This window comes from Telmatherina bonti (assembly GCF_933228915.1).
Source record: "Telmatherina bonti genome assembly, chromosome: 11".
Taxonomy (NCBI): domain Eukaryota; kingdom Metazoa; phylum Chordata; class Actinopteri; order Atheriniformes; family Telmatherinidae; genus Telmatherina; species Telmatherina bonti.
This window is the reverse complement of record NC_136629.1, coordinates 5,661,218-5,805,396: the sequence shown is the minus strand read 5'-3', so window position 1 is coordinate 5,805,396 and position 144,179 is coordinate 5,661,218. Positions and strand designations below refer to the sequence as shown.

The window sequence follows — 144,179 nt, the reverse complement described above, 5'->3', positions numbered from 1 at the left end:
GGACGTAAACCTGGAGGGCGTAAACCTGGAGGACGTAAACCTGGAGGGCGTAAACCTGGAGGGCGTAAACCTGGAGGACGTAAACCTGGAAGACAGAGACCTGGAGGATGTAAACCTGTAGGGTGTAAACCTGATGGACGTAAACCTGATGGACGTAAACTTGATGGACATAAACCTGGAGGGCGTAAACCTGGAGGGCGTAAACCTGGAGGGCGTAAACCTGGAGGGCGTAAACCTGGAGTTTTTACCTCCAGAAACCATCAAGTTGTTTTGGTCATTTTCAGCATTGCTGATGGATCTGTTCTGGTCATGGTCTCTTGACCGTCTAGTTAGAAAACCACACAGGTGCAAATTCTCAAGACCTTTTGAGCTTTGAACTGGTTTTTTTTTTTTTTTAATTTGTTTCAGTCTTTTTTATTTATTTTATATAATCTTATAGACTGTTTAAATTACTTTTTTAATTACTTATTTAACATTGTATTTATTTTGTTGCTGTAACGCTTAATATAACATAGTTTCTGAAACCTTTTGCATCACTTTATTGTAAAAACTTTCCGTAAAACCCTGTTGAGCTCAATCTGATTCTTGTCATCTGCCCCCTGGTGGACACATTTTGCATTACAGTAGTTTATATGTTGCACAAAATTATTTTAAAATATTTTTCTTTTTAAATTTTGTTAAAGGTCAAACGAAGATGTATAAAAATGATTTCTTGGGTCCTGCTCGGTAGCCCTATGGACAGCCTTCCACAGATGTATATTTCCAATGTACAGTTAGAGACAGAGGCTAGAGGTCAGAGTAAAGCTAAGATGGGATTTCTGAGCACAGTGTAGCATCTTCTGATGGAAACTTCCAGCAAGACGATGCACCATGTCACAAAGTTCACATCATCTCCAGCTGCTTTCTTCAACATGACGATGAGTTCATTGTCCTCCAGTGGCCTCCACAGTCACCAGGTCTCATCTAAAAGAGCAGCTTTGGGATGTGAGATGGTCATGATTGGAAATAAAGTTCTTTGGTAACTGAGGGCAGACTGAGGTAAAACTGGTCCAAGGATAGCTGATCGGAGGCCAGATTGAGCATAACTCAGACATGAGACTCGCCTGGAAGAGCCTGCTCAAGTCCGACCAGCCTGGAGCATCCTTCCAGGCTGGTCGGACTTCATCAACACCACGTTAACCTGATGTTTCAGACTCTTTCTTCATGAGTTTCCAGGTAAAAGATGCTCTTCTTTGTTATATCAGAAAAGTGAAACGGTCCAGAGGCAGCGATGTAAAAGTTTGGCCTTTGTAGGAAATCAGCTCATAAATCTGAGAAGTATTTGGCCTTTCTGAGTTTTTCCTACTGCTTTCCCTGCACCAGCTTATCTCTGACTTTCTGCTATTTGTCTGTGGGATTAAAGCAGAACAAAGGTGAGGCTAATTCTTTGGGAAACACCTTCGACCCTGCAGTGATCTCCATGTCTCCTCAGAGTTGTGTGGGTCTCGGTTCAAGGCGACTTTAGCTCAGCTGCTTCCAGGCCTTTAGCAGATAACCTTGAGAGGCTTTCTGTCCACCCGCGGTGTGTTATAGCCGTCAGCACTCGGGCTATATGCAATTAGTGTCGGGGTGAAAGGTGAAGGCAGGATTTAAGCCTGAGACCTGCTGGTCAGTCAACAAACGGGGGATAAATCCCTCTGGGCTCCTGGGCCAGAAGCCCACCGCTGACAGATCTGCGCCCACTCAAACACACAAACACAGGTCCAACCCTGAAACACACTAACTGAGGTAAGCACAAACACAAACATGTAGGTTTCCACACGGATGCAACGACACGTGTCATTTTCAGCTCCTGCCAACAGCATTGTGGTTTATTCTCTGGACACTCCTAGAAAATGGCCCGACTACTGTAAAGGGAAAAGTGTGGCCTTTCAGGCAAAGCCAACATGTAGCAGGTGGAAATGGGAGTCCTTTAACACGGTTACCCAGGTAAAGTCCCACTCGTATTACAATCCATAACCTGCATCTTTATTGTTTCTAAAGTAAATAAAGACCTTGATGTTGCAAAAGTAAAACATTTTATGTAGCTATCATCTAACCGTAACCCTGGCCCCAGGTCCTGACTCCACGCAGCCCCAACCCAAACCTCAGGTCAGGGTGGTCTCAGGTGCGCAGTGGCCCAGCAGTCCATCATGCTCTTCTGTCCAGTCTTCTCTTCTCTGCATGTTTGTCTTTTATCTGTAATCACACTGATTTTATTCTCATGTATTTACAGAAGTGACGTGAGTACCTGAAGGTGTAGAAGTAGAAAAAGGAGGAGATCTGAAGCTTTAAACCGTCATTTCTTTAAAAATCTTTGTTTTTTAACTTTCACTTTTCTTCCATTCTGGAAACTTTTTTTTTTTCCAAATCTGATTTCGGGCTCTATCAACAAGTTTATTAATTCCATCACAGGTGTTGCTGAATATTTCCAGCCACACATCACTTGTTGTCGGGCTGTTGTGCAACGCAGAGCTGCAGCAGCTTTAATTTCTGCAGGATTATCAGCCGCCGTGATCGCCTTCGCTCCTACCCTGAAGCTAAGTCATGTTGGCTCATCAGAAGCATTCCAGTCTGCTCATGACACCCTGCGTTTTCCCGGTTAACCCTTCCGTCTGTTCACATTTCATTTGGTTTAGATGAATTTCTGTGCGTTGTTCTCCGTGTTCATGGTTAACCATAGAAACCAAAGTAGCCATAAACATTTCCAACAAACGGCCTTTATTTCGGAGACCATATCACTGTCCTTAAGACTCTCCACCAGCTTCCCAGCTCCCATTACATCAAGGTTAAAGTTGTCCTTGTCACTTCCAAAGCCCTCCATAACCAGGCCCCCTCCTCCATTCTAAACTGGACATCACATCCAACTTCCTCCATCCTCCACTCAGGACCACAAACAGGACCGGGGGAGATGGAGGCTGATCCAAACGCTGCCTGTTAGAGCTGGAAAATCTGGTCTCACAGATCTAATAAAACCTTGAAAATGTTCCTGTTAATCCAGATCATTAAACCACCTGCCGTCCTGAGACAAGCGGAATCTGGTACATCTGTCTGAAGTCAATAGCGACTTGTTAATAATCCCACAAGTGGATCACAATATCTCTTTTATTCTTTTAAATAATCTTGTTAAATCATAAGAACATAATGTTTTGCTTCCAGTGAGAGGAACTGGGAAAGAGGCGCAGAATCACAGAGTCCTCACTCACTTCCTGTCGTTGCAGTAAGAAGACAAACCTTTCACTGATCATCTGGTACGTTTCCTCCAACATGAGCTCCAGATAGGAGAGAAAATGGAGGGCTGGTTTTGACCTTCGACTTGTTGAAACATAACAGAGTTCATGAGTGTGTGAGGTGGAAGGGAGGCAGTAAGCCTCAGAGCTTCATTAAGTGAACTTATGAAGTGTGTGAGCGGTCAAAGCCCATGCAGTGCTGCCTAATAAGAGCACCAGCACCACCCCGCCGCTCTGTTAGCGTCTCAGACCTCCCTCTGCGCTTCTTCCGCACCAGTAGGCCAGCTTAGGACGGGTTGGGCTGGTCTGGTTTCAGCAGAAGTAATATCACGGAGCTGGGACAGACCTGGGTCTGGATTCACACTGGTTCCATGTTAACAAATGCAGGTTTACACTACGGGAATATATTGATGCAGAAATATGTTTTCATTAGAGCTGCTTGTATGTCAGGAATGTCAAAGTTAACACAAATTTCTTTGAACGGCACCATTTTTAAACAAGTAGTTCATGGCTGTGGTTCTGAAGCAGACATGGAAACAGAATGGGTCTTTTACACCAGGGGTTTGGAACCTTTGGTCCAATAGGGCCCAACTTTTCCAGTACAAATTGGTCTGCAGCCCAGACCAAATCCACTTGCATAAGGCCGTAGCTTATGGAAGCCATTATGGATTCAAATTAAAATGGAGCAACAGGAAAGACAAATGTAACATGTTAAACACACGTGTGTGTATGTGAAACTGCACATACAATAATATGCCCAAAAAGATGATAATTTATGGAAAAAAGTCTACAAGGACACATTTAAAAGCTCAAGATAGGACTATAAACACAGAATAAACATAAAATCGACTCAATATTAGATTTTTCCTGAAGAAGAAAAAATGAAGGGATTTGTAAAAAAACTGATGGAAAAAGACGGAAATCTAAAGTTGAAAATGGTTCTTATGAAACACATTCAAAATAATAAAAAGGATCAAATTAAAGTAACAGTAAATAAAATTCATGGTTTATTTAGATGCACACACACACAACCTTTAATTTAACCAGATTTATTCAGACATGTGCAACATTTTTGTCTTTAAGGAGGATTTTTGTTTTCATTTTTATGCTAACAGCTAGCAGCTAGCTGAGGGTCTTGTTCTGCTCATTGGAGTGTGTTGAACAACTAGCTGACACATTACTGCCACCAAGTGGCAGGAAGCTGCGTTGCCACTGTGCGTCTCATGGATGATATTTGTTGCCATTTGTCAACAAGTTACGCTGTCCTGCAGCCCTGATGGTCCACATGTGCAAACTTTTTCTAAGCCCTCTAGGTGATGCTTGCGACCCAAATATGATCCTCGTGGTAAAGAATAACTGTTTTACATGCACCGTTCAGCTTAAGTTACCTCAGCACACATGTGATTATTAATATTTTGAATCACTGACAGGTCTTACGACATTAGCCAGGCTGTTTACCTACAAGCAGAAAGAAACAATAGAAGAACGCTTCTGTATTTCAAGGATCTGGTATAAACTTTAATGATTTCCTAACTTTCACACTAATATAAGAGACGACCACCAAAACATTATGCGTGGAACCTTTTAAAAAAAAAAAAAGAACAAAACTCAGCCTCTGCAGTTGAAGTAAGTTTATCAGCCATCCAAAGTAAAGAAAAGGTCCAACAGCAGGTTCATCCATAATCAGGACAGTCTGTCTGCAGAGCTCCACTGTCTGGTCCAGGTTCCACTCTCAGGCCACCACCATAGACAAGGATTAAAGTAAATTTCAAGCACCCACCCACCCCTCACCCAACGCCATATGGGAGGCGATTAGACGAAGAAGAAGGTTTACCAACGGCTAGTTAAAAAAACAGAAATGAGAAAAAGATAAAGATAGAGATAGAGATGTCACCCAAACTTAAAAAATGGGACCCTATCACATCATAACATGATATTTTTATTATAAAATGTGAAACATATGTTATAATAAGTTTAATATATTTACCATTATCATACGCACTAATAACACAATAAAATTAATATTATAACAGATCATAATATTATAACGTAACAAGATACTATTGTTTATTATGGTGACAGCTCTATGCTTGTATAATGTTAAATACCATAAATAAACAACCTGCAATTAGCAGAAGGTCGCCATGATAACTGAAATCAATCAAAAGAAAACCAAAATGTCTGTTATCATTGGTAAAAATATAATATAGAAACACAACCTTCAGCTAAAGATGCTAACTGCTCAAGTTCACAGACTTTGCGGTCCCATCATTAAAGTGGAACTATTCTGTGCATTTCAGGCTAATTTATTTTTATTTTTCTGAAACCAGAAGGGCTGGGATTGATGGAGTTATTGTCACAAATGGCTTTATTTACTTCAGACCGACCCTCTCCGTAGGCTGTCAGATCAGCCTGCGGGCAAAACGAGTGGATTGAGACTCTTCCGCATTAAGCCCCGCCTCCCGCCACTGCACTACATCGGGAGCACGCACCGCACCTGCTTTCACCGTCATTGTAACGTCTCATAAACAGAAGGATTAGGCTAATATGAACTCAATAAAAAAAACAAAATACAATGTCAACACATAGCATCCAGCCCTACATGTTGGAACCTGAATCAGAGCCTGAAAACGAAGTGGAAAACAGCAACCCACAGCAAGGAATGCAGCAGGATGTCTCTCTTTGGTAAACTCACCAGCCATCGTTGGAAATAACTTTATCCCACGTTTTCCACCCGCCTGATGTATTTGTACATGCCCTTGTTAACCAGTAGAAGGAAACCAATCACCGAACCTTATCCCCCGGGACGTCACAAGGATTTCCAAGTAGAAAAAAACTCTCTGAAACGATGCGTTTTTCGTCGCCATGGAAACCGAACGGAGGGAGTGCTGGAACTCAAACTCAAACTCAAACATGTGTTTAGGTGATAAAAAAAAAAACAGTGTCGTTCACATGTCTGATGAGGATTCAACACTGTAACACTGTAGAAAGCTCAGAAAACTTAAAATACCAGAATAGGAACCCTTTAACAATTTTTTCCACATTAAAATCAGCAGACTTTGCCAAAAACATTCAAATGGACAATATTAACAGGAAAATATAAATTTTTAATGAGAAAGAAAGGCCCCATATTTGTTTGATCGGTGTGCTTCATGTTACATATAGCATGATCAGATGGTGACATTATTATAATAACACACTGTTTGCTGATTCATATTTGCATTTTGTTCAGAAAAATGTTTAAATCAATGCGCTTAATGTTACAGAAAATAGGCTCAAGACGGTGAAGCGGAGTTGCAAAACACCACAGGCCGTTTTTTTCCTGTGCATTTTATTGAGAAAAATCTTCTTAGCAGTTCTGTAATGCAGCTTATTGTAACAGTCTTTGTTTCTTCCTGCTGTATGGTGACGGCGGCCTGAGACTGGAACCTGCAGCGTCCTCATAGTGGAGCTCTGCTGCCAGATCCCTCTGGCTTTGTGGTGAGAGAAAGGAGGTCTGAAGTTGATGTGAAGAGTAAAAAAAACAGGCCACGTGTCAAAGATTAAAGCCAAAACTTATGCTGACATGAACATTTTCTGACGATGCTGTAGGTGAGCTGAGCGTGCAGTTAACCAGTTGTTCAGGGCTCTGTCGTTGAGATGGTGCTTCATGGTCTACATGCTTTCTTTAGGAAATATGATTGGACAGGATGGGGTTAGCATTCTTTTCTATGCAGATGACACTCAGATGTATGTCTTTATGAAACCTTCTTCAGTTTGTTAGATCACAAGACAAAAAGATCTGGATGACTGAACTTTCTTCCTGTAAACTCAGACAAACTGTCTTTGGACCTAAGAACCTCAGGAAGACTGTCTGTAATTACTCTGGATTACATTTATCCCGTGTCGTCTCTCCATCTGGATCACTGAAAACAGTCCGAGACAGATTTTATCTTTCCTGATGAGTTTTATAAAAAGGAAACTACAGCCAGAGGTTGTTCCTCATGATTAGGACAGTTTCAGTTTCTTGGCAAAATTAACATTTTTCTGCAAATAGTTTAATGATCCTCAAAATGTAGAATAATTCTCAGATATTTAAAATTATATTTTAGCTGGAAAGTCCATCCATGGTACTGAAAAAGTGAAAAGCAGCTAAAGTTGAACTGATATACAGTGCTGACTGGATTATCTTTATGTTTATGTCCCATAAAGAAATCAAGTTCTCCTCTATAACTTCTGTTATTCTGTGCACGGTTTCGTATCTCTGAGACTCATTGTTGACACATGAACACCGTCTTTTCACGCAAGGCTTCGTGTGAAGTGTGTGTGTTGCATGGTGCTGATGAACGTGCGACAACCGAGCTGCTGGCACGCTGATCAGGGATCTGTGTTTTCGTCTTGTTAAAACATCAACAGCTGAAGTATTGCTGCCTGTTTCCGGGTGTATTTATAAATCGCTGCTGAGACAGGAGGCAGCAGCTCAATCTCCTGACCACACACACACCTCATCAGATAACTCCTCTGGGATTCACACCACTTTTAGCTTCCTGCTAAAAGCTGTGAACTCTCTAGCTGCTTCTTCAAAACATCCATGTCACAACACAGTGGTGAAGGAAAGAAGCCTTCAAGCATTTTTACACACGAACCTGCCTTCAGGACCCGAGTCAGGCCACCGTCACGCTGCAAACAAGCAGGTCTGCTAAGAGAAAGTAGCATTAGCTAGTTCAGGCTATGCTAGCACACGCTGCTACGTGACAATTTATTTTCTCCAAGCTAGCATCAGATGGAACTGTTGGAAGGACTTGAATAGATTTCATTCATATCATGGCATCAGGTTGAGACTTTTCTAGTCATGTTTACAAGAAAATAAAGTTTTCTGCCTCTTCCATGTCGCTGACATGATTTAAATAAAGTTTTCTGCCTCTTCCATGTCGCTGACATGATTTAAATAAAGTTTTCTGCCTCTTCCATGTCGCTGACATGATTTAAATAAAGTTTTCTGCCTCTTCCATGTCGCTGACATGATTTAAATAAAGTTTTCTGCCTCTTCCATGTCGCTGACATGATTTAAATAAAGTTTTCTGCCTCTTCCATGTCGCTGACATGATTTAAATAAAGTTTTCTGCCTCTTCCATGTCGCTGACATGATTTAAATAAAGTTTTCTGCCTCTTCCATGTCGCTGACATGATTTAAATAAAGTTTTCTGCCTCTTCCATGTCGCTGACATGATTTAAATAAAGTTTTCTGCCTCTTCCATGTCGCTGACATGGTTTGAATAAAGTTTTCTGCCCCTTTTCTGTTGCTAATATGCCTGTAAATAAAGTTTTCTCTCTCTGACTGAGCTGGTGAAAGGGACGAGGCGTCTGCAGCTCTTAATGATGGCTAAGGAAACCACCATTAAGAGCTGCAGTTTGTTTTCACAACAACACCTCTGTTGTTATTATGAAAGTGTCATTTCCTCTCTTGGCATTGCCATGGTAACCACTGAAAAGCTGGATGGTTGGGTCAGGAAGTCTCGCAGCCCACAGCTTCATTTACATTTTCATCATCTTCAGATTTTATCTGATAAAAACAGAACTTGGAGACGTTTCTGCAGACTGATGATGGTTGGAGCTGCAGGATTTCATATGATCTCAGTCAGACTTCTGCAGCAGAAACTGCTCCGTGGTCCACTACAAGAAACCTCATTATTCACTTCCGGTTTGAAGTTCACCAGACCAAAGGTCTTGGCAGGAATCCTGGTCCCTCATACCTGTCCTTTCCACTCCCAACCGGCCCAGACAGGAGGCCTGCCCGGTTCTGGTTCTGATGGAGGTTTTCCCTCCTGGTTCTGGTTCTGATAATCAATCAATCAATCAATCAAACTTTATTTATGAAGCGCTTTTCCAACATAAAATATGTAACTCAAAGCACTTTACAGTTTAAAATCAGACATTAAGGAAATACACAGACAGACACATTATATAAAGAGATACCTCCAACCCCCCTTTTAGATACATCTAAATGAGAAAGCTAACTGCAGATGGACTAGTGGTGGAAACCCCATCCGAGGAGCCGTTTGCACCGGGGCAGCGCAATGGCAGTACTGCACCCAGTCCACCACCGTAGACAGCTCCCACAAAGGAAACACCATTTAAAATATAAAATGTATTAAGACACTAAAGAAAAACCTAAAATATATGTGTATATATACACACATATACATACAGATATACACACACATAAATATAAAAATGAAATAAAAAATAATCATTTAAAAGAAAATCAAAATGGAATAAGTTAACCAATTAAAACTAATAAGAAATCAAATAAAGGCCAAACTAAAAAGGTGAGCCTTGAGCCTGCTCTTAAAAACATGAGTATTCTCTGCACCCCTGAGGTCCTCCGGCAGACTGTTCCACAGGTGGGGGCCATACCACTGGAATGACGCCTCTCCGTGGATATGTGTCCTGACTTTGGGAATCAATATAAGTGTTACGAGCCCCTGTGAAAGACCCACACCTGATCTCCATTCTGGATGAAAGTGCAAGCTCCGCCCCCCCGATCCGGGAGTGGTTGCTAGAGACACACCTTCAACGGCCCCTCTTCTTATTGGTTCACAGAGTGTCATTCCGGGAGCAAACCAGGAAATAAAAGGACACTGCTGCACTTCAGCTGGAGGGGGAAGCAACTGTCTGTTTCTGGTGGTTGTCCCCCTCAACTTGGGTTTTGTGTTGGACATTTTGCGTGATGTTTACTTTTATGGGAGTCCTTTGGGACCTATGTCTGTGGTGAACTTTAAGAACATTGTTCTGGTTTTCATGACAGGACATTCCTGTGTGTGAACCTTATGAATTTATTTGGGATTCAGACTTCTGTTTTGTTTGTTTTCTTGTGGTCTTACCCTGGTTGGGTTCATCTGACCTAGAGTGTGCATTGGCAGTCTTTTTCTTTGTCTGTTCAACAACCAACTAGCATGTTGCTACATGCTTAGCTACATTGTGTTAGCTACCCAGGGGTATAAAATAAAATGCCTTCCTTCTGCATCCATGGTGTCCGCCGTACTTTGTTGCGCCAACCCTCATAACGGGTCGTAACAATAAGCCTGCTGCCAGAGGAGCGCAGGGATCGCGAGGGCTCGTAAGATAAAAGCAGTTCTGAGAGATAAGAGGGCCCAAGGCCATTAAGACATTTAAAAACCATTAAAAGAACCTTAAAATCGAACCTGAAACACACAGGGAGCCAATGCAGTGATTTTAAGATTGGTGTAATATGGGCCCGCCTCCTGGTCTATGTCAGGACACGAGCTGCTGAGTTTTGTAAGAGTTGTAAACCTGAGATACTCTTTTTGGAAAGACCAGAAAGCAGGACATTACAATAGTCAATATGACTTGTAATAAAAGCATGCATTAGCATCTCTGTGTTGGCCTGAGAGAGAATGGCTGATAAAGGGTTCCTTCCTGGTTCTGGTCCTGATGGAGGTTTTCTTCCTGGTTCTGGTCCTGATGGAGGTTTTCTTCCTAGATCTGGTCCTGATGGAGGTTTTCTTCCTGGTTCTGGTCCTGATGGAGGTTTTCTTCCTGGTTCTGGTCCTGATGGAGGTTTTCTTCCTAGATCTGGTCCTGATGGAGGTTTTCTTCCTAGATCTGGTCCTGATGGAGGTTTTCTTCCTGGTTCTGGTCCTGATGGAGGTTTTCCTCCCTGATTCTGGTCCTGATGGAGGTTTTCCTCCCTGATTCTGGTCCTGATGGAGGTTTTCCCTCCTGATTCTGGTCCTGATGGAGGTTTTCCTCCCTGATTCTGGTCCTGATGGAGGTTTTCCTCCCTGATTCTGGTCCTGATGGAGGTTTTCCTTCCTGGTTCTGGTCCTGATGGAGGTTTTCTTCCTGGTTCTGGTCCTGATGGAGGTTTTCTTCCTGGTTCTGGTCCTGATGGAGGTTTTCCTCCCTGATTCTGGTCCTGATGGAGGTTTTCCTCCCTGGTTCTGGTCCTGATGGAGGTTTTCTTCCTAGATCTGGTCCTGATGGAGGTTTTCCCTCCTGGTTCTGGTCCTGATGGAGGTTTTCTTCCTGGTTCTGGTCCTGATGGAGGTTTTCTTCCTGGTTCTGGTCCTGATGGAGGTTTTCCCTCCTGGTTCTGGTCCTGATGGAGGTTTTCCCTCCTGGTTCTGGTCCTGATGGAGGTTTTCCCTCCTGGTTCTGGTCCTGATTGAGGTTTTCCTTCCAGGATTTGGTCCCGATGGAGGTTTTCCCTCCTGGTTCTGGTTCTGATGGGGGCGTTGGACTGTGCAGTGGGTTTTATTATTCAGGTAGGTGATTTAATTTATTTTTCACCATAATTCCTTCTCACGCTGTATATATTCTGTCCCATCTGTGTATTCTTACTCTGAGGGAATGTATGTAGGTGAAAGCTAACGTATTGTAGAAACAGAAAGCAGGCGATTTATTTCACCGTGTTTGTCCGAGGAACAGGAAAAGTGACTCCTGTTTGGTTTCTGCTCATAATGGATAGCAGAAGTGAACCTGAAGTACTGCAAGAGGCTGTTGATGCTATAAGGTCTCCCGCAGTCATTGTATCATTGTCTTTGTCTCTTAAGTGACAAAGACAGGTTCTCCTGTCCCTAACATAACTCATACAGACGAGAGAAATGGCTGGCTGAGGACTTACCTACATCTTCAGCCAGCCAGGTGGGCGCATAAGAACATGTTGTACCAAAGCAGTCATGCCCGACAGAAACTGTCTCCAGCCGTCAACAGGACCGACTCAGAGAGACAAACAACCACTCACTCTTATTAGAGCGACCAGTTAACTTCCATTCCTCCATCGGTGCTCCCTCCTCCTCCTCTTCTCTTTTCATTCTTCAGCTCCAGCCCTCCACCTGGCACTGGTTCATTCCCTCGTTCATCCTTCTCATTCGTGCACAAGAAGAATGGCAGCTCCTCATCTCTCTGTTTTTCTTTCTCATTGTGCTTCTGCTGCTGCAGGGTGAGCGGTAGGTCAGCCCTATTAGCCTTTTTCACTGCTAAACAAGACCAGCTTTTTATTTCACACACACACACACACACACACACACACACACACACACACACACACACACACACACACACACCACCCACTCAATGAAAACTCACTGGATCATTTATCAGATGGTTTTTCTCCATCTTTTCTTACTTTTTTCTCCTTGAAACGTTTGTTTTTTTCATCCATAATTTCAATCTTCAACATTTTTACACTAGCCTTAGAGTTACTGTGCTGCAAAGCATCATGGGTATTAATTCTGCTTTACAACTCTGTGGAGAAAGCCTTTTTAATTCCTGCAGCATGTCGCACTTCGGCATGTTTTCATTCCCTCTCACGACACTTAAAAGATGTTCATCTCCAGCGTTCATGTTTGTTTCAGATCAGGAACCAGAACCCATCCAAAACGGGATTGGCTGTCCCTGCCGCCATGCCATGTAGTGAACAAACTAGCACTTCCAGTACTAACAATGGCCAACAGTGTCAGACAGTAGAGTCCACATAAAAGTAGAAGTTTGAGACATGGAGAGACAGGTGGAAACGCAGGTGGAGAGATAGATTAAAAGACTGACGGAGAGACAGATAGACAGGCAGATGGACTGATGGAGAGTGAGACAAAGAGGCAGGTGGAGAGACAGTTAGAGAAACCGACAGAGTGGAAAGGTGGGTAAGGACAGGTGGAGACACAGGTGGAGAGATGAGTGGAGTTTACCTTCATGACAACTGTGATTTTTTTTATAACTATTCTGTTTTGAGGTTAATTAATCTTGAAATTTGGCATAATTGGGGTTTTGTCCTTTTGGTTGATGGGTATTTTATATCAGGTGACAAGAAGGCAGATAGTAGCACAAACATGTTTTTAGCCAGTTAACAGCGCGCCTTAGCTTTAGCCTGCTTACCTCCATTAGCTTCTTTAGCTCTGGGCTAGCTCTAAACTTCTGGCAGGCTGGAGTTTGATGGGTTTCAGTCATCATACCTAACGCTCACAGCCACACTCTGAGCTCCACCTCTTTACCCATTTTTGTGTTTTCTCGGTGTGATGACACTGCCTAGATGGCAACAGTGGGAATCAAGAGGGAAGGTAACTCATGACACACTTTGCTTTGATCTACAGGCACTCTGCTTTGATCTAACGACATGACACAACAGTAAACTTCATGGTGAAAAGATTTAGCTTTATATCTTCACTTCGCCACCACCTTAACGTGGTGGAGGGATTGGTGTGTTCCAATCTTCCTTCGCTGAGTCGGGCCTTGACTGCTGTCATGATGAGGCGACTGTGCTGGCGACTCATCCATCCATTTAAACAAAAATCTTGTTCTGAATGATTTTTCCACTTTACCTGAGCTGGATATCATGTTTATGATAGAAACATGGCTTCAACCTGATGAGTTCACTCCATTCTCAGAACTTCTTCCTCCTGGTTGCGGAGCATCTCCTGGACTACAGGTAAAGGTGAAGGACTTGCTACAGCGCTCTGGTCTTGTTTCTCATGTCGGCAACTTCCAGCAGACAGTTTTTCCAGCTTTGAAGTTCAGCTTGTGGAGATAAAATGCAAATCGCTGGTGCATTGTTGGCTGCCTAGAGTTAATGACTTTCTTCTGGACTTTGTCAATGTATTGTCAGCAATTGATCTGGATTATGATCTGATTCTGATTGTTGGAGACTTTAATGTTCATGTGTGTTGTGAGGCCAAGCCATTGACCAAAGACTTCCTGAGTCTGATGAACTCCTTCATCTTGCTCCAACCTGTGAAGGATCCAACACATGAAAAGGGACTCGTCCTTGACTTGATTCTCACTCTCGGTTTACATGGAAATCTTCAGCAGATTAGGGTTAGGGTTTGTGACGCTGGCATTTCTGATTGTCTGCCTGTTTTATTTAAGTTTGATCTTTGAATGTCTGTCTATGGCTCACGCGCCCCTGTGTGTACCTGTCGTCTGATTGACGCACAGACTCTTTTCTGCTGGAGCTCCACTCCACAGATTTCCACCTGAATGAAAATATTGATAAACCCCTGGAGGTCTATAATTCTGCGTGCACAGATATAAGATAAGATAAGACTTTATTTATCTCACAGTGGAGAAATTCACTGTTACAAAGGCTCTCAGAAACAACAAGGAGGGTGCAAATAGTAATGAAAGGTGCAAAGAAAGTAGATAGTGCCAATAGGTAGTAAATAATAATAATAATAAAAATCAAAATATATCTAAAATCCACTACGAGTCAAAAAAAAATCTAAAGAACAAGCAAAACGAGCAAAATACTATATACAATGCACATTAAAGATGTAATATACAATATATATATATATATATATATATATATATATATATATATATATATATATATATATAAAATATAATATATATTTATATAAAATATAATATATATTTATATATAAGATATATACATCTGTCTATACATACGAGATCTATACATCTGCATCTGCACTATTTCCACAGTGGAGTTGTACAGTCTAACAGCTGTGGGTATGAAGGACCTGCGGTAGCGCTCCTTCCTGCACTGAGGGTGTCTAAGTCGCCCACTGAAGGAGCTGCTCAGCCCCTCTACAGTCTGGTGCAGTGGGTGAGAGCTGTTGTCCATGATGGATGTGAGTTTGGCCAACACCCTTCTCTCACCCACCTCCTCTACAGAGTCCAGTGGGCAGCCCAGGACAGAGCTGGCCCTCCTGACCAGCCTGTTAAGTCTCTTCCTGTCCCGCTCTGTGCTGCCCGGGGCCCAGCAGACTTCGGCGTAGTGGATAGCAGAGGCTACTACAGAGTCATAAAATGTCCTGAGCAGAGGTCTGCAGACTACAGGGCATCAGTGTTGTGAGACCAGTCCAGTTTATTGTTGAGGTGAACACCCAGGTACTTAAAACTGTCCACTACCTCAATGTCCTCCCCCTGGATGTTCACCGGTGGGTGTGGTAATGTCCTCCCCCTGGATGTTCACCGGTGGGTGTGGTAATGTCCTCCCCCTGGATGTTCACCGGTGGGTGTGGTAATGTCCTCCCCCTGGATGTTCACCGGTGGGTGTGGTAATGTCCTCCTCCTGGATGTTCACCGGTGGGTGTGGTAATGTCCTCCCCCTGGATGTTCACCGGTGGGTGTGGTAATGTCCTCCCCCTGGATGTTCACCGGTGGGTGTGGTAATGTCCTCCCCCTGGATGTTCACCGGTGGGTGTGGTAATGTCCTCCTCCTGGATGTTCACCGGTGGGTGTGGTAATGTCCTCCCCCTGGATGTTCACCGGTGGGTGTGGTAATGTCCTCCCCCTGGATGTTCACCGGTGGGTGTGGTAATGTCCTCCCCCTGGATGTTCACCGGTGGGTGTGGTAATGTCCTCCCCCTGGATGTTCACCGGTGGGTGTGGTAATGTCCTCCCCCTGGATGTTCACCGGTGGGTGTGGTAATGTCCTCCCCCTGGATGTTCACCGGTGGGTGTGGTAATGTCCTCCCCCTGGATGTTCACCGGTGGGTGTGGTAATGTCCTCCCCCTGGATGTTCACCGGTGGGTGTGGTAATGTCCTCCCCCTGGATGTTCACCGGTGGGTGTGGTAATGTCCTCCTCCTGGATGTTCACCGGTGGGTGTGGTAATGTCCTCCCCCTGAAGTCGACCACCATCTCCTTCATCTCACTGGTGTTCAGGCACAGGTGGTTGCGCTCACACCAGTTCACAAAGTCCATGATGACCGACCAGTACTCAAGTTCGTTTCCCTCCAACACCCGTCCCACAGTGGCGGAGTCGTCAGAGAACTTCTGTAGATGGCAGCTGTCCGTGTTGTAGGTGAATTCTGAGGTGTAGATGGTGAAGAGGAAAGGTGAGAGGACTGTGCCCTGAGGTACCCCCGTGCTGCAGACCTCTGACTCACAGCCACGCAGCCGCACGTACTGTGGACGGTCAGTGAGGTAGTCGATGGTCCAGGCAGCGACATGTCCATCAAATCCCGCGTCCTCCAGCTTCCCTGGAAGCAACGCCGGCATGATGGTGTTGAAGGCGCTGGAGAAGTCGAAGAACATGATCCTCACAGCGCAGCCGGTGGTCTCCAGGTGGGTGAGCGCCCGCTGCAGCAGGTAGATGACGGCGTCTTCTACCCCGATGTTAGGCCTGTAGGCAAACTGCAGCGGGTCCAGTGAGGAGCTCACCACGGAGCGGAGGTGCTCTAGGAGAAGCCTATATTAGATGCTTTTGCTCCTGTTTGATGTAAACACTGTAAACAGCTACAGAGTCGTGGCTTAATGAACAAACACGTGCACTTCAACACATCTGCTGTCGCGCTGAGAGAAAATGGAAGAATGACAGGCTTTACATTTCCTTGGATATATTTAAAAACTGCTTAGCTGAGTATCAGGTTGCTTTTCAAAACGCTAAGAACCAGTTTATCTCTAACTCTGTGAATATCAGCCGGCCTCAAATTCTTTTTAATTCTTTGAACTCTCTTTTAAATCCATATGATTCCTCTCACCCGACTGCTTCAGTGTTACTTTATGAACGGTTTTTAAAAACTTTTATTGATAAAGTAAGCGCAGTCAGATCCTTACTTTCACTCGACCCCCCTGACCTGCTACTCCAGGTGTTTCTCCTGCAGTTTTAGAACATTTTGAGCCTGTTACCATGTCTCAGATTTCTGAAATAATTCAGCACCTCAGGCCTTCATCCTGTCCAGGGGACAGTATCCCTCCTAGTCTGCTGAAGGAGGTTTTCAGCCCTGTAGCTCCCTGGGTAGTCAGCTAGGTTAATGCCTCTCTTCTATCAGGTTGTGTTCCACATGCTTCCAGCATGCTGCTGTGCAACCTCTTCTTACAAAGAAGAACTTGGATCCTGATGTTCTCTCAAACTTCAGGCCAATGTCTAATCTGCCTTTTCTCTCTAAGATTCTAGAGAAGGTGGTTTAACTTCAGTTACAGGATCACCTTGACCTACATGGCATTCAGGAGAAGTTTCAGTCTGGGTTTAAGTCATGTCACAGTACTGAGACGGCTCTTCTCAGGTTCTGTATTGAATTGCTTTTAACATTTGGTTCTGGAGCTTCTGCTGTTTTAATTCTTCTTGCTCTCACTGCCGTTTTCGACATAGGAGATCATGATGTTCTGTTATCGTGCCTGCAGTAGTCTGTAGGTCTAAATGGTACGGTACTCAAATGGTTCGAGTCCTATTTAAGTAACAGGTGTTTTTTGTTACATCTTGGGCAGTTCTCTTCTTCAAAAGCAACACTTAGATATGAAGTACCTCAAGGCTCCATCCTAGGTCCTGTCCTCTTTTCACTATATTAACTTCCTCTGGGGTCCATTTTTATCAAACATAATGTTTCATTTCATTGTTACGCTGATGACATTCAGATTTATTTTCCTTGAAAGTCTGTTGGAGCATGTGGTGTAGAAAATGATCAGAACTGTTTGAAGGACATTAAACCTGGATGGAGCTAAACTTCCTCCACATAAATGAGGATAAAACTGAAGTAACGACTTTTGGGAACACTGACCTGCTGGTAGGACACAGTAATGCTGTAGCATCTCTGGACTCTTTAAACACCCTTTTATTAAAAATCTTAGAGTCTTCTTTGATTGTAGTTTTAAATTTGATGTTTTCAACATCTGGGGCTTATCAGTAAAGTGAAGCCTTTTCTTCCGCATGGCGTCCTGGAAAGGGTCATTCATGCTTTTATGTTTTCCAGACTGGACTACTGCAACTCGCTTTGTCCCGGGATTGACCAACCTCTCCACCGCCGTCTACAGCTGGTCCACGAGGAAATGACGGTGTGACCACATGACCCCTGTACTGCCTTCTCTTTACTGGCTGCCTGTCTTGTTTAGAATAGTTTTTACACTTTTACTTTTAGCTTTTAAATGTTTAAATGATCTGGCACCTTCGTACCTTTCTGAGCTTCTGCAGCATCATTGTCCCATTTGAGCTCTTCGATCAGAAGACCAGATGCTTCTAGTGGTCCCGAGGACTCGACTCGGGACTCGTGGAGACAAAGGCTTTTGTGCAGTAGCCCCAAACTCTGGAACGGTGTCCCTCTGTCTGTGAGGCCAGCCAGGACTTTAAGTGGTTATAAGTCTCTTTTAAAAACTCATATTTCTATGCGTTGTTTTTTTAACTCCAGAGAGCAGGACCACCAGGTCTTTTCTGTCTTATTTGGTCTTTTTAGCTGTTTTACTGTCTTTCAACTGTTTTTATGCTATTAATGTTGATTTATTTTAAATTACCTGTACAGCACTTTGGTTACCTCGTGGTATGTTGGACAGTGTGCTGTATCAGTATGCAAAAACCACATCCTCACTAAAGTTAATGTAGTCTGTCATACACTGAGAGGCCCTCTCAGTATCATCATCATGAGGTTCAGGTGGCATTTTCCAATCAGGGCAACCAAAAGAGTTCCTAAGCTGGGCCTCTGTCTTAGGAGACCACCTTCTGATCGTCCGAGGGGATGTGGGCTGCCTCCTGACCAATGGTGCTTACACAGGCTGCAAATGCACCAAATTATGATCTGGCTTTCCAAGGGCAGGAGAAGTGTGGCTGTGCTTGCATCCCGGATGTTCACATAGATTAGTTTGATCTCCTTGTGTAGGACAGTTCACATACGGATGCATTCCTGACAGTGAAGAAGCAAAGAAAAACATGGTTGAAATCACCAGAGATGACCATAAGAGACTCCAAGTGCTGCATCTGTAGCCCTGCCACTATGGAGGGAACCCCCAAGATAAATAGTATGGCTTGAGACTAACAGCTAGCAGGTCACAGTCTCAGCAGCCAATAATGGCCTTAACAGTCAAGTGACCAGAGTTACACCACCTGCTGTTTTGAGGCCCCCAGCTTTGCTTTTCCCGCTAGCATCAACGTCTCTGTTGCCTCTAACCCATTAAGGTCCTTGTCTACCATTTGACAGAGGTAAATTTGCAGTGACTTAATTAATTTCTTTTTAAATTTTGGAAATAAACCTGCTTGAGTCATCTCTGCCTATTGGTTTGGGTATTTAAAACCCAAACTCAGTGTTTGTTGTGACACTCCTGATTCAAATTTCAGCCATTTCACTGGTGTTGCATTATTTTTAACGTCTTCTCAACCATTTGCTAGAAAACATTTATTTTGTTTATTCTTGTACAAAACAAACAGTAAAACACAAAGAAAAAAATTTTTTGTGTGAAAGTTAGGGAGTTAACCAAGGTAAAACCAGGAAGCTCCATATCCCCTCAGATTGGTGGTTTGTTTCGCCTCCTCAGTTCTCTCCAAGAGTTAGCGTTGGCCACCAGCGTCATTCTGGCCCTTCTACCACAGTACCTCCTCCTCAACTCCCAAAGAATGATGGGGCACAATCCACCTTGTTATTCCTCAAATCCACAAGTTGGGTCAGCGAATGTGCTTTTCTACTGATTTTAAATGGCACAAACATCTCACAAATATCAACACATTCGGACAGACAAGGTCAGACAAAGCAGCAGTGGTGCCATGACAATGAAATGAAATGAAAATGAAATGAATACTTTATTAATCCCCAAAGTGAAATTCAATATTGTAGTATATAATCATAATAACTAGAGGAGGTTTTGTTCCGGAGTCTGATGGCTGCTGGCAGGAATGATCTTCTGTATCTTTCAGTCTTACATGGGACCTGAAGAAGCCTCTCACTGAACACACTTTGTTGTTTCATCACTGTGTTGTGGAGAGGGTGTGAAGAATCCTCCATCATCTTCATCAGCTTGTGCAGCATTCTTCTTTGGACAATCAGCTCCAGCGGCTCCAGAGTTACTCCAAGCACAGAAGCAGCTTTCTGGATCAGTTTGTTGATTCTCTTCAAGTCTCTGGTTCTGATGCTACTACCCCAGCAGATGCTGCAAAGCTGACTGCACTCTCCACAACAGACTTCTAGAAGATATGCAACATCTTGGTGCAGACGTTAAACCATCTCAGCTTCCTTAAGAAGTACAGTCTGCTCTGACCTTTCTTGTAGATGTAGTCAGTGTTGCATTTCCAGTCCAGTTTGTTGTCCAGCTGAACTCCAAGATACTTGTATTCCTCCACCACCTCCACCTCCTCTCCCAGGATGGAAACAGTGCTTTGTTTATTCTTCTTCCTCCTGAAGTCAACAATCATCTCTTTTGTTTTGCTGCTATTTAATATGAGATGATTGTCACCGCACCATTTAACAAACTGACTGACCAGTTCTCTGTACTCTGCTTCTTGTCCATCCCTGATACACCCCACAACTGCAGAGTCATCAGAGTATTTCTGCAGATGACAGGACTCAGAGTTGTACTGGAAGTCTGAGGTGTACAGAGTGAAGAGGAATGGCCAGAGTACAGTTCCTTGTGGTGCACCAGTGCTGCTGACCTCCATCTCAGACACACAACCTTTCAGTCTCACAAACTGGGGTCAAATTTGCTAGGGCCCCCCCACCCCCTCGTAGAGAAGCAACTAATAGCAAATTAACAGTCACTGGATAATGGAGGCTAGCGTATTACCATCCAACATGGCCGTGTAACAAACAACAAGGTCTATAAAGAATCTTGATTTGGTGATTTCTTTAAACTTAAAAGAATGTAGAGCTATTTTTTATTTACCTCTATTCATGCATCCATCTCCAAGTGAGATGAGGATGAACAGCAGGGATGGTTTTATTCTGCTTTTACAGCTGAACCCGAAGTCAGAGCTGGTTTATTCGTCCTGGCTCTCCTGCTACGCTTCTGCTGCTGTTTCCTTCAACATTCTCCTAGTTAAAGCTGGATTTTTGTTGGGGGTTTTGTTTTGTTTTTGCCATGGACTCACCCAGCTAGAGGTGGATGTGAACTCCAGGGAAACACTGGCTGATTAGGCCATGTCCTGCTGATGTCATTAGGACACAGTGGAGACACTCAGCGTAATGGGGGAGACACATCGTAGCTAATTGCCTCAATTTGGATGAAGCCCTGTGAAAGCTTGCTGGTGAGGAAGGGCACACACAAGGTCAATTGTCCTGCCCTTGAATGCTAAACTCATTTCTGATGTGTTTATGATTGACCGAGTAGACACTAAGGAACAAGGAAGGGTCATTATTTCAGGGTTCAGGGAGTCCAGAAACTGTGGCCAAGCACATGGAGCCCGTTTTCCACCCCGATGCACCAAGCTCAGCGGCCGAAATCATATCATTTCAACTTTCGTCATTCCAGCGTCAGCCCATGTCATTTGGAAAATGACAAGTGATTCCCAGGCCTGTCTGTCTGTCCTGGATCCCAACAGTGGACTGGAAATTACCAGATGAAAGGCGGACTCGAAGCTTTGAACACAGCAGCAGGTTTCCAGATCCAACAGATGGCAACATGTTACCAAGCGAGAAAGACGGAAAGACATAAACGCATCGTTTACAGATAAATTACCTGAAAAAAAAAAAACAAGAAAAAAAAAACAAAGTTTACTGAGTGCTCAGAATCAGAACCATATTAGAATGTCCCATTGATGGACCAGTTTCAGACTGGTCAAAGACTATAGGCCAATTTAGTATTTATTGGTGGTTCCCAGACTAATGACCTGTTAGGCTGGTCCCAGACTATAGACCAGTTTCAGGCTGGTCCCAGACTATAGACCAGTTTCAGGCTGGTCCCAGACTATAGACCAGTTTCAGGCTGGTCCTAGACTATGGATCTTTTTAGGGCTGGTACGAGATGACAGACGGGTCTCAGACTTAATGAGGGAAGCAGACTAATGACCCGTTTCAGGCTGGTCCCAGACTATAGACCAGTTTCAGACATAATTCCGGTCCCAATTTAAAGACAAGTTTCAGAAACGGGGCTAAAGGAAGACATATGATGCAAAACTCTCAATGCTTAATGTTTGGTAGGGTCCCGCAGAGTGTTTTAAGTCGTTACCAGACCAAAGAACAGCTCTGGTACCTCGTTAGGGTCTACCTGAGTTTAAAGTAAAGTTTTTAATCCAGAGGCGGACACTTTTGGATTTTCATAACATCATAAGAGAGAAATAACCTCCTCCTGCTAGTCTTTAGCCCCAGGCTCAGCCTCATCTCTAGAGTATGTGGACTAACTTCCAACCAGGAGAGCAGAGGCATTGGGAACATCATTCAGATATTCATGGATTGGGCATGTTGGATATCTGATGCTAACAGTTAATCTTGATGCCAGTAGTCTTTTATAAAGCTTTAACGCTCTGAACATCCACCTCACCATTGCTCCATGTCTTTGTTACTCAGATTAGCTGCACGTGTGTTTGAGACCCTTTCACCGCAAAACTCAGTGTTAGCCGCCTGCTAGCTATCGATTGTGATTTATCTGCTAGCTTTCCTTTAGCTTTTAGCCGCCTAATAGCCATTAGAAGAACAGCTAGCTTTTAGCCTTTTATACTAGTGCATAAAGTTAATCCTGTATGCAGCTGATAAAATCAAAGACATCTTAGATGGAAAGGCTGGAAAAAAAGAAGCAAATTAAGTGTTTTCAAGTTCACAGCACACAAACAGTGCCGCTGTGCATGGGCCTGTTTGGTCCAGTTAGAACTAGTTCATGCAGAGTTAAAGGAAAGGAAACCCATGTCTTGATTTGTAGCAGTTAGTAAGGTGGTTGTATCAGGTATATGTTTATCTACCTTGATGTCTTAAACATTAGCAAGTCTCACCAGTCCAACCGGCAGACTTGATCAGCAGGATTAATTTCCTCAAGTTAAAGAAAGAATTCAATTAGTTTATCAGTCTTTTATTTGGCCAAAATATAAGATCTCAAGGCTGCACGGTGGCGCAGTGGTTAGCACTGTGGCCTCACAGCAAGAAGGTCACTGGTTCAATCCTTGGCTGGTTTGGTCAGTGGCCTTTCTGTGTGGAGTTTGCATGTTCTCCCTGTGTGTGTGCATGGGTTCTCTCCAGGTACTCCAGCTTCCAAACACATGCATAATAGGTCACTCTAAATTGCCCTGTGAGCATGAGTGTGGTTGTTCGTCTTTCTGTGTGGCCCTGCGATGGACTGGCGAGCTGTCCAGGGTGTACCCTGCCTGTCGCCCAAAGCCAGCTGGGATAGGCTCCAGCTTCCCCACGACCCTGAATTGGAATAAGCGGTTCGGAAAATGAATGAATGAATAAGATCTCAATTCATACCATATTAATATAACATACCAATAAAACAGGATTTTCTATAAAAGCTGCATATGGGCTTGTTTACACTGACAGTTTTATATTCATACTATTTTTTCTGGTTGTTGGATGATGTCAGAATGAACCTAAAATCTGTACAAGTGGATGGTAATGTATTTAATCCATTGAAAATAAAATAATAATAATAATAATAATAATAATAACAATTATTATTATTATTATTATTATTATTATTATTATTATTGTTATATCAATCAGTTGTAAACAGTGGCTCTTTTTTCTGTATTTGATCAGAAACCAACCAACTGCAGAAAAATAATATAAAATAAATCTTCCTGTTACTGAATGTAAGTAAAATAATATTTTTATTATTTTATATTATAAGACCTTTAAAATTTAATGAATTGGTTTAAAGAAAAAAAAATTATAAGGTTATACACTGAACATTACACAATGTGAAATGTATGAATAAACATTTTTATGTTAATTATTAAAGTAATTTTATTATTGATTATTTCAAATGCCTTTTATTTTTATAGTTTTTGTTTTAATGTTCAAGTTAATTTGTTGTTTTAATTTGTTCTTTTATGAATGAAGCTGCAATCATTATGATCAATGTAACTATTTAGGGACAGAACAATCAAAATGAAAATAGAGATGAACAATATTAACTAACAACTATTAGAAACTAATCAAATGTTATCCTGTAATTAATGAACAAATGTTGAAGAGAAGATCAGATTTGTATAAAGACAAAACCTAATTTTTTTTTTCTTTTTTTCTTCTTCTTCTTTAGGTTTGAAGCCATGTCACAGTCCTGAGACAGCTCTTCTTAAAAAAAAAAAAAAAAAAAAATAGACAAAGCCTTTTTATCTTAATAAATCTGTCGTTTGGGAAGATTAAAGAAAATGAAAAGCTTATTCATTTAAAAACATCAGTAATAGAATTAAGAAACAATTTTAAAAAATAATATGCAGAATATAAAATATATAATCATGATAATTTAAAAAATAGTTTCAATCAAAACATTTGAAATGTTTATATGTATTCCTGGAGATTAAAAAGTCATTAAATGAATAAAATGAAAAGTTGTGAAATATTGAGTGGCGGATTATAAAAATATATTTAATGATAAAACTATTAAGTCTAAAAACCTTTGATGACTAATTTATTTAGTTTAGTTATAAATAAAACACAATGACAAAATAATATAATAATAATAATAATAATAATAATAATAATAATAATAATAATAATTCAAAGGACATTGCTTTCTTACCCATATGTAAGTAAAAGACACTAAAAATGTAATGTGTCTTTTTGCTGCATTCAAATTATGTCTGATTTTTTTATAATTTATTTGTTTGTTTATATATATTTAGTAATTTGTAGTTTTTTTAGACCAAATTAAATATAAATTCTTAGCAACTTTTCAACTATCTTAGTTTGTTTATTTCCTCGTCAGTTACAAAAGTCTGCATTTTCATTACAAACATTTCTAAGTGTCATGAAAATATTATAATAGAAATAATATTTTGATATTAAATAATAAAATATTTACCTATAAATCTGCTTAGAAAAATCTTATAAATATTTCTATAAATATTTAATGTCTCCCTATCTAGTTTATGGTTTTACTTTACAGATGTAGTGTAATAAATGCGACTTCATGAGGTTATTGTTTTATTCATTTAGATTATCCAAGTTATTAATATTTAATTATCTCCTGCACAAATTTAAATTAAACCATTTCCATTTTTATTCACTTATTTATTTTTAATTACTCTATTTTATTTATTTACTTTCTTTACATCCACATTTATTTGATTTTAGTTGCTTTTTTCACCCATTTTTATTCCGATTAAAAAACAAACAGATGAGTAGGATGAATAAAAAACAGAAATAATCACAGAAAATATTAGTTATATATTTTCAACTACAACTGAAGAAAAAAGTTTATTAAACAAATGATGGATTTGGTCATGTAAATCTGTCAGTAATTAAATAAGATCAGGTGATGGAAAACTTATACAAGAATCGGCAGCTCAAAGAAAAGAATTTAAATATTGTGACTTACTAATGCAAAAATAATGTAGTTGTGAACATGAAATGGGAAAATGAAGAAAAGGAAAAAAAAGTCTGCTTTGTTCCTGGCTGCCCTTTTCCACTCTGAAACACCGCTGGTGGCGCATTCAACCGCCGGAGCTGCCAGCCAATCACCTTGTCCCGTCTGCCCTGTCACCCTGCATCATCAGGGTCAAAGGCCACTGCGCCTCCCAATTAACAACCCCCCCCCCCCCCCCCCCCCCCATGGCTCCCCAAACTCCCAGAATGCAGCAGCAGGTGGGAAGGGGGGCGGAGATAATGGCATTTAAACCCGAGCGCTCCACTGGCAGCTAGCTTGTAGCCGCTAGCTTGTAGCCGCTAGCTTTGAACTGCTAGCTTTGAGTTGCCAACTGCTAGCTTTGAACTGCTAGCTTTGAGCTCAGCTGACGTGCGGTGTTGCGTTTGTTCTGCCGGGCGGAGAAATTCTCCATCTTCACTTTGTTTGGGAAATACTCGCTCAGCACATCGCAGCCCTTCCCCTGCCGCTAACTGTTCACCCTTGTAATCAGATCATGTCCGCTGAAGGGTCCGGAACAAAGACATGCAAATTGTAATTAAATGTGCAACGTTGGGACAGGCCCCGTTTGATCGCTGAGCCCTTTCATGCCCCCTAATCACTCCTGACAGCCCCTTCCAACAGATTCTGTGACAAACTTCTCAATTCAACTGAGGGGATTTTTGAACTTTGCTTTTCCTGCGGCATTGTCTGTCAAACAATCCAAATCAATGACCCAATTGACCACTGGTCCCCTTGTTGATAACCTCAATGAGCTCTATGTTGCCATTCATCGTGTCAGAGGGCTAAATGCCGATAGCATTTTATGGTAATTAAACACTCGTTTGGTTCCTAGCTTGAATACAAACACTGAAGTCCGGAAAGCACGGGGCAGCGCTGGGGGGGATGCAGGTGCAGGGAAAGGACAGAGCGATGGAAGGATGAATCGGAGGGGGGGTGCACCGAGAGACGGGACTTTCCCACCAACATGGCCCGGCGCCACCGGCACACTCATTAGGTCATTACAATAACGAAGGAGGCATTTTTTGTTTTATTAAAAAACTCATTAATCCCACAACAAATGGCACGTACTGACCTCATTGGTGCCCCTGTTATCTGAATATGCCTTTATATAATGGAGCGTCTAATTGCAACTCGGCGCCTCGCAGCTTTCCCTCCATCCAGCACACCACTATTTGCTGGATGAGGAGTGAAAGGGGAGCTAAAGAGAGGCGACCACTGACCTAATGGGAAACTGGCTCATGAGGCCTGAGCTTTTCCACAGGTGGAACACCCAAAGTGACAACTCCCGCCGTTTCTAAAGACCCCCCACCAAAAAAAACAAAGATTATTTCTTTAGGCTTTGCAAAAGAAATTGCCCCAGGTGGTCTAAAAAATGCTGGAGACTGAGCTTGTTCAAGAAAATCTGGGACAGATCCAAAAACTGAGACACTGAAACATAGCAGCTGCCGGTGAGTTTAACGCGAACACTAAAGGCCAGATCGACTACGACTCCACAGTGCGAGTAGCATTCTGTGTGTGAAATCTAGAGTGTTTTGTGTGGAGCTGAACCACAGTTTGCAGAGTGGCTGCATAAATGGGCGGCGGGTGGAATTGTGTTGGTGACTCCATATTCAAATGAGGGTTTCGAGGTTTGCAGCGTAGTGCATTGAGAGACAATACACACAACCTACAGCAAAGAAGTCTGACTGAACACAAAAAAACGCTGTATGGGAGCAAATATAGAAAAAAGTTCAATCCTGTCTGTAAAATGAAGCGAACAGGAAATGAAGTAAAAAAAGATGTATAAAGACATCAGAAAGTGAACAACAGATAAAATAATGAAGTCTTCGGTTCAGTTTTTAGACGCTGGCTTGTAGGGGGGTCAGTTTATGAAATCCTTAGTAAAAGTAAATTAGACTTATTTACATAAAGAGACTGCATCATATTTGTTCAAGTTTTCTGTTTTCTTTTAGTTTTTTTTAAATGACAGTACATCCACCTCACACACCCACCTGTTTTATCTGCAGACATTTTATTTTATGCTGATTTCTCTTTTGTTTCCTTTCTAACGTCTACATCGTCTCTTTACTTCATCCTCTGTTCGCTTTATAGACAACATTCACTTTTTTATGAATTTGCTCCCATAGTGTTTATTTGTTTGGCAGTCAGATTTCCTTGCAGCTTTCTCTCTGAACTCACCACAAAACGTATCAAATTCTATTTCCATACAACGTCTCAAACTCTTTACACCTTCCGCCACGTATGCAATAACTCTAACTGTGACATAGCTAGACTCCCAAACTAAAAGATTTATTTAAAAAAGATGGTCTTCAGCTTCATCTTATGGGTAAAGAGGGCGTCCACCTGCCAAACCCAAACTGAGAGCAGGTTCCATAAGAGAAGAGTCGGGGCCCAGGCTGCTGGTTCTGGTGCACTTCACTGTACATGTTAGAAAGCAGCTACCACAGGTGAGTTTACCGTGCACTCTGAGTGTGTTTTTGTTCCTAGCTTTACTGGAACGTGTTGCACGCATCAAATTCATAATGAATTAATATTTACTTTTAAAAAAAAAAAAGTTTACCAGTTTGAACATTAAATATTTTGTTTTTGTAGTGCATTCAGTTGAATAAAGGTTAACATGTAATTAAAGATCTTTGCATTGTTTTTACTACATAGTCCTAACTTCACCAGAACTGGTGTTGTAGCAGAAACAGCTGATTAATCATGTGACCAGACACCAGATGTCCACCTCTGTGCTTTTCATTTTCCCATTTTTCCCATCAAACTCTTTTCATTTGTGCATTAAAAAGAAAATGATGCAACTTTACAAGCCTGAAAGTTGCTGCCTCGGAGTCTGCCGCGTGTTTTTCTTTATGATGACCTCATCACCTCATCTCCATGTAAAACTTAACCTTTCGTCTGCTTCCTGGCGGTCATATGTCATTCTCAGTTAATCACAAAGCTGCAGGATTTTCATTGTGTTTGTGCATATTCATGTACCAGAGAGTAAAAACAAGGAAGCATGGCTCACGTGCATGAGCTCAGTAGCAGAATGAAACATGCAAAACCCTGCAGGTGGTGATTAAAGTCCAAGCGAAAGACGGATTATTGTCTTATCTGTGGTTTAAAGCAGAGGCAGGTGATCTGGAAAGTAGAACAGCAGCTGATCAGGAAACTGTCAGCTTTCATATTTATGTTGTTGTATGTTAGATCTGATAAAAATGGACAAAACCGGAAGTTCATCGTTAAGATCTTACATTTAGCTTCTTTCATCTACATGTATGGAGTTGGATTTTAGACGGGATTATAGATGGTTTTAGTACGACTTTATCTGAGGAAAGTCATCAGCATGTATTCTGCATTCATTCATTTCCATTAAAAACATGAAAAACCACATCAAGGCTGGTTCTATGTCTCTATCAATCAATCTATCAATCAAAAGGTCGATCAAAATTTTATTCATACCACTTTTTCAAACAAAGCGTCACAAAGTGCTTTACATAGCAAAACAAAAGGAAATATCACCAATAAAACCAAATTAAAAACAAGACTTCATAAACCAAAAACTATGACTCACCAAAAATCATAACCCCAACACACAAACACACACACACACACACACTCCAAAAAAAAAGAAATACATTTAATCATGCTCTCTCACACATTTACAGAGATAAATCACATGCAAATCGAACAGTAATAATGACAATAACAGATCAATAGGAATAAGTTTATATAATAAAACAGTAAAATCTGAAAATAAATAAATGAACATACACAACAAAATCATATAAAACTCAGTAAGAAGAATAAAGAACTGTAATTAAATGAATTTCATTAGAACTGCCTCTAATTAAAAGCTTGGTTAAAAAGATAGGGTGTTGAGCCGGGTTTTAAAAACGATGCCCAACGATCCTCTCACCGTGAGTTGTCGTAAAAATGTTAAGGGTTGATAAAAGTTGCCTATTCGAGGATCTGAGGGTAAGAAATAAGAAAGTCCAGTTTAGAGTCTTAAAAACCAGCAAAGAACATTCAAATCAAGCAGACTGGAAGGCAATGCAGAGACTTCAAGATGGGCGTGATGTGGGCTAGGGTCAGTATCTTTTAGAGAGGTAGTATTATTTAAAAGCAGCTCAACAGGAAGCATGGCACAATTGTATTCAGAGTGGTACTTGTACAGACCTCAACCCAAAAGCATTTAACTGTTTAACACTCCCAGTACAAGTCCATGAAGGTGTCGATGGTTCCATCTGGGTAAACGGTACAGATCGAGATTAAATACGCTTCATGAGATAGTTCCTTTGTGGAGGTAGGCTCTGTGAACATAACTAAAGTGGATATTTTTGATGATATGGGTTTTTAGAGGTGAAGACGATCAATAGTCCATATTTTGTCCCAGTTCAATGATTCATTCTTGGATTCATGATTTCCGGTCCTGAGTACAAACTTGTTACAACAGGAGGAAGTGTATAAGAGGAGACCCGAAAACAAGAGTATAGTTGAGAGGCCAAGCCCCTTTTCCTACATTTATCATGCAAAATCGAGTGCAAAGTATGAACAGTAGCGGGCCGTTCTGTGGGACGCCATGGACTTTTGTAGATGACCATAACTGGAATTATAAATGCACCAGTATGATCATAAGAAACTCTCAAATTATTAAACTCACACTCATCTGTCATTAAACATCTTAACTAGGGTGTAGACGTCCTTAGAGCTCCAAGCTGAGGATGAGAGAGGGATTTTTGCAGTTAGCAGGGATAGTTATTGAAAAGTGGACTATTCAGGTGCTATTTACAAATTCTTCTGCCAAATCAATAGTGTTGTCAGCTTTGTGGGTTGGAGTCTTGGCGTTCCCAGGCCAGCCAAGAGATATAATCCCTCCAGCGTGTCCTGGGTCTTCCCCGGTGAACACCTCACCAGGGAGGTCCAGGAGGCATCCTGACCAGATGCCCGAGCCACCTCAACTGGTTCCTCTCGATGCGGAGGAGCAGCGGCTCTACTCTGAGCCCCTCCCGGATGACCGAGCTCCTCACCCTATCTCTAAGGGAGAGCCCGGCCACCCTGCGGAGGAAACTCATTTCAGCCTCCTGTATACGAGATCTCGTTCTTTCGGTCACGACCCACAGCTCATGACCATAGGTGAGGGTAGGAACGTAGATCGACTGGTAAATCGAGAGCTTCGCCTTCTGGCTCAGCTCCTTCTTCACCACGACAGACCGGCGCAGAGTCCGCATTACTGCAGACGCCGCACCGATCCATCTGTCGATCTCGCGCTCCATCCTTCCCTCACTCGTGAACAAGACCCCGAGATATTTAAACTCCTCCACTTGAGGCAGGACCTGACTCCCGACCCGGAGAGGACAATCCACCCTATTCCGGCTGAGGATCATGGTCTCAGATTTGGAGGTGCTGATTCTCATCCCAGCCGCTTCACACACGACTGCGAATCGCTCAAGCGAGAGCTGGAGATCACGACCAGATGAAGCCAACAGGACCACGTCATCTGCAAAAAGCAGGGACCCAATCCTGAGGCCACCAAACCGGATCCTCTCAACACCTCGGCTGTGCCTAGAAATTCTGTCCATATAAGTTATGAACAGAATCGGTGATAAAGGGCAGCCTTGGCGGAGTCCAACCCTCACCGGAAACGAATCCGACTTACTACCGGCAATATGGACCAAACTCTGACACCTGTCGTACAGGGACCGGACAGCCCTTACAAGGGGGTCCGGTACCCCATACTCCCAGAGTACCCCCCACAGGAGCCCCCGGGGGACACGGTCGAATGCCTTCTCCAGGTCCACAAAGCACATGTAGACTGGTTGGGCAAACTCCCATGCCCCCTCCAGGACCCCAGAGAGGGTATAGAGCTGGTCCACTGTTCCGCGACCAGGACAAAAACCACACTGCTCCTCCTCAATCCGGGATTCGACTATCCGGCGGACCCTCCTCTCCAGGACCCCTGAATAGACTTTACCAGGGAGGCTGAGGAGTGTGATTCCCCTGTAATTGGAACACACCCTCCGGTCCCCCTTCTTAAAAAGGGGGACCACCACCCCAGTCTGCCAATCCAGCGGTACTGTCCCCGATTTCCACGCGATGCTGCAGAGGCGTGTCAGCCAGGACAGCCCCACAGCATCCAGAGCCTTAAGGAACTCCGGGCGGATCTCATCCACCCCCGGGACCTTGCCGCCAAGGAGCTTTTTGACCACCTCAGCGACTTCAGCCCCAGAGATAGGAGAGTCCACCCCTGAGTCCCCCAGCTCTGCTCCCTCATCGGAAGACGTGTTGGTAGGATATATATATATATATATATATATAAAGTATAACTGATTTAGTTGAAAAATAATTTCTTTACAACTTTCAGGTTCATAATATTTCCTGAAAAGTAAGTTTATTAAATATGAACTTCTTGATAAAGTACTACTGTAGTCAGACACGTGCTGTGAGTTCTAGGCTCAGGTAGGCAGTGGCAAATTGCAAGGGACAATTTTTTTTTTTTTAAATGAATTTATCATTTATAAAAGTTCCCTACTTAATCTAACAAGATGTCAGACTCTCACAATAATTTTATGTCATGACAACAAGTAGGATAAATAACATTATCGTTGAATAATGTTGTTTTAAAGGCATTTATGCCTTTGTGAAAATATTTTTGTCATTTGTACCAAAACTGAAAAAGTTAGGAGTTTGATGTGTTATTGGGTTATTATATATACATCCAGGTTGCTATGCTGTTATTTTGCAGGTCTGGTTTTAAACCAGCTGCATGTGGACTGAATTCAGGTGGAAATTACCCTCCTGGTTTTTATTAGACTGGCAGATTTTTTTAACAATGGTAAAAAGGTTTAGAAACACTCTGCTAGATAACAGCAGACAAGTACAATCAGGTGTTCTGTGCAGATACTCTGCACATGTTGGGTGTGTCATTGCAGAGGTTCAGCACCCTCCTCAGGCCTGGCATGCACACTGCATCTTTCTAGTGTTTCCAGTCTGCTTGGAGGCAGTTTTCACTCCATTGTCTAACGTTGTGTAAACAGGACCTGAACATGACAGCATACAGACAGCCCCCACGGTGCTCCACTTCCTCTGTAAAGACAAATGGGAGTGTTAGAAATCTTATGTTTAACTTATATCTGGTATCCTAATTTTGTCTCCCCCTTTATTTCCGATACTGATGTATGCAGAGTCACTCAGACACCAGTTGTGATGTTTCAATTCCTCCTTGCATAATCATTGCTTTACAATCACTGCTAATTTAATGTCTGAAGACACTTTGAAATAACAAGTCTACTTACAAGCTCATAACAGTCAAGTACGGATGCAGTTTTATGATATCACATCCAGTACGTGTGATACCACCTATGTGTGTATGTTATTTGCTTCCTGTTATGTTTACCTTTAGTCATTCAGTCTGAATGTTAAAGATGGAATTAAAAGAAAGTTTGGAATAAAGAGAGTGGAGAATGGTGCAGAAAATTACTCCTACCTCTGGTTCATGGATCTTAGATGGTAACTGGCTGTTTTATTTCAAACCAAAGAAGAAGAATCTCTTTGTTTCACTGTGATGGAAAATGATGCTCATGAACAGCTCTAAAACTGATCTTTAACAAACAAGAAAACATTTTATTTTGATTAAAATGTTCCTTTCTTTGGGGTTGTGTGGCATTGTTTCATGAACTAACAATGCCACTGAAATGCAGAACTTACCATTTTTGACTTGACAAATATGTTCCTGAATGCAGCATGTGAAGTTTAGAAGTAGAGATCTTCCCTTTTTTAGAACAAGAAAAGCAACACAGTTAGCAGTAAACATCCTGTAATTGTTAACCAGGACTATTTTCTAGAAGAAGACATGTAGAGGAAGAAAAAAAACAAAACAATGAGCAGCAGATGAAAAATATGTCAGCCTGGCAGTCAGCAGCCTGCAGACAGAAACTAAACAGCCTGCAGTGATGGAGTGATGAGTGGAGGAGGAGCAAGAGGGGAAAGATGAGTGATCCAGACATCCCAGAGGATAGCAAACACCATGTTGACCAGTGGTCTGCTCCTCTTTTCAACTCCTCTAACTCCCCTTCAAGACAAAACAACAAAATCAAACATTTTCCTTATTGGAATTTATTTTATTAAACTAAATTTTCTAGATTATTTTACTGCCCCTCTAAGAGAGAGAAAGAGAGAGAGAAAGAAACTCAGTGTATCAGGAAATGTCTCTCAGCAGTCTAAACCTATAGCAGCATAACTAAGGGATGCTAACCAGAGATGAAAACACAGAGAGGAACCATTTCTTGAAGAATAAAATAAGTTGTATTGTGCAGAAACATTCGAAATGTTACTTGTTGCATTTGAATCCGCAACATATTCTTGTAACCACTATGCCACCATTCTGCCAATATATACATGTGTGACAAAAGGGAAAACTTTTCTATTGAAAAGAGGATGCTCAACTTACGGGCAGAACTATGAGGAGTTTTGCCATTGGCATAGAAATGCCTTTTTAGAACTTCCCTCAGCATGTAATGAGCAGGATTGTGAAAAGGGAAAGGCTGAACTAAACTGCTGTGAACATATAACAGAATAAGCTGGAGAGTTTTGAATGGGTGAAGTAGCACAACAGACGTAAAAGGTTGAAACCATGGTTTAGGAGCATAAGTAACCATAAGGAGAAGAAGCACTATTTTACATGATGCAGTGCCAGAATTTAAACCTGTGAACGTCCAAGCCACAGCCCTTACATTGAACCACTACACCACCGGTAGACTGAGTAGCACCCTGGCAGTATTTTTTTTTGCCATTTACCTGTTGGTCAACTGATAAGCAACTGAATGAAAAGCACATTGTTTCTTTTCATTTCTTGTCTAACAGTGCCATTTAGTGGTGATGTAAGGGGGCACTTTGCATTTTAGGCACTATTAATAGGTACTGTCAAGAGGTACTGAGCTGACTTGACATGACAGGATTTCCTTTTTTAAAAGAAATTAATTTTAAAAAATTTTAAAAAATTCTTAACTATGCTGATTTAGATAGTAACAGACATTGCTGGTTGCACCACACAGCTGGAAGCAATGTGTGAAATCAAGTAACTTGGCTGAATGGAAGCACCTTCAATAAGAAGTAAGACTTCACAATGAACTTATGTAAAGTTCATTAGCTTTTAACCAGCACAGGTCAGAGTTACATATAGGAGCATTGTCTGTGTGTACGTGCCTGTTGTGAGACACTACCAAAGTGGTACAATATGGAGAGTTTTCAATAATAATAGGGCTGCCACGTACCAGACACTGGAAACTGGTGCAAACAGCAAGAGATCCAGCAAGGCATGCTGGGAAGATCCAGCCACCAATACCAAACAGGCTACATGAGTTGGTTAATTTTCAATTTTGTCTGTAGTTTATTAGTTGCAGCACAATAAATATGTAAATTAAACAAGTTGTTCCATGAATTTATGTAAAACCTCCTGGTTTCTCAACAGCACAGGGTTACATGTTGGAGCATTTCTACGTTAACATGACTGTTGTGAGATACTGCCAAGGTGATACAAAACTGAAAGTTTTCAGAAAAGAAAATGGGAGTCCGGACTACGATGTACCAGACACAGAACTGGTGCAGACCTCTGAACCAGCTAAAAAAGTTTGACTTGACAATAGGTTTCAGATATAACTACAAATTTAAAGTCAGCAATAAAATTTGTGTTTGGTTGTTGACATAATTGGAAACAGTCTTTTAAAACTGCTTGTGTGGTCTTTCAAAACACCTTTGTTGTCAAATTAAAACATTTTCTGTTTTTAAAATAACAATAATAATGTTGCATTGAGCACTGTATTACTCAGATTCATTTTTACCTCATTTTAGACTACCTTTTTTCTCAATGCAGTACACAGATTCTGTCTAGAGCCTCTAAATGAACCGCATACCACACTAATATTAACCATCAATGAACTCTATGTTAGATGCTGGATGAGAACCTGGGCCTTGTACACCATTATACACTTGTGTCATGGTGCACCCTCATGAAGCAGTCAGCAGCTCCTTATGCACAAAATGGGCCAATTGCTGAGCTGAATTTCTGTTTCTAAGACCACAAGATGGAATTGAAAAATTGACAAAAACCTGAAGACCTAAAAAAGTTTAAAAGTGAAAAAAGCTATTAAATATCTCCTAAATGAGATTAAGAGTTTATTATTTGAATGAATAAAGTGGCAAAATGACAAAATAAAAGTACTGCATTTAGTTGATGTAAGAAGGTTACACCCCCTTTTTTAAAAGAAATTTACAAAAAAATCTGAGCTGAGACTAACTATGCTAATTTAGATAGACACTGCTAGCTGAAGAACACAGCTGGGAGCAATGATCTAACTTGACACATTGTGAATGGAAGCAGCTTCAATAAAAGTAAAGTTCCACCATGAATTTACGTAAAACTTGTTAATTCATAAGTAGCACAGGGCTATGTGTACATGTCTGTTGTGAATCTCTGCCAAACCAGCAAAAGAGTGAAAGTTGCCAGAATTAGCGGGTTTCCCATGTACTGGCCAATGGAAACTGGTGCAATTAACAACAGCAAAGCATGCTGGGAAGCTTCACCCACTGCAAAGTTGTCAGTATTAATAGTGCTGCCGTGTGCTGGACACTGGAAACTGGTGCAGAGCTCTTGTCCTGTTGAAGCAATTTGCAGCTCATTATGCAAAAACTGACCAATGGCTGAGCTGAATTTATTTAGTGTCCAATTTGGTTTGAAGAGCTTTCAGCCAATCACAAGCCTGAATTTATTTTTACAAAATGTTAAATATCTCAAAATCTACAAAAGTTTGCCATGACAAAAGTCATAGCTTCATTCTCCTAAATGTACCAAAGAGTTTAATATTTGAATGGCTGAAGTGGTACAAACGGTTTAAGAGGAGTTCAGGGCCAAAATTTGGCAGAATAACTAGCTCTTCTTGCAATAGAGCAACTGTGTATGCCTTTTTATGGGAAACAAATGATATAACCAATTGGAGAAGCAGTACAATTATCCAACTTGAATTATCAGGATACTACATCATTTGAACCAACAAACATCGTAACGAGCCAAATCCTTCAAACACTACACCAGCAATGAGCTGTAACTGGCAGAAGCGTAAAAAAAAATGTTAACTTTGGAAATGTCTTTTAAAACTTAAAAACTTAAAAACTTTAAAAGTGTGGAATCAGCAAAAGACCTTAAGATTTAAATGGGTGAAGTAGGACACAAGATTTATTAGCTCACTTTTGTCAGCACAAGCATTAGGAGAAGAAGTACAACCATTTGACAAGACTACTGGGGTTTGAACCAACCTTCTGAATGAAAGGCATTTAATTTTATCACAAAGCCACACCAGCTTTCTCTCACACTCTCTTGGAAGCGCTAATGTTTTTAGCCATTGTGATGGGAATGCCATTGGCACGTGTGTAATCAATAGTATTGCAAAAAGACGTGAAAGGTTGAACTGCTGTCAAGAAGTTAAATAGTTTTAAATAGTTTGTAATAACAACTACAATTCTGAAGTCAGTAGTTAAACTTCATTGATCATTAGAAATCAATGCAGAAAACCATTAAAAATATCTTGTGTAATTAGTTAAAGACTTTATTGTTCAATGTGAGCAACTTTGTTTCCTTTGAAGCATTTTAACGACAAAATCAAAACCATCTCAGCTTCCTTAAGAAGTACAGTCTGCTCTGACCTTTCTTGTAGATGTAGTCAGTGTTGCATTTCCAGTCCAGTTTGTTGTCCAGCTGAACTCCAAGATACTTGTATTCCTCCACCACCTCCACCTCCTCTCCCAGGATGGAAACAGTGCTTTGTTTATTCTCCTTCCTCCTGAAGTCAACAATCACCTCTTTTGTTTTGCTGCTATTTAATATGAGATGATTGTCACCGCACCATTTAACAAACTGACTGACCAGTTCTCTGTACTCTGCTTCTAGTCCATCCCTGATACACCCCACAACTGCAGAGTCATCAGAGTACTTCTGCAGATGACAGGACTCAGAGTTGTACTGGAAGTCTGAGGTGTACAGAGTGAAGAGGAATGGCCAGAGTACAGTTCCTTGTGGTGCACCAGTGCTGCTGACCTCCATCTCAGACACACAACCTTTCAGTCTCACAAACTGGGGTCTGTTTGTGAGGTAGTCATAGATCCAGGTGGTTGTGGAGGTATCCACCTGGAATTTATGGAGCTTCTCACATAACAAAGCAGGCTGAATGGTATTAAAAGCACTGAGAAATGAAAGAACATGACCCTCAGAGTGCTGCCTGAATGGTCCAGATGAGAGTGTGCTCTCTGGAGCAGGTATATGATGGCATCTTCAACCCCAAGTCCATTACGATATGCAAACTGGAATGGGTCCTGAAAGGTGTTTACTTGCTTGTTGAGGTGAGCCAGTAAGAGTCTCTCCAGGACTTTCATGATGTGAGATGTCAGGGCAACTGGTCTGTAGTCACTTGGTTCAGCTGGTTGTGTTTTTTTAGGCACTGGAACAAGGCAGGAGGTTTTCCACAGCACTGGGACTCTATTTTGTCACAGACTGGTGTTGAAAAGGTGCTGGAGAATTGGACATAGTTGTTTTGAGCAGGTCTTGAGAACTCTGGGACTGACACCATCTGGACCTGCAGCCTTGTTCTGGTTCAGTTTCTCAAGTTGCTTCTTAACCTGATTGCAGGAGACAAACAAGGTGGAGGTCTCAGGATGTCCTGATGTGGAGGGAGATGAAGCTGTGTTCTGGTCCATGACTGAGCTGCAGGGTGACAGATTGGAGGCGTGACAGGAAAGCAGTGGGCTTATGGAGGGTGTGTGGTCTGTTGGACTGGAGGTAGGGGGTGAACTGAACCTGTTGAAGAATATGTTCAGCTCATTAGCTCTGTCCAGACCTCCATCAGGCTGGTCCCCCTTTAACTTGAAGCCGGTGATCTTCTTCATTCCAGACCACACATCCCTCAGGTTATTCTGCTGGAGCTGACTTTCTAACTTCTTCCTGTAGTCCTCCTTGCACTTCTCAGTTTGGGTTTTAAGTTGTTTTTGTGTTGCCCTCAATAACTCCCTGTCTCCATCCCTGAAGGCTTTCTTTTTGATGTTCAGCAGCTTTTTCAGGTCACTGGTGATCCAGGGTTTGTTATTGGGGAAGCACCTCACTGTTCTTGTTGGGACGATGCTGTCCACACAGAAGTTTATGTAATCTGTCCCACACTCAGTCATGGCGTTGATGTCGTCTCCATGAGGTTCACAAAGGACGTTCCAGTCTGTAGCCTCAAAGCCTCCTCTAAGAGCATCTTCAGCTTCAGCAGACCAGATTTTGATAGTCTTTGTGATGACTGGTTGCTGCTGAACGATGGGCTTGTAGGTGGAGGTGAGAAGAACCAGATTATGGTCAGATCTTCCTAAAGGAGGCAGGGCAGAACAACTGTATCCATTATTCATATTTGCATAAATAAGTCCAACATCTTATTTGCTCTGGTGGAGCAGCTGACAAACTGCTGGAATGTTGGTAGAGTTACATAGAGGGAGACGTTGAAGTCTCCGGAGATCGCCATGAATGAGTTTGGATGCTGTGTTTGCAGCCAAGCCACGAAGGAACTGATGACGTCACAGGCTGTGTCTGGTGCGGTACCAGGTATTATATAAACCGCTACCAGAATAACACAAGTAAACTCTCTGGGTAAATAATATGGACAAAAGCTCACAGCTAACAGTTCCATGTCCCTTGTGCATATCTTCTCCTTGACAGTAACATGTCCAGGATGACATCAATGCTGGTTAACCAGCACTGCAATTCCACCACCCTTTAGCTTTCTCCTCTGCCTCACTCCCGCTCTGCATCCTCTCCTTTTTTTTTTTCCAACTCCATCAGGGTTTGATGTGTTGCTTTGATAAACCTGATTTGGGAGAGTTTAATTAGTTGATCCTGATTGTAAACAAGTCTTTCATTACCTTGGAGACCCATAACAAGTCTTGAGAGAGCCAAAAGTATGCAGAAAAATTTCCCTTGCAGCACACCCTCCGAACCGACATAAAATCCTCAGAAAAAAAGATCTAATTTGAGCTAATATCTATATAAGAAGATTTTCTACTTAAAAAAAAAATCAATAGCAAGTCTATAGCAGCCAGGAAAATGCGGAGAGCTCAATAATTTACATAACAGAAACATAACAGCTTTATATTTTATCAAACATGTTTTTGCAAAACCTCCCCTAGAAGGTTAACTTAGCTGAGCTGTGTATTTGGCACACATCTAAATGAATGTACCAAAATTAAATGTTTCACCCAAATTATTTGTAACCCAAATAACTGTACAAAGTTGCAATACTAGCAGTTAGCAGTGTTAGCTAGTGATGTTAATGTAAACAGTTAGCTTAATGTAGCTCTTATAATCTAGCAACTGGTTTATACAATTTATTTGGTTTTTTGTTATACTACTTGTAAAAAGCTGTAAAATGTTTCTATGTTTTTGGAGACAAGCTCCATGTCAAAGAAGGCATTTAACTAAACTAATCTGTATTAAACTTTTCATATCAAGTTTGTCGCTTGAACAATGTAAAAACCTTAGCATATAGCCATGTTAGCTAGCACAGCAAATGCTACCAGCTAGCTGAAACTATTTCAGATTAACCTTGTGAATGTGATTAACAAAAGCAATGGTTTCTGTTTAATTGAAAAGAAACAAGAGAAGACCGTAATTACAGATTTTCAAGACTTCAATTTATCATCATTTGTTTGATCAATGAATATCAAACACTAAACATTTTAAGACAGGAAGAAGGAAGCAAGGCAGGCCCAAGGAGCCTTTCATAGAAAATCTTCCTCGATTTCCGTGATGATTGGCCAAGAACAAAATGGTGCGTTACTGCATCAAAGTGGTTTCAATTGTTAGTTTGTAGTTTTAAAAAAGTAGAAAACTATCCTACTTGATTTATCAGGGTACTGCATCAGGATTCAAACTGACAAAAACCTTAACAAGAGCCCATTTTTTTTACCCCTACTCCAGCTGCAGCTGGCAAGATTGTCAAAGGTTTTTACCATTGGAATGGGAAGTTTTTTTTTTTTTTTAAACTTCCTGCAGTGTGGAATTAGCAAAAGAGCTTAAGATTTAAATGGGTGAAGTAGGACACAAGATTTATTAGCTCACGTTTGTCAGCATAAGCATTATGAGAAGAAGTACAACCATTTGACAAGATTTGGTATCTGTGTTTGAACCGACAACCTTCTGAACAAAATTTACCACTACGTCACCCCAGCTCTTGCCTTCTGAGCAGGAGTGTTAAGATTTTATGCCATTGGAATGGGAATGCCTTTCCCACCAGTGTGTAATCATTGCTTTTTGTGTAATTAAAAAAAGCAGTGAAAGCTTGAACTGCTGTCAAGAAGGTAAAGGTATAGTTTCTTATAGTTTGTTAAAACAACTAAGTCTGAAGTCAGTAGTTAACTTTATTGTTCAACGTGAACTTTTTTTTCCTTTGAAACATTTTCACAACAATATTTTAATATTGAAATGTAATTTCTGCACAGCTTCATTGTTATTTGAATTAACACTTTACCCTATTTGTACAACTTCAGTACACAGACATTAAACTTACAGTATCTTATTTGTATCAACTCCCCACACTTGAACTGTACAGCTGCTGCTGAGCACATTGCTGGAGCAGCATTTAGCCCTCTGTGCAACCACTTACATCATGGCACATATTGTTCCATACTGGATTTGAACCCTTGCCTTGCACGCCGATGCGTACCTGTTTACCGGTGCAGAAAATGTTTTTTGTCAATGTATTCAAATCTATTCCTGTGATAGGACGAAACTGAATTCAGCGCAGTGATTGCTCCATTTTCTGCACCGGTACACAGGTACATATTGGTATACAAAGCAACGGTTCAAGTCCCGTATTGTACTGTGTTTGCCATGATGGTATGTCAGTTGTTGCACACTGAATGTAATGTACTAATCTATCAAAAAGCTTTCGCTTCAATTACAAACTGTTGTTCAAGTATGAGCAGTCTGCACATGTGCGATAATGTTGGTGAAATGTTAGTCTTGGAAAGTTGAACACTGAATACAAAGTATTTATATTAAGCAAAAAATAAAATGTGCGGAAGTGAGAGTTCATTTTAAATTGTTAAAATGCTTCAAATAAAATAAAGTTGTCTTTCCTGCAAAATGTTTGAAATGCTACTCCTCCCACACCTTTAGTGTCACTTCAACCATTCAAGTGTCAAACTCTTCATCCAATTGGTCCTTGTAACATTTAAACTTTTCCAAGTTATTCAAGTTTTTGTCCATTTTTCAACTCTGTTCCTGTGATTGGACAAAACAAAAAATGCAGCTCAGCGATTGGTCCATTTTCTGCAACGTACACAGGTACCCGCTGGTATACAAGGCAAGGGTTCAAATCCAGTCTTGAACATTGTACACTTTGATGGTATGTCAGTTATGCACACAGTGTGCTGTGGATTGATCTGTTCAAAGAGCTTTGGCTTTGTTTTGGACTGCAACCTGTGCAATTATAGTGTGGGCTGTCTGCACAAATAAAATATATCCTGTGCAATGTCTGTCCTCAAAAGTTGTGCAATTAATACAAAGGGTTAGTACAAGGTAAAAAAAAAAATAAACTGCAGAAATGATAGTTAGTGTTGTTAAAATACTTCGAATGAAACAACATTGCTCACGTTAAACAATAAAGTCTTTAACTGATTACACAAGCAGTTCTAAATGGTTTTCTGCAATGATTTTCTGCAATGATTAATGTAGTTTAACTACTGACTTCAGAATTTTAGTTGTATTTACAAACTATTTAAAATAATGTTTAGCTTCTTGACAGCAGTTAAACCTTTCACTTCTTTTTGCAATTCTGCTGATTACACACTGGTGGCAAAGGCAATTCCATACCAATGGCAATATATATTAGCGCTCCTGCCAGGGTGTGAAGGAGAGCTGTTGTTGCATAGTGGTAAAATGAATTGCCTTTCTTTCCGAAATTCATGAGTTCATAAATCATATTAGATGGTTGTACTTCTTCTCCTAATGCTGATCTATATCTAATAGATGTTGTCTGCTACTTCACACATTTAAATCTTAAGCTCTTTTGCCAATTACACACTGCAGGAAGTGTAAAAAAAAAACATTCCCATTCCAATGATAAAATTTTGGATAATTCTGCCACAGTACAGTGGAAAGCTGTGCTGGTGTAGTGGTTAAAGAAATGGGCTCTTGTTCAGACGTTCGTATCCCAATGCGTTACCATAATAAATTAAGTTGGATAGTTGTGCTGCTTCTCCAAATGGTCATGCAATTGCATATCAATCATTCAGCATAAAAGGGCATGCACATTTGCTCTGTTGTAAGAGTATTTTCTAGTTTAGGTTTTCTTTTCTACTCTGCATTGTACGGTGGCCCTGAAGATCAAACCACAACAACAAAAGAAAAAAAGACAAATACAAAACAAAAAAACGAAACAACAAATTAAGAAACAGCAACAAATTAAAAATGACAGCAACAATTACAAAAAACACATGACAAATTTAAAAAAAAACTCAACAAATTTAATTAACACTACAAAAAATTCTAAAAAAAAAACAACAAATTAAAAAAAAACAAAAAAAGATAAAACACAATGACTGTTCTGATGAACGAGTGAGGTTCTGATGTTTACAGCCACTATGGGCATCCGGCAAAGGATGAAACTTTAGTTCCGTTATAACAGTCTTTAATTACTGCATAGTAGATGAATGTGGTCTACAATAAAGCAAATTAATGCAAATCAATACAAATATTCAAATAAGTACAAAGTATATAGCAGTACACTGCAAAAAATCCAACTTGTATTGGTTGGCCTGAAACAGTCACTTAAGTAGGTAAAACTTGAAAATATGTATTAATGGCATTTAAAGCAATAATGTTAGTAATCCCAACAAAACAAGCAAGTTGTTTGCTCCAAAACAATTTGGTGAGTCGTTAAAAATGATAACTTTAAGTTAGAGTTCAATACAAGGGACAACAGTTCTGCTAACTTTAATTTCTTTGTTGTAAAATGCGGGAAAACCAACTTTTTGAGTTTGCAATTTTTACTTGGAGTCTCACTTGGCTGTACTGCCTCGAGCTGGACTCCATGCAGGTAAGTTTTTATTTAAATTAAGTTTAAATGGTATGGGAATTGTTGGCTAGTGTTGTGTAGTATGTTGTAGATTTATGGAGGAGGCAACCTACACATTTTCAACATTTAAACACAAACAGCTTTTCACTCAGCAGTGGTTAGCAGAACTGCTGCATGAGTTAGCAGCTAGCTTATCTGGGCAGATTCCGTTCAAACAGGACAAGACATGTTAGCTTCTGCTGGTTAGTACTGTTCAAACAGGACAAGACATGTTAGCTTCTGCTGGTTAGTATTCAGTTAATTCATGCTCGCTTACTAGCTGAAACTAAAGGAGTAGCCATTAGGGTATTAATGCTAACACATTAGCTGATATTTCATGTACTAAGTATCAGGACAACATGGAGCAGTTTGTGTAACACTTTTTTGTAGTAACATTTACATCATGCCGAGTTCAATAAAACACCTCATGCTACTACCATTTACATAATAAAATGATTTGATGTAAGTCATGTCAAAGTTGATAAAATTATTACAGTGTAATGGTAGGAAAGGCCAATCTACCTATTTAAAATATTGTGTTGGTCAAAATATAGGCCAGCCCTGAATTTACTACATTGCTTTTGATTAGAAAAGGGTTTAAATATTTGTACTATGACCCACTGTGGGCTCCCAGGCTTGGATATATTGTCCTTCTGTTTAAAAGTATTGAAATGCTGTGACAAAGCTGCCTTGTCACTGACACCTACACCCCCAACCACCTACCTGACTGTGTTCCGGGTCGTCAGGCCCAGCAAATCTCTCGCAGTCCCATGTAGCCGCTTTAGTTCAGCTATGCCACCTGTCAGGTAGCAGACTAATAGGGGTGCACACCTATTGGTTTTGTTACAAATACTGGGAGCAGGTTATGGGTGGGAAAACTACTGGGGTGTCATCTTCATCTGCTGGGGGGTTGGTGAAAACTGGGTTAAGAGGTTTACCTGTGTTTTATGGCTGGAGTATGCCGCAATGCGGCAAAGGCGTCATCGTCCCGTGACTAACGGATTTTCAGAATAATACACCATAGTATGTTTTTCCATATGTTCATCTGTGGAAATATGTATGGGGTTATGTTCATGAACTTTGTTGATATGGTTTCTTTGGGTGGTCGATATATTGTTGGGAAATTTGGGGGAAAATCCCATTTATTTGTAGTAATGGGAAGTTCATGGGAAGGGGCGGGGCATTGTGTTTTTAAGACGCTCATTCAGAGCGGACCGGGGCAGAGTGTGAGGAGTTGGTCGGAGAACTTGGTGTGAGTAATTAAAAACGGAGTGTTGATGGTTTGCAGAGCGGGCAGCCATTGTAAATACAAACTTGTAAATTGTCTAAATAGCTGGCTGGTCACTGTAAATATCACTGCACTGTGGAGATTGATGCGCACAATAAAACCCACATCAGAAAAGGAGCCACGAGTTCGCCACATCATTGTACAGCGAACAGAACCCCGTCACAAATGCATTTAATTGACTGCCCTGTTTTATACTGATTGCTGACTTTCTTAACCTAAACTGATGTAGGTGTTGGGTTTAGGTATAGATATAGGTTGATAACCTTGAATAATAAATGTTATTTTAATTCATGTTTACTGCAGAAAAATGTATTAAAAATAAAAACACTGAATGTGTACTCTTTTTAGCTCAAGGGTCTAGTCTAGTCTTTGCATTGTCATTAAAATTATAAAATGTTTTGTGTAACGTATAACATTTCGGCTGACTGCCTTTCTAATTCCCAGCAAATTGTCATCTTTGTTTTTCAGATTGAAATGAATGCAGTTCAAGTTCTGTAAGTTTACCAACACCATGGAAGCTGTTCAGCTGAAACATTATCGGCTACATCACAGAGGTTCAACACGGCTTTGCAAACACAGGGACTGCTGCACTTTCAGAACCATCAGTGCTTTGAAATCACATCTTTCACAATTGCATGGGACTGTCCAACTGTCCTTTTTTTATGAGCACAAGTTGTCTTTCATTTTTCTTATATTGATAAAAGCACAAACTGCTTTTTTATTTGTCTTTTTATTTGATTCAACGCTGCTAGTTTAAATAAAACTAAGGTTTTGAGGATGTATGTTGCATCTGTAATTATTTATGCATTGATTAGAAGTGATTGAAATTAAATTAAGTTCTGTTACATTAGCAGTGTGCAATTTTAAATTACTCTTAAATTATTCTGCTATACTAACTTAATCAAATTCAAGTGGATTTTGCGAATGAATTTGAGTTATTACAGTGTAAAATGATAAATTATTACAACTTATTAAAGAGTTAGAGCAAGTAAGGATTAAAAGTTATAACCATGTAGATTTTTAAATGAGTACAACTTGTGGAACAGTTACCAGAACTAAAGCTGAAAAGTTATTACAATATAAAATTATAATTTAGTGGAACTTACAATTGAGTTGTAAAAAATCCTAATTTAGAGTTGAGCAAACTCAAAAGCAAAACTTAAAATATTTAGTTTAGCTGTCCAACTTAAAATTTTATCGAAGTTTGTTGCCTTGAAATTTTAAGTTCACCCAACTTTTTCTTTTTTACAGTGTAGTAGCAAGTTATATTATCAAACCAAAGTTTACTTTACATACTGCTTAACATTTAAAGCAACTACATATTTAGCAAAAGGTGTATGTTGAACTTACTTTGTTTCCATTTACTCACCCTCAGAACAAAGAGGAACTAACAAGAAAGCATGAAGAACGTCCACACTTTAACATGCCGTCGGCCATACTGCCCATGCATCTGCTGGATAGTGCACTATCATTGGCTGACATGACTGACACACGGACCAATCACTGAGGCCGACACTCAGACATTACATGTCTTAAAGGGCTACACACATACTTATCAAGGGCATTTTCAACAATGACAAATAAAAAACAACAAACTTAGAAAAAGCACGACATTAACATACCGGAAGAGGTAGGTACCAGCGGGCAACAAGTTTTTAAATTTGTCATCGTGTTTTTTGTAATTGTTGTCATTTTTAATTTGTTGCTGTTTCTTAATTTGTTGTTGCGTTTTTTTTTGTTTCGCATTTGTGTTTTTTGTTTTGTTGTTGTGGTTTGCACTTCAGGGCCACCGCAGCATTGTTCTATTCTGTTCATTATATTTTGTTCATGTAATATTTTAGATTGTCGTGTGGGTTTTAATTCTTTATTTTGTGTGCAGGTACGTAGGCCCAAAGCAGTATCCCCTTCCCTGGTGGTGGTTTTCTCCAAGTGTTTTGTTTGGTGTGCAATGTACTGGTGGTTTGGTTTGTGAGTTTTCCCTCTTTTTGTTTAGATGCTGCTACGACCAGACCTCATCCCTTACATTTGAGCTGGTTTAGCTCAAATGTTTCTTTTAATTGATATTCCTGATTTAGTTTTGTTTTCATTTTTTGGGTTGTGTGTAACTAACCTGTGTGCCAAACCAGTGGCTACCAGGTTAGGTGTTTCTCAGGGGTAAAATTCCCCTGCGTGACATTGTCAGAACTATATATTCCTAGATTGCGTCCCCCCATCACCCACAAACGGGTGATGTCACAGATACTCGGAAGCTGTCACGGAAGCTCCATCCATCTTTTATAGACAGTCTTTCCAAAGAAGCTATTGTCCTGCCAAAACTCAGCTGAACAACGGCTTCGCTAGCTGACACACTGCTTAGTCTTCATTACATTAATGATTGATGTCACATCGAAAAGACATGTTTTATAAATAAAATAGTCATATATGTTGTGGCATTATTCTAAAAGATATGATTTTAGTGATCAAAGTCCAAATATCAGCATTTAAAGAGAGACTTACTGACCTTTCAGGTCGTTGTCTGTGTGCCTCAAAGTCTTCTTGACTAGGCTGTAGCTGGTGACATAACTACAAACACATTTTATGGGCAATCCTGGCATTTGAAAGTGTGTTACGCATGGACATTAGGGAAGTTCAAAAATGCGTAAAAAGGTTAAAAAAAAAAAAAAAAGCCTTGTATTACTACATTAGTGAGTTTTATTGCAGATATTACAATACTTATGCACAAGTAGATTATGTATTCCTGTTTTTTAACATTTTGTCAAACTTTTATACTTATATTTTAAGCCTGGATGTTACTCAGGAAGTATTCGTGCTTTTGAGCACCATAGTTAAATGTTGTTAAAAAGGGATTGAGTTGAGGAATATATTTATTTATTCATGACAATGCCGGAGACACTGAAATTGTGATGCCTCATTGTCGAGCCTTTCACCGATTTCCAACAACTTTTGACTGTGAAACTTTTCTGAAGTGAGTTGGAAGACTTCAGATCCTCTGAAGTGAATATTTACCATTTTTCTCTTCTTTTCCTGTTCATCCCTTCCACTCCAGCCTCCTGACCTCTCTCCCTCCTGCTTTGGTATCACAGGGGCCCCTGGGGCCACAGAGCTCCTTCTTCTCCTCCAGCCCCACCTTCACAGGAAAGCTCTCAGACTGATCCTTCCTCTCGCTGAGAAGTGGCGAGAGGCCCCTCGCGGCCCCTCACGGCTTTGCCCCACGACCACCACAAGCCCCGGAAATACCTGAGATCCCTGAGCGAGGCCTCGGCTTATCCACGCCGTCACAAGTTCCTCACCTCCTGTTTAAACCATCTGATCATAATCTGAAGAAGCAGCTGAGAGGAGATCAGAAAGGTTATGCTGCTGGTAATATCTCATCTACATCCCCCGGAAGTCGGTAGTCCACCTTTCACTTTAATCTTTCATTAATAGAAGAAACTGAACAACTCTGACCTGACCATGTTGTCCTTGAAATGGACTTCAGACAGCTCATCTGAAAACAAACTGGATTGCTTGGTTTAGAAGCAGTTTCTCAGAACCAGGTCCCGTCATTCAGTCTGGGGACTAAAACTGATCTCTGACTCCACCTAGTGGTGAAATGTGGACACAACACCTTCCAGTCAAACCAGTCAAACAGATAAAAGCAAATCTTTGAAAATAAATCGAAGATGTAAGTCTGCCTTCCTGAAAGATGTTTCATTCGTCATCTTTAGCTCTTCTGAACATGAACATAAATAACATTTAGATTTTCCAGTAATTTCATTCCAGTTGGACCAGATAAAATATCCAGTCAGGATAGATTCCTGCTTCCATGAGGGAGCAGTTTTCTCCCATGATTCATGATTTTTCCGGCAGTGGTCGCAGTTTTTCACCCCAGAATTCCTCTCAGTATTCCATCTACATGAAAACGCCTCGTTCTGATGGGAGGAAATACCTTTCTGTCAACTGCTGCCATGGTAACGCCAGGTAACGAGGCGCTGCTGACCGTGGATTTTTATCTGGGTTGATGGGATGCGTTTCGACACAGGCCCATTAAAAAGCCGAACGTCCAGGCTGTCAAACACGACACCGGTCCGGTTTGGAAGTGTTAGGATTTGTTGGGATTTCCTCGTTTTTGCCTCATGTTCCTGGTTTCACCTGTCTGGAGTCTCTGATTGCCTCACCTGTGACTGACTGTTCACAGGGATTCAACTCAACAATGGTTCATCTGGCATGGTCTTCATCCCGCATCTCCTCTGAGAGCTCTCTAGCCAGTAAAAGTCAGTCCAGTGTTGACTCCGTCCCTTTCTCGTTGGGAGGTGGTCTCTCAGCCTCAGGATGCAGCTGGAAACATCTCCAGGAATAAAAAATGTCACTGTGGGGGAAAAAATCATGAAAATCTACTGGTGTTAGCATGAGCAGGGTTTTGTTTCCTCCAGAGGAAAACCTGGATGATTAAACAGCTTGACGGAGACCCGGTTGTCCCGGTGCGATGGGCGGACGGAAGACAGGAGAGGAGTTCTGCTGCAGTATTTATTTACATGAAACTAGAGTCCAGTATGTGAAAAAGAAAGATTTTTACAGTTTATTTACATGAACTGTAAGGCAGCATGAAAACACAGATCTGAGACGACGCAGGAAAACTGAATTCACATAAACCTCTAAAACATTTAAATAAAAAGTGTTTCAACCTCCCACATTCACTTCTACCTCTCACCCACAAAGTATTGATCCAACACACAGCGTATTGATCCGTCATGTGGAGTATTGATCTGTGACGTGGAGTATTGATCTGCCATGTGGAGTATTGATCTGTGACATGGAGTATTGATCTGTCATGTGGAGTATTGATCAGTCGTGGAGTATTGATCAGTCATGTGGAGTATTGATCTGCCATGTGGAGTATTGATCTATCATGTGGAGTATTGGTCTATCATGTGGAGTATTGATCAGTCATGTGGAGTATTGATCTATCATGTGGAGTATTGGTCTATCATGTGGAGTATTGATCTGTGACATGGAGTATTGATCTGTCATGTGGAGTATTGATCTGTGACATGGAGTATTGATCTGTCATGTGGAGTATTGATCTGTCATGTGGAGTATTGATCTGTGACGTGGAGTATTGATCTGTGACATGGAGTATTGATCTGTCATGTGGAGTATTGATCAGTCATGTGGAGTATTGATCTATCATGTGGAGTATTGGTCTATCATGTGGAGTATTGATCTGTGACATGGAGTATTGATCTGTCATGTGGAGTATTGATCTGTGACATGGAGTATTGATCTGTGACGTGGAGTATTGATCTGTCATGTGGAGTATTGATCTGTGACATGGAGTATTGATCTGTCATGTGGAGTATTGATCTGTCATGTGGAGTATTGATCTGTCATGTGGAGTATTGATCAGTCATGTGGAGTATTGATCTGTCATGTGGAGTATTGGTCTATCATGTGGAGTATTGATCTGTCATGTGGAGTATTGATCTGTCATGTGGAGTATTGGTCTATCATGTGGAGTATTGATCTGTGACATGGAGTATTGATATATCATGTGGAGTATTGATCTGTCATGTGGAGTATTGATCTGTCATGTGGAGTATTGATCTGTGACATGGAGTATTGATCTGTGACATGGAGTATTGATCTGTCATGTGGAGTATTGATCTGTGACATGGAGTATTGATCTGTCATGTGGAGTATTGATCTGTCATGTGGAGTATTGATCTGTGACATGGAGTATTGATCTGTCATGTGGAGTATTGATCAGTCATGTGGAGTATTGATCTGTCATGTGGAGTATTGGTCTATCATGTGGAGTATTGATCTGTCATGTGGAGTATTGATCTGTCATGTGGAGTATTGATCTGTCATGTGGAGTATTGATCTGTCATGTGGAGTTCTATCGCCAAAGACTTTATTGCACTTATTCATTTCTCCAGATCTGAGCTCAGACAGCATCCACCTTCCGCATGTCCATGTTGTTCCCAACATGAACTCTCTGCAGACTTCTCCTATGCACCTGGTCTTTTATGATTTTACAGGAAAAATCTGTCTACTGGTCCTTGGCGAGCTGCAGGGGTGCGTTTGGCTTTATTGAAGAGGTGTCCTCGCTGCAGATTGAGCAGAGAAAACACCACAACTAAAGAAGTTCAGTTTGTTCAAATGAGGAACAGAAAGCAGAAAAGCCTCCATCTTCACGTCAGAGCCGCAGTTTTGCTTAAATAAAGAGAAACTCAAAGTGCTTGTGATGAAACCTGAACCAGAGGAGCTTTAGGGGTTTGATGTGAACGTGTTTCAGTTTGCTGAGTTTTTAACTTCTCACACATGACGATGGAAGTTCCTCTGCATCCGTTCACTGTCTGTTCAAGTGCTGACGTCCTTCATCAGAAAACTGACCAGCGGAGGGAGTTTCTCTGCATTTCCACTTTGGGCCAACAAATCCTCGTAAAACGGAGTGTTTGAGATGCAGAGAAAAACAAAGAGGAAGAAACTGAGTCTGACATGAAAAACTGAAGAGTTTCTGACAGAAAAGAGGAAAAAATAGTTGAATTTCATTTAAAAGCAAAAGTCCAGTTTTCTCCTCCTGCAGCGACTTGTTGGAGGTTCAGACCTGGACCAGGACCAGGACCTGGACCTAAACAACGGGTTAATGGCGTGACAGGAAAGGAGTGTTAAACAGGAAGCAGTGTGAAAAGAAAGAGGAAGAGGAAGTGAGCAGGATGATTCACCCTCAGTTTTCGGTCGTTTCTGCTGAACAGAGCGTTTCTTCTTCTCATGATTCTTCAGACGGAAACTAACCGGAAGCAGAAACAACTAAAAGCTGACAGATGAGACGGTTTTTGTAACTTTGACCCCGACGATCAAATCAGCTCAGACGTCAAGCAGGAAGAAAATACTCCGATCAGATCAGCAGAAGCTTTTAACTTTAGGCTCGTTTTTCCCGTTAGAATGTCTGAACCTGCCCCAGTTATCTGCTCCACCCGGTCCGCCACCTCCTCCACCCGGTCCGCCACCTCCTCCACCCGGTCCGCCACCTCCTCCACCCGGTCCGCCACCTCCTCCACCCGGTCCGCCACCTCCTCCACCTGTAGCAGGAGCCAGAGCCTCGCAGCTTCCAACGCTGCTGGCCCAACAGGGGAAACCGCCGTTTCTGGAGCCTTCAGAACATCTTCAGCACCAGTCAGATTCCGAGCTGGATGCTCGCCGTTAGTGGCGTCCCGACAGCTGATGAGCAGAGGAGGGCTCGGTTCTCCGCTCTGGTCCCAGCTCGGTGGCGTCCTTCCACAGACCGCCGGCTCGCCGTCCGGCTCAGGTCGGAAGCTCCAGCCGGCGTTAGCTTCTCAGCGCTGGGCTGCTGCTTTTCTCCACCTCCTTATTTCCATCCTTCATCAGAGCAGAGAAGACCTGAAAGAGACAGACAGAGTCAAACACGCGTCTCCTGGGCGGATCTCCTGTCCCTCCCTGTTTGCGGGAGGCGGACCTGAGCCCAGCGGCGGTTCCGGCTCATCATGTGCGTGGTTGCCATGGCGTTGAAGAGCGTCTGAGGCTGCAGGTCTTCGGGCAGACGGCTGAGGAACTGAGCGATGTGGATGAAGTCCATCTGCAGCAGGATGTCCTCGTAGAGCCGCAGGATCCCCAGCCCGGTCCGGAACAAGCTCTCCTCGCCGTCCCGGCAGAACACGTCCCAGACCCGGCAGGCCACGTCCAGAGGAAGAGACTTGCTGTACAGCGTGAAGATCCTGCAGACAAACACACGTTTACTCCTGGTCTGAGAGCCGGTTGGCTTCCTGCCTGAAGCTGGAACATCTGGAGCGGTTCATGTAATACAATCTAGTTAATAACCTGGGTGTAAATATCAACAACCTGAGATCAATACAGCTGAACAACTCGGAGCTCTGGAGCAGGTAACCTGCCCGTTGCGGCAAGACCGAGTTAATCTGACACGTCTATGGAACTCTGGTCCAGAAACGACTGAAATGTTCTGAAAAGGCAGAAAGTCATCAATGTCCTCATGAAACGCTTTCAGTCACAGCAAACTTCTAACTTTATTTACACAGCACCTCTCAGACAGATGCATTTCACCGTGCTTTACAACATAAAACTATTTCACACACACACACACACACACACACACACACACACAGGCGCACCCTTCCCCTGACCCTCCACGGCAGAATGAAAACTACCTCCAGCATGTTGACAGAAACCAGACTCATGAAGAGCAGCAGGTCCATTTTACGCCACAACACAACTTTAACGTGTCTGTGCACGCTCCCGCCACGTGCATGTTCATGTGCACGCTCCCACCATGTGCATGTTTATGTGCACGTTCCTGCCATGTGCACGCTCCCGCCACGTGCATGTTCATGTGCACGTTCCCGCCACATGCATGTTCATGTGCACGTTCCTGCCACATGCACGTTCCCGCAACATGCATGTTTATGTGCACGCTCCCGCCACGTGCATGTTCATGTGCACGCTCCCGCCACGTGCATGTTCATGTGCACGCTCCCGCCACGTGCATGTTCATGTGCACGTTCCCACCATGTGCATGTTTTATCTGCACGTTCCTGCCACATGCACGTTCCCGCAACATGCATGTTTATGTGCACGCTCCCGCCACGTGCATGTTCATGTGCACGCTCCCGCCACGTGCATGTTCATGTGCATGTTCCCACCATGTGCATGTTTATGTGCACGTTCCCGCCACATGCATGTTCATGTGCACACTCCCGCCACGTGCATGTTCATGTGCACGTTCCCACCATGTGCATGTTTTATCTGCACGTTCCTGCCATGTGCACGTTCCCGCCACATGCATGTTCATGTGCACACTCCCGCCACATGCATGTTCACGTGCACGCTCCCGCCACATGCATGTTCATGTGCACGTTCCTGCCACATGCACGTTCCCGCAACATGCATGTTCATGTGCACGTTCCCGCCACATGCATGTTCATGTGCACGTTCCTGCCACATGCACGTTCCCGCAACATGCATGTTTATGTGCACGCTCCCGCCACGTGCATGTTCATGTGCACGCTCCCGCCACGTGCATGTTCATGTGCACGTTCCCGCCATGTGCACGCCGTTGTCAGCGTAACACGGCAGTAAGGAAAACACCCCGGCTGCTCCTCGGTGGACAGCGTTTGGTCTCCATGTGATCCAGACTTCCATGGACGATCCAGCAGCACCAGGAGAGAAACTTTCCACTTCCTGTCCACAACTTTTATTCCTGGCTTCCAACAGAAAATTCCAGATGAAGAACTTTACACGTTTTCCTCATTCCCACGTCTTCCTGCTACTATCTACCTGCTGTCCTCACTGCAGCACCTCCACCTCAGCTGCATCCCAAACGTCTTCTTGGCTTTATTCCAGCCATAGAGGATAATTATTTTCCTGCTTTTCTCATCACTTGTTGATCTTTGGCTGCTCCTGATTGGACGTTACCGTCAGTTTAAGCTCTCTGATTGGTGGAAAGTCTGACAGGAAGTGTCTTCATCATCATGTCCAGGTGAAAATAGAGGTCTCTTAGCAACATGGTAGTGATGGTGATGAAGATGTGATAAATAATGGTGGATTTACCATCTAGAGTCTCTGAATAAACACTACATGTTGTGTCTGGATTGTAAAGAAACGCTGGAAAACCTCCGTAGACCAGCTGGAGGGTCACATGACCATCACAGAGTTCCACCCTTCTGGTCCTGGTCTAGAAGGGAAAGACCTCAGCGAGGTCTGCTGGAGGTTGAAGGGTTAATGGTGCTGTCTTAATAATCTGGGATTCTCCAGCCTCCGAATCAGAATACTGAGCGTTTATTGGAACAGCGGCTCGAGGACCAGAAACAGGAAGTAGAGTCTGAGGACTCACCAGTCGATCAGGTAGAGGTCAGGGGTCAAGTTGCTGGTCTGGAAGTGGCTGAAGAGACGCGGCAGATTCTCCTCAAAGAAAATCTCAAATGCTGAAAAATACTTCAACATCTGAAAGAGAGAAGAAGAAGATGACCATGATGATGACCATGATGACGATGAAGATGATGACGATGATGATGAAGAGGCTCACCAGGTCGTGGTCCACTCTGAAGAAGGCCATCTGACAGGGTTTGTTGAGCAGGTTGGCAAAGGTGATGAAGGCTTCGGCTTCCTCCAGGTTGAGGATGAGAACAGCAGCGATGAAGGACATGCCCTGGACCTGAAACACACACACACACACACACACACACACACACACACACACACACACACGTTTAATGAATAAACAACAAAAGAAAACTGTTCTGTTAACATCTTGGTTCAGTCTGATGTAAGGAAAGTCTGAACCAGCTGGAACCGGTCTGAACTAAGTCTGGGCAATTAATCGGATTTTCATCTAAATTACGATCTGAGTTTCCAACCATGATAAAAATAAAAGGGTGTGATTATTTCTCTCTCTGCAGTTTCCTCTCCTGCTGTCTTCAGCTGCTAATCGAGCGTCTCTGGCGTTGCAGCGCTGTGCTGTAAACTCCTCCCACAGCCGCTTTGCTTTCATTCAGACACTGTTGTCAACTTGGAGACTTTCTCGCTAAATCTGGAGACTTTTTTTGTTAAAAGCGACAAATCTAGCAACTTTTACTGGAGTTATTAGAGACTTTTCTGGTGTTGTGGCGACTGACTTGAAGGCACATATTGTTCTGCAGTTACTGTAAGGAAGGAGCAGCGGGAGCCTCTCCCGTCCTAAAGCACTCCCAGGCGGCCAGTCTCAGTCGGCTCCGGCTGCAGGTCCATGTAGAATAACTGCAGTAGGTTGTGGAAGTTCACCTAAACATAGTTTATACCATTGTCAGTGACAACTGGCTGCATTATTTTCCTATACATAGTTCGGCCAGTTAAACACTGTAATATCCCTCCGTTACGGGGCGTTACCATAGCAACGCGTTAACCAGCTGGTTCAGATCAGCCGTCTTTTAACAGGTGAATGAGAGAAACGCACTGCAGCCTGACAGCGGCTGTTTGGTATAAAACTACATCCAGGCCAACGTAAAATAATTTGTATAATTTAGTATATTTAGCAAATGTTGTAAAAAAGAAATACAATTTGTTATAAAATGTTTGCTGTGTGGGACCATGGTATAAACAACTCGGAACCGTATGTCAGATGGTTATAATACCCGACGCGGAGTCGAAAACATCACGATGTGCAGCGTTGTTTAATCCTTACTTATATTTATTCAGTTTACATCAGTATTTACTTTTTGTCAAGAAAAAGCTTCATGTTGTTTGTTTTCTAAAATATGTGGAATCCTAAAGACGTTTAAAAGCCACGGTTTAATGTAAACTATATGCATGTTGTTAAAGATAAAAGGATAATCGTGGTAAATAATAGTTTCAGTCAAAATAATCATGATTATAATTTTTGCCATAATTGAGCAGCTAGTATGAAACTTTCTGAGCTGGTCTGAACCGGTCTGAACCGGTCTAAACCGGTCTGAACCGGTCTGAACCGGTCTGAACCGGTCTAAACCGGTCTGAACCGGTCTGAACCGGTCTGAACCGGTCTAAACTGGTCTAAACTGGTCTGAACCGGTCTAAACTGGTCGGGTCAGAGCTAAACAATCCGTCTGGACAAGGAAGCAGAACTCACGTAACCGATGTCGGGTCTGTAGCAGGTGTACGCTCCCAGCACGCTGTGGAGGAGGTCGTGGTACGGACCGCCCTGCAGAGACAAAACATACGTCTGAACAAGGTCCTGTAGACCTGGAAGCTGCTCCAGGTCCTGCAGGTCCAACAAGGTCCTGTAGACCTGTAACCTGCTCCAGGTCCTGCAGGTCCCACAAGGTCCTGTAGACCTGTAACCTGCTCCAGGTCCTGCAGGTCCCACAAGGTCCTGTAGGTCCCACAAGGTCCTGTAGACCTGGAACCTGCTCCAGGTCCTGCAGGTCCCACAAGGTCCTGCAGATCTGGAACCTGCTCCAGGTCCTGCAGGTCCAACAAGGTCCTGCAGATCCAACAGGTCCTGTAGACCTGGAACGTGCTCCAGGTCCTGCAGGTCCAACAAGATCCTGCAGATCCAACAGGTCCTGTAGACCTGGAACGTGCTCCAGGTCCTGCTGGTCCAAAAAGGTCCTGCAGATCCAACAAGGTCCTGCAGATCCAACAGGTCCTGTAGACCTGGAACCTGCTCCAGGTCCTGCAGGTCCAACAAGGTCCTGCAGACCCAGAACCTGCTCCAGGTCTTGCAGGTCCCACAATGTCCTGCAGGTCCAACAAGGTCCTGCAGACCCAGACCCGGCTCCAGGTCTTGCAGGTCCCACAATGTCCTGCTGGTCCTGCAGGTGCAACAGGTCCTGCAGGTCCCACAAGGTCCTGCTGGTCCTGCAGGTCCTGAAGACCTGGAACCTTCTCCAGGTCCTGCAGTTCCCACAAGGTCCTGCAGGTCCCACAAGGTCCTGTAGACCTGGAACCTGCTCCAGGTCCTGCAGGTCCCACAAGGTCCTGTAGACCCGGAACCTGCTCCAGGTTCTGCAGGTCCCACAAGGTCCTGTAGACCTGGAACCTGCTCCAGGTCCTGCAGGTCCCACAAGGTCCTGTAGACCTGGAACCTGCTCCAGGTCCTGCAGGTCCAACAAGGTCCTGCAGACCTGGAAGCTGCTCCAGGTCCTGCAGGTCCAACAAGTCCTGTAGACCTGGAACCTGCTCCAGGTCCTGCAGGTCCCACAAGGTCCTGCTGGTCCTGCAGATCCAACAGGTCCTGCAAGTCCCACAAGGTCCTGCTGGTCCTGCAGACCTGGAACCTGCTCCAGGTCCTGCAGGTCCAACAAGGTCCTGCTGGTCCAGCAGACCTGGAACCTGCTTCAGGTCCTGCAGATCCAACAATGTCCTGCAGATCCAACAGGTCCTGTAGACCTGGAACCTGCTCCAGGTCCTGCAGGTCCAACAAGGTCCTGCTGGTCTTGCAGGTCCAACAAGGTCCTGCATGTATAACAAGGTCCTGCAGGTCCAACAAGGTCCTGCTGGTCCTGCAGGTCCAACAAGGTCCTGCAGACCCAGAACCTGCTCCAGGTCTTGCAGGTCCCACAATGTCCTGCTGGTCCTGCAGGTCCAACAGGTCCTGCAGGTCCCACAAGGTCCTGCTGGTCCTGCAGGTCCTGCAGACCTGGAACCTGCTCCAGGTCCTGCAGTTCCCACAAGGTCCTGCACGTCCAACAAGGTCCTGCTGGTCCAAAAAGGTCCTGCTGGTCCTGGAGGTCCAACAAGGTCCTGCAGGTCCAACAAGGTCCTGCTGGTCTTGCAGGTCCAACAAGGTCCTGCAGATCTGGAACCTGCTCCAGGTCCTGCAGGTCCAACAAGGTCCTGCAGATCCAACAGGTCCTGTAGACCTGGAACCTGCTCCAGGTCCTGCAGGTCCAACAAGGTCCTGCAGATCCAAAGAGGTCCTGCAGATCCAACAAGGTCCTGCAGATCCAACAGGTCCTGTAGACCTGGAACCTGCTCCAGGTCCTGCAGGTCCCACAAGGTCCTGTAGACCTGGAACCTGCTCCAGGTCCTGCAGGTCCAACAAGGTCCTGCAGATCCAACAGGTCCTGTATACCTGGAAGCTGCTCCAGGTCCTGCAGGTCCAACAAGTCCTGTAGACCTGGAACCTGCTCCAGGTCCTGCAGGTCCCACAAGGTCCTGCTGGTCCTGCAGGTCCAAAAGGGTCCTGCAAGTCCCACAAGGTCCTGCTGGTCCTGCAGACCTGGAACCTGCTCCAGGTCCTGCAGGTCCAACAAGGCCCTGCAGATCCAACAGGTCCTGTAGACCTGGAACCTGCTTCAGGTCCTGCAGATCCAACAATGTCCTGCAGATCCAACAGGTCCTGCAGACCTGGAACCTGCTCCAGGTCCTGCAGGTCCAACAAGGTCCTGCTGGTCCAACTAGGTCCTGCATGTATAACAAGGTCCTGCAGGTCCAACAAGGTCCTGCTGGTCCTGCAGGTCCAACAAGGTCCTGTAGACCCAGAACCTGCTCCAGGTCTTGCAGGTCCCACAATGTCCTGCTGGTCCAAAAAGGTCCTGCTGGTCCTGGAGGTCCAACAAGGTCCTGCAGGTCCAACAAGGTCCTGCTGGTCTTGCAGGTCCAACAAGGTCCTGCAGATCTGGAACCTGCTCCAGGTCCTGCAGGTCCAACAAGGTCCTGCAGATCCAACAGGTCCTGTAGACCTGGAACGTGCTCCAGGTCCTGCTGGTCCAAAAAGGTCCTGCAGATCCAACAAGGTCCTGCAGATCCAACAGGTCCTGTAGACCTGGAACCTGCTCCAGGTCCTGCAGGTCCAACAAGGTCCTGCAGACCCAGAACCTGCTCCAGGTCTTGCAGGTCCCACAATGTCCTGCAGGTCCAACAAGGTCCTGCAGACCCAGACCCGGCTCCAGGTCTTGCAGGTCCCACAATGTCCTGCTGGTCCTGCAGGTGCAACAGGTCCTGCAGGTCCCACAAGGTCCTGCTGGTCCTGCAGGTCCTGCAGACCTGGAACCTTCTCCAGGTCCTGCAGTTCCCACAAGGTCCTGCAGGTCCCACAAGGTCCTGTAGACCTGGAACCTGCTCCAGGTCCTGCAGGTCCCACAAGGTCCTGTAGACCCGGAACCTGCTCCAGGTTCTGCAGGTCCCACAAGGTCCTGTAGACCTGGAACCTGCTCCAGGTCCTGCAGGTCCCACAAGGTCCTGTAGACCTGGAACCTGCTCCAGGTCCTGCAGGTCCAACAAGGTCCTGCAGACCTGGAAGCTGCTCCAGGTCCTGCAGGTCCAACAAGTCCTGTAGACCTGGAACCTGCTCCAGGTCCTGCAGGTCCCACAAGGTCCTGCTGGTCAAGCAGATCCAACAGGTGCTGCAAGTCCCACAAGGTCCTGCTGGTCCTGCAGACCTGGAACCTGCTCCAGGTCCTGCAGGTCCAACAAGGTCCTGCTGGTCCAGCAGACCTGGAACCTGCTTCAGGTCCTGCAGATCCAACAATGTCCTGCAGATCCAACAGGTCCTGTAGACCTGGAACCTGCTCCAGGTCCTGCAGGTCCAACAAGGTCCTGCTGGTCTTGCAGGTCCAACAAGGTCCTGCATGTATAACAAGGTCCTGCAGGTCCAACAAGGTCCTGCTGGTCCTGCAGGTCCAACAAGGTCCTGCAGACCCAGAACCTGCTCCAGGTCTTGCAGGTCCCACAATGTCCTGCTGGTCCTGCAAGTCCAACAGGTCCTGCAGGTCCCACAAGGTCCTGCTGGTCCTGCAGGTCCTGCAGACCTGGAACCTGCTCCAGGTCCTGCAGTTCCCACAAGGTCCTGCAGGTCCCACAAGGTCCTGCAGGTCCAACAAGGTCCTGCTGGTCCAACAAGGTCCTGCTGGTCCTGGAGGTCCAACAAGGTCCTGCAGGTGCAACAAGGTCCTGCTGGTCTTGCAGGTCCAACAAGGTCCTGCAGACCTGGAACCTGCTCCAGGTCCTGCAGGTCCAACAAGGTCCTGCAGATCCAACAGGTCCTGTAGACTTGGAACCTGCTCCAGGTCCTGCAGGTCCAACAAGGTCCTGCAGATCCAACAAGGTCCTGCAGATCCAACAGGTCCTGTAGACCTGGAACCTGCTCCAGGCCCTGCAGGTCCAACAAGGTCCTGCAGATCCAACAGGTCCTGTAGACCTGGAACCTGCTCCAGGTCCTGCAGGTCCAACAAGGTCCTGCAGACCCAGAACCTGCTCCAGGTCCTGCTGGTCAAAAAAGGTCCTGCTGGTCCTGGAGGTCCAACAAGGTCCTGCAGGTCCAACAAGGTCCTGCTGGTCTTGCAGGTCCAACAAGGTCCTGCAGATCTGGAACCTGCTCCAGGTCCTGCAGGTCCAACAAGGTCCTGCAGATCCAACAGGTCCTGTAGACCTGGAACCTGCTCCAGGTCCTGCAGGTCCAACAAGGTCCTGCAGGTCCAACAAGGTCCTGCAGATCCAACAGGTCCTGTAGACCTGGAACCTGCTCCAGGTCCTGCAGGTCCAACAAGGTCCTGCAGACCGAGAACCTGCTCCAGGTCTTGCAGGTCCCACAATGTCCTGCAGGTCCAACAAGGTCCTGCAGACCCAGAACCTGCTCCAGGTCTTGCAGGTCCCACAATGTCCTGCTGGTCCTGCAGGTCCAACAGGTCCTGCAGGTCCCACAAGGTCCTGCTGGTCCTGCAGACCTGGAACCTGCTCCAGGTCCTGCAGTTCCCACAAGGTCCTGCACGTCCAACAAGGTCCTGCTGGTCCAAAAAGGTCCTGCTGGTCCTGGAGGTCCAACAAGGTCTTGCTGGTCTTGCAGGTCCAACAAGGTTCTGCAGACCTGGAACCTGCTCCAGGTCCTGCAGATCCAACAGGTCCTGTAGACCTGGAACCTGCTCCAGGTCCTGCAGGTCCAACAAGGTCCTGCAGATCCAACAAGGTCCTGCAGATCCAACAGGTCCTGTAGACCTGGAACCTGCTCCAGGTCCTGCAGGTCCAACAAGGTCCTGCAGACCCAGAACCTGCTCCAGGTCTTGCAGGTCCCACAATGTCCTGCTGGTCCTGCAGGTCCAACAGGTCCTGCAGGTCCCATAAGGTCCTGCTGGTCCTGAAGACCTGGAACCTGCTCCAGGTCCTGCAGTTCCCACAAGGTCCTGCAGGTCCCACAAGGTCCTGCTGGTCCAAAAAGGTCCTGCTGGTCCTGGAGGTCCAACAAGGTCCTGCAGATCCAACAAGGTCCTGCAGATCCAACAGGTCCTGTAGACCTGGAACCTGCTCCAGGTCCTGCAGGTCCAACAAGGTCCTGCAGACCGAGAACCTGCTCCAGGTCTTGCAGGTCCCACAATGTCCTGCAGGTCCAACAAGGTCCTGCAGACCCAGAACCTGCTCCAGGTCTTGCAGGTCCCACGATGTCCTGCTGGTCCTGCAGGTCCAACAGGTCCTGCTGGTCCTGCAGGTCCAACAGGTCCTGCACGTCCAACAAGGTCCTGCTGGTCCAAAAAGGTCCTGCTGGTCCTGGAGGTCCAACAAGGTCCTGCTGGTCTTGCAGGTCCAACAAGGTCCTGCAGACCTGGAACCTGCTCCAGGTCCTGCAGGTCCAACAAGGTCCTGCAGATCCAACAGGTCCTGTAGACCTGGAACCTGCTCCAGGTCCTGCAGGTCCAACAAGGTCCTGCAGATCCAACAAGGTCCTGCAGATCCAACAAGGTCCTGCAGATCCAACAGGTCCTGTAGACCTGGAACCTGCTCCAGGTCCTGCAGGTCCAACAAGGTCCTGCAGACCCAGAACCTGCTCCAGGTCTTGCAGGTCCCACAATGTCCTGCTGGTCCTGCAGGTCCAACAGGTCCTGCAGGTCCCATAAGGTCCTGCAGGTCCTGCAGACCTGGAACCTGCTCCAGGTCCTGCAGTTCCCACAAGGTCCTGCAGGTCCCACAAGGTCCTGCAGGTCCCACAAGGTCCTGCTGGTCCAAAAAGGTCCTGCTGGTCCAAAAAGGTCCTGCTGGTCCTGGAGGTCCAACAAGGTCCTGCAGGTGCAACAAGGTCCTGCTGGTCTTGCAGGTCCAACAAGGTCCTGCAGACCTGGAACCTGCTCCAGGTCCTGCAGGTCCAACAAGGTCCTGCAGATCCAACAGGTCCTGTAGACTTGGAACCTGCTCCAGGTCCTGCAGGTCCAACAAGATCCTGCAGATCCAACAGGTCCTGTAGACTTGGAACCTGCTCCAGGTCCTGCAGGTCCAACAAGGTCCTGCAGATCCAACAAGGTCCTGCAGATCCAACAGGTCCTGTAGACCTGGAACCTGCTCCAGGTCCTGCAGATCCAACAAGGTCCTGCAGATCCAACAAGATCCTGCAGATCCAACAGGTCCTGTAGACCTGGAACCTGCTCCAGGTCCTGCAGATCCAACAAGGTCCTGCAGATCCAACAAGATCCTGCAGAGCCAACAGGTCCTGTAGACCTGGAACCTGCTCCAGGTCCTGCAGGTCCTACCTTTTGGAATATGAAGAGAGAGGGGAAGGTTCTGGAAATGTCCAGCTTGATGAGGTCCAGACTGGACTCTCGGTCCGCCAGCGACGCTCCTCCATCTGACAGGAAGAGACAGAAAGGTCATGGTTGGACTGGGAGACGCCCAGTGGCGGCGGGCCGGTACCGGACCGGGACGAATCGGACCGTACCGCTCTCGCTGTCGTTGACCGAGCTGGTCTCACTGTAGCTCCTCCACTTCTCTTTGGCTCTGGACAGGAAGATCTCGTACAGCTCTGAACATCCAGAAGAAAACACAGTTCAGCTTCTCTACTGGTTTAACTGGGACGCGTGCAGCTGGACGTCCCGGCTGAGGACGACTCGTCAGCCTCGGACGCCATGTTGAACCCAAACATCACCTGCTGTGATGTTCAGCTCGTTGCCGATGGCGAGGCTCCACACTCTTCCTCTGACGCTGGGAGGAAGACCCTGCCACCACAGCTCCCTGACCCGCCTCGTCCCCTTCCTACCAGCACACAGAGACCAGTTCATACTGAGCCCACACACACACACACACACGCGCGCGGAGGACAGAGACGTACATGGTGTCCCAGTGAGGCAGGATCTCGGTGTTCCAGATCACCATGGCGCTGGAGATGCTGTCCTCGTGCCGATGTCGCTCCTTCATCTGACGCTTCTTCTTCTGGGCATCTTTCATCTCTGAGGAACCGGGACAAACGTGGACAGAAGCGTGTTGCTATTGGCTGCAGCAGATCAATCTCAGCCAATCAGATCAGAGCAGGAAATGCCAGAGTTACCTCTCTTCTTGGCTCCCGCCACCATCTCCTCGTACTCCAGTTTGTGTCTCTGCGTCTCCTCCGTGGATTTAGCCGGAAGGTTCCTGCAGGACAGAGACGGAGGTGAACACGTCTTTAACCTGGTGGAACCCTAGGATTACTTTACTCCATACTGGGATTACTTTACTCCATACTGGGATTACTTTACTCCATACTGGGATTACTTGACTCCATACTGGGATTACTTGACTCCATACTGGGATTACTTTACTCCATACTGGGATTACTTTACTCCACACTGGGATTACTTTACTCCATACTGGGATTACTTGACTCCATACTGGGATTACTTGACTCCTTACTGGGATTACTTGACTCCTTACTGGGATTACTTGACTCCTTACTGGGATTACTTTACTCCATACTGGGATTACTTTACTCCATACTGGGATTACTTTACTCCATACTGGGATTACTTTACTCCTTCCTTGGAATACTTTACTCCATACTGGGATTACTTTACTCCATACTGGGATTACTTGACTCCATACTGGGATTACTTTACTCCTTCCTTGGAATACTTTACTCCATACTGGGATTACTTTACTCCATACTGGGATTACTTTACTCCATACTGGGATTACTTTATTCTTACTGGGATTACTTGACTCCTTACTGGGATTACTTGACTCCTTACTGGGATTACTTTACTCCTTACTGGGATTACTTTACTCCTTACTGGGATTACTTTACTCCTTACTGGGATTACTTGACTCCTTACTGGGATTACTTTACTCCTTACTGGGATTACTTTACTCCTTACTGGGATTACTTTACTCCTTACTGGGATTACTTGACTCCTTACTGGGATTACTTGACTCCTTACTGGGATTACTTGACTCCTTACTGGGATTACTTTACTCCTTACTGGGATTACTTTACTCCTTACTGGGATTACTTTACTCCTTACTGGGATTACTTTACTCCTTACTGGGATTACTTTACTCCTTACTGGGATTACTTGACTCCATTTTATGATTACTTTACATCTTCCTAAAATGACTCTACTCCTTCCTAGGGTTACTTTACTCCATACTGGTATAACTTTACTCATTCAGTCTCAACGTTCTGTAAAGACGAGGACTGTACATACGTACAGCTCTTGTAGGAAATATACTTTACATTGGAAATGTGTGTTATTATATTATATTATATTATATTATACAGGGCTGCAACTAATGATTATTTTAATTGTCGACCTATATGTAAATTATTTATTCAATCAGTAAATTAGTCATGGTTATTTCTGTGCTTCCAATTGATGCAGCTTTTTTTTTTTTTTTTTTTTTTTACAAGCTCCAGTATTTTTTACCCCACTCTCTAAATTTGCATCATATTAATATCACCCAGTCAATCACAACATAATGTCCTTTGGTACAGTAAAATGACTCCAGAACCAGTTGAATATCAAATATAAGCTTAACAGCTTACTAGGAATTTATTTTGAAACAAACAAACAGATTTATAATGTCACATCCAAACTACAGAATTTGCCTCAAACAGAAAACAAAATAAATAAAATCTTTTAATTGTACAGTCATGTCTGTTTGTTTTCGCCCCATTTCATAGTCCGGGATATTTCCGGGAAAATAACAATCCAGGAAGGTGCGGCAAAGACCCCTTAAAAAAACGTGAGTTTCTGGACCTAAACGGGATACTTGACAGGTATGACAAAACTACGTAACTACTCGCTAATGCTAACTTACCCATCTGGAATGCCAGCAGAAACCATGACTCCGAGGTGCTTTGTCTTCACATGCATAACTGTCGTACCGCAGGGTTTTATCAGCACAGCCGTTACGGACGTTTATAACACGACGCGTCGACAATGAAACTTCATGTCAATGAATTTTTACTGTCCACTTTGTTGACGAATTGTTGCAGCCCTGATATGATATTATATTATATTATATATTATGTTATATTATATTATATTATATTATGTCATATCATGTTTTATTATGTTATATTATGTCATATTATATTACATTATATTATATTATATTATATTAAATCATATATTATATTATGTCATATTATATTATATTATGTTATATTATATTATATTATATTATGTCATGTTTTATTATGTTATATTATGTCATATATTAAATTATATTATATTATATCATATTGTGTTATATTATGTCATTTTATATTATATTATATTATATTATATTATATTATATTATATTATATTATATTATATTATATTATATTATATTATATTATATTATAACCTGTCAGGAGGAGGTTGAGGTCTGAGTAAAGCCAGTTAAATACTGTCCGACATGTTTGTCTTGTCCTGGTCCACCATGTCAGCGAGCTGTACATGAGGCAACTAGCAGGACGTGGATGCTGGGAATGAAAAATGAAGCAGATGTTGCAGAGTTTGAGGTGAGCTGATGAAACCGGATTCATGTCCAGCGTGGTTTTTATTCGACTGCTTCGTCTGCTGGAAGGGATGAGGAAAGTAGTCCCAGGAATGAGTAAAGAAGCGGAGGAACGAGCTACTTACGATGGCCGGTCCTCCAGGATGAGAGCTGTGGTGGACAGAGGCTCAAACTCCAGGTTCTTCCTCCGTGCAGCCACCGGGGGGCGCTGAGGGCTGGAGGATGCATCCACCTCGTCCTGCTGAGGAGCCTGAACAAAGAGAAGAAGTAGAGAAAGTCACAGGAAGTCACTCGGTTCTTTAAGTTTCACCCAAACAGACGTCATCGAGCTCTGCAAGCTGCAGCTTGTCTGGGAAACGTTGCGCGCCGAGGAAGACGAAGACGCAACAGAAAGCTCCAGATTTTGTCTTTTTACTGCAGTTTTTTGGTTCTGGTTCTGCTCCGGTTGGAGGAGACCATCGTAACTGTGATACTACAGATACTTTTAGCATATTACAACATTACAGTAACTTTATTCACAATATTACAGTTCATATTTTCTATGGCCCTCGCTGAGCCGCCACCTCATCGCGGTGGAGGGGTCTGTGTGTCCTGAAGATCCGAGCAGCTATGTTGTCGAGAGCATGAGAGCGAGCGTCTGGTGGCCGGGCCTTCGCCCATGGGGCCCGGTCGGCTCAGCCCGAAAGGGTTACATGGGCCCCACCTCCCGTGGGCTCACCATCTGCGGGAGGAGCCGTAGGGGTCGGGTGCAGTGTGAGCTGGGCGGCAGCAAGGGGCGGGGACCCTGGCGGTCCGATCCCCGGCTGCAGAAGCTGGCTCTAGGGACGTGGAACGTCACCTCTCTGGTGGGGAAGGAGCCTGAGCTTGTGCGCGAGGTTGAGCGGTTCCGGCTAGATATAGTCGGACTCACCTCGACGCATGACTGTTTTTAACCTACAAAAATCAGCAATTTTGAAGAATTTTGAGAATCGCAATTTAAATCAAATCGGCACCCAAAAAATCGGAATCGATTCGGGACAAAAGCGTATTATCACAGCCCAAGTAGTTTCCCTCCGCCTCCGGGTGGGGGGACGGGTCCTGACTGTTGTCTGTGCTTATGCACCGAACAGCAGTTCAGAGTACCCACCCTTTCTGGAGTCCTTGGAGGGAGTGCTGGAGGGTGCTCCTTCTGGGGACTCCATTGTTCTGCTGGGGGACTTCAATGCTCACGTGGGCAATGACAGTGAGACCTGGAGGGGAGGGATTGGGAGGCATGGCCCCCCCCCTCTGAACCCAAATGGTGTTTTGTTATTGGACTTCTGTGCTCGTCATGGATTGTCCATAACGAACACCATGTTCCAACATAAGAGTGTCCATATGTACACCTGGCATCAGGACTCCCTGGGCCGCAGTTCCATGATGGATTTTGTGGTCGTATCATCGGACCTGCGGCCACATGCCTTGGACACTCGGGTGAAGAGGGGGGCGGAGCTTCAACTGATCACCACCTGGTGGTGAGCTGGCTCAGATGGTGAGGGAGGAAGCCGGTCAGATCTGGGAGGCCCAAACGTGTTGTGAGGGTCTGCTGGCTGCTTCGGTTGCTGCCCCCGCAACCCGACCCCGGATAAGTGGCGAGAATGGATGGATGGATATTTTCTATGTTTTTATATTTACCAGATTCATCCTGCGGACCGCTCTGAACCCTGTAGTCAACTGGCTTTGTCCCCGGCCAGTACGTTTCAGCCCCCTGATCTAAATAAAGTTGGTAATATGTGTAAAATATTAGTGTAGACAGAGAGAAGCTGTAGCTGCCAGGAGGTGTTTGTTGTTGTTGTTCCTGCAGCTTGGTGAAGATAAAGGTGGGATTCAGCGTCTCCTGCAGATGTCCGGTGGTCAAAGCCCGGATTGTGTGTTTGGTCTGGACCATGAATGGCTCATTGACGCCATCAGACCAGCTGGGATCAACAACAACAACACTGTTTTCTGCAGATGAGTGTGAAGCAGCCGGCAGGGGACGCCAGAGTCTCTCTGTTACTCCTCAGTAAATAGTCATGTGACTGGTCCAGCGACTCCCAGTAAACAGCAAACTGGGTCCAGTCTGCAGACAGTAAAAAACCATCTATTTTCTGATCACATGACGTTCTCCATGAGATAAAATAAAACCATGAAGCTTGTTCTAGTCCCAACAGTTTCCACTGGTCCCAGTTTCCACCAGATGGTCCCCGGCTGTGGGGATTCCTTCTCATTCAGCCTCTGCAGCCTTCATGAGTTCCAGCTGTGCTGGGTGAGAATTCCTGGATGGAAATGAGCTTCCCAGTTCAGCCGGAAGATGCTGGGCGTTCAGGTGTGTGTGTGTGTGTGTGTCATTCCTGACATAAGCGGTGAATAAACACGCCTGCAGATGAAAACCTGGTCAAGCTGGAGACGTTTTCTTTCAAGTTCACATGAAAGATTTTATTGAGCATGACCTTCATCATCATCATCATCCTCACCTTCGTCCTCTTCATTTTCCTCATCATCCTCACCTTCCTCATCCTCATCATCATCTTTCTCTTCACCTTACTCCTTAACACAGGAACACGTATGATCTACCGTCATGCATGTAAATATGGAACATGTTCGTCGTCGCCTTAACACAGGAACACGTATGATCTACCGTCACGCATGTAAACGTGGAACACGGTCGTCCTCGCCTTAACACAGGAACACGTATGATCTACCGTCACGCATGTAAACGTGGAACACGGTCGTCCTCGCCTTAACACAGGAACACGTATGATCTACAGTCACGCATGTAAACATGGAACACGTCGTCCTCGCCTTAACACAGGAACACGTATGATCTACCGACACGCATGTAAACGTGGAACACGTTCGTCCTCGCCTTAACACAGGAACACGTATGATCTACCGACACGCATGTAAACATGGAACACGTCGTCCTCGCCTTAACACAGGAACACGTATGATCTACAGTCACGCATGTAAACATGGAACACGTCGTCCTCGCCTTAACACAGGAACACGTATGATCTACCGACACGCATGTAAACGTGGAACACGTTCGTCCTCGCCTTAACACAGGAACACGTATGATCTACCGACACACATGTAAACATGGAACACGTCGTCCTCGCCTTAACACAGGAACACGTATGATCTACCGACACGCATGTAAACATGGAACACGTCGTCCTCGCCTTAACACAGGAACACGTATGATCTACCAACACGCATGTAAACGTGGAACACGTTCGTCCTCGCCTTAACACAGGAACACGTATGATCTACCGACACGCATGTAAACGTGGAACACGTTCGTCCTCGCCTTAACACAGTAACATGTATGATCTACCGACACGCATGTAAACGTGGAACACGTTCGTCCTCGCCTTAACACAGTAACATGTATGATCTACCGACACGCATGTAAACGTGGAACACGGTCGTCCTCGCCTTAACACAGGAACACGTATGATCTACCGACACGCATGTAAACGTGGAACACGGTCGTCCTCGCCTTAACACAGGAACACGTATGATCTACCGACACGCATGTAAACGTGGAACACGGTCGTCCTCGCCCTAACACAGGAACACGTATGATCTACCGACATGCATGTAAACGTGGAACATGTTCGTCCTCGCCTTAACACAGGAACATGTATGATCTACCAACACGCATGTAAACGTGGAACATGTTCGTCCTCGCCTTAACACAGGAACACGTATGATCTACCGACACGCATGTAAACGTGGAACACGGTCGTCCTCGCCTTAACACAGGAACACGTATGATCTACAGCCACGCATGTAAACGTGGAACACGGTCGTCCTCGCCTTAACACAGGAACACGTATGATCTACAGTCACGCATGTAAACATGGAACACGTCGTCCTCGCCTTAACACAGTAACATGTATGATCTACCGACATGCATGTAAACATGGAACATGTCGTCGTCGCCTTAACACAGGAACACATATGATCTACCGACACGCATGTAAACGTGGAACACGTTCGTCCTCGCCTTAACACAGGAACATGTATGATCTACAGCCACGCATGTAAACGTGGAACACGGTCGTCCTCGCCTTAACACAGGAACACGTATGATCTACAGTCACGCATGTAAACATGGAACACGTCGTCCTCGCCTTAACACAGGAACACGTATGATCTACCGACACGCATGTAAACGTGGAACACGTTCGTCCTCACCTTAACACAGGAACACGTATGATCTACAGCCACGCATGTAAACGTGGAACACGTTCGTCCTCGCCTTAACATAGGAACACGTATGATCTAACGACACGCATGTAAACGTGGAACACGGTCGTCCTCGCCTTAACGCAGGAACACGTATGATCTACAGCCACGCATGTAAACGTGGAACACGGTCGTCCTCGCCTTAACACAGGAACACGTATGATCTACAGTCACGCATGTAAACATGGAACACGTCGTCCTCGCCTTAACACAGGAACACGTATGATCTACCGACACGCATGTAAACGTGGAACACGTTCGTCCTCACCTTAACACAGGAACACGTATGATCTACCGACACGCATGTAAACATGGAACACGTCGTCCTCGCCTTAACACAGGAACACGTATGATCTACCAACACGCATGTAAACGTGGAACACGTTCGTCCTCGCCTTAACACAGGAACACGTATGATCTACCGACACGCATGTAAACGTGGAACACGGTCGTCCTCGCCTTAACACAGGAACACGTATGATCTACCGACACGCATGTAAACGTGGAACACGGTCGTCCTCGCCTTAACACAGGAACACGTATGATCTACCGACACGCATGTAAACGTGGAACACGGTCGTCCTCGCCCTAACACAGGAACACGTATGATCTACCGACACGCATGTAAACGTGGAACACGTTCGTTCTCGCCTTAACACAGGAACACGTATGATCTACCAACACGCATGTAAACGTGGAACATGTTCGTCCTCGCCTTAACACAGGAACACGTATGATCTACCGACACGCATGTAAACGTGGAACACGGTCGTCCTCGCCTTAACACAGGAACACGTATGATCTACCGACATGCATGTAAACATGGAACATGTCGTCGTCGCCTTAACACAGTAACATGTATGATCTACCGACATGCATGTAAACATGGAACATGTCGTCGTCGCCTTAACACAGGAACACATATGATCTACCGACACGCATGTAAACGTGGAACACGTTCGTCCTCGCCTTAACACAGGAACATGTATGATCTACCGATACGCATGTAAACGTGGAACACGTTCGTCCTCGCCTTAACACAGGAACACGTATGATCTACCGACATGCATGTAAACGTCGAACACGTTCGTCCTCGCCTTAACACAGGAACACGTATGATCTACCGACACGCATGTAAACGCGGAACACGTTTGTCGTCGCCTTAACACAGGAACACGTATGATCTACCGACACGCATGTAAACGTGGAACACGTTTGTCCTCGCCTTAACACAGGAACACGTATGATCTACCGACACGCATGTAAACGTGGAACACGTTGGTCCTCGCCTTAACATAGGAACACGTATGATCTAACGACACGCATTTAAACATGGAACATGTTCGTCCTCGCATTAACACAGGAACACGTATGATCTACCGACACGCATGTAAACGTCGAACACGTTCGTCCTCGCCTTAACACAGGAACACGTATGATCTACCGACACGCAATGTAAATGTGGAACATGTTCGTCCTCGCCTTAACACAGGAACACGTATGATCTACCGACACGCATGTAACTGTGGAACATGTTCATCCTCGCCTTAACACAGGAACACGTATGATCTACTGACACGCATGTAAACGTGGAACACGGTCGTCCTCGCCTTAACACAGGAACACATATGATCTACCGACAGGCATTTAAACGTGGAACACGGTCGTCCTCGCCTTAACACAGGAACACGTATGATCTACCGACACGCATGTAAACGTGGAACACGGTCGTCCTCGCCTTAACACAGGAACACATATGATCTACCGACAGGCATTTAAACGTGGAACACGGTCGTCCTCGCCTTAACACAGGAACACGTATGATCTACCGACACGCATGTAAACGTGGAACACGTTCGTCCTCGCCTTAATACAGGAACACGTATGATCTACCGACACGCATGTAAACGTGGAACACGGTCGTCCTCGCCTTAACACAGGAACACGTATCATCTACCGACACGCATGTAAATGTGGAACATGTTCGTCCTCGCCTTAACACAGGAACACGTATGATCTACCGACACGCATGTAAACGTCGAACACGTTCGTCCTCGCCTTAACACAGGAACACGTATGATCTACCGACATGCATGTAAACATGGAACATGTCGTCGTCGCCTTAACACAGGAACACCTATGATATACCGACACGCATGTAAACGTCGAACACGTTCGTCCTCGCCTTAACACAGGAACACGTATGATCTACCGACACGCATGTAAATGTCGAACACGTTCGTCCTCGCCTTAACACAGGAACACGTATGATCTACCGACACGCATGTAAACGTCGAACACGTTCGTCCTCGCCTTAACACAGGAACACGTATGATCTACCGACACGCATGTAACTGTGGAACATGTCGTCCTCGCCTTAACACAGGAACATGTATGATCTACTGACACGCATGTAAACGTGGAACATGTTTGTCCTCGCCTTAACACAGGAACACGTATGATCTACCGACGCATGTAAACGTGGAACACGTTCGTCTTCGCCTTAACACAGGAACACGTATGATCTACCGACACGCATGTAATTGTGGAACATGTCGTCCTCGCCTTAACACAGGAACATGTATGATCTACCGACATGCATGTAAACATGGAACATGTCGTCGTCGCCTTAACACAGGAACACGTATGATCTACCGACACGCATGTAAACGTCGAACACGTTCGTCCTCGCCTTAACACAGGAACACGTATGATCTACCGACATGCATGTAAACATGGAACATGTCGTCGTCGCCTTAACACAGGAACACCTATGATATACCGACACGCATGTAAACGTCGAACACGTTCGTCCTCGCCTTAACACAGGAACACGTATGATCTACCGACACGCATGTAAATGTCGAACACGTTCGTCCTCGCCTTAACACAGGAACACGTATGATCTACCGACACGCATGTAAACGTGGAACACGTTCGTCCTCGCCTTAACACAGGAACACGTATGATCTACCGACACGCATGTAACTGTGGAACATGTCGTCCTCGCCTTAACACAGGAACATGTATGATCTACTGACACGCATGTAAACGTGGAACATGTTTGTCCTCGCCTTAACACAGGAACACGTATGATCTACCGACGCATGTAAACGTGGAACACGTTCGTCTTCGCCTTAACACAGGAACACGTATGATCTACCGACACGCATGTAATTGTGGAACATGTCGTCCTCGCCTTAACACAGGAACATGTATGATCTACCGACATGCATGTAAACATGGAACATGTCGTCGTCGCCTTAACACAGGAACACGTATGATCTACCGACACGCATGTAAACGTGGAACACGTTCGTCCTCGCCTTAACACAGGAACACGTATGATCTACCGACACGCATGAAAACGTGGAACACGTTCATCCTCGCCTTAACACAGGAACACGTATGATCTACCGACACGCATGAAAACGTGGAACACGTTCATCCTCGCCTTAACACAGGAACACGTATGATCTACCGACACGCATGTAAACGTGGAACATGTCGTCCTCGCCTTAACACAGGAACATGTATGATCTACTGACACGCATGTAAACGTGGAACATGTTCGTCCCCGCCTTAACACAGGAACACGTATGATCTACCGACACGCATGTAAATGTGGAACACGTTCGTCCTCGCCTTAACACAGGAACACGTATGATCTACCGATACGCATGTAAACGTGGAACACGTTCGTCCTCGCCTTAACACAGGAACACGTATGATCTACCGACACGCATGTAAACGTGGAACACGTTCGTCCTCGCCTTAACACAGGAACACGTATGATCTACCGACACGCATGTAAATGTGGAACACGTTCGTCCTCGCCTTAACACAGGAACACGTATGATCTACCGACACGCATGTAAATGTGGAACATGTTCGTCCTCGCCTTAACACAGAAGTATGATCTACTTCTTCACGTTCTCCAGCTGAGTTTCCTGCTTCAAACTGAAAACACGTCGGAGCTCTAACCAGCGGAAGTTTCCGGGACGTTAACAATCCAGACAAGACATGCATGAGAGGATGATGAAGTCACTTCCAGTCAGACTTTCCACCAATCAGAGCTTAAACTGACGGTATCGTCCAATCAGGAGCAGCCAAAGACCAGTAAGTGATCAGAAATCAGGACGAACTGCAGCTTCAGCCTGGAAAACATCTGAGAATGTTTCTACTGGCTGTAAAAGCTGAATAGAAGCAGAACCGACCTGCTGCGTGGCGGACGCTGAGACCGCCTCCGTGCTCTCCTCGCCCTCTCTGGCCGCCGTCTTTCCAAACAGCCGCCAACCTGATGCATTGTGGGATGCGGCCCTGGGCTCTTTGGACTTCCTAGAAAACAGGCTCCTGGAAGGGAAACAGAGAAGAAGAAGATGGACGTCAAAGACTCGCCCCGCTTAGATCCCACCTCCACCTGCCATGGACACGTATCGCCATGGAAACCTGGCAGCCTTCATCTGGAACGGCTCTGCTGGAACCGCCCCTAGTGTCCACCGGAGATCAAACATGCGGCCCGACCCGGGACCAGGAGGTGGACACGACGAAGAGGAGGGTGGACGTGATGAAGAGGAGGGTGGGCGTGATGACGAGGAGGGTGGGCGTGATGACGAGGAGGGTGGGCGTGATGAAGAGGAAGATGGGCGTGATGACGAGGAGGGTGGGCGTGATGAAGAGGAAGGTGGGCGTGATGACGAGGAGGGTGGGCGTGATGAAGAGGAGGATGGGTGTGATGAAGAGGAGGGTGGGCGTGATGAAGAGGAGGGTGGGCGTGATGAAGAGGAGGGTGGGCGTGATGAAGAGGAGGACGGGTGTGATGAAGAGGAGGGTGGGTGTGATGAAGAGGAGGGTGTGATGAAGAGGAGGGTGGGCGTGATGAAGAGGAGGATGGGTGTGATGACGAGGAGGGTGGGCGTGATGAAGAGGAGGGTGTGATGAAGAGGAGGGTGGGTGTGATGACGAGGAGGGTGGGCGTGATGAAGAGGAGGGTGTGATGAAGAGGAGGGTGGGCGTGATGAAGAGGAGGATGGGTGTGATGACGAGGAGGGTGGGCGTGATGAAGAGGAGGGTGTGATGAAGAGGAGGGTGGGCGTGATGAAGAGGAGGATGGGTGTGATGAAGAGGAGGGTGTGATGACGAGGAGGGTGGGCGTGATGAAGAGGAGGGTGGGCGTGATGAAGAGGAGGGTGGGCGTGATGAAGAGGAGGATGGGCGTGATGACGAGGAGGGTGGGCGTGATGAAGAGGAGGGTGTGATGAAGAGGAGGATGGGTGTGATGAAGAGATGGGTGTGATGACGAGGAGGGTGGGCGTGATGAAGAGGAGGGTGTGATGAAGAGGAGGATGGGTGTGATGAAGAGATGGGTGTGATGACGAGGAGGGTGGGCGTGATGAAGAGGAGGGTGGGCGTGATGACGAGGAGGGTGGGCGTGATGAAGAGGAGGGCGTGATGACGAGGAGGGCGGGCGTGATGAAGAGGAGGATGGGCGTGATGAAGAGGAGGGTGGGCGTGATGAAGAGATGGGTGTGATGAAGAGGAGGGTGGGCGTGATGAAGAGGAAGATGGGCGTGATGACGAGGAGGGTGGGCGTGATGAAGAGGAGGGTGGGCGTGATGAAGAGGAAGGTGGGTGTGATGACGAGGAGGGTGGACGTGATGACGAGGAGGGTGGGCGTGATGAAGAGGAGGGTGGGCGTGATGAAGAGGAGGGTGGACGTGATGAAGAGGAGGGTGGACGTGATGAAGAGGAGGGTGGGCGTGATGAAGAGGAAGGTGGGCGTGATGAAGAGGAGGGTGGGCGTGATGAAGAGGAGGGTGGGCGTGATGAAGAGGAAGGTGGGCGTGATGAAGAGGAGGGTGGGCGTGATGAAGAGGAGGGTGGGCGTGATGAAGAGGAGGGTGGGCGTGATGACGAGGAGGGTGGGCGTGATGAAGAGGAGGGTGGGCGTGATGAAGAGGAGGGTGGGCGTGATGAAGAGGAAGATTGGCGTGATGACGAGGAGGGTGGGAGTGATGAAGAGGAGGGTGGGCGTGATGACGAGGAAGGTGGGCGTGATGACGAGGAGGGTGGGCGTGATGACGAGGAGGGTGGGCGTGATGAAGAGGAAGATGGGTGTGATGACGAGGAGGGTGGGCGTGATGACGAGGAAGATGGGTGTGATGACGAGGAGGGTGGGCGTGATGAAGAGGAGGGTGGGCGTGATGAAGAGGAGGGTGGGCGTGATGAAGAGGAAGGTGGGCGTGATGACGAGGAGGGTGGGCGTGATGAAGAGGAGGGTGGGCGTGATGAAGAGGAGGGTGGGCGTGATGAAGAGGAAGATGGGTGTGATGACGAGGAGGGTGGGCGTGATGAAGAGGAAGGTGGGCGTGATGAAGAGGAAGATGGGTGTGATGACGAGGAGGGTGGGCGTGATGAAGAGGAGGGTGGGCGTGATGAAGAGGAGGGTGGGCGTGATGAAGAGGAAGGTGGGCGTGATGACGAGGAGGGTGGGCGTGATGAAGAGGAGGGCGGGCGTGATGAAGAGGAAGGTGGGTGTGATGACGAGGAGGGTGGGCGTGATGAAGAGGAAGGTGGGTGTGATGACGAGGAGGGTGGGCGTGATGAAGAGGAGGGTGGGCGTGATGAAGAGGAGGGTGGGCGTGATGAAGAGGAAGGTGGGCGTGATGAAGAGGAAGGTGGGCGTGATGACGAGGAGGGTGGGCGTGATGAAGAGGAGGGCGTGATGAAGAGGAGGGTGGGCGTGATGAAGAGGAGGGTGTGATGAAGAGGAGGGTGGGCGTGATGAAGAGGAGGGTGGGCGTGATGAAGAGGAGGGCGGGCGTGATGAAGAGGAGGGCGGGCGTGATGAAAAGGAGGGCGGGCGTGATGAAAAGGAGGGCGGGCGTGATGAAGAGGAGGGTGGGCGTGATGAAGAGGAAGGTGGGTGTGATGACGAGGAGGGTGGGCGTGATGAAGAGGAGGGTGGGCGTGATGAAGAGGAGGGTGGGCGTGATGACGAGGAGGGCGTGATGAAGAGGAGGGTGGGCGTGATGAAGAGGAGGGTGGGCGTGATGAAGAGGAGGGTGGGCGTGATGAAGAGGAGGGTGGGCGTGATGAAGAGGAAGGTGGGCGTGATGAAGAGGAGGGTGGGCGTGATGAAGAGGAAGGTGGGTGTGATGACGAGGAGGGTGGGCGTGATGAAGAGGAGGGTGTGATGACGAGGAGGGTGGGATGATGAAGAGGAGGGTGGGCGTGATGAAGAGGAGGGTGGGCGTGAACCCACACTGTGTTCATTTATCAGATAACAGGTTTCCAGTAAGACCAGTTGAACTGGAAGTTCCTGTGGTGAACTCCCAGTCACAGCAGAGGCTGGAATCCCCTGGAAGAGTCCGACCCGGCAGCTGTAGCGGTCTCCAGACTTCCGGTTCTGCTGCCAGGACACCAAGAGGAACTGAAGGAGTCCTGAAGGGGAAGTGGGTTCCCAAACAGGAACCAAAACCAGTCTGACCCAGTTTACACCCCAGTTCATGCTTCCTCCCTCCTGGTCCCAGCTTCTTCCTCCTCCTCCTCCTCCTCCTGGTTTAATCTGGTTTCCTCCGGTTTTCCAGCAGAAACTGGAACTGGGTTTAATCTGTCGGCATTTCCTCTGGAACGCGGCTGCAGACCGGATCCAAACCAGAACCAGACCCAGACTGAGACATGGGTTTAACAGGAGTCCTCCTCCGTCCCGGGCCCAGAACTTCCCCCAGCATTCAGGATGTAACCGGGTCAGAACCTGGAACCCATCCATCAGCCAGTGTCTGCCGACTCCTCGTTGTCATGGCGACTGCCTCCGATTCAGATTCCGGGTGGTTTTCCGCACTAGGACCTCAGGAACATGTCCGGTTCTGTGTCGAGGCGGGAAAAGAAGACTTCCGTGGAAACCCGGAAGTGGGGCCGACGGCGTCATCAGGGAACTTTTCACCAGTTTTAGATCCACGAAGAAGAACCGAGCAGCTGGGATAAACCCAGTGACTCGACCTTACTGGTTCCCAGTCTGAGGTCAGAAAACTAATCCGGCTTCACGGCACTCCACTTCCTGCCGGGTTTGTTTAGGCGCCGGTAACTACGGAAGCCTGGAGGAGCGCCGGTAACTACGGAAGCCTGGAGGAGCGCCGGTAACTACGGAAGCCTAGAGGAGCCCCGGTAACTACGGAAGCCTGGAGGAGCGCCGGTAACTACGGAAGCCTGGAGGAGCGCCGGTAACTACGGAAGCCTGGAGGAGCCCCGGTAACTACGGAAGCCTAGAGGAGCCCCGGTAACTACGGAAGCCTGGAGGAGCCCCGGTAACTACGGAAGCCTGGAGGAGCCCCGGTAACTACGGAAGCCTGGAGGAGCGCCGGTAACTACGGAAGCCTGGAGGAGCGCCGGTAACTACGGAAGCCTAGAGGAGCCCCGGTAACTACGGAAGCCTGGAGGAGCGCCGGTAACTACGGAAGCCTGGAGGAGCCCCGGTAACTACGGAAGCCTGGAGGAGCCCCGGTAACTACGGAAGCCTGGAGGAGCCCCGGTAACTACGGAAGCCTGGAGGAGCGCCGGTAACTACGGAAGCCTGGAGGAGCCCCGGTAACTACGGAAGCCTGGAGGAGCCCCGGTAACTACGGAAGCCTGGAGGAGCCCCGGTAACTACGGAAGCCTGGAGGAGCCCCGGTAACTACGGAAGCCTGGAGGAGCCCCGGTAACTACGGAAGCCTGGAGGAGCGCCGGTAACTACGGAAGCCTGGAGGAGCACCGGTAACTACGGAAGCCTGGAGGAGCGCCGGTAACTACGGAAGCCTGGAGGAGCGCCGGTAACTACGGAAGCCTGGAGGAGCCCCGGTAACTACGGAAGCCTGGAGGAGCCCCGGTAACTACGGAAGCCTGGAGGAGCGCCGGTAACTACGGAAGCCTGGAGGAGCGCCGGTAACTACGGAAGCCTGGAGGAGCCCCGGTAACTACGGAAGCCTGGAGGAGCCCCGGTAACTACGGAAGCCTGGAGGAGCCATGGCGGTGCAGATTCCAGATTCTCCGGCGGAGAACACACACACCTGAACACTCCAGGTGTGTGTCAGTCAGGATGAAGGTATTGATCCTCCTCACCTTCATCCCACTGTTAAACTAGAAGATCCAGAATAATCCGATTATAATCTGATAATCTCTACTCCTCCTACGTAGAACTGTTGGGTTTCTAATCAGGAATCGATACTTTATTATCGATCAGCCTAAAGAAGGGATTCCATATGTCCACATTAACATCAACATGTTGTTTTATAAACATTGACACGTGACGCTGACCAGGTGGGGTCACGTGACGAAGGTTCTTCCTTCATTAAATGTAAAAAACTGAATTAAGTTTATTTGTAGTTTTATTTTAAGAAGTTTTACTTTAAGTCTTTATGTTCATGAGTTTATTTTACTTCTTCTGGATCATTAATCTGGAGTAAATGGAAACATCCCAGTAGGAACCGGTACCCGAACCGGTACGGGAGGGGTGAGGATGAGGAGGAGGGGACATCTTCACAGCAAGTCAAACTGAGTCGTACCTGGTGAAGAAATCAGCGATGCCGAACCTCTTTGGCAACATCTTCCCGTCCGAACCGTCAGCCAGGTCCGGGAGCTTGTCCGGGGCGCTCTGCCTCCGACCCGCCTCCAGCGCGCTCCGCAGGTCCTCCTCGTGCCCCCCATCCTCTAAATAATAGCCCCCATCCTCTCCAGGGGACAGCGGGGTGGCGTCGCAGCTGAGGGACACCGTGTGGTTCGGGTCAGTCCGGAGACTGAGAGGCCGGACCGGGACACACAGGTCCGGGAAATCCTCCTCCTCCTCCGCGGTGATGGGCTCAGACAGCGGCGGGCTGTCGGACAGGCTGGACGGGCAGGGGGAGGGGGTTTTGGCACTTGATCCTGGGGCGTGGGGATGAGGGAGCTCTGCCGCCGCTGGAGCATCCTGCCCCGGGCACAGCGAGGCCGCCGGCCCGCCGTCCGGACAGCGACCCCACCCGGGGCTCTCTTCCTCCACAGTCCCCGCATGAAAGGAGAAATGTTGCGGGTTGGTTCCGCTTCTGGCGATGTGCAAACCACCGTTGGCTAACTTCACTTCATGACGGGCCACGTCGCTCAAACCGAGTACTCTGGTCTGAGCCCAGTGCGTGGTGACCCCACCAGGTCTGCCATGACACGGGATGCCTACACCCCCGTTGAGCGTGTGGGCATCCCCAGCCGCGGTGCATGGCAGCCGGTGTGCGGGGAGAGCAGTCCTGGTTCGGGGTTCCTCTCCGGGGTCTCCCTGCATCTGTCCGCCCGCCTCAGCTGGAACCAGATCCCGGAGCTCAGCTGGACAGGAAGCGGTCCCCGTGACGGAGAGCCCTTCTCCTCCCCCCTGCGGGTCGGCTGACTCGGTAAATCCGTTCAGGCCGCCACAAACCCCAGAAATCCCGCAGCTGTCAGTGAACCGTGCGGACAGGTGTCCCCCTGCGGCCACCAGATCCAGCAGGATGTCGGCGCCGTGCGGCGGCGGCGGTGGTTCCGGGGCGTCCGTGTTGACATTCCTCCCGCTGGAAGTCCGAGCCTTCCCCGCTTCCTGACCCCCGCTGACACCGGCGAGCAGCGCCTCTTTCACCGCGGACCGGTGACCTGCTTTCCCGGCTACTTCTCCAACTCCAGTGTCCGCCTGGTTTTCGTTCAAGTCGGCAGCAAGCGACCCTCCGGTCTCCGCCGGTGTGTCCATGGCCGCTCAGGCCGCTAAACGCGCCTCAGCCCCGGGCGTGAATTCCTGCAACGAGTCCTCCGGCCCGGTCGGAAGCAGGTTCTGTTGTTCCTGGAGGACGGGTCTACCATCTTAACCGGGGATCTTTCAGCGTTACCTGGCCTGTGCCGCCTGCAGCAGCTTCATTCCCAGCGGGGTTTGATGCGCCACCGGCCGGAAGATTAATTATAATTATCAGCCTTCAGCTTGTTGCAGCGGCGGCATTCCTGCCACAGTCCAGCGCCATCTTGAACATTCCCTAACAATGACGTCATCCTCCAACTGTTTTGATCCGTCGGATCATAGACATAGACATATAAACACATAGACATCACACATATATATACATGGCGGCGTGATGACGCGGCGTCTGCATATATATATATATATATATATATATATATATATATATATATATATATATATATATATATATATATATATATATATATATATACACGCAGACGCCGCGTCATCACGTATATATATATATAAATATATATATATATATATATATATATATATACATATATATATACATACATATATATATATATATATATATATATATATATATATATATATATATATATATATATATATATATATATACACGCAGACGCCGCGTCATCACGCCGCCATCTTGGATGGGTCTCCATGCGCCTACAATGCATTTATTTGTAAGGTGTAGGTCCAATCACAACAATAATTTCACCAATTTTTTTACCTGATTTTGCTCAGAGTTGGGTTTGTTCCAAAGGGCAGAGATATTGTTATGAACACTGTAAAACATAGAACGATGTTCTTTTATGCTGAAATATTTTTTTTATACTGCTATTTAACTAAGACATAAGGTAGCTACAATATAAATAAATGTATAAATTAATTTGCTATGAACATGTCTGATTGATTATTGATGCATTTGGATTTATCTATTTTTATCTGGTGACATAAATTAATATTCAACCTTGTGAAATGTAATTCCACATGATCCACTGATCTGCTTTCAATATTTCGCCGGTTATTGCAACCGTATGCTCAGCAAATTACGGGCATAGTTGCTGCTTTCTCTTGGCTACGGCTGACTCTTTCTTTTATGTACATTTATTGATTTATTAAAATAGAGATACAGTTGTACAACGTCTGAAAATAAAGTATTGTATCAAAACTGTGCAATTCAGAAGTTACCCAGAAAAATACTCTGAGAACGTAAACTTCCACCAAGGTCTTTAAAAAGTTCCTGGACCCAATCGGTGGTCCGGATCACCAAAATCAGTTCTTCCTTTTCACGTTTCCAACAAGTCCTGAGAATTTCATGAAAATCCGTCCATAACTTTATTTCTCTTAAACCCAAATGGAAAAATAAATAAAGCCAGTAAAAACATTACCTCCTTGGCAGAGATAATTATGCTACCATGTAAAACTCTCATAGTGAAACGTCATCATCATTTTTTTTCATAAACACCTCATAGGAGTAATATTTATCATTTTAGTATTTAGTAGATTATTCACTGTGTTAGGATTATTCATAAACTAGTTATGTAGAAAAGTGTTTTGTTTGTGTGTAATATATACGCATTGTTCCACAGAAAACAGTTTTGTGGGAAACTATGTTGACTCTGCAGCGAGACTGGAAAGCAGAGACCCATCCAATATGGCGGCGAAGCCGGTTCACTCTTTAGCGCTCAATGAGGCGTCTATGTATATGATGTCTATGCGTTGGATGATTTAGTGACGCCTGCCGGCCAGTGTGTGTAACTGCAGTAGGACCTCTGACCTCATAACGAAAACCAGATGTTTCATCCAAAACATAATTTATACTAGGGTTTAAATTAGATTAACTCAAATCAATTCCTGATTTTATGCATACAATCTATAATAATAATAATAATAATAATGATGATAATTTTTATACTGCGATGGACTGGCGAGCTGTCCAGGGTGTACCCTGCCTGTCGCCCAAAGCCAGGTGGGATAGGCTCCAGCTTCCCCGCAGCCCTGAATTGGAATAAGCGGTTCAGAAAATGAATGAATATATATATATATATATATATATATATATATATATATATATATATATATATATATATATATATATATATATCTCAGTTTACTATTTCAATTGAGCTCAAATAGGACATATTAGCTTTTTTTTAAAAAATTAAATACAAGTATTCTTTTGCAAATAAAACATGCTATAATCAAAATTAATCAAGAAGTGTTTAAAAAGTTTTACTAAAATTAATTTCCCATCAATCAATATGTAATAATCCTCAAAGACAACTAAAGAAATATTGAAATTCTATATTTCATTTTGTAATAATCATAATAATAATTTATAAAGCAGTAGTTCAGAGCGGCAGCTGGTATTTCTGATTTCCATTCCAACCTGTAACCATCCATCCATCCATCTTCTGTTGCTTATCCACGGGGGCAGCAGCCCAGACTTCCCTCTGCCCAGCCACATTTGCTAACTCTGTGTGTGTGTGGGGGGGGGGGGGGGGCAGCCCAGGCCAGCCAAGAGATATAATCCCTCCAGCGTGTCCTGGGTCTTCCCCGGGGTCTCCTCCCAGAGGGACGTACCTGGAACACCTCACCAGGGAGGTCCAGGAGGCATCCTGACCAGATGCCCGAGCCACCTCAACTGGTTCCTCTTGATGCGGAGGAGCAGCGGCTCTACTCTGATCTCCTCCCGGATGACCGAGCTCCTCACCCTATCTCTAAGGGAGAGCCCGGCCACCCTGCGGAGGAAACTCATTTCAGCTGCCTGTATACGAGATCTCCTTCTTTCGGTCACGACCCACAGCTCATGACCATAGGTGAGGGTAGGAACGTAGATCGACTGGTAAATCGAGAGCTTCGCCTTCTGGCTCAGCTCCTTCTTCACCACGACAGACTGGCACAGAGTCCGCATTACTGCAGACGCCGCACCGATCCATCTGTTGATCTCACGCTCCATCCTTCCCTCACTCGTGAACAAGACCCCGAGATATTTAAACTCCTCCACTTGAGGCAGGACCTGACTCCCGACCCGGAGAGGGCAATCCACCCTATTCCGGCTGAGGACCATGGTCTCAGATTTGGAGGTGCTGATTCTCATCCCAGCCACTTCACACTCGGCCGCGAATCGTTCAAGCGAGAGCTGGAGATCACGACCAGATGAAGCCAACAGGACCACGTCATCTGCAAAAAGCAGGGACCCAATCCTGAGGCCACCAAGCCGGATTCCCTCAACACCTCGGCTGTGCCTAGAAATTCTGTCCATATAAGTTATGAACAGAATCGGTGATAAAGGGCAGCCTTGGCGGAGTCCAACCCTCACCGGAAACGGATCCGACTTACTACCGGCAATGTGGACCAAGCTCTGACACCTGTCGTACAGGGACCGGACAGCTCGTACAAGGGGGTCCGGTACCCCATAGTCCCAGAGTACCCCCCACAGGAGCCCCCGGGGGACACGGTCGAATGCCTTCTCCAGGTCCACAAAGCACATGTAGACTGGTTGGGCAAACTCCCATGCCCCCTCCAGGACCCCAAAGAGGGTATAGAGCTGGTCCACTGTTCCGCGACCAGGACGAAAACTGCTGAAATGTTTCAAAAGTATCACAGTCAGCACGTTCCTGACAGCCTGGTGGGAATTTCTTTAAAAATCCAAATCCTCAATAATCCTATGAAAACTTACATCTGGAACAAAACTGATATTCTGCTAAATGAAAATAATCGTTTTTATTCAATGGATTGATGAAAGAATTAAATACTTTGAACATATTATTCATAACAAAAGAATTTCATCTGTTGAGTCACTCTCCGCTCTCTGCATCTTTCTCTCCTCTCTTCCCCTCCCCCGCCAGGTTCAGCGTTATCAGGACTGATGATTAAAAAAAATTTGATTATCAAGGCCATTTCTAAGACATGTCTCCCTTGGCAGAGGAAATCTGTTGGGCTAATGGCACACAGACGGTCCTGTATACAGCGCTGGACAGGAGAGGGTAAAAAAGAAATAAAACAACTTTAAAGAGTTCATTAGAAAGCAAACTTTTATGCTGAAATGTGAAACATTTCCATTGCAGGGGACGACTTGCTCCAATCTTTTCCATCTGTCTGACGGCCTAGATGAAGTTTAGGTCAGGACTGCAACCTACATGTGTAAATGTACACGTATGAATGAAATAAAAACTTTATTAATCCCCAAAGAGAAATTCAATAATTCAATAATTTGTAGATTTAAAATAAATTTCAGGAGTGGAAAAGTTCTGGTCATGTTTCTGGAGCCATTCTGATCTGAAAACTGGAATAAAATCTGTGAATGAGGTCAAGTATTTAAAAAAAAAAAAACTAATTTTCTTTAGAAAATCCAATTGTTTATTATATATAAACATTATGTACATGTACTACTTTGTACAACATCAGGGGTTATTGTGAAAAAGATTTGCAGTTTTAAAAACAAAAGAAAAGTTTTCCTGTCATTCTCATTTTCCTTCATCATCATCATCCCTCCTCTTCCTCACATTTTCTCTTTATGTTCTTCCTCCTGCTGTTTCTAGCTAACATCATAAAGTCCCAAGTTCCAGGCGACCAGCAGCCAACAGAGGCGTTAGACCTCCATCACAGACCTGGTCTACGGAGTCCGCTACACCTTCCTGTCAGACATCATATATACCAGATCTATACATAGACGCTGCATCGCATCACATTGTCTATACGAGCTGACGTCTCATCACGCCGCCATCTTGGATGGGTCTCCATGCGCCTCCAGTGCTTTTATCTGTAAGGTGTAGGTCCAACCACAACAATAATTTCACCAACTTTTACCTGATTTTTCTCAGTTTGGTGTGTTACAAAGGATAGAGAAATTATGATACAGATCACTGTAAAACATTAAAAACTACCTGCTTTTATGCTAAAATATTTGTCATAATTCTATTTAACGAAGACAAGGTAGCTACAATATAAATAAATGTATAAATGACTTTGATAGCAACATGTTTGATTGTTTATTGATGTATTTGGATTTATCTATTTTTATCTGGTCAAATAAATTATTATTCAACCTTGGGAAATGTAATTCCACACGATCTGCTTTCAATATTTTGCCGGTTATTGCAACCGTATGCTGAAAAAATTACGGGAATAGTTGCTGCTTTCTCTTTACTAATGTATCAATCTAGAGATCCAGTTGTACAAAGTCTGAAAATAAAGTATTGTATCAAAACTCTGCAATTCAGAAGTTTCCCAGAAAAACACTTGAAGAACGTAAATCTCCACCAAGGTCTTTAAAAAGTTCCTGGATCCAAACGGTGATCCAGATCACCACCAAAGTTGAATCAGTTCTTCCTTTTTACATTTCCAACAAGTCCTGGAAATTTAATGAAAATCCGTCCATAACTTTTTAATTTATCTTGAACACAAACAGACAAACAGATAAAGCTGGTAACACAACCTCCATGGCGGAGGTAATCATGCTACCATGTAAAACTCTGTTTATGAAGCATCAATATCATATTTTTTCATAAACACCTCATAGGAGTAAAATTTATCATTTGTATTTAGTAGATTATTCACTGTGTTAACATTATTTATAAACCAGTCATGTAGAAAAGTGTTTTGTTTGTGTGTAATATATACACGTTGTTCCACAGAAAACAGTTTTGTGGGGAAACTACGTTGATCTGCAGCAAGACTCCAAAGCAGAGACCCATCCAATATGGCGGAGACCCATCCAATATGGCGGCATCTTTCTGACGTCCAGGCCTGTCAGATTGTCGTAGATTACTTCCTGTCACACTGTTGTTTTTTTATGTTTTCTTTTGACAAAGTTTACATGACAATGACCTTACAATGAAAGAAAAAGAAAAGTCAGAGAGAAGATTGTTTTGCTAGAAATTAAGGAAATGCAAGCAGAATATTTCAACATTGGTCCGAAACATATGAGCCAAAGTTTCAGGAAAACAACCACAATTAGATCCTTTTCTGATTGATGTGAAATAAAGGTTTTTACTGGATAATATTTATAAAGTATTTTAAAATAGATTTCTCTTACTTTATTGGTCAAAATAAATTTCTAAGGTAAAGACCAAACTTTTCCCACGGTATGTGGTTTACTAAGCTGTTCCAGTAGGAGGTCATGTTTGGAGAGGATATAGATAGTTGTTAAAAGAGCTTTCTTATGTTCTGTTTGTTTTAGCGCCTGTTAGAGAAGCAAATGTTACCAACGTGAGTTTACCATGGATTTATATTTGCAGCCATGGAGAGATTATAATAACCGCTGAGTAACATTTTAATGCCAGAAGGAATGGGATTTGTCACTATAGTAGATTCTTTTAGAGGAACCAGTTCAGGACGGGCGTTTATAAATTCTATGCAAGTGTACATCTGTCTGTCAGGCTGAAATAACCGACTAACCAAATAAACCACATTACTGAACCTGTTGTCAAGAAAACCACTTTCCTGTATGTCTCTATTGTTCCAGATGTAACCGGTATGAGGTGAGAAGTTGTGGGTAAATATGAGGGACCAGGACCTGGACCAGGACCAGGACCAGGACTAGGTACAGGACCAGGACCAGCAGCTCTTCTTCAGACCAGTAAAAGTCTGTAAATGGAGCAAAGCTGAAACAGGAAGACGGTGAGCATCAAACCCCCGGTCAGCCCGGACCTGGTCGGGATCCAGAGACCCTGAAGTACTTGGATCCCGGAATGCCAGGAACATGGAATGCTTAGAAACTGGGAAGTATGGTTCAGAACCAGGACTCTCAGTCAGGATCCGGATCTTCAACGTTCCGTTGCTGGAAAACGGAAGACGTTCCGACACTTCCCGACATCTCTGGAATGTAACGGAATCCTTCCTTCTCATCTGTTGGCAGAAAAGACGCAGAGAGTCTGGAAACCTGGAGCTCGGTCCTCGGCGTTCCCAACGGAACCGGGGATGAAGGCGATGGCGGGTCTACCGCAGGTCTGGTTTCCTGTCGTCGTCCTCGTACAGAAGAGGCTGCGGAGAAAGACGGAGACGAGATGTGATGCCGGCAGCAAAGCACAGAATTCCGACTCCAGAACCGGGTTTATCCCTACTGGGTCAGAACCGATCGGCGAGGTCCAGAGTGAGCTGGTCTACAGTTCACTGGTCTGAAACTCTCCCAGTTCTCCGCTCTAATGTCTCCCTGACAACAGAAATACTAGTCAGACTCTGGTTCACACCCCGCCCTCTCCTTAACCTTTACACACACACACACACACACACACACACACACACACACACAAATCAGAACCTTCTACCAACGTTTAAATCCATTACATCTAGGATTATTAAATCTAGTCATCAGAAGTTTATAAAATATCACAATAAATACAATTAAAAATCCAGTAAAACAGGAGTTTGTCTCTTTTCCTTTAAATAAATACAAGAGAAATAAATGAGATTTTCGGGTTTCATATCATTCCCTCATACATCCCGACATTCACAAACCATATTCTGCATTTTCTTCTTCAATCACTTCCCCGGCGTTCTTCATTTCCACAAACGGTTTCCAGATCTGCTCTCATAAAGTCCTTTTATTTTCTGATTTAGAAGTTATTATTTCCATTTATTTCCACTGAATCCGTAGTTTTATTCATGTAGCAGTCTTAGAGGACTCAGGTTTTCTCCAGTTATTAGCCATCACCCTTCTAGCCTGTTTTACTGCTAAATCTAGTCATTTTATTCCCGTTTATTTCCAGTTTTACACTTCCTGGATACAAATGCAGTCACATCAGTTTTGGACTGAACTAAGAAAAACTATCCGGATGCAGAAACCTCTTTCCAAAAGTTTAGTGGTTTTTTTACACACGTATAAGTGTTCCAGCCTGTCTTGTATTTAATGTACGATATGAGCAGTGTGTCTGCATCACACGGCGGTGACGCCGCACCACCTGTAGTCTGCTGTTTGAGTTATTTTCTGCCATTTTTCACATTTTATTTTCCATTCATCCTCACTAATTATTGCATTTACATCTCTACACCATACTCGGAGGCTGTTTGTGAAGTTTCACTCAAACCAGTTGTACCAGTATGAAATCAGGCCCTTATTGGTTTTTTCCAATGATGTTGGGATGTGAACAGAATCAGGTTAGGATTCGTGAATCTATAACTTTTATTTGACTGAATCCACAACAAAGACAAGATATTAAATATTCAAACTGATGAACTTTCTGGTTTAGTTTTTTAAATGTTGACTAATTTTCAGCGTGACGCCTGGAACCCAGCAGAGCTGGAGACACAGGCCTGGGAAAGCTGGAGCAGCTGCTCTGGTCCAGGTAGAAGGGAAAGCGCCATGACTGGGTCACCGAACGGCTCGGCCGTTCACCAGCTTGTGAAAAACTGCACAAACACTCCAGCAGTTTAAAAACAGTCGAACCACCGCAGGAATTTAGAGATTTCATCATCTACAATGTCATCAGAGATTCCCAGAATCTGAATAAATCTCTGCAGGTAAATCAGCGTTAAATGGCCGTGACCTTTGACCCCTTAGGGACACTTTGGTCTGGACGTTTAGTTTCTGTTCCGACTTGTTTATTAAGACGTTCCATGTTATTTTTGTTTTGTTTCATCCATTAAATCGTCACAAATCTGCTGTTAGTCTTTTAAAAAGTTGATTTTTACCTCATTTATTTATTCACTTCTATTTGTGTTTTATTTTATTGTTGTTTATTGAATGTGGAGATGTTTTTATATAGTTTTTATGAAACAGTAAACACATTGAGGCAAAAGAATAAACAGTTTATTCTGACAGCAAGGTTTTTGTCGGTTTGGATGGAGGCTGAACGAAGCGTGGGGATGGATTCTGACTCGGCGGCGACGCGGCCAGCTGGAGCTGGGTGTTAGTGTCTGGTGTGGGTCACCTTGCTCTCCAGCACCCGGCCGTGAGCCGGGCTGCTCAGCTCCTCCAGGGTTTCGGCTGCAGGCCTGTTGAGGGTTTCGGGCAGCAGGAGGCCCAGGCAGCCTGCAGAAAAGCCACTCAGGCAGAAGACGGTGAAGGGCATGGAGGTGTGGAGAGCCCGCTGCAACACAGACACAAAACTCCGTGAATGAACACTGAAGCTTCCAGACCTGGAAAAAGACTTGGGATGTTTCTCTGAGAAGCTTTTCTCACGTCAGAGGAACTCAGTAAAAGGAGGCGTTTCCATCCTACGCTGGGAATTACAGTTAGCTCACCAGATTTCTAACTATTATTTATCACAAGTCTTTGTGTAAGTCAGCTGTCATAAAGCCTTTCCTAACTTCTGCAAACGTCATTCGTGTATCACGGCGACGAGCAGAGCTGGTCAGAGGAGCAGCATCGTGTTGTATCGTTGAACGCAGATCCGGGTGAAAAGTCTGAGTCTGAAGCAGAAGTAAAGAAACTGAAGAAAAGAATTATCAGAGCTCAACAAAGGCTCTTCTAACCTGCACTAAAAGCCTCTAAAACATCTTTCTGCACGCTTTTGTCGGCTAAACCAGCCCACTACGGAGGGACGCAGCAGCAGCTGTACAGAAAGCAAACCCCATACACAGGAACAGACTGGGCATCCAGCATGTCGGCCATTTTCCTGCTGGTCTGACTGGTTAGAAAACTCTATGTGTTGCTGGTGTTTCTTCACAGGAAAGCGATGAAAACTTCCTCCTCTTCGAGTGGAGCAGTCAAACACACAAGAACTGTCATTCTCCTGCAGAAGACGACGTGTACGTGGACATCCAAGCCTTCTGACGCGCTTGGCTTGTTATGAACATGATGCATAAATAAATGACAAAAATCATTATTAAAAACAAACAAGAAAATGAAGTTTTTTTCCTCTAGTTTTTCTACACCTCAGAGAAAGACCTCCTCCTCTCATCGGCCGTAGTAACCCCGAACCACCAGGAGGTGTCGCCACATCTTCAGCTACGTCCCTGAGCTGGAAAGTCCAGACGCCTTTTTATCCACCGTTCGTAGAAAACGTTCCAGATTCTTACGTCCGACTGAAATAAAGGCTGCAAGAACAAAAGCTCCTGGTTTACACCAGTAAGTGTTGATAAATCCCACCAACGCCGGCCCAGTCAGAAACGTCCTCACTGAACCGGATAGGAACATCACATCCCTGTAGAAGCCAGGTGGACGTCACCTCCTCAGAGTGACGGAGAGAAAGGAAGCCAACCAAACATCTCTCTTCACTTTAGTTAACATTTACATTAGAAAACACACACACACACACACACGCGCGCGCGCCTGCAACAGTTTCAGAGCAGGAGATGAATGTTGTTTAACAAACCAACGGAGAACAGGACAGTAAGCTGCACCCCCAGCAGATAAAACGCTTCACTGAACAGTTGTTCCATTCCTGTTTACAAAACATCGCCATGGCAACACCAGACTCACTATAAAATTGTGAAAGCCTCCGCCCCACACACACACACACACACAACAGGACATGTAGACATGTTTCTGGGTCCAGTAGACTCCAGTCCACTCCCACTCGGCTGGGTGTGGAATGACTCATCTTTTCTCCCACCAGCATCAGATTCCTGCAAACATTTAAAACCCAAACTGATAAAAGTCCAGATGCCTTTGGGTTGGAAAACTCTTTTCTTTTTGCTTTCAATCTGGTGGAATCTGACCTTTTTTTTTTTTTTTTTCTTTTTTTTTTTATTTCACCCATCCCAACCCCTCCTAACCACTTCCCCTCCACCCGCCGATGTACACCCACCACCACAACCACCCCCTCCCACACATGTCCACACACTCCCCGATACCCCACCACTCATGCTCCACCACACTCCCCCATACACACACTACCCCCACACGTGCATCCCTACCCTCCTCCATACAAACACCCCTTTCTTCGCCATACTTAAGCACCACCATACTTCCCGCACACACATTCCTACCCCCCCTCCACACACACACACACACCCCTCCCCTCCCCCACACACACACCCCTGAACACCCATCCACATGCACCACCACGTTCCACCACATTCATGCATCACTACTACTAATACTGATGTGGTCTGAAAGGAGGTTTCTAAACTGAATAATGCTTAAATTCTTTTTTGTCTTCCAAATCATGAGAATAGTTTTCTTTGCGATACACAAGGCAGTCAGGACAATACGTGCATGTTAATATCACCAAAGTGACCAAGTATGCAGAGAGAGGCAGAAGCTGATTGTACATTTGAGCCATGTTGATAAATCTCTGCACACCTCAAGCCAAAAGTTTTGCACTGGTGAACAGGACCATACAGCATGCATGTAGTCATCTGGTCTGTTATCTGTGCACTGTGAACACAGGTTAGATGATGCAAGACCCATCTGGAACATTCTTTTTCCTGTGTAATGTGTTCTGTGAAGAATTTTCTTTAGTATAAGTTGTAAGTTTGGGTGTTTAATCATTGTAAAGGTGTTTCAGCACATTTGTGACCAGAAGGTTTGACTAAGGTTAACGGATAAATCAGATTCCCATTTTAAAGTTGGGAGAGAGAGTGCCTCATCCACTTCGCACATCAATGTGTACATTTTTTATATTAATTTGAGATTGCTGGGATTAAAGAATTTTTCTACACTGATAGGAAGTTGCAAGTTTATGAGATTCAGGTTATACTTATTGCTTATTATAGATCTAAGTTGTTGATATTCTAGAAATATGTTGCTACTGATTCCATATTGTGAAGTGAAAATGTCAAATGATCTAATTGTTTTGTTTACAATTATATCCTCCAAGTGCTTTATTCCTTGGTTGCTCCATTGAGAGAAATTCAGCATTTTTTTTATTTTGTAGGATATCAGGATTGTTCCAGATGAGTGTATATTTACATGGGAAGAGTGGTGACTTTGTTATTTTAAGGAATTCCCACCAGGCTGTCAGAGATGAACTAATAATGATGCTTTTAAAACTATTATGAAGTTTGATAACTTGGCTAATAAAAGGCAAGTTTTTGTCAGCTTGCTCCGGGATGCCTGCAAAGACTTAATTGTCCCTCATGCTGCGCACCTGTAAATCTAGAACGGATTCCTTGATGTTCTTTTTCTCTCTCTGGAGTCGGGCCATCCCCTCTGTGAGAGATCTGACGGACTCTTTGAGAGCGGCGTTCTCCAAGGCCAACTCCTGGACCTGGTGTTGGCTGAATTCCAGGGACTCTCGTAGCGCTTGGAATTCCTTATGCAGAACCTCCACTAGAGGCAGACGTGCATCGAGGCTGATCATTGGAGATTAGGATATCGGTGGTTTCTCCTTTGGATGGTGAAATTGCTCTGGGTCAGTCCTCTTCTCGTGATCTTTTCGTTAAAGGAGCTTTGTTAGTAGCTGATGCCGGTGCGCTGGACTTCCCCATGACAATCCGCTTGAAACACTCGTCGATATAATCTTTCAGGTGATCCAAATCTTTGTTTTGCTCCAGCAAGTTATTAACAAGAAAACAGTTAGTTAATCTGGATATTATTTAATATTTTGGCACGATTTAAATATGGGATAAGAAATGTTTGTTAGATCAGTGGAGCGCCATGTTGAATATGCCAGAGTCTCGCGAGTTCACGCGATACTACAACATCACTTACCTCATCACCAGCGTGCAGACGTGACGTCTTCAGCGCTGGTCGTCACATTACCAGGTTAAAACGATGGAAATGAATGTATGCATAGAGACGGCAGAGATGTGATGAATAATGGTGTTTATCATGGATCGTTGTGGATTTAGCAGATAGAATCTCTACATGTTGTGTCTGGCCCCTCCCTGAGCCGTCACCTTATCGTGGTGGAGGGGTTTGTGCGTCCCGAAGATCCTAGCAGCTATGTTGTCGGGGGCTTTATGCCCCTGGTAGGGTCACCCATGGCAAACAGGTGTCATGGGGAGGGACCAGACCAAGCACGGCTAATAGACCTCTATGATGACGACCAACCTCGGCATGAATGTTCCCTTGCCCGGACGCGGGTTACCGGGACCCCCCTCTGGAGCCAGGCCTGGAGGTAAGGTACGAGAGCGAGCGTCTGGTGGCCGGGCCTTTGCCCATGGGGTCCGGTCGGGCTCAGCCCGAAAGGGTTACATGGGCCCCACCTCACGTGGGCTCACCATCTGCGGGAGGAGCCGTAGGGGTCGGGTGCAATGTGAGCTGGACGGCAGCAAGAGGCGGGGACCTTAGCGGTCCGATCCCTGGCTGCAGAAGCTGGCTCTAGGGACGTGGAACGTCACCTCTCTGGTGGGGAAGGAGCCTGAGCTTGTGCAGGAGGTTGAGCGGTTCCGACTAGATATAGTTGGACTCACCTCGACGCATGGCTTGGGCTCTGGAACCAGTACCCTCGAAAGGGGCTGGACTTTCTTCCACTCTGGAGTTGCTCATGGTGAGAGGCGCCGAGCAGGTGTGGGCATTCTCATCAGCCCCCAGCTTGGTGCCTGCACGTTGGAGTTTACCCCGGTGGATGAAAGGGTAGTTTCCCTCCGCCTCCGGGTGGGGGGACGGGTCCTGACTGTTGTCTGTGCTTATGCACCGAACAGCAGTTCAGAGTACCCACCCTTTCTGGAGTCCTTGGAGGGAGTGCTGGAGGGTGCTCCTTCTGGGGACTCCATTGTTCTGCTGGGGGACTTCAATGCTCACGTGGGAAATGACAGTGAGACCTGGAGGGGAGTGATTGGGAGGCATGGGTCCCCCCCCCCCCTCTGAACCCAAATGGTGTTTTGTTATCGGACTTCTGTGCTCGTCATGGATTGTCCATAACACCATGTTCCAACATAAGAGTGTCCATATGTACACCTGGCATCAGGACTCAGTGGGGCACAGTTCGATGATTGATTTTGTAGTCGTATTGTCGGACCTGCGGCCACATGCCTTGGACACTCGGGTGAAGAGGGGGGCGTAGCTGTCAACTGATCACTACCTGGTGGTGAGTTGGCTCAGATGGTGGGGGAGGAAGCCGGTCAGATCTGGCAGGCCCAAACGTGTTGTGAGGGTCTGCTGGGAACGTCTGGCTGAGTCCCCTGTCAGAGGGAGCTTCAACTCCCACCTTCAGCAAAGCTTCGAACATGTCCTGAGTGAGGCGGGGGACATTGAGTCCGAATGGGCTGTGTTCCGTGCCTCTATTGCTGAGGCAGCCAGCCGGAGCTGTGGCCATAGAGTCGTTGGTGCCTGTCGTGGCGGTAATCCGAGGACTCGGTGGACACCAGCAGTGAGGGATGCCGTCAAGCTGAAGAAGGAGTCCTATCGGGCCTTCTTGGTCTGTGGGACTCTGGAGGCAGCTGATGGGTACCGACGGGCTAAGCGGCATGCGGCTTCGGCTGTTGCCGAGGCAAAAACTCGGGCACGGGAGGAGTTTGGCGAGGCCATGGAGAAAGACTTGCGGACGGCTTCGAGGAGATTCTGGTCCATCCGGCGGCTCAGGAGGGGGAAGCAGTGCTCCATCAATACTGTGTACAGTGGAGGTGGGGAGCTGCTGACCTCAACTCGGGACGTTGTGGGTCGGTGGAGGGAATACTTCGAAGACCTCCTCAATCCTACCAACACGTCTTCCGATGAGGAAGCAGAGCTTGGAGACTCAGGGGTGGACTCTCCTATCTCTGGGGCTGAAGTCGCTGAGGTGGTCAAAAAGCTCCTTGGCGGCAAGGCCCCGGGGGTGGATGAGATCCGCCCGGAGTTCCTTAAGGCTCTGGATGCTGTGGGGCTGTCCTGGCTGACACGCCTCTGCAGCATCGCGTGGTCATTGGGGGCAGTACCGCTGGATTGGCAGACTGGGGTGGTGGTCCCCCTTTTTAAGAAGGGGGACCGGATGGTGTGTTCCAATTACAGGGGAATCACACTCCTCAGCCTCCCTGGTAAGGTCTATTCAGGGGTCCTGGAGAGGAGGGTCCGCCGGATTGTCGAATCCCGGATTGAGGAGGAGCAGTGTGGTTTTCGTCCTGGTCGCGGAACAGTGGACCAGCTCTATACCCTCTTTGGGGTCCTGGAGGGGGCATGGGAGTTTGCCCAACCAGTCTACATGTGCTTTGTAGACCTGGAGAAGGCATTCGACCGTGTCCCCCGGGGGCTCCTGTGGGGGGTACTCCGGGAGTATGGGGTACCGGACTCCCTTGTACGAGCTGTCCGGTCCCTGTACGACAGGTGTCAGAGCTTGGTCCGCATTGCCGGTAGTAAGTCAGATTCGTTTCCGGTGAGGGTTGGACTCCGCCAAGGCTGCCCTTTATCACCGATTCTGTTCATAACTTATATGGACAGAATTTCTAGGCGCAGCCGAGGTGTTGAGGGGATCCGACCTGGTGGCCTCAGGATTGGGTCCCTGCTTTTTGCGGATGACGTGGTCCTGTTGGCTTCATCTGGTCGTGATCTCCAGCTCTTGCTTGAGTGATTCGCGGCCGAGTGTGAAGCGGCTGGGATGAGAATCAGCACCTCCAAATCTGAGACCATGATCCTCAGCCGGAATAGGGTGGATTGTCCTCTCCGGGTCGGGAGTGAGGTCCTGCCTCAAGTGGAGGAGTTTAAATATCTCGGGGTCTTGTTCACGAGTGAGGGAAGGATGGAGCGCGAGATCGACAGACGGATCGGTGCGGCGCCTGCAGTAATGCGGACTCTGCGCCGGTCTGTCGTGGTGAAGAAGGAGCTGAGCCAGAAGGCGAAGCTCTCCATTTACCAGTCGATCTACGTTCCTACCCTCACCTATGGTCATGAGCTGTGGGTCGTGACCGAAAGAAGGAGATCTCGTATACAGGCGGCTGAAATGAGTTTCCTCCGCAGGGTGGCCGGGCTCTCCCTTAGAGATGGGGTGAGGAGCTCGGTCATCCGGGAGGAGATCAGAGTAGAGCCGCTGCTCCTTCGCATCGAGGGGAACCAGTTGAGGTGGCTCGGGCATCTGGTCAGGATGCCTCCTGGACCTCCCTGGTGAGGTGTTCCAGGCACGTCCCTCTGGGAGGAGACCGCGGAAGACCCAGGACACGCTGGAGGGATTATATCTCTCGGCTGGCCTGGGAACACCTCGGGATCCCCCCCGCAGAGTTGGAAAATGTGGCTGGGGAGAGGGAAGTCTGGGCTTCCCTGCTTAGGCTGCTGCTGCCCCCACGACCTGACCCCGGATAAGCGGCTGAAGATGAAAATGAAGATGAAGATGTTGTGTCTGGGTTGTAAACCTCCTGGATGGGAAAGAAATGCTGGAAAATTTCTGTAGATCACCAAGTTGTACCGGTTTTTACAGCTCCAAACCGCCAGGACTTGCCAGGACCAAGATGTCGGCATTGTTGCCATGGAAGACAGGGTTCAGCGTGGCTTTCATGTAGACATGTCAGAGCACCAACACCAGGAGCAGGAAAAACCAAGATGCTGCACTGGTTTTTTTAAATAGATTTTACTATGATATCATTGCATGACGTGAGCAGAATGATCTGGAATTTACCTGAAGAACCATTTAAAGGAGTCCTGTTTCCACTCGTCACGCGTGGCTGAGACTAGAAACGGATAAGCTGGACAGTTAACACCAGTCACCATGGCAACCCATACGGACAGTTAACCTGGCCCGGATCAGATGTGCTCTCTAGCACCAGTTACCATGGCAACTCATCCGGACAGTTTACCTGGCCTGGATCAGACCGGTTCTTTGCACCAGTCACCACGGTAACTCATCCGGACAGTTAACCTGGCCTAGATCAGACCGTTTCTCTCGCACCAGTCACCATGGCAACTCATCTGGACAGTTAACCTGGCCCGGATCAGACAGGTTCTCTCGCACCAGTCACCATGGCAACTCATCCGGACAGATAACCTGGCCCGGATCAGACCGGTTCTCTCGCACCAGTCACCATGGCAACTCATCCGGACAGTTAACCTGGCCCCGATCAGACCGGTTCTCTCGGACCACTTAGCTGAGCATTATCTGCTGACTTAGGCCATTCAGAAACAGTTACATCTGTTATGTAGGAGGACATAAACAAACCACTTTCTAATACCTGAAATAGCAAATCTGAGCTGCAAAGCCAGTTGGACCAGTTACACAACATAAATACGACCAAAGAATCCCAGAAGAGGTGAACTTATGACTCACATAAAGACTTGAATAGGAAACCTCCTTGTTCTGCCTTTAGCTTCAACACCAACAGAGTAAAGTCTACACACCTGAACTCTGACATCCAAGCCTCATGGAAACGGTTATTAACCACCAGAAAACCAACTGTAATCATTGCAGACGGAGCTATCAGAGCCTGCATTTGTTTTACATGCAAACCAAAAATGTGATTATAATCTGATATCTGCAGTTATCAGATTATTCCAGTGATCATGTTGACAGCATAATCTGATGATAATCTGATATTATTATGATGAAAGCAGATAACAGCAGTTAGGCAGAAGATCACCTACATTTCTTCCCAATACTCAGTTTTCATGCATGTAAACTAGTATTTTTGACTGATTTTGTAAATAAATATCTGAGCATGTGCAGAAAGCTGCCTTGTTTCCATCGTTGTAACAAAAGTGAATTTACAGTAGAAAACAAATAAAACCGAACTGCTTGTGGCAGCAAAGGAGTAAAATTTAATACAACATTTCACATTAGAATGTAAAGCCATGATCTCCTAATACACCTCATCACCATGAGAATCTGCCATTTCACCTCACCACCATGAGATTCTCCCGTTCCACCTCATCATGATGAGAATCTCCCATTCCAACTCATCACCATGAGAATCTCCCGTTCCACCTCATCACCATGAGAATCTCCGTTCCAGCTCATCACCATGAGAATCTCCCGTTCCACCTCATCACCATGAGAATCTCCGTTCCACCTCTTCACGATGAGAATCTCCCGTTCCACCTCATCACCATGAGAATCTCCCGTTCCACCTCATCACCATGAGATTCTCCCATTCCACCACATCACCATGAGAATCTCCCGTTCCACCTCATCACCATGAGAATCTCCGTTCCACCTCATCACCATGAGATTCTCCCATTCCACCACATCACCATGAGATTCTCCCGTTCCACCTCATCACCATGAGAATCTCCGTTCCAGCTCATCACCATGAGATTCTCCCGTTCCACCTCATCACCATGAGAATCTCCCGTTCCACCTCATCACCATGAGAATCTCCCGTTCCACCTCATCACCATGAGAATCTCCCGTTCCACCTCATCACGATGAGAATCTCCGTTCCACCTCTTCACGATGAGAATCTCCCGTTCCACCTCATCACCATGAGAATCTCCCGTTCCACCTCATCACCATGAGAATCTCCCGTTCCATCTCATCATGAGAATCTCCCGTTCCACCTCATCACCATGAGAATCTCCCGTTCCACCTCATCACCATGAGAATCTCTCATTCCACCACATCATGATGAGAATCTCCTGTTCCACCTCGTCACCATGAGAATCTCCCATTCCACCACATCATGATGAGAATCTCCCGTTCCACCTCATCACCATGAGAATCTCCCGTTCCACCTCATCACCATGAGAATCTCCCGTTCCACCTCATCACCATGAGAATCTCCCGTTCCACCTCATCACCATGAGAATCTCCCGTTCCATCTCATCATGAGAATCTCCCGTTCCACCTCATCACCATGAGAATCTCCCGTTCCACCTCATCACCATGAGAATCTCTCATTCCACCTCATCATGATGAGAATCTCCCGTTCCACCTCATCATGATGAGAATCTCCCATTCCACCACATAATGATGAGAATCTCCCGTTCCACCTCATCCCCATGAGAATCTCCCGTTCCACCTCATCACCATGAGAATCTCTCATTCCACCTCATCATGATGAGAATCTCTCGTTCCACCTCATCATGATGAGAATCTCCCATTCCACCACATAATGATGAGAATCTCCCGTTCCACCACATCCCCATGAGAATCTCCCGTTCCACCTCATCACCATGAGAATCTCTCATTCCACCACATCATGATGAGAATCTCCCGTTCCACCACATCCCCATGAGAATCTCCCGTTCCACCTCATCACCATGAGAATCTCTCATTCCACCACATCACCATGAGAATCTCCCATTCCACCTCATCATGATGAGAATTTTCCGTTCCACCACATCACCATCATGAGAATCTCCTGTTCCACCACATCACCATGAGAATCTCCCGTTCCACCACATCATGATGAGAATTTTCCGTTCCACCACATCACCATCATGAGAATCTCCCGTTCCACCACATCACCATGAGAATCTCCCGTTCCTCCACATCACCATGAGAATCTCCCTTTCCACCTCATCATGATGAGAATCTCCCTTTCCACCTCGTCACCATGAGAATCTCCCATTCCACCACATCGTGATGAGAATCTCCCGTTCCACCACATCATGATGAGAATTTTCCGTTCCACCACATCATGATGAGAATCTCCCGTTCCACCTCATCATGATGAGAATCTCCCATTCCACCACATCACCATGAGAATGTTCCGTTCCACCTCATCATGAGAATCTCCCGTTCCACCTCATCATGATGAGAATCTCCCATTCCACCTCATGATGATGAGAATCTCCCGTTCCACGTCATCATGATGAGAATCTCCCATTCCAACTCATCACCATGAGAATCTCCCGTTCCACCTCATCACCATGAGAATCTCCCGTTCCACCTCATCACCATGAGAATCTCCCGTTCCACCACATCACAATGAGAATCTCCTGTTCCACCTCATGATGATGAGATTCTCCCGTTCCACCACATCACCATGAGAATCTCCCATTCCACCACATCATGATGAGAATCTCCCGTTCAACCTCATCATGATGAGAATCTCCCGTTCAACCTCATCATGATGAGAATCTCCCATTCCACCAATTATTTGGTGGTTTTCTGCAGTATTTTCTCTTCTTCTGACTTTCTCTGGAAACCCTGGAGATGGTTGTACACATTCAGTCCAAAAATGCTAAATCTCATTTCTTCCTCAACCTGATGCTCAGTTTGAACTTCAGCAAGTTGTCGTCACCCCATCGACGTGACCACATGCTGCCATATTATTTGCTATTAGATATTAGTGTAACCAGGAAATGAAACAGGTGGAAGTGATCAAACAGAGAGTTAACATGGACGAAACACTGTCTGAAACACTGTCTGAGCTCTTCATCAATCAAAAACTAGCAAACAGAGGTGAATCCCAGCAACACAGAAGCCTTCTACCTTCTCTTACCATGGAAGGAACGAATGGTGCAAGGATTCCCCCAACTCTGCAGGACATGGAGCAAACTCCCAGTCCAGCATTCCTGCAACACAACACTTCATCAATGAGCCAAGTTGATGAGTAAACAGAGCTGATTGTGTAGACAGCAGGTGCAACTAACCTGATTACTGTTGGGTAGAGTTCTGATGAGTAGACGTAGGCGATGTTAAATGCTGCACTGACCATCAGTTTCCCCAAAAGAGCCAAAGACGTCACGCTCAGCAAAGTCCCTGTTATCAGAAATTAAACAGAAATTAACTTTCTGCTTGCATCCTACAAAATAAACATTTGATGTGTCATCACATGTCTTCATCCTGACGTTAACACTCACACCAGCCCTCAGAGGGAAAAACATAGAGCTCTGGACACCAGAACAGCTGGAAATCATAAGAATTATCATTTCAAACTCTCAATTCAACCTCAAATAACGTGGTTTTCACTTCAAGTCACTTCTCAATAAAGCATTAACCAACAACCTAAAAATAAAAGGTAGAAAATAAAGATGGAGGATTCAAGTTTCAGAAAAATGGGTATTTAAAAATAAAGGAAACCCAAATGTAGATTGGCTGTGTTCTCAGTAAGAAAATGAGGAAGTTAGATGCAGAACTAAAAATAAAACGCTCACTGGGGTTTCAGTGTTGACAAATCTGCTCTGCTCTAAAATATCCCTTCTGTTACTCACAAGTTAACAGATAGCAGCGAAATGACAGTGATTTAAAGTATGTAAAAGATAACAGGTAGTAGATAGAAGGTAGCCGGTAGAAGATAGCAGGTAGTGGATACAACATAGATGATAGCAGGTAGTGGATACAACATAGACGATAGCAGGTAGTGGATACAACATAGAAGATAGCAGGTAGTGGATACAACATAGACGATAGCAGGTAGTGGATACAACATAGAAGATAGCAGGTAGTGGATACAACATAGAAGATAGCAGGTAGTGGATACAACATAGACGATAGCAGGTAGCGGATACAATATAGAAGATAGCAGGTAGCGGATACAACATAGAAGATAGCAGGTAGTGGATACAACATAGACGATAGCAGGTAGCGGATACAACATAGAAGATAGCAGGTAGCGGATACAACATAGAAGATAGCAGGTAGCGGATACAACATAGAAGATAGCAGGTAGCGGATACAACATAGACGATAGCAGGTAGCGGATACAACATAGACGATAGCAGGTAGCGGATACAACATAGACGATAGCAGGTAGTGGATACAACATAGAAGATAGCAGGTAGCGGATACAACATAGAAGATAGCAGGTAGCGGATACAACATAGAAGATAGCATGTAGCGGATACAACATAGAAGATAGCAGGTAGCGGATACAACATAGACGATAGCAGCTAGCGGATACAACATAGACGATAGCAGGTAGTGGATACAACATAGAAGATAGCAGGTAGCGGATACAACATAGAAGATAGCAGGTAGTGGATACAACATAGAAGATAGCAGGTAGCGGATACAACATAGAAGATAGCATGTAGCGGATACAACATAGAAGATAGCAGGTAGCGGATACAACATAGACGATAGCAGCTAGCGGATACAACATAGACGATAGCAGGTAGCGGATACAACATAGAAGATAGCAGGTAGCGGATACAACATAGACGATAGCAGGTAGCGGATACAACATAGACGATAGCAGGTAGTGGATACAACATAGAAGATAGCAGGTAGCGGATACAACATAGAAGATAGCAGGTAGCGGATACAACATAGAAGATAGCAGGTAGCGGATACAACATAGAAGATAGCAGGTAGTGGATACAACATAGACGATAGCAGGTAGTGGATACAACATAGAAGATAGCAGGTAGCGGATACAACATAGACGATAGCAGGTAGCGGATACAACATAGAAGATAGCAGGTAGCGGATACAACATAGAAGATAGCAGGTAGCGGATACAACATAGAAGATAGCAGGTAGCGGATACAACATAGACGATAGCAGGTAGTGGATACAACATAGAAGATAGCAGGTAGCGGATACAACATAGAAGATAGCAGGTAGCGGATACAACAGAGAAGGTAGTATATAGAACATAGAAGGTAGCAGGTCGTACATACAACATTCCAGATAGTTGACAGATAACTGCATGTAGTGAGTTTCAGATAGCAGTCAACTAGTCCGACATAGAAGACAGCAGGTAGCAGATAATAACATATAACAGGTCGTAGCATGCTTACCTGCGTTTTCAGGAATGAACATGGTACAGAGGCAGGCAGAGCCGGCAAGACACAGGAAACTGGCCATACTTTTCCTTCTTCCAGCCCTAAGCAACAACATACAGATAAAAACTCAACAGTGGCTCACAGATCATCACATGATAAAAGACGGAAGGTAAGATCTAATTCATAACTGACATCTGAAACGATTGCATGGACAGAAATAAAGAAAAATTATGACAGCTTAAATCGCAGCCTGCTGTATGAGTCTGCAGACAGAGAAGACCATATAACACATATAACAGGTCTGAAAATATACAGGTGGACTGAAAACCAGTCTGGAGAGCAACCAGATGTGAGGAAGTTATCATGTGAATAAACTGCACTGTGTTCTACCATCAGGATCAATCATGCTGGTCCTCATCAGATCCTGAAATCAGGTAAACATAATTATTTCACCAAAAATGAAAAGTCAGTGTGTGAAAGAGTGAGTGGAAGTGGGACCTGGCGAAAACCTCACTGATCTGAAGCAACGTTGGAGAGAAGGGTAGACCGAAGTTCCTCCAGAACCATGAGAGAAACTGCTAACATCATTCAGAAAACCTTTACAGCAGCCTAGTGCTGCTGATGGACAATCCACAGAGACATTTCAGTAATCAGGAAATGCAAGTTGACACATGTCTAACAGTTTCAGATGATAAAATTTCCACCACTAAAACTCCACAAAACTGTTTTGAGGTTGACGGTGTATAACCTCTTCAGCATGCTACATCCATGAGATGTAGCATAGCGACAATGCTAGCATGTAGCATAGCGACAATGCTAGCATGTAGCATAGCGACAATGCTAGCATGTAGCATAGCGACAATGCTAGCATGTAGCATAGCGACAATGCTAGCATGAAGCATAGCGACAACGCTAGCATGAAGCATAGCGACAACGCTAGCATGAAGCATAGCGACAACGCTAGCATGAAGCATAGCGACAACACTAGGATGTAGCATAGCGACAATGCTAGGATGTAGCATAGTGACAATACTAAGATGTAGCATAGTGACAATGCTAACATGTAGCATAGTGATCATGCCAACTTGTAGCATAGCAATAATGCTAACTTGTAGCATAGTGACAATGCTAACTTGTAGCATAGTGACATGACAGGGAAAAATTCAGCTAAAGGAACAAATAGATCCAGAAAACATGAGAACATCACTGTCGACATTAGAGCTTCTGATCATTTCTCCATTTCAAGATCAATTACTCCTTCCTAAGATGATTCTACACTTTTCTAAGATTACTCTACTCTAGGTGGTTGGTTAGCAGGCAGGCAGATACTTTATCAATCCCAAAGGAAATTGTGAACACCAGCTGCTCGTGCACTCATAAAAGTAACTTTCATACGAAGTGAATAAGTCGAATAAAAACACCTACTAAAATGAATAAATATAATAAAACATCATAGGTGAAATAAAACCTTGTGATAATAATGGAGAACATAATCATCGTCATCAGTCTGCTCATAACGTACTACGGCCATCAAAGCTCCACTTTCCCGTTCCTCCGTCAAGTGTCCAGTCCTCCTCCACCCCCTCCCTCTCCCTGCAGAATGTTGTTCAGCCTGACAGCTGATGGGATGAAGGACTTTCTCAGTCTGTCTGTGGCACACCGGGCCGATAGCAGCCTGTTGCTGAACGTGCTCCTCCTCTGGAGGACAGAGTACAGAGGATGTGTGGAAAGAAGTTTGGCTAGCATTTTTTGCTGTGTCACCACCTCCAGTCTCTAGCTTCACCCCCCTGATCCTGCCTTTTTAATTAACTTATTCAGATGGTTGAGGCTCCTCGTGCTGATCCCGCTCCCCCGGCAGACCCAGCATAAATGAGCACACTGGTGACCATTGACTGGTAGAACATGTACCACAGCCTGCTGCAGATGTTAAACAATACCAGTCTCCGTAGGAAGTAGAGCCTCGTTTGGCCCTTCCTGTAGAGGTCGTCGGTGTTTTGAGACCAGCTCCTTGTCCAAGATGAGACCCAGGTATTTGTAGGATGTGACTGTTTCTACCCTACCAATACAGACAGGTTGTGGAGAAGGCTGCTTTTTACGGAAGTCCATGACCAACTCTTTGGTTTTAGATGCGTTGAGCTGCAGATGGTTCCTCCCCCACCACTCCGTGAAGTCTCTCACTAGTTCCCTGTACTCCCCCCTCAATATTTCCTCTGATAACATGCAACAATAGCAGTGTCATCTGAGCATTTCTGCATGTGACAAAGATCAGAGTTAGACTGATCAGGTGAAGAGAGCCGGTGACAAACTGTCCCTGTGGGGCTCCCATACTGCTGATCAGGAAGCTGGACATGGTGTCCAACTGGGGTCCGTCTGTCAGGTAGTCATTCATCCAGGAGACGAGATTTGTTTCAACTTCCAGTCAGTTTTTCCTGCAGTAAGGGAGGCTGAGTCGTGTTAAAAGCACTGGAGAAATCAATGAAAAGAATCCTTACAGCACATCCAGGGAGGAGAGAGTCCCGTGTAGAAGATACAGGACAGCATCCTCCACCCCCGACTCCTCCCTGTATGCAAACTGAAGTGGATCTTGGACATGTTGAACTTGCACCTTCAGCAGTTGCAGTTCTATCCTCTCCAAGGATTTCATGATATGTGATGTAAGGGCTGCGGGCCTGAAGTCGTCCACTTCTCTGGAATGTCTGTTCTTGAGGACTGGTATGATGTTTTCCAGAGAGCTGGAATGTTCCCCAGGCGCAGACTCATGTTAAAGACATGCTGGAGAGGGTTGCGTAACTCCTCTGCCTTTAGCAGTCTGGGACACACCCCGCCCGGCTTGTTCCATCCTCCACGAGAAGCAAGAGAAGAGTTCGAGGCTGCAAGAACAAGAAAAACCTCCTTCTTCGTCAGGTCCATCCATCCTCCAGGAGAAGCAGGTCTGCAGCGGGGAGGGGTCACTGCGGGGGGCGATGTCTGCTTTATGTGCCATGAACCCGGTTGTTTCCTCCACCAAGGAGGTTGTTTTTCCTGCCGTCTTTGTGTTCAAGATAACTCAAAAGGTTACGGTTACAAACATTTCCAGAGTTGTTGGAAATGTAAAAATGAAGAACTGATTAAATTCTGGTGGTGATCCGGATCACCGTTTGGATCCAGGAATGTTTTAAAAGGATTCTTAAACATTGTGCTTGGTGGTGGTTTCCGCACTCCGCATGCACGCGGCAGGGCGGGGCGTGCATGCGGCCGAGTGTTTTAATGCCACATGTAAAAATGTTGGTACTTTCTCACCACCTCGATCAGCTGTTTTATCAAAACAATCCTTTTACCTGCAGCAGTAAAAACGTGGAATCAGCAACTCCACTTCCTGCTTTCTCCGTTAACCACGCCCACCTCACATGTCCGACCAATCACATGATACTTCTCGTAGCCCGCAAGAAAAAAGTTCTCCCTTGTCGTGGAGGATGGAACAAGCTTTAGCCTCTTCAGCACTGCGCTCACCTGTTGTGATGTCAGGGAAGGTGGGGTCCAGGGTGAAGGATGGGCCTCCTGTTGATAAAGATGATCGGCTAGGTACGGGGAGGGGGGAGGGGGACTGATGGTTTGTTCCAGACGATGTTGGACACAGGAAGAGGAGATTGTAATGTGAGGGGGGGGTGTCTGTGTCCTTGTGTGTGTGTGTGTGAGGGTGTGGAAAGAGCTTGTGTCTCTATTGTTTTTAAATGTCTTGTTATCTACCGTTTGTTTTCATCCTTATGACTTGATTTTATCTTGTAGTGCTCTTTGTGTTGCCCGTGGCATGAAAAGTGCTCAAGAAATAAAGTTTGATTTGATTTGCAGCGAGTTGAACCTCGTAAACCCAGTTGCTCTCACCAGTCTGCACCAGTTACTCCAGCATTCCTCTCACTGCAGCCAGTCATTCCCTCCCACTCCCTCATTTTATTTTCCCTCAACTTTCCTTCCAACTTCTTTCTGCTTGCCTCAGGCAGACTTTGAGCTCTCTCTGCACCATCTTGATCTCCTGAGTGACACTTTAAATGCTCTTTTCTTCCTACTCAGGAACCTTTCACCTTGCCAGTGATCCAAGACTTGTTACTGGTGTAGCTTTGTATCATCTTAGCCGGCACAACCAATTCAATTCAATTCAATTCAACTTTATTTATATAGCGTCAAATCATGGCAATGCCATCTCAAGACGCTTTACAGACAGAGAAGAAAACATAATGAAAGCCAATTCATTACAGCCTATACAAGGAAACCAACAGATAGAGTTGGAGGTTCCAACTCAATCTCCCATCCTGAGCAAGCACACGGCGACAGTGGGAAGGAAAAAACTGCCTTTTTACAGGAAGGAAACCTGCGGCAGAACCCGGCTCAGGACAGGCAGCCATCTGCCTCTGCTGTGTGGGGGGAAGAGGACAGAAAGACAACAGCCCTACAAACTGTCATGTAGTCTGTCAGACACTGGGAGGAACTCTCAGTGTCATCCTCATGAGGATCCAATCAGAACACTGAAAACAGTCCCGAAGCTCTGCCTCAGGAGACCACCTAACAGTCCGAGCAGTACTGGGCTGCCTCCTCACTAACGGCACATACTCAGCCTGCAAATGCACCAGATTATGATCAGAGCTTCCTAAAGGGGGGAGAGGCGTGGCTCAGTATGCGTCCTGCATGTAGCAAATCGATGGTTTTACCTCCACATCTAGGACAGTTCACATACTGATGCATTGCAGGCAGTGGAAGATGGTTAAAATCACCAGATAACCACAAAAGCCTCTGGGTGCCGAGTCTGTAGCCCTGCCACTGCAATTCAATTCAATTCAATTCAACTTTATTTATATAGCGTCAAATCACGGCAATGCCATCTCAAGACGCTTTACAGACAGAGGGGAAAACATAATGAAGGCCAATTCATAACAGCCTATATAAGGAAACCAACAGATTGAGTTGAGTCCAACTCAATCTCCCATCCTAGCCAAGAACTCAGTCGCTGCATTCACACGCAGACAGAGCACCAGGCTGGCAGCGGCCGCACCATCCTAGCTTTTACTCTACTCATTCCTAGGATTACTTTACACCTACCTAGGATTATTTTACGACTACCTAGGATTATTTTACTCTTTTTGAGGATTACTTTTCTCCTTTTTAGGAGTACTTTACTCAGTCATATGTTCACTCATTCCTAGGATTACTCATTTCTATGATTACTTTACTTCTTTTTAGGATTATTTTACTCTTTTCAAGGATTACTCTACACCTACCTAGGATTACTTTACTCATTACTAGAATTATTTTACTCATTCCTATGATTACTTTGCTCTTTTCAAGGAAGACTTTACTCCTTTCAAGGATTACTCTACTCATTCCTAGCATTACTTTACCAGGAGGAAATAACGTTGACATGTTCTGGGTAAATTTACTCTGACACAGTAACACATGTTGATTCTGACACGTCTGTTGCAATTTCATACGTGTCTTTCAGTAGAGACCAGGAGTATACAGTCCTTGTCGTCGTGGAGAGCTTAATTTATTTTAGACAGGAAGCAGAAGAACAGATCTCGTGAAGAAATGGTGAATAAATGAAGAAAACTGCAGGTTTAATCATGAAAGTCTTTCTGGGTAAATTGACACGTCGCAAGTTGTTTGTCTAAACACGTCCAGAGTTCTGTTTTCACTATAATGTGAATGTTTAAAACCTGCAGATGGGAATATGTTTTGTAAATCACAGACAGGGAAACCTGGATCACATGTTTGGCTTCAGTAGAGAAGATCTGGCAGGTTTCCATGGTTACGGCCAACATACTCAAATCTCCATTTTGTCTTTTTCTTTTGTGAAACATTTCAGGCTGTTGAGTGTTTGATAAAAGCGTTTAAATAAAGCTGCATTAAAGAGCAGGTTGTGTTGTGTTTCCCACCAGTGTTTGTTGATGAAGTAGATGCAGAGAGGGTAAGCCGGGAGCTCCACCAGGCCGTACATGGACACATTCACGTAGCGGCTTCCGGACGTCTCGCTGGCCCCCAGAGTCAGGCCGTAATACACCAGGCTGCACGCATACCTGCAGCACACACACACGTTCAGACACATCACACGTAAACAGAACCAACCTGACGAGGGCCCAAACATAGGGCCCAGGGGCCAGAACCGGCCTTCCAGAGGGTCCAATCTGGCCGACAGCTTTATTCTGAGTCAGGTGGTCGGGAAAACAAACATGTGGAAACATGTGCAACTGGACTGGACCGTTCCAGACGGCGGATTGAAACTGCAGGTGTGTTACCACGGTAACGGACTGTCTAGTAAACCTCCCTGTGTGACGTCACAGGGACTTTTGTACTGATACTTTTTGAAATGTTCTTTCTGCAAACGGGACTTTTCTTCGTAACATCAGGAAAGTCTCATCATCTCATAAATGTGTGATGGAAGAAATCTGCTGTCAGTCTCCCAGACCGCCGTCTCCTCACCATCCTCTTCCTCCCCCCGCGATGTAGGACGTCATTCTGCTTCAGCAGGTTGTAAACAACCCAATGTGGTAAAAACTGAGGACGTCCAACGCCAGGTTTTCTGCTGAGCTGCAGTCTCAGTTGGATCAGGACACTGATCCAAGCCAGTAAAGCCAGATTTTAGCTGACGGAACCCTGAAGGGTTGAAACAGCAGGAAATGAGATGACGGTCTGATTTATCAGCCAGTAAAATGAAAGCAGAAGATATGCAGTCATGATCCAGGACAACACATGACCTCACTGAAGATCTGTTTCCATGAACTCTCAGTTTCCTGCAGTGGGACTGAATCCAACATTTTATTCTTAAAATATATTAATATAAAACATATTTTTATTCTTTTATTCTTAAAGTTAAAGAAATGTCTGATCAGTGGATCAAGCTTCCACACCGACTCAGGCAGCAGTTTTCTTCCATCATGCTTCATGCGGACATCAAACCGGCTTTCTGACAGCGGTTGCCATGGTGAATCCTGGTATCGGGTCTCCATTAATGATGGTTTTTTGTTGTGCTTCTTGACTCTGAGAGCGCAAAGCAGCTGATCTGAACCACGAACTGCGACTCGCTCGGCTCGGAGTCAGCCAGCCGGAGTTTCTGACTCAGAGTTCGTTGCACCTCCTTTCTGGAACTGGCTCCTGGACTAACAGGAACCATGACATCATCATCATCATCATGACATGATGATCATTGTTTTATGTCATCATTTTTATAGAGTATGACAACCTTTTCAATGTTTCCACAGCCTGATCTGAAAGTGTCCACACCTTGACCTCCTGACCCTGGCTGACAGGAGAAGCTCCAGGACAGGTTGTCAGGGTGTGTGTAGTTCTGTTTTGTGTCCACACACTGCAGGACTCGCCTTATTTAACGTTAGCAACAGCGTGACCTTAGAAGTCATGATGCACATGCTTGAACAACCAATGATGTGTAACTCAGGAGGTTTCCTTCCTGTTAAAAGGCAGTTTTTTCCTTCCCACTGTCGCCGTGTGCTTGCTCAGGATGGAGCCTCTAACTCAATCTATTGGTTTCCTTATATAGGCTGTTATGAATTGGCTTTCACTATGTTTTCTCTGTCTGTAAAGCGTCTTGAGATGGCATTGCCATGATTTGACGCTATATAAATAAAGTTGAATTGAACATGTCCGAGAAGCTCTGGGAAGCAAGTTGAAGAGTTGGAGTCTGGTTCTCTGAAACTGCTCCTCCCTTTGCAGAGACTCAAACTGTGTCCATCGTCTTTAGGTTTAGGGTTTTAAACCCAATAACCATCATCATGACATCCTCCTGCTGTCTCTAGGGAACGTTTCATTTCCAAACATCATGAAAAGGATTAAAGGGACAAAACTTTGATCACCTTTTATCCACTGCAGCAGATGAGAAAAGTTCAGTGCTATTATTCACCTGAAAGCTTCAGACTCCAGAAAGACCGAGTAAACATGGAATCAGAGGCAGCATTTCGCTGGATTAAAAGCTTTTTAAGGAACAGAAGGCTGATATTTTGGATATTTTAGTTTACCATAACGTGGCGTACCTCCAGCTGGTCCTCGGTCCCAAACTCTTTATTTCCTAAAATAATCATGCTAACAAGTGAAAACTGTTCTAACATTTTGTATGCGGTGGTGTGAAAGACGTGTTTAATGAATATAAATGATCTTTAAATCTTAATAGATTAGTGGTAGGTTAGTAAGAGGTGGAAACATTTTAATTTCATGAGTACAGGATTAATTAGAATAAACAAAGTAAGGAGTAAAGTCTAATGTTTTTACTGATGATAATAAATCATGGAAGTTGCATATTAATGGTATAAAACTGGAAATGTGTTGAAAGGTTCTGGATGTTTTGGATGTAATTCCTTTACTGCTGCTTATCTGACTTATCTGCATGGAAAACATCATTATTCTGATTTTGTACAGAAGTTTAATAAGAATCATCAGTAAAGGCAGATGCAGAGATCCACCCACTTTCAGATATTGATCATTAATTTAGTTTTTATTGATGCCTGAAACTGCAGAGTGATTCTGAACTCATCTCATGAGACTGGTTTCCAACTGGCTTACTGGTTTCTCCTCAGACTATGGAGATGAAATGGGGTGTCTTATCCCAGTTCTTCATCTGGTCTCTTCAGACAGATAAAGGCTGTTCCTGCGGGGTTTACTGAATCAAATTCTGCTTGAGAAGCAGCGTCTTGCAATTTCCTCTGCAAAACACGACATTTACCATCACGCTAGCAAGAGTGTTGTCACGATACGATGAACAAAGGAAGAAAATGTCAAAAATACCCTGATTTCAAGTTGCCCGAGTGTCTCTGTAATAACATGGACTGTCTCAGACGCTGCATGATGCAAGAAAACACCCTCACACACAAGTTTAGAGCATGTACTGACGGATTGAAGACATGAATAAATGAAATAAAGCTGATGAAGATTAAACTTTTTGGCTAAAACTGGTTCTTTCCTTTTTCCTGTTTGAGGTTTCCGAGACGACTAAAATAAGAAATTTGCTATAAAAAAAAGAGGAAGCAGCGGTTATTTCAAGATGCAGCAGAATCTGAAGAAACGAGGAGAAGATGATTGTAGTTCATGATGAACGACGGGAAAACTCAAAATCTGGACCCCAATATGTTTCTTAACTGTGAGAAGATAAATACATACATTTATATATACATACATACACACACACACACTAATATATATATATATATATATATATATATATATATATATACACACATACATACACACACACACACACACGCACACACACCATTTAATATTGCCTAAATTGATAATAAAGGAAACAATAATGAAAACAAATGAGCACACGCACAGCAGAAAAAGAATTGAATGAAATAAAAAAAAATAGTTTGGTAAAAACTAATTAAATTACTTTGCCTTAACTTTGTCAAAGGCTTTCAAAGTTTAATCATAATTCATTATATTTATTTAATAATAATATGAAAGTCCTTTTAAATATACATGTGTGAAATTCATACATAAACCTAAACTAAACATTACAAACCTGATTAATACTAAATAACTAAACAAGTTATTTAGTAAAAAAATGAACTATTTTTCATTAACAGTAAACATCTTGTAAAAATAAATGTTTACTTTCTATTATAAAAATAAAATGATGTATGTAACAACTTATTTTAAAAGAAATTAAATGGAAGAAATTCAACATAAAGAGTTAAAATATTGATAGAAATCAATTTTTTAAATTTTCCAAAGTAATTTTCTATAAATAATCTGTAAAAGGAGGGATGTAATAATAAATAAATAAATAAGTTTGGAAATATTTAGAGAAAGTTACTGAGCTTATTGTCAGAACAAAATGTCTACAAATTGCTGTACATAAAAAAAAAAAAAAAATCAACTACTTAATTAATTAGTAAACAAATAAATAAATAAGTGAGTCTTCAAACCAACTCTGCAGCTTAAAGACTTTTCTAAAAACTCACCAGACGTACATGAGCACCATCGTCCGCAGGCGGAGGACCGGATGGACCACCAGCTGCAGGACGCCGGAACGGCCGTTGCCACGGTTACTGGCTTTAGCAACACCCACACGCTGCAGCATCAGGTTGTTGACAGCGCCGCCGTTCCTCATCGCCATGTAGCGCAGAACCTGCAGAACCAGCGCAGAACGTCAGAACACGGCCCGAAAATCCACAACTTTCCAGGCTCCTCCAGGGTCTTTCCAGGCTCCTCCAGGATTACCATGAGCCGAGCACACACTGTTTTTCATCACTGACCGTTTGGTTTAACGTGATGAAGATGATGACGACGATGTTAGGAGGTTTCTTCATTTATAACCTGCAGAATAATTTGCTTATTTACCTCCTCGGCTCGCTGCGTCTGACCCTGGGAATACAACCACCGCGGCGACTCTGGAAGGTTCCTGCAGGACACAAGCAGAAGGACACGTTTTACCCCGCCAGTGTATACTGGTTTTACCCCACCACCGGCCAGTGTATACTGGTTTCACCCCACCACCAGCCAGTGTATACTGGTTTTACCCCACCACCGGCCAGTGTATACTGGTTTTACCCCACCACCGGCCAGTGTATACTGGTTTTACCCCACCACCGGCCAGTGTATACTGGTTTTACCCCACCACCGGCCAGTGTATACTGGTTTTACCCCACCACCGGCCAGTGTATACTGGTTTTACCCCACCACCAGCCAGTGTATACTGGTTTTACCCCACCACCGGCCAGTTTATACTGGTTTCACCCCACCACCAGCCAGTGTATACTGGTTTTACCCCACCACCGGCCAGTTTATACTGGTTTCACCCCACCACCGGCCAGTGTATACTGGTTTTACCCCACCACCGGCCAGTTTATACTGGTTTTACCCCACCACCGGCCAGTTTATACTGGTTTCACCCCACCACCAGCCAGTTTATACTGGTTTTACCCCACCACCGGCCAGTTTATACTGGTTTTACCCCACCACCAGCCAGTGTATACTGGTTTTACCCCACCACCGGCCAGTTTATACTGGTTTCACCCCACCACCAGCCAGTTTATACTGGTTTTACCCCACCACCGGCCAGTTTATACTGGTTTTACCCCACCACCGGCCAGTTTATACTGGTTTTACCCCACCACCGGCCAGTTTATACTGGTTTCACCCCACCACCAGCCAGTTTATACTGGTTTCACCCCACCACCAGCCAGTTTATACTGGTTTTACCTTCCACCAGCCAGTTTATACTGGTTTTACCTTCCACCAGCCAGTTTATACTGGTTTTATCCCACTGTCAGCCAGTTTATACTGGTTTGTATCTACCACCAACCGGTCTATACTGGTTTTATTCTACTACCAGCAGGTCTATACTGGTTTTATTCTACTAGCAGCAGGTCTATACTGTTTTTATCCCACTACCAGGCAGTCTATACTGGTTTTGGTTCTTACACTGACAGCAGGAAGAAAAGAACACCAGAGGAATTGGCCACCATGGCCAGGTTCCTCCACGGCCGGATGAAGTATCCCAGAGGTCCGAACAGGGCGATCCCGATGGCGAACGTCATGCTGGCCAGCGTCCCTGTAAGACAGAAAAGCAGCTGATGACAGACAGGAAGAGCAGGATTTTTCTGCGTAACTGGTCTGGAGTTCTTGTACCAGTCATGGCCCAGTAGGACTTCCCCACGTACTCCTGAGTGAGGACGAAGCAGACCAGGCCGATGCCGCCGTTCATCATACCCACCAGGAGACGAGATGCAGCAAAGACCTCATAGCTGGGAGCCAAGGCCGTCACATACCCAAAGACCACCTCCAGAAACAAACCTGGAAGAACCAGCAGGAGGGGATGAAGAGGAGGAAGAGGAGGATGACATGAAGAGTTTTATTTTCTGATCTCTGAACCAGGAACTGCTTGGTCTGAACATCGTCCATGGATGGATTTTAGATTCTGATGTCGTCAGAAGTCCAGACTAAACTGGGTGAAAAGTCTGGCCCTGTTGATTTTCCAGAAGGACTGTTTAATCCACAGATTACATAAACAATAAATCCAGATGCTTAAATTAAAACAAGAAATAAACAACGAATAGTTTTAAATATTTTATAGACTAAAAATGGAAAAGTAAAATATAAAAAAATCAAAGACAATGAATGTGAAAACTATTAAAAGCACTCGGGAAAAAAAAAACATGAATGATATTAAAAATCTAATGAAAAACTGAAAAAGAAGAATATGTTGCATCACTTCGCGCTCAGTCGACGACTACTGAACACTTTGAACATTTATGTGTATGTGAACCGATTTCTCACAGTTTAGACCTTCTTTTTATAATGACAATAAATCAATCAATCAATAAATAAATAAATAAAATATTCAAATAAAAAAAGTTGTTTAATTGCAAATGATTATTTCCAAGTTGAAAAGCATCATGTAACCGTACCCGATGGGTTTTTCTCACCTGTCAGGTAGACCGGCCTCCTGCCAATTTTGTCGGAGAGGGGGCCGAAGAAAACGTTCCCCACCAGAAGCCCGGCGAAGAAGAGCGATCCGGCGAGGCTGACCTTGTAGGCCTGCTGCTTGATGAGGAACCACTGAGAAACCAAACCAGCAGGCTGTCAGGATGCAGAGCAGCCACCTGATTGGACCACGTGTTCACCTATACAGCCTGCTCACCTCAGTCACGATGGAGTCGATGTCCTCTGTGAAGGTGACGTGTTGCGGCAGCTCCTGCGGGCTGAGCTGGACGCCGTCGTCCTGCCGCTCGATCCGGTACTCCGGTGTGGATCCGACCAGAACTATAAGCATGGACTGGAAGGCCATATACACCTGGAAGACAGCCAGGTGGTGGTGAGGACATTAGACCAGGTCCTGTTGAAAAACAGTCAAACTAAAGGCTTTTAAACCTGGACTGAATCATTTTATACAGGTTTAGATTAACTATCACACCGCTTCCCATTTTTAAACCTTTATTCTACTTTTTAATGTATAAAAAGGGAAATTTTGCATCCAAAGCACATTAAACCAGTAAAGCTAGAGACATATAATAATAATAATAATAATAATAATAATAATAATTCTGTCCAGATTTGAAGAGTCCAGTTCTTGTGGTTTTAAGCAGGACTTGGTCTAAAGTTGTCTGGATGTCCCAAAAACCAACAACTCACCCTTATCGACATTTTGACATGTCAACCTGGGGTTTTGCACACCAGAAACGGTACAGTAATTAATCTACAGCTTCTACAGAATAATTCAGTCCAGATTGGAAGTCTTGCAGGTCTTTAGCAGGATCTGGTCTAATGTGGTCCTCCGATCCACACCGTCTTCAGTTATCCCTGCTGTCCAGTCTTTTCATCTAATAAACAGTTTAATGTTCATATAGATTAAAACTTTTAACCGTGAATAATTAAACATATTACCTAAACCTGTTGACGGACAGTTAGTGTAAATAAATATCAGAGATGAGTCCCAAAGCTTTCCTTTCTGAGCTGTTAACAGAAAGATGCGTCCAAGCAAACATTTTACTGTTAATTCAGAAACACACATTTAGTAGAACTAATTATTTTAAATAAAAGCTCTGCAGTCATGTTGCATCTGTTCAGGTAAAAGTGATAAAGGTGCATCAGCACCCAGCAGCTCGCGCAGCGTCTGAAAGCCACGTAACGCTGCTAACCCATGCTAACATACAAACACTCCGCATTTTCTTTCTGTCTCTTCTTTAAAACTTTTCTTTCCAACGTGACCAACCTGTGACAATGCGAGGATTGTCACTGCTCGCTTTTGGTAAGGTCCAAACTCTCCGACGATGTGAAAAGCTGCTTCTATATCCATCCCAGGTGGAGCATCCAGGTAGCTCTCTGAGCTAGCATCGCTGCCAAAGAGAAAGGAGCGTCATGACGTAGGGACGTAAGCTGCGCTCACTTCCGGGTTTGCTCTAAACTGGTTTTCAGGTTTAGAGGGGGAAAAGTGCAAGAATACCCTCCTGGTACTGTATGTAACATTGAATGAATTATCAAAGATATGCTCTACATTATTCAACTGCTAATAATAATTGGAAAATCCCACGTTCACAAATGCAAATGGAACGGCTACAAACCTTACTTTAATGTCTTTCTTGCAGAACTGAAATTATATATTAACTCCTTACGAAATGTGAAAAACCAAAAAGGAGTAAGGACACTTCAAGCACTGAAAGAACTGCACATATTTTGACTCACAAAGACACTGACTGTTGAAATTGAATGGACAGACCGCATTGCCTCTACCATCTGGCTGGTGCGGTTGTTTATTGCTTCTGGGTTTTGTTCTTTTAATTTAGTTTTAGTTTTTTCTTTGTAAAATGTCAATACAGAAATAAAGTTGGGGGGGGAAAATACCATCCTCATTCATGGATATGCAAGAAAAAGCATGTAAATAGGTGTCCGCTATAAGGCCACGGTGCATGAAAGGGAAAATATAACATAAAATGTGACTCAAAAACGTTCAACCAAGTCATTTCTGTTACAGTTTTTACATGATGTGTCCATACAGCGCTGTGTTTCACAGATCCTTCACTCACAAACCTGATTACAGAAGAAGTCTGCTTCTTGGATCATTAAAACACTTTTTGGAGGAACCAAACGAGAAGTTCTGTATCCAGGGAAACCAAATCCTCCTTCACCCTGAGAGAACCGGGGTGAAACATTTGGAAGATTTCCTCCCAAATACAAAGAGAAACATTTCAGATGCATTCATGGGAATTTACATCTTAAAATATTTAATAAACAGCAGATTTTAGACGGAAGAGGACAACTGTCATCTGTGTGATACTCTGCCCTCATGTTGACCCCGTCTGGCTGAAATAAACAGATAAATGATCATTTATAATCCGATCACAAAGGACAAAGATTTATTCACGATTTATTCAAGTTGACTTTACTTCATTTTATTGTCTCTCTTGTCTTTTTGTCCTCTGAGTTGCACTGATTGAATTTTACTTTATTTCTTCTGAGCATTTATTTTGATTTGTTTGTTGTGTTTATTCGTTTCTTACATCTTTACATGAAGTCTTTACTTGTAGCGCGTTTGGAGTTCTGTTTGTTAATCAGAACTGATGGTTTAATGTTGGACTCTCAGGCAGGAACAAGTCAAACTGGAGTCGTCGTTCCAGCCTCCTGTAGGGATGGTTAGGAGGAGGTGAAAGGTCAACCATCACACAGACAAGCGGAGCTTCTTCTGGTCTTTCTGGAAGGAAGCAGCGGCAGTTTTTCATCCTCGGGGAAACTTTATGACCGGATCGGGAACCTGATCCAGACGGATTGTTAATTACAAGATAAAGATTACTCAGTTCAGCCTGCTAACTGCTGCGCTTTAGTACACGACAGCTCTGTAAATGTCCCGAGTGGTTTTTCTCTTTCATGCACGTTCTCTGGAAACTGCGATAGTCTCAAAAAAAAACCCTGCGGCCATTCCGATCATTATTTTATTGGGGTTCAAGAGCAAGTTTTATTCAAAAGGCACTTAAATAATACAGAATTTGTATAAATATATTGCAGCAGAAAGAAAAAAAAAGAAAAATAACAAGTGCAACATTCAAGCACAATTAAAGTTTAAAAGTTACAATTGCACGAGCTAAAACTATCTTCAAGCTTCTTTTTAAAGCTTGAACATCTCATTTTCAATTTTCTTTAAAAACAAGAAGCATGTTGAGATTTGTGGAAACTAAAAACATTCCTAAAAACCTGAAACATTCACAAGTTGGGTTTAATCTTCCTGCTTCTGGACGAACATCTTAAAACACTTAACAATCAGAACAGACCAGTGAGAAGAAAAAAACTGAGGGTTGGACGACATTTTCATTTGGCCTCATGTTTCAGATAAAATCTGTCTCATTAGTTTTATTAATTATATTTTTCCTCCCAGACAATCCTTTATTTTACAAGCAAAAACAAAACAAACAGCAGTGCAGGTTCAGCCACAGGCCGGCGCGGGGTGTCCAGTCGCCGTCCTGCCGGGTTCTCGTGGATTCCTTCTTCCACTGACTCAAATGAATCGATGAAGCAACCTACGAAGTTCTGCATAATGACTCATGAACTGTGTTCAGGTGCGTCTCCATGTTTCAGCGCATGGAAAACCTGCAGCAGGTTTTCTTGTTTGTCAAAAAGAAAAACTAAAAGCTTTCCATAAATAAGAGCTAAGAATCAGTAAATCATTCAGTAAAATTGACCTTTTAAGATGGATTTAAAAAGTTCATATTCAGGCCAAATTTACCCGCTGATGCTTCTTGTCTCCAGAACTTTAGTTTTTTATTTTTCATTTATCGTTTAAAACTCTTACATATTTAACTGGATTGAATTTCCCCTTTTCTTTTCCATGTGTTTTGTTTTTATAAAACTGTGAATAAATGGAGACATTAAAGAGTTTATTCCAGATTTAACCAGACGGTATAGACCTAGACTCCTCTGTGGCCAGAAACTTTTCTCTGACGCGTTTCTACGTTAACATGCAGGTGAAGACATGATTGTCACAAAGAAAGAAATGAAATAAAATCCAGTCATCACGTCCTGCTCTCCTCCCAGAATGAAGCAGAGTCTCCCTGATGAAGCCTTACATCTGGCAGGTTGGCATGTGGACAGCAGCTGGAGTGGTTCCCAGCAGAAGATCCACAGTTTAACTGGTATTCTAGCGGTCTAGGTTGTTTCTTTTAAACTGATCTGTTTCACCGTTTTCATTGCGTCCTCCATCATCTTTCCCGTCTTGATTTCTGCGTACCATTGCCAGTATTTTGTCTTTTGTAAAATATCCCACAACTCCCAGTGCAATCAGTAATAGGACTCCGAAGACACCGCCAACGATCGCACCTCCGTTGGAAGATGCTGCTTGGTAGAACAGATTGTTGAAGGCCTCGCTCTCCTCCTCACTGACTGGATTCTGCATTTTGCAGGAAAATGTCTCAACGCCTTTTGTTTTCTCATCGTTGATGATGTTGATTTCCTTTTCTGACTTTTCCCACTCTCCGTTTCCCTTCTTCCAGAAATAAGAGACCAGTTCAGGCCTTTGAAGGTTTCCTTCACAGCTCAGGGTGCAGTTTGGTGAGTCCTTCTGGCAGGTCAGAGGTCTCAGAACCACCTCAGGTTTAGGTACTTTCTGCAGCTCTGCAGCCTTGTATCCAACAGGCAGGACTCTGTTGTTGATCTCCACTGTGAACTCTCCCTCGTCAGAAGACTTCGCTGCGTTTACTGTCAGCACTGCGGTCTTTAGGTCCAGCTTTGTGCGGTCTTTAAAGTCACCATAATCATCCACAGGAACCACATCTTTAATCCACTCTGTGGCGATGTTCCCCTTGTGCTTCCATGTAATACTGGTGATGGGATAGTCTATCGGTCCAGGATCTAGAACCAACGGCGCACCCACCGCGAAATACACGTCTTTAGTCTTAGCCAGAGCAGCATTCATCACCACAAACACCGTCAAAATAACCTCTTGAATCATGTTTTCTGGATCTACAGAGTTCCGATCTTCACACGAGCGAAAGAGAACAACGTAATAGAGGACGGCAGCGGCACTCCCTTCCTGTTCCAGCAGCGGAGTGATATGGCTATCAGGGTGAACGATGTAGCTGTCCCTACTGTGCCTGATAGAAATTAATTCAATTTCACCGTCTGACAATGCGAATATACTTATTAATTACGAGTGAATGTTTTACAGAATAAGCCATTAGTACACTGGATTAGGTTTTCGATTTATTAAGTATCTGTGTTTGTATATTTTCTGTTCGATAGTTTCAATACATAACGGCATTAATCTTAGTCCCCTATCTTGTTAGCCGCTGTTGGTGCCGGGCTGTGTCTCAATCAGCGCACTAACACTACTTCGCGCACTATGTGTCAGTGCGTAGTGCGTTTACACTGACTTTTGTGCCAAAAACTCAGTGCACTGAAAGTACCCGGATGCTGCCCTAAACCCGCCCATAAATGCAGTGTGGAACGATGGACACTTCGCGCACTAAATCGGCGCCATTTTGCTGACGTAGCGGAATAGGATGGACTTTCCATCAGTTTACCAGGTAAATAATGGCGGAGTTTAACGCCGGTCCAGGCGGGGATTCATTTGTATAAATGTAAGTATTAAATGATTCCGTTATGATTGTGATGTATACTGCAACCTGCTAATCTATCCCTGACGACAGTTATGGATAGATTAGCACACAGTTAGCAGTTTTTATCCGCTGTAGTGGACGTATACAGGTTATATGTGTTATAAATTATTAATGTTATAGGTTCTGTATGTTCATTCATCCTTGTTGAACGTCCAGATGAAGCATTGTGGTGTTTATAACGTAAACTATTAATACCGATATAGCGCCAGTTTTTAGAGAGCGGTCCGTTACTATGGTTACCACTGATGCCATAAATCTGCATCGTATCGTCAGATCTGAACTGCTGAGACTGAACGAGAAAATATAGATATAAAATAAACATAGTAGTGAATTTAGTTGTTATGATTATTAGAGTGCAAAGTGTGAGGTGTGTAACTTTCTTCTGCATGGCTCCACCTCGTCTGTCCCTGATTGAAAATCGATCGAGTGTGTGTGTGTGTGTGTGTGTGTGTTTAGTTTACGTTGTAGTTGGTGTCATGTAATATTTACTGAATGTTTCGTGTGTTTTGTGTATGGTAATAAATGAATCATTACAAAATATTTAATTATATTAGAAAAATGTAAAGAGAAGTTCATTGTAGATCTTCATCATATAGAGACACACAATTTGTTTCCCATTCGCCAAATTATTTATTGTTTAGATATAAATGCAGTCATGATCTGGGGAGTAACACATCATTACCATCCTCTGCCTCTCATCAGCCTCACAGACGATTCCTGGAGATGCTGCTGGTTCTCCTGCTGGTTGTTCCCCAGCTGCCCTCCTGACATCTTCATCATCATCATCATCATCATCATCATCATCATCTGGCTCCAGAAGGTCACCGCTGCTCATGCAGATGTTGTGGAGGACGGTGGACGGACCTCCACCTGGTCTCTAGGGTCCTGAAAGACGGACCTCCACCTGGTCTCTAGGATCCTGAAAGACGGACCTCCACCTGGTCTCTCGGATCCTGAAAGACGGACCTCCACCTGGTCTCTAGGATCCTGAAAGACGGACCTCCACCTGGTCTCTAGGATCCTGAAAGACGGACCTCCACCTGGTCTCTCGGATCCTGAAAGACGGACCTCCACCTGGTCTCTAGGATCCTGAAAGACAGACCTCCACCTGGTCTCTAGGGTCCTGAAAGACGGACCTCCACCTGGTCTCTAGGATCCTGAAAGACGGACCTCCACCTGGTCTCTCGGATCCTGAAAGACGGACCTCCACCTGGTCTCTAGGATCCTGAAAGACGGACCTCCACCTGGTCTCTAGGATCCTGAAAGACGGACCTCCACCTGGTCTCTCGGATCCTGAAAGACGGACCTCCACCTGGTCTCTAGGATCCTGAAAGACAGACCTCCACCTGGTCTCTAGGGTCCTGAAAGACGGACCTCCACCTGGTCTCTAGGATCCTGAAAGACGGACCTCCACCTGGTCTCTAGGATCCTGAAAGACGGACCTCCACCTGGTCTCTGGGATCCTGAAAGACGGACCTCCACCTGGTCTCTAGGATCCTGAAAGACGGACCTCCACCTGGTCTCTAGGATCCTGAAAGACGGACCTCCACCTGGTCTCTAGGATCCTGAAAGACGGACCTCTACCTGGTCTCTAGGGTCCTGAAAGACGGACCTCCACCTGGTCTCTAGGATCCTGAAAGACGGACCTCCACCTAGTCTCTAGGATCCTGAAAGACGGACCTCCACCTGGTCTCTAGGATCCTGAAAGACGGACCTCCACCTGGTCTCTAGGGTCCTGAAAGACGGACCTCCACCTGGTCTCTAGGGTCCTGAAAGACGGACCTCCACCTGGTCTCTAGGGTCCTGAAAGACGGACCTCCACCTGGTCTCTAGGATCCTGAAAGACGGACCTCCACCTGGTCTCTAGGATCCTGAAAGACGGACCTCCACCTGGTCTCTAGGATCCTGAAAGACGGACCTCCACCTGGTCTCTAGGATCCTGAAAGACGGACCTCCACCTGGTCTCTAGGATCCTGAAAGACGGACCTCCACCTGGTCTCTGGGATCCTGAAAGACGGACCTCCACCTGGTCTCTGGGATCCTGAAAGACGGACCTCCACCTGGTCTCTAGGATCCTGAAAGACGGACCTCCACCTGGTCTCTAGGATCCTGAAAGACGGACCTCCACCTGGTCTCTAGGGTCCTGAAAGACGGACCTCCACCTGGTCTCTAGGATCCTGAAAGACGGACCTCCACCTGGTCTCTAGGATCCTGAAAGACGGACCTCCACCTGGTCTCTAGGATCCTGAAAGACGGACCTCCACCTGGTCTCTAGGATCCTGAAAGACGGACCTCCACCTGGTCTCTAGGATCCTGAAAGACGGACCTCCACCTGGTCTCTAGGATCCTGAAAGACGGACCTCCACCTGGTCTCTAGGATCCTGAAAGACGGACCTCCACCTGGTCTCTAGGATCCTGAAAGACGGACCTCCACCTGGTCTCTAGGATCCTGAAAGACGGACCTCCACCTGGTCTCTAGGGTCCTGAAAGACGGACCTCCACCTGGTCTCTAGGATCCTGAAAGACGGACCTCCACCTGGTCTCTAGGATCCTGAAAGACGGACCTCCACCTGGTCTCTAGGATCCTGAAAGACGGACCTCCACCTGGTCTCTAGGGTCCTGAAAGACGGACCTCCACCTGGTCTCTAGGGTCCTGAAAGACCTCTCCACACACACCTGGCTTCTGACAGGCAGCAGGTGAAGCGAGCTTGCAGGTGGGTTCAGACAGGCTGCCTGAGGAGCGTCATGAGGAAGATGGACCGCTACAAGCAGGAGGAGATTCAACAAAGGATTCAATAAAATGTTTCTACAACAACTTTGCTGCATCTCTGTGTCTGAGCATCTTCTTTACAGCATTACATTCCCTACATTATCATTTATAATCCCTTTCCTGTTGCCAGATGTGCACAGCATCAGAGTAAACACCAGTTAAAACACACGTGTTTCATGTAAAGGACATTTTTCCACTGACAATATCTTTGCATATTTAAAAGCTGTTTTATTAGTGTTTTGATTTGCACTTTATTATACTAATAAGCCTGTGGGAGACATGCAGAGACACATGACAGTCTGATGTTGCTTTGTATTGTTAACAACTGAGATAGATCATTCTAGTGTAGGCCATCATATATGATGATATGATACATAAAGTTATGTTTGCTGGATTTGTTCATTTCTTTATTACAACTTCCTATAAAGAATTTAGTGGGACGAACCGTCTCTGAAAGAATGAGCCAACAATGATGCGAGGCTGGCAACAGGTACGCACTCTGGGTACGTATGCAGGCGGGTCATACACCTTAGAAATAAATAAATATACGTACCAACTCATGTTCAGCCAATCGGAGGAGGATCCTTCGTCACCTTTAATGCGATGGAGTTTCATGAGAGAAGCAAATTCATTCTCGTAATTTAGCGCTTTGTTTTACTTTTGGCGGCAGAAGAGCTGTGGTCAAATGCAAGTTCATCACTACCGGTTAGTGCTCTACGTCCATGTTCCATTTGGGACAGTACTAACCCACCGTAGTGCGCACTACAGAGAAAAGTGCGTAGTGCACACTATGCACTAACGAATTGAGACACAGCCTCTATTTTTTTTTTTTTATTAATACACAATTGAACAAAAATTACAGAACATAAACTGATAAGTCAAGGGGTCAAGAATTAAATGAAAATATGTAAGAGAAGAAAAAAAACATAATCAGACCATGGACAATAAATAAAAACAAAAAGTAACAAAAGATACAAATATAGAAATTTCTTCACCTGTGTATACCTACACATACATGTACAAAATATCAGTGAGACATGGTCAGTGAAATAAGAATTTGTCCAATATGCTCATAGTTTTTAAGGCCTTAGGATATTCAAAATCTTTAATTATGGTGCTGTATTGAAAAAGTTCTTGGAGAAACATTGCAAAGCTCGGCTTGCAGTCGGCCCATTTCCTTTTATGAATTTGAAACTTTCCCATGAGTCTAACCAGTTGTACAAAAAAGGTCAAGTCCTTTTCCACTTTTTTATCTTCAAAGTAAAAAAAATGTTCTTCTCTTTTAAATGTATACAATGTTCTGTTTTCTTTTGAATAAAAGTTTGTACATTAATCCAAAACAATTTGCTGAACAAACAGTGGTAAAACAAATGATCAGTAGTTTCTACCTGCAGGCTGCAAAAGGTACAAGAGTAATCCATCTCAAAATTAAATCTCCTTAAAGTGTTTTTTGCTGGATAAACTTTGTGTATAACTTTGGAAGAAACCTCTTCAATTTTATTGTTAAGAAGAAATTTCTCATTCAACAACCACGCCTTTTTCCAGTCAATATCATTAAAGAGAGATGTCCAAACATATTTAGCAGAAGGAACCGTTACATTTACCAAAAGATTTCTAATGTATTTGTTACAACATTTGTCCTTGGTAAAATCGATATTTCCAAGAGAAATATTCCTGACAGGAACCGTTATGTAACACTCAGATCCAGATCCTATGAGTAGCTGCAAAACGTTTCTTGGGATAGCAGTAAAAACATCATCATATTCCTTTAGTGAGACTGTTGTGTCAAATTTACATGTAAATTCTTCATAAAGTCACAGTTTGCTTTCATAAGTTGTGAGACCAAGACTGTTCCATTATTTACCCAGTTTTTGTTATATGAAGATTTATTTTTGTTAAGAATGCAGCTGTTATTCCAAATGTAATAGTTTGTAAGTGAGAAATGATGTTTGTACAGTAACTTCCTTGCTAGCAGAGCTTGCTTGTGAAAATTGGCTAATTTTATAGGCAATTTATCAGGATTATAATCACATTTTAACAAGAAATTGAGTCCTTCAACTGAATTAAAACTGAATTTAGGGAAAGCATTCCACATGTTATCTTCCTCTTGAATCAATTTAGTCAGACATTTAACTTTAAATGTAGTATTTAGGGTTTGGAAACTTACATCCAGACCTCCATTTTGTCTTGTGTTACATAATATCTCTTTTTTTAGATAATGATATTTATTTCTCCAGATGAAGTTGAATAGAATCCTATCTAGTTTCTTATACGTAGTAGTCGGCATTCCTAGAGCCAGAGACACATAAACAGCTCATGATATTCCTTCAGACTTGGACAATAAGACTCTGCCATTTAAGGAAAGATCCCTCATTAACCACATGTTACATTTTTTTGTCATTTGTTCAACTATTGGGTCATAATTTAAATTGTTGCGGGAGTTTTAATTTTTATTAATAACAATACCCAGATATGTGAAGGTATTCTTAACAGGAATACCACATATCTCCGACATGTCACATTCCTTAAGTGGCAATAACACTGATTTGTTTCAGTTCATTTTCAGTCCTGATACTTTGGAAAATATCTCCACACACTGGACCAGTCTGGCAACCTCCTTTTTATTAGATAAGAATATAGTTATGTCATCGGCAAGTTGTGATATTTTAAATTCATTGTCTGCCGCCATGATGCCATTAAATGAACTAGATTTTATATGTACAGCCATAACTTCTGTAACAAGGAGGAATAAGAAGGGACTGAGAGGACAACCTTGTCTTATACCTCCATGGATGTCAAATCTCGGGGTTGTGCCATGGGCCAATCCAACAGAGTTATTACAATTTTTATAAAGTACACTGACTGCTCTCAAAAATTTGTCTCCAAAACCAAAACTATGTATAGCCTTAAGCATAAATTTATGACTTACTGTGTCGAAAGCTTTATAAAAATCGACAAAAAGAATAAAACTATCATCTAAAATATACTCGCTATGGTCAATCATGTCCAAAACCAGACGGATGTTGTTACAAATATTTCTACCAGGCATAAAACCTGATTGTGCCTCATCAATAATTTTGTCTAAACCTAATTTTAATCTTTTGGCAAAAATCATGGCGAATATCTTTGCATCACTATTTAGTAAACTAATTTGCCTCAAATTTATTTTGGTTTGGGGATCAATTTAATGAGGCCATGTGGAAGGGTGGGTGGTAATTCTCCATTTTCTATGGCTTCTTCAAAAACCACCACTAAGAACGGGGCGAAATGTTTTCCAAATGTCTTATAAAATTAATTTATGAAACCATCACTACCAGGCGGCTTGTTGTCTTTAAGGGAGACAATACACTTTTGAACCTCTGTTAAACTGATTTTCTGATCACAAACTAATTTAAATCCTTCATCAATACCTCTAATATTCGTTTTGATACCTTTAATAAATACATCAATGCTTTCATCACTTTCGGAATCAGCAGCATATAGCAAGTCAGTAACATGCTGGGATATGAACTTTTGATCTTCACAAAAATGGTCATCAATTTTGAGTTTAGAGGGAAGATAATTCATAATTCCTTTTTTCCAAATTAAAAAAGTATTTTGTACATTTCTCTCCTTGTTCAAACCATTTCCTTCTGGACCTGATAAAGGCCCCTCTGGCTTTTTCTTCATAAATTCTGTCTAATTCAAGTTGTCATGCTGCCAGTTCTCTAAGTTTCTCTTCAGAAAAATGTATTTTATCAGACAATTCTAATATTCTAATATTATTTGAGATTCCTTTTCTCTTTTAGTTTTGGCAATTCTTTTTCCAGTTAAAATAGCTAACTTCCTAATTTTGAATTTCAGTAGCTCCCAATGAGTTCCATAATCATTCACTGCTTTAGCTTGTTGCCAATATTTTTCAATGATAACCTGGGTTTCCTTCTTAAACTGTTTATTTTGTAACAGCATTTTATTTAACTTCCAATGATCTCTACTGAAATTGTTTTTACGTTGAGCCATATTGATTTTGATAGTAACGGCTTGGTGGTCAGTAAAAACTGCAGGCTCTATTAGAACTGAGTCCACACTATTCTCAATGTCTGAGGAGATTAACCAGAAGTCTATCCGAGATTGCCTAGATTTATCCTTGTTTGACCAGGTGTATGAATTTTCATTTGGGTTTTTGTGTCTCGAGATATCAATGAGGTCCATTCTACTACAGATATTATTCAGTTCACACACTGATTTGGGCTTAGGCGGCCATCTGTCCATTGAGTCATCCAAAACTGTGTTAAAATCCCCGCCCCATAAAATCTTTGCAGTCGAAAATGATAATAACAGCTGATTTATTTTATCTTCAATTGTAGAAAATAGAATTTTGTTGTTTAGTTTAAAATTGGAGGCATAAATATTAATGATGATAAATTGGGATTGATCAATATCGACTACAAGAATTATCCATCTACCATTATCGTCTGAGAGATGCTTAATGATATTACCTTTAAATTTCCCTTGTAATATAGCTACCCCTGCCAGTCTGTTACTTCCAAATGAGAACCATATGTTCTTCCCCCACTGACTTCTCCAAAATGGAACATCTTCTTCTGAAGCACGGCTTTCCTGTATAAAATAGAAATCAGCACCTTTGTTTTGACAATCCAAAAAAAGACATTTTCTCTTTAAGAAGTTTTTGACACCCCTGACATTAAAAGTAAGAACAGAAATTTACATTATGAACACAAAGAACCAAAAACAATCCTCTCTTTGATCAAATATAAGTTTCTGTACTCAAATGTTAATTGAACTGTAGGAATTACTGCACTAATGTACTTCCCATGCCAAAATACTGTATACTATATAACTCTATACGATATAACTTGAACATGAACTCCAGAGTTTAACAGTACACTAACAGTTCCCATTACACTTCATCTTATTTATCATTTGACTTCTTTATCGTTCACAAAGGCCCTATTTCCCACAAAGAAAGCCTTATCACCCTTCTTCCTGGCTGCTTCCACCGCTGGCCACAGACGAATGCGAGTGGCTCGGTCTGCTGCGGTTAGGTCCTCTTTAAAGTGGAGCCGGTTGTTCTTCAGGTAGTTGTTTGCCTTGGACGCCTTCCACAGTACATCCCTTGCCTTTCTTGAGACAAACCTGATGATCACTGGGCGTGGGGGCTGATCCTGGCCTCCTTCCTTGGGCCTCCCGATTCTGTGAACTGTATCCACTGCAGAAACAACCGACTCAGCCTCCCCGACAGGAAACACAGCTCGATAGATATCCTTGACTTGTGATCTGATGTTATCTTCACCTTTTTCAGGGACACCGTGCAGACGTAGGTTTTTCCTGCGGCTGTAGCGATCCGTTCCATTTACCTTCTGCTCCATCTCGCCTACTTTCTTCTGAAGCACTTCACATGTCTTTTTAAGAGCTACTTTTTGGGTATTTAAATCAACGATTTCTTGGTGGCAGAAGTCTAGAGACTTTTTCAGTCCATCAATTTTCAGGGTGTTGTAATGAACGACTTTGTCTATTTTATCTGCCCTTTCATTCATCTTCTCGGTGACGGCTGAAATGATTGTGTTTTGTAGCTCTTAAAGTGAAAGCTCAGTTTGTGAGTCAGTTTCCCCACCTTTGCTTCGACTCTTTTTAGCTGGTGCTTCACGGGTGTGTCTGGCGAGGAAATACAGTCTGCACCAGAGTTCATCTGACAGGCGTAAGAATGCAGATCTTGGATGTTACGCTTTTCCTTGAGGGTTGTAGTTTCCATTTGTGACGACTCAGTTTTGTCTGAGTTTTCCATCGTTAGCTTGTTGCTAAATATTTATCCACGAGTGGGGATGGAAATAGCAATAAAGTGTTTTTCTTCTTTCTATTTGTCTTATTACAGTTACTTTAGTCTTTCAGAAGTGTTATGTCACCTTGGAAGGCAGTAAAAGATTATCTAAAATGAAATTGGTGCCGCAATTCCTACAATAATCAACAGATACGTCTGAACCTGTCGCCATCTTGAATCGACCCAGTTAGTTAGCTTTGTTATTTCGGCCTAAGCACCGAAATGGCGGCGTTTATTATTATTAGCATCATTATTATTATTATTATTATTATTATTATTATTATTATTATAATTATCATTATTAGTAATAATAATAACAATAATAATAATAATAATAATAATATTAGGGTCCGAGCTATACAAAGTATAGGGCTACGAAATTCGGCACACATGTGTAATATCCTAGCGGCAACCTCCGCCTGTTAAAAGTGAAGCCGATGCAAAAGTGCATAAAACTGCAGTTCCCCCTTCATCCACTAGGGACTGCAAAACGGAGTAAATCCCCATAGACTCCCATGTTAAAAAGACCAACTTCACAGCAGAAATAAACATATTTACAGCAAAAATAAACATGTTTATAGCCTGGTACAAAAATCCATTTTAGTTTTAATAGGTCAGGTTTACCTTAAATGGGTGCTATGATGGTATTTGGAGTTTTCTGAGCTTTCTACAGTGTTACAGTTTTGAATCCTCATCAGACATGTGAACGACACTGTTTTTTATCACCTAAACGCATGTTTGAGTTTGAGTTTGAGTTCCAGCACGCTCTCCATTCAGTTTCCATGGCGACGAAAAACGCATCGTTTCAGAGAGTTTTTTCTACTTGGAAATCCTTGTGACGTCCCGGGGGATACGGTTCGGTGATTGGTTACCTTCTACTGGTTAACAAGGGCATGTACAAATACATCAGGCGGGTGGAAAACGTGGGATAAAGTTATTTCCAACGATGGCTGGTGAGTTTACCAAAGAGAGACATCCTGCTGCATTCCTTGCTGTGGGTTGCTGTTTTCCACTTCGTTTTCAGGCTCTGATTCAGGTTCCAACATGTAGGGCTGTATGCTATGTGTGGACATTGTAGTTTGGTTTTTTATTGAGTTCATATGAGCCTAATCCTTCTGTTTATGAGACGTTACAATGACGGCGAAAGCAGGTGCGGTGCGCGCTCCCGATGTAGTGCAGTGGCGGGAGGCGGGGCTTAATGCGGAAGAGTCTCAATCCACTCGTTTTGCCCGCAGGCTGATCTGACAGCCTACGGAGAGGGTCGGTCTGAAGTAAATAAAGCCATTTGTGACAATAACTCCATCAATCCCAGCCCTTCTGGTTTCAGAAAAATAAAAATAAATTAGCCTGAAATGCACAGAATAGTTCCACTTTATTGACAACTTTTTTTGTAACTCGCCCGTTTAAAAATAATTTAATCTAGAAATTCGTCATATTTAGGGGCGTGTCCTTTTGATTGAGAGGTACCGATCTCCGGCTTCAAGCCAGAAGAACGTAGAACAACCACAATTTTTAGCCGGTTAATAACGTGACCTCCCGTGGGCTCACCATCTGCGGGAGGAGCCGTAGGGGTCGGGTGCAATGTGAGCTGGGCGGCAGCAAGGGGCGGGGACCCTGGCGGTCCGATCCCCGGCTGCAGAAGCTGGCTCTAGGGACGTGGAACGTCACCTCTCTGGTGGGGAAGGAGCCTGAGCTTGTGCGCAAGGTTGAGCGGTTCCGACTAGATATAGTTGGACTCACCTCGACGCATGGCTTGGGCTCCGAGCAGGTGTGGGCATTCTCATCAGCCCCCAGCTTGGTGCCTGCATGTCGGGGTTTACCCCGGTGGATGAAAGGGTAGTTTCCCTCCGCCTCCGGGTGGGGGGACGGGTCCTGACTGTTGTCTGTGCTTATGCACCGAACAGCAGTTCAGAGTACCCACCCTTTCTGGAGTCCTTGGAGGGAGTGCTGGAGGGTGCTCCTTCTGGGGACTCCATTGTTCTGCTGGGGACTTCAATGCTCACGTGGGCAATGACAGTGAGACCTGGAGGGGAGTGATTGGGAGGCATGGTCCCCCCCTCTGAACCCAAATGGTGTTTTGTTATTGGACTTCTGTGCTCGTCATGGATTGACCATAACGAACACCATGTTCCAACATAAGAGTGTCCATATGTACACCTGGCATCAGGATTCCCTGGGCCGCAGTTCAATGATCGACTTTGTAGTCGTATCGTCGGACCTGCGGCCACATGCCTTGGACACTCGGGTGAAGAGGGGGGCGGAGCTGTCAACTGATCACCACCTGGTGGTGAGTTGGCTCAGATGGTGGGGGAGGAAGCCGGTCAGAGCTGGCAGGCCCAAACGTGTTGTGAGGGTCTGCTGGGAACGCCTGGCTGAGTCTCCCGTCAGAGCGAGCTTCAACTCCCACCTTCAGCAGAGCTTCAACCATGTCCCGAGTGAGGCGGGGGACGTTGAGTCCGAATGGGCTGTGTTCCGTGCCTCTATTGCTGAGGCGGCCGGCCGGAGCTGTGGCTGTAAGGTAGTTGGTGCCTGTCGTGGCGGTAATCCCAGGACTCGTTGGTGGACACCAGCAGTGAGGGATGCCGTCAAGCTGAAGAAGGGGTCCTATCGAGCCTTCTTGGCCTGTGGGACTCTGGAGGCAGCTGATGGGTACCGGCGGGCTAAACGGCATGCGGCTTCGGCTGTTGCCGAGGCAAAAATTCGGGCATGGGAGGAGTTCGGCGAGGCCATGGAGAAAGACTTCCGGACGGCTTCGAGGAGATTCTGGTCCACCATCCGGCGGCTCAGGAGGGGGAAGCAGTGCTCCATCAATACTGTGTACAGTGGAGGTGGGGAGCTGCTGACCTCAACTCGGGACGTTGTGGGTCGGTGGAGGGAATACTTCGAAGACCTCCTCAATCCTACCAACACGTCTTCCCATGAGGGAGCAGAGCTGGTGGACTCAGGGGTGGACTCTCCTATCTCTGGGGCTGAAGTCGCTGAGGTGGTCAAAAAGCTCCTTGGCGGCAAGGCCCCGGGGGTGGATGAGATCCGCCCGGAGTTCCTTAAGACTCTGGATGCTGTGGGGCTGTCCTGGCTGACACGCCTCTGCAGCATCGCGTGGACATCGGGGGCAGTACCGCTGGATTGGCAGACTGGGGTGGTGGTCCCCCTTTTTAAGAGGGGGGCCGGAGGGTGTGTTCCAATTACAGGGGAATCACACTCCTCAGCCTCCCTGGTAAGGTCTATTCAGGGGTCCTGGAGAGGAGGGTCCGCCGGATAGTCGAGTCCCGGATTGAGGAGGAGCAGTGTGGTTTTCGTCCTGGTCGCGGAACAGTGGACCAGCTCTATACCCTCTCTGGGGTCCTGGGGGGGGCATGGGAGTTTGCCCAACCAGTCTACATGTGCTTTGTGGACCTGGAGAAGGCATTCGACCGTGTCCCCCGGGGGCTCCTGTGGGGGGTACTCCGGGAGTATGGGGTACCAGACCCCCTTGTACGAGCTGTCCGGTCCCTGTACGACAGGTGTCAGAGCTTGGTCCGCATTGCCGGTAGTAAGTCGGATTTGTTTCCGGTGAGGGTTGGACTCCGCCAAGGCTGCCCTTTATCACCGATTCTGTTCATAACTTATATGGACAGAATTTCTAGGCACAGCCGAGGTGTTGAGGGGATCCGACTTGGTGGCCTCAGGATTGGGTCCCTGCTTTTTGCGGATGACGTGGTCCTGTTGGCTTCATCTGGTCGTGATCTCCAGCTCTCGCTTGAGCGATTCGCGGCCCAGTGTGAAGCGGCTGGGATGAGAATCAGCACCTCAAAATCTGAGACCATGGTCCTCAGCCGGAATAGGGTGGATTGCCCTCTCCGGGTCGGGGGTCAGGTCCTGCCTCAAGTGGAGGAGTTTAAATATCTTGGGGTCTTGTTCACGAGTGAGGGAAGGATGGAGCGCGAGATCGACAGACAGATCGGTGCGGCGTCTGCAGTAATGCGGACTCTGCGCCGGTCTGTCGTGGTGAAGAAGGAGCTGAGCCAGAAGGTGAAGCTCTCAATTTACCAGTCGATCTACGTTCCTACCCTCACCTATGGTCATGAGCTGTGGGTCGTGACCGAAAGAAGGAGATCTCGTATACAGGCGGCTGAAATTAGTTTCCTCCGCAAGGTGGTCGGGCTCTCCCTTAGAGATAGGGTGAGGAGCTCGGTCATCCGGGAGGGGCTCAGAGTAGAGCCGCTGCTCCTTCGCATCGAGAGGAACCAGTTGAGGTGGCTCGGGCATCTGGTCAGGATGCCTCCTGGACGCCTCCCTGGTGAGGTGTTCCAGGCACGTCCCTCTGGGAGGAGACCCCGGGGAAGACCCAGGACACGCTGGAGGGATTACATCTCTCGGCTGGCCTGGGAACGCCTCATGATCCCCCCCGCAGAGTTGGCAAATGTGGCTGGGGAGAGGGAAGTCTGGGCTTCCCTGCTTAGGCTGCTGCCCCCGCGACCCGACCCCGGATAAGCGGCAGAAGATGGATGGATGGATGGATAACGTGACTTAGCTTTAGCCTGCTTACCACCATTAGCTGGTTAGCTCCAGTTATCTCCGGGTTAGCTCGGTTAGCTCTAAGCTACAGGCAGCTCAGAGTTCGCTCGATGTCAATCATCCACCTTGATGCTCAAAGACCCCCTATCAGATCCACCTCTTTGCCCATATTTGTATTTTCTGGGTGAGACGACACGCATGCCCCTGCCAAGATGGTGATGGTAGGAACCGCCCACCGAGCTTCAATTCAGCTCTTCAGAAACCGACGGGTGACGTCACGGAGGCTCCGCCCATCTTTTATAAACTAATTATTATCATTATTAATAATAATAATAATAATAATAATAATAATAATAATAATATTGTTATTATTATTATTAGTAGTAGTAGTAGTAGTTGTAGTAGTATTATAAAAATTGAATTTCTTTTTAGAGGCCTGAACATGCTCGAAAACTCGCCAAATTTGAAGCTGAACGACAGCGCCACCTATGTGCCCCTCCACTGCTTGTCATCTGTCGTCACAACATTACCAAAGGTTACAAGACTTCAGACAATTGAGTCCAAGGGAATACTACGTAAATAGTTTCAGCTTTAAGATTTTTTTTTTTTAGGATTTTTTATTTAATATTTTAATTGGAAGGTTTTACATCATATAATTTCAGTTCATTTTTTAAAAAGATCAAATTACTGGAGTATTTCTGAACTTTACATTTGGGAAAAAAAAATTAGCTAAACATAAAAAGATTTATACTCCTTTCTCGTATTTAATCAGCATGTATAATGGCACCTCCATTTATAGATATTGAAAACAATGGAAAAGTACAGTTCAACCAATTTTGCAATTTGGACCAGAAGGATTGTACTATAGCACAAAAGAAAAAAAGATGATCAGTACTTGAAATATCTTTTTCACAAAATGTACAGACTCTGAGTTGATCCTTTGGGAAGAAGAACACAACTGTTTATGTTTTTATAAAAACCACAAATTAGATTTCTAAATTTAGTGCAGTTCAACTGTGGAAATAATAAACACATGCTCTAACGAATCGAAGGCCTTGTAAAAATCAAAAAAGGAAATAAAGCCAGTGTCTTCAATTAAATAACTGCATTCAATTAAGTCCACAACCTGCCTCATATTATTATGAATTGACCTGCCCTTCAAGAAACCAGATTGTGTCTCCGCCATAATATTTGAAAATGTTTTTTTTCTCACAGACCCATAACTCAGGGTTGGTGGACACCACTCGGTCCAAATTGGGTCAAAAATCACAAAACGTGATGGTAAAGAGATACGCTGAAATGTGTTGCTTTACCCTGCACAAGTGCCGTGACATCATTAATCACAAAAAATCTGATCATCCTTGAACTTATAGGGATCAATCAGGGCCCAGACCCGAACAGATGTGACAATCCTGGGCTAGACCTAAGCCCCGCCCACTTACAACAGGAGGGGTTTATTTCCACATTTGCGAGCTCATCCTCTTCAGCAAATAATCCAAAACCCTTGACACTACTCCAACACATGTCAAACCCTTTCACGATGCTATATTAAAAAACTCAAGTCACTACACCAAACATAACTATGGAGAATGGTGAATGGTGGTCCAACACCATGAAACAGGAAGTACCTGTAACCAAGCCATCAAACCTTGGATCTCCACCAAACTTGCCATGACTGATGACAGTGATGCTCTAAACTGCTTTCCATTGAAATATACTGGGTAAGATGCAACATGGCTCCATAGCGCCCCCTACAATATTTCAATCAATCATCCTACATTGACTGTGGATCAGGGGCTGCCTGAGACGATGCTGCTCCAGTAGTGGCGCTGTCTGCGGTCAATGGGTGGGATGGCCCCATGTGTGAAAGGATCCCCAGGATGTCGTTTCCTCGCCGTGTGTCATGCCAGATGTTCATTTATCTCTTACAATGCAACATGGGGTTGAAGGGTGTGTATGTGTGTATGAATGATCAGGTGAGTGCTTTTATTTGTGTGTTGTTTTTTTTATATATTTGTAAATCACTTTGGGCTGCAAATTGAATTTGATTTTATTTTATTAATGATTTATCAGCAACATTGTTTTCTAGTAACAAAGCATTAAACCTCCAGTAACCTTCACGCCTGCTCTTTTCTTTCCTCGCTCCTAAAGTTACATAACAGCGATCAGATAAAGGTACATCATAATATTCCATCACTCAATAACCAATAATCAAAACTTGATTTGCATTTTCCATTAGGTTTTATCCATAAATGACAGATCAGACCTGGGCGTAGTGTTCTCCAGTAAACAGTTAAATTGTTATCACACATGAAGGGATCAGTGTTGTCATTATATTGTTGTTTAAGAGATTTTCGGGGCCATCTATCCACCCATTCAATATGGTGTTATATTCCAGTCACCACATATAAGAATGTCTGTCTGAAATAACTTTAGTTTTGTTCATCCTGTTGTTGTTAAAACAAGGCCACGACCAGTTTACCTGCTGGCAGATCAGCAGGTAAAATAACCATCATCAACAGGAGTTTTGCTGATTAAATGCAGATTTATTCTTTATTTCTCAACAAACAGGAGAAGCTGTGCAGCGTCGGAGGCGGAGAGGGTCTTGGCTGCAGAATGGAGAATGAGGCGGGGCTGGATGTCCAACCCCGCCCCCTCAAAATTTTGATTGGATTAACCCCAAACCTGAGAATAACCCTAACCACGCCAATTTGACATTAAACTCTGCCCGGCCTGCCCTGCCCCAGTCTCCAAGCTGCAGCCGGGGGTTATTGGGGAGTCGTGCAGAATGAAGTATGTGCAGCTTTTTTCCACTAGATCTGACTCCATTCAACCCTCAGTCCTCCTCGCGCTGTGACTACAGAAGTAACGCTATAGGTGGGCGGAGCTTGCCGAAGACACGTCACTACAGCGCTGCGTGACTACCTACCTGTGCCAGAGAGAGACTGACACCCTACGCGCGTGCACACACACACACCTTTTATTTATTTATTTTTTTTAGTTAGTTTCAACTCAACACACATGTAACATTTTAGCAACGTACATTTCAATTAACATATATAAAACACAATGACAAAGATAAAAATAAATAAAAATGAATAAATAAAAATAAGGGCTCTGTTAAGATGGAGTAATGAATTTGTATTTTTCTAAAAATTTGTAATGTTTTTAACACTTTTTTATTCATTTGATTTAATTTTTTATAGTTTTTATATAACTTTGGAAATCTGTAGTTTCGAATACATAAAAGGAGGGTGTTTTCTTTAGCCAGATCTTCTTAGGGATAAAAAATTTTGCTAGCATACAAATCAAATTGATGATATATATTTCATCAACCGAGAAATTAGGGTTGTTAAAGTAAAATAGAATTTTTTTTTTAATTTTTTTATTCTGGTTTCTTTTTTAAGTATTCTTGAGATATATCTTTCTAAATGGAACCAAAAGGAAGTGGTGTGAAAACAGTCAACAAATATATGCTCGACAGTTTCTCCTTCACAATCGCATAAAGTACACCGGTTACTTATGCCTGGTATAAAACAACATACATTTGCTTTAACGGGATAGTATCTATGGATAATCTTTTTTTTTTTTTTAAAAAAAGCTCTTTTATTTTATTTGTGAGTGTATATCTATGAGGCATTAAAAAGATTGTGTTCCATTGTTTTTATTCAGACACATTAATCTAAATTTACAAGCTGGAGCTGTGATATACTCCAAACCACTTCTAATAAAGTTATTTGAGCATTTTTTTATTCAATGAATCCAAGTCATTTATAGAAATAGAGCTCTCCAAAGTTGAGAGTGTGGTACTCTGGATGTTACCAGCAAGAATTTTTATATTGTAAGGTATTGAACTGATCACTGTATGAAATTCTTGCCTGGAGACCTCAAAATGGTAAGTGTCCTCACAGCTATAAAACTCACCATTATCATTTAAGAGTTGTTTTACAATGTTTACATAATTCATAAACCAGTTGTTCAAGTACAAAGTCCTATTTCTGTGTGAAATATATAAGTTGTTCCATAGTATACAGTGGTAAGGAGAGTAATTGTGTTTGTAAAGAAGCTACCAGCATAATAAAACTTGGTGATGAAAATTTGCAAGTTTGATTGGTAGTTTTCCTATTGAAAAGGGACATTTTAAGAGAAAATTGAGGCCACCGACTTTCTGGAAAAGATAATTAGGTATGGTATTCCATGAGCTGTTAACATTCTTTAAGTATCTTTTGATCCAATTAATTTTTATCATTTGATTAAAAACATCTAATGTGAACACATTTAGTCTTCATTCAGTGAGAGGATTGGTCAGAACCATTTTCTTCCCTTTATGAGGTTTGTTTTTCCATATAAAAAGGCTTGAAAAGGTTTTTATCTAGTTGTGAACATGTAGATTTGGAGACAGGAGGCTCTCCACATTCCTTCTGCTTTACTTAATAAGACTTCCATATATTGATAAATCTCTTACAACAATTAAATTTCTTTTTTATAGCATTTTCAATAGGAGCAAAATTATCACGTTCTCTCTTTTTATAGTTAGTTACTTACCTTGGCATTAATATCGGTACTGAGTCTTTAACTGGAATGCTACAGATTTCAGTGTGGCTGATTTTTCTTATAGATAGAATTTCTCATTTTTTTAGATTTAAATTTAAGCCTGAGACTTTGGAAATTAATGACAAAGTGGATGAAGCTATGGGAACTTCATCAGCATTTTTCAGAAATATTGTCGTATCATCTGCGAGCTGTGTTATTTTGAGTTCTTTGCCAAGAAGATTAATTTCTTTAATCGGGCTTAGAGACACTAAATAATTTAACACTTAAGCAACCAGTAAAAAGATGTAAGGAGAGGCAACCTTGCCTTACTCCTTTACCTAAATTAAACCTTGGTGATGTAGCATGTAAGAGTTTTACAGAACTATTGTTATCTTTGTACAATGTTTTAATAGCACTTATAAAAAAAACTTTCCAAATTGGAAAAAAGAAAGGACATCAAAGATACATTTTTGACTGACAGTATCAAATGCCTTTTGAAAGTCGAGAAAAAGTATGAGGGGATCATCTGGGATTTATTTATTATAATCTATTAGATCTAGCACAAGTCTGATATTATTGGAAATATGCCTTCCTGGCATAAAACCACTTTGAGATTCATGAATAATTTCATTTAATCCTGTTTTTAATCTTTTAGCCATAATGGCTGCAAGAATTTTATAATTGTTGTTTAAAAGAGTAATACCACGCCAGTTGTCAATAGGAAATGGATCTTTCTTGGGTTTTGGGATGAGGGTAATTAAACCTTGCTTCATTGAGTGAGGTAATTCTTTCTTAATTATGGACTCATTGTACACTGTAAGTAAAAATTTAGAAATTTCAATAGAAACTTTTTAATAGAATTCAGATGTGAGACCATCATTGCCTGGTGACTTGTTACGTTTAAGGTTATTATTGGCCCATTTTATTTCATCAATTGATAAAGTTTCATCACATTCTTTCTTAATGTCATCACTTACTTTATTTACATTTTTCAAATTGTTAAGTATAGAAGATCACAAGTATCTTCTCTATAAAGATTTGCGTAGAAGTTACTAACGCACTTTGAGATTATAAAGGCATCCTCAGTTAATAAATGACCTATTTTTAATTTAGATAAATTCGACACCGCATTTCTCTTTTCTAAATCGAAAAAGTATTTACTATTTCTCCCCCCTTCTTCTACCCATTTTACTCTTGATCGTACAAAGGCTCCCTTGGCTCTCTCCTTATACAATTCATCTAATTCATGTTGAAGTTTATTTAATTCAGATGTTAATTCGATATCATTTAATAAATTTAAAGTCATACCCGATATACTTTTTGTTAAGTGCTCAATCTTAGCTCTTTTCTTTCTTGCCAATTCTTTCCCGAAACGTATGGCATATTTTCTAATATTCATACTTGAGAAGTTCCCAGAATCTTCCATAATTTTCATCAGCATTTGCAGAGTAATTCTACCATTAAAAAAGTCCAGTGAATCCTTTTCATCAAATGATTTTTCCAGTACTTTCCCTTTAAAGTTGTCTCTTAAAATAGCAACTCCTGCAGATATTTTTTGATCCATGTGAAAGCCACAAGTCTCTTCCCCATTGGTTCTTCCAAAACTGATTGTCCTCAGAACAAGAATGAGTCTCTTGAAAAAGTATAAAGTCCACCTTTGCCTCATTAGAGAACAGAAAAAATCTTTCCTTTTCACAATATTCCGCAGACCCCTAACATTAATGGATATCAGTGATAACTCCAGAAAAGAAAAAAAAAGATTAACTTATTTTACATTGAAAAAAGTCTTCTGAAAAATGTCAGCTGTTAAAATGACTCCTATATAATAATAAAGCCTTGTAAATTGTGAACAATTGACTTTGTAATGAATCAACACAATTTGAACCACTCTAATATGCAAACTGTAGCACAACAAATAAGAGAACTTTGTGCTCTAAATTTTAAGTTAAGTGATGTCTACCTTTAACAGAAAACTAAGCCTTTAAAATATTCCAAAATTACTCGTGGAAATTATGTATAAAGCTTAATGTGAAGCTATGTCATCAACACTTATCTTTTGGTTTCACAGTGAGCAGTTAGGACGAATTTCCTTGCCGTCCACGCAGGATTTTGCACCCACAAAGTAAGCCTTCAAACCATCTTTCTGTGGTTTTTCAACAATGGGCCACATCGCCGCTCTGGCGTCTCTTCTTTAGTCAGATCCTCACTGAAACAGATCTTGTTTTCTCGTAAGTAGGTGTTGTTCTTGGCTTGTCTCCAGATGACATCCCTCACGGTGCGGCAGGCAAAGAGAATAATCATTCCCCTGCCTCTAGAAGTGTCGTCTCGTCGGCACAGTCTGTGTACCACATCGATTCCCTCCGCTACTTTCATTCCCAGCTCCGGTGCAACTTTCTCGCATATCTCAGTCACTCTCCTTTTTACATCCTCACCATCCACTTCAGAAACACCGTACAGCTGTAGACACCATCTCCTTTTGTAGCGTTCTGCATCACACAATCTTTCCTTTATTGGGGTTAGCTCCGTTTGTTGTTTTTCACAGATTTCTTTTAGTTTTTTGTTGTCAGCCTTGACATCGTTGATTTCTTCAAATGCGAACTCCAGCGAATTCTTTATGTCTTTAATGTTAGAGGCATTGCTGTTTATCATCAGAGCTAAATCGTCAGCTCTATCATTTACCGCTTTTAGGATGGTTTTCTGTTGCTCAAACAAGGACGGCTCCAGCTCAGTCAAGCTAGCCTTCTTAGCAGCAGGCTTTTGATGGGAGTATCAGGTAGAGGTATTAGTTCCCCCTCAGTGTCTGGTGGCTTTGAAGTATCCATGTTGGCGTAGTTATGCTCACCTTTCTTGCTTAATGAAGTTTAAGGGGGCCTTTCTTTGCGTTTCTGTGTATCTGTCTTCTTCAAAAAGTTGCTCATATCATCTTTAATAGGTTTTGTTGATAGCATTAGCAACCCTGAGTGGCATGGGTCCCTTTTCGCGCTCTTCATCAAAAGTTTTTTTTTTTTTTTTTATTCATTTATTTTTTTTAAATGTTTTGTTTAGATTGTTTTTATGTAGTCCAGTTATGGCTCAATACAGCTTAAATACCTTAAGTACACACTGTATAGTTGTTTGGCCTCTTTTGTTGGCGATATACGTCGTTGAAGTCCAGTTTTTCCCAGAAACGTTTCAAAAGGCTTGTGTTGTCGCCGCCATCTTGCCCGGGCAAGATCCACACACACACACACAAACACCCAACCCCATCTTTCCTTTGACCTACATAAAACTACCTTCAGCATTCTGTCTCTGTATCTGACTCGACACAACTGCGAGGAAATGATATCTGTGGGATCACATCCACATCAGGAGCCCCCCCCCCCCCCCCCCCCCCCCCCCCCCCCCCCACCCCCCACAGTTCCGTAAAAACCCAGGCTGGGTCAGGTCTGTAAAGTCCCTGTGCAGTGGAAGACATCTTGTCTGGTACCTGTGCCCAAAGTAGGGAGGCCAGCTGGACTTAATGACTTCCGGCCGGTGGCCCTAACATCACATATTATGAAGACTATGGAGCGTCTGGTCTTACGTGCAATGAGAACTGAGGTCACAGCTGCAACAGACCCCCTTCATTTTGCCTATCAGGAGCATATTGGAGTAGAGGATGCTGTGTTTTACATGTTACACCGGGCCTACACCTACCTGGAGGAACCACGATGCTGCGTTAGACTCCTTTTCTTTGATTTCTCCAGTGCGTTCAACACAGTCCAGCCGTACATACTACGAGACAAGTTGACAGGGATGGGCGTGGATGATTACATGACCTATTGGATTACAGACTACCTGACAGATCGGCCTCAATATGTCAGTTTTAGGAACTGTGTCTCTGAGACCATCAGGAGTAGCACTGGAGCGCCACAGGGGACAGTGCTTGTAGAATACAGGTTGGACAGGAGGTGGTAGCAGGTCATTCTTACACATCAGCTCATAGAGAATCTGCTCTTCACGCTGTTCCCCTGCATCTGACATCTATTAAAGGGTTAACCCACATCATGTCACTGCTGGTGGAGGTCTGGAAGATCAGGGAAACGCTTCCTCTTCTTGTTTCCTGGTTTACAAGGCTTCTTATCTGCACGCACTCTCGTGTTGACTACAGCAGCATGGTGTCCACTTCTCCACAAGCATCTTCATGACTTTCTGAAAATAAAACTTTGCTGCTGATGTTTTCATTAAAATACCATCAGAGCCAACTCACCATCACAAATCATTTCATATAAAGCCCTCCACAACCAGGCACCACTATATATCAAAGACCTCATAGTTCCTTATATACCAAGCAGAGTACTTCGTTCGCAGACTGCAGGCTTACTTGTGGTTCCTAGAGTCTCAAAGAGCCGAGCAGGAGGCAGAGCCTTTGGTTATCAGGCCCCTCTCTTATGGAATAAGCTCCCAGTTAGTGTTAGGGAAGCAGACACCCTCCCCACCTTTAAGACTAGGCTGAAGACTTATCTTTTTGATAAGTCCTATAGCTAGGGATGGTTAGCATCCCTTAGTTATGCTGCTATAGGTTTAGACTGCTGAGGGACATTTCCTGATACACTGAGCTTCTTTCTTTTTCTCTTTATCTCTTTCTTTTACCCCCCCATAACAGTGTTGCATCATTAACATGTATGTCTCCTGTCTCAGCAGGTCTCCCTGGCCGGGAGTAGCAGTTCCTGTTGTCTGTTGTCTTTCTGTCCTCTTCCCCCCACACAGCAGAGGCAGATGGCTGCCTGTCCTGAGCCGGGTTCTGCCGGAGGTTTCCTTCCTGTTAAAAGGGAGTTTTTTCCTTCCCACTGTTGCCAGTGTGCTTGCTCAGGATGGGAGATTGAGTTGGACTCAACTCAATCTGTTGGTTTCCTTATATAGGCTGTTATGAATTGGCCTTCATTATGTTTTCCCCTCTGTCTGTAAAGCGTCTTGAGATGGCATTGCCGTGATTTGACGCTATATAAATAAAGTTGAATTGAATTGAATTGAATTGAATTTTGTTTGTGGGCGGTGCCAAGTTCTGCTGGCCAATCAGCTGCAACACGATTCTTTTTTTATTTTTTAACTCTATTTTTCTGTCAGAAAAAGAGTCAGATCACCTGGTCTGTTCAGTCAGATCACCAGGAACTGCTCGCGACGGCCAGTTTGGGTTTGATCTGTGGTTGC

At 44.4% G+C, this 144,179-nt stretch overlaps 2 protein-coding genes across 2 annotated transcripts; both read right to left on the bottom strand.

Moving 5' to 3' along the window:
- Positions 1–49,355: 49,355 nt before the first annotated feature.
- On the bottom strand, positions 49,356–81,205 carry tbc1d12a (TBC1 domain family, member 12a). Its single transcript, XM_079248625.1, has 13 exons — positions 79,769–81,205; positions 74,444–74,579; positions 66,101–66,225; positions 63,544–63,626; positions 63,328–63,445; positions 63,145–63,251; positions 62,938–63,021; positions 62,753–62,847; positions 56,425–56,496; positions 54,868–54,996; positions 54,676–54,785; positions 52,288–52,546; positions 49,356–52,211 (listed from the first exon to the last, which is right to left on the bottom strand). Exons 1-13 carry the CDS (start codon positions 80,947–80,949, stop codon positions 52,140–52,142), a joined length of 2,571 nt encoding a protein of 856 aa, XP_079104751.1. The 5' UTR covers positions 80,950–81,205; the 3' UTR covers positions 49,356–52,139.
- A 4,177-nt stretch (positions 81,206–85,382) lies between these two features.
- Positions 85,383–117,121, bottom strand: slc22a15 (solute carrier family 22 member 15). Its single transcript, XM_079248425.1, has 13 exons — positions 117,003–117,121; positions 115,932–116,084; positions 115,717–115,849; positions 114,920–115,084; positions 114,713–114,842; positions 113,630–113,690; positions 113,251–113,417; positions 109,213–109,353; positions 103,325–103,410; positions 101,234–101,342; positions 101,083–101,155; positions 89,841–89,999; positions 85,383–87,954 (listed from the first exon to the last, which is right to left on the bottom strand). Exons 1-13 carry the CDS (start codon positions 117,084–117,086, stop codon positions 87,910–87,912), a joined length of 1,506 nt encoding a protein of 501 aa, XP_079104551.1. The 5' UTR covers positions 117,087–117,121; the 3' UTR covers positions 85,383–87,909.
- Positions 117,122–144,179: the final 27,058 nt, after the last annotated feature.

Bases quoted from the DNA above. Each gene is read 5' to 3' on its own strand.
- slc22a15 (XM_079248425.1), bottom strand. From the start codon at position 117,086: ATGGATATAGAAGCAGCTTTTCACATCGTCGGAGAGTTTGGACCTTAC. The intron at 115,850-115,931 runs GTGAGCAGGCTG...TTGGTTTCTCAG, and splicing joins TCGACTCCATCGTGACTGAG to TGGTTCCTCATCAAGCAGCA. The intron at 115,085-115,716 runs GTGAGAAAAACC...TGGTTCTTCCAG, and splicing joins GAGGCCGGTCTACCTGACAG to GTTTGTTTCTGGAGGTGGTC.
- tbc1d12a (XM_079248625.1), bottom strand. From the start codon at position 80,949: ATGGACACACCGGCGGAGACCGGAGGGTCGCTTGCTGCCGACTTGAAC. The intron at 56,497-62,752 runs GTAGGACCTGCA...TTGTCTCTGCAG, and splicing joins CTCTCTTCATATTCCAAAAG to GGCGGTCCGTACCACGACCT. The intron at 54,786-54,867 runs GTGAGCCTCTTC...TCTCTCTTTCAG, and splicing joins TCAGAGTGGACCACGACCTG to ATGTTGAAGTATTTTTCAGC.